The 144,179-nt window shown below is 44.3% G+C and overlaps 1 protein-coding gene across 1 annotated transcript; it reads left to right on the forward strand.

The window, feature by feature from the left end:
* Positions 1 to 6,892: 6,892 nt before the first annotated feature.
* Positions 6,893 to 75,358, forward strand: NUAK1 (NUAK family kinase 1). The gene is made up of 7 exons (XM_014606485.2): positions 6,893 to 7,913; positions 38,802 to 38,922; positions 56,495 to 56,646; positions 59,081 to 59,146; positions 69,383 to 69,502; positions 69,863 to 69,995; positions 71,281 to 75,358. Exons 1-7 carry the CDS (start codon positions 7,659 to 7,661, stop codon positions 72,432 to 72,434), a joined length of 2,001 nt encoding a protein of 666 aa, XP_014461971.2. The 5' UTR covers positions 6,893 to 7,658; the 3' UTR covers positions 72,435 to 75,358.
* The last annotated feature ends 68,821 nt before the right edge of the window (positions 75,359 to 144,179 follow it).

Consider the following 144,179-nt stretch of genomic DNA (forward strand, 5'->3'; position numbering starts at 1 on the left):
ACAGTTCTGACTCTGTTTCCCCTTCTCTACTGGCCAGCAGACCATAGATTTAGCCAGAATGCTATGTGTGGGAAAGGAAGAGCATGGAGCCACTACTCCACTGACTCCCCAAACAATACTCCAAAAAAGGAAGTAAGCAGATGTATAATGGCTCTTTGCTTTTGTATACCTGACCAATATCCAGGCACCCTGCACAAAGGCATAAGTGGGAGAGTCATTTATATTGCCCATTTACTATACAGAATGCTGACTTTTCTCAATATATGATCATGGTGGGCAGATATCTAACAGAGGTAAGAGGTAGCCTCAGCTACCTCCTAGCAATGACTGATAGCCCCATATCCCTACCCATATCTGGAGCAACCAACAGACACTCCTGAACTCCTGGTTATAGGCTCATGGGTTATGACAATGAATGCAGGAATGGTGTGACTTTTATTAATCTTACAGGGGTTCTTCTCTGTGTTCTCAGTGCAAAAGATGAAGACGGTCCCAAACATTCCCTGGTAGACCACCAATTCCACTAGGACAGGGGTTGGTGACTTACAGCCTGTAGGCTGGATCTGTCCTACTTAGTCATTGGATCTGGCCTGCAGAGCTGGGACTTTGGTGGTGTTCACTGGTGGGGGCTTCACTCATGCCACATCACAGCTGGCTAACAGGGAGAAGTGGTGATAGTGGCAGCTGTTTCCTAGCACCAGCTTGCCTCAGACCAGAACTAGGCCATTCTGACCCACTGACACAAAATATTTCTAACTGCTTCACTAGGAAATCCAGATTAGGCTAGTTTTGTTCAAAACCTATTATGATCCAAAGGCTGTTTGATGCCATGTATGAAAAAAGTCATAGGACTATCATTTGTTTAGTGCCTCTCAGCTCTAAGAAATACATCTTTTAAAAAAAGATGAGAAAAGGCTACAAATATACCTACTTCCAGCTCTTTTTCCTAGGTCTATAACTTTAAGAGAAAATTGGTTATGTGTGTAATTGCTGGGCTTGTGCATGGAAAGATTTGTACAACCGTTTGTACAAGATTCATGAGTCCAATTATCTTATCAAACAGCTTGAGCAAAAATTAAGTTTGATCTTCATCATAGGCATCAGTGCAAAGAATACATGCAATGCTAAAGCTCCAGGCAAGCCTGGAACACAGCACAGTAATGGAGCCTTCCAGGGGATGTGACATCATGATCAGGTCAAACTGACCAGGGATTCCCAGATTCCTAGTGGGATTATCTGCTTCATCTCATCTCTGAGTCACCAGGATGAAAAGGTCAGCCTGACAAAAGTTCACACTTCCACATTATATTCCCATGTAGAGTTCTGAGTTAAGGTTCCTAAACTTCATGATCCACCAAAGCAAACCAGACCCAGCAAATAAATAATTAGTTAATCCATTTGAGGATTCAGCTGTACGTTACTTTCATCAGCCTCAACTGGTTCCCAGGCATGGTGGATAGGCACATATCTCCACCCTTGTCTGGAACAGCCATCAAGCACCCCTGAACTCCATCATCTTTTACTGGTTGTAGGTTCACGAATTATGATGATGAATGCAGTGTTGGTGTGATGTTCATTAAACTCACCACATATGTCATTATATCAAAGCTTATAACTGACTGAAGTATAATGTCAAACTGCAAAGAGTGTAAGGTAAGTTTCTCTGTAAAGTTACATGAACACGTAAACTCTGTTAGTGACTGTTCTAATTTTGGGTTGAAATTCAGGGCAGAATAAAGAACTGATTTCTGTGTGTCTGTGTGTGCTAGTGTAATGCATTGATGGCTAGAAATAAGGCTGGCTGTTGATTGTTACAAGACTAGAAATATAGGGGTGATGGAAGGGATGTAATTGAGGATGAGAAAGGGAAGTGATGAGTGGTCTGTGAATCAGTGTTGAGTGACTTAACTGCTTATTTCCTTGCCTTTTACAGTTTCTATTGATAGGACGTTCCGTCAAATGATAATGAAAGATGGAAAGTCAGTTTTCTTTATTACAGCCTGCTGACAGGTATGACTTAACGTTGTCAGAATTGATGCCCCCTTGGATTGTTTTATACTTTGTACTGTATGCCTCATTTCAGCCATAAAAATAATATTTACGTAATTCAATAAACACTAATGTCATCCTAGAGTTTTATATGCATTAAAAGAATATCTACATAGAGAAGAGTGGGAGAAGCAAGAGCTCCCACTGACCTGAATTGGAATCAAGGGTGTTCAGCTCTCCTGACATTCAGGACTGATGTCTCTAAAGGAGAGCACTCAAAAAAGCAATGTACCCAGGAGAGTTTTGGAAAGTTTTCAGTCTTAACTGATCTATCTATGAAACAGTGATATTACTTCACAGGAGCATCATATGACTGAATTCATGAATGGCTGGGAGGTGCTCAGATGCTGCAGCAGTGAGGAACATAAAAAAACAGATTATAAGCAAATAACTAGAGAGTTGGTGAGGAGTCCTTCTAAATTCAGCTGGTAACTGGCCTTCCAGGTGTAAAACCTGTAGCTACTTCATCATTACCATGTGACCACAATTACAGAGATAATCATTATTTAGAAGAAAGTAGAATTAATTTATAATCTGATCCCTCATTTACACCTCTGGAAACAAATGTTTGAAATGTGAGACTGGGATTTTCCAAGGGGCCTCCTAGCATTAGGTTCTAGTTCCTGTTGGTTCCTTAACTCCCAGAAGGACCCCCCGACCTAGACAATTAAATGACTTTTCCTGTTATTACTGCTTCTCAGCAGAGTAGTTCTTTCATGGTCCATAAAGCTCTGTGATGAGACCAAGTGTTTATGACTTCACTGAAATATTATGTTATTAGTGAAGTGATATATCCAGGGCAAATACAAAACACTCTGGCTGAGCCACAGCTCAAAGGAGCGCTAATCTCCTGACATACGTGTACATGCACACACACACACACAGTTTGTTAGGGAGTCTCTCAGCAGTACGTCCTTTATCCCCAATCTTCTTGAATCTCATCATTTTTATAAAGCACTTTCATAAAGAACTTAAGTGCCAAGAGAGGATGTGACCTGTCAAGGCAAATAATATATGGAAAACTGCAGCAGAAGACTGATGCCAGCCCTTTCAGTTTCAAAAGGATTATCCCTATAATTTAGTTGAACATGCTACCACATTCTCATTTCAACTTCCCCAAAAGCTGTAATGCATTTAAATGAAAGGAAAAGATGTACTGTTTGGTTTCCCTCTGATTTTCTATTCTAGTGTTTTCACATATGTAATTGCTTAAGGTTTGATTCTTCATTGCACTGGGCACGCTAGCCTGATCCAGCAAAATGCTTAAGCATATGTGTAGCTTTAAATGTGTGAATAGTGCAACTAGTCACCTGCTAAATTTAAAGCACACAGATGTTTATCCGGAACTGGACTAGAATACTCATTACTGTGCAGGATTGAACTCTAAGGGACCAGTACATCACCCTGAGTATATACATATCTTTATATAACATTGTGATTTATCTCTGTCCAGTACTATAATGACTTTAAAGGCCAGTCATGCATGTAAACCAACTTGCCATTGCGCTGTGTCTTGTACTTTGGCACAATAGTAATACTACTTAAATACTTTGCAAACATTACAGTGTGATTATGGCCAGAAAATAATTACATACAAATTATGCCTTTTCACTTAGCAGGTCTACAATATACATAATTGCTGCATGGAAAACACTTGGTATCAGCATTGAAAAGAATAATTTGTAGGAAATTACTTTGAATTTTGAAGATTAATTCCTCCCACTGAAATACATGGGAAGAATTAGATGTCAGCATCTATGAATCTTACAGAACACAGCAAATAGAAGGAATTGTAAAGGCACTTAGGCAGAATTGTTAAGCCTGAGTGCCCAAAGCTAGGTACAGAAAAGAAAAAGTAAAAAATTTCTAAAGGTACTGAGCATCTACAGTTGCCACTGACATTGCTTGGAGTTACAGGTAACTCTTTGTATTCCTAAGCTTTCTTAAGTGACAGCCTACTTTTCAGATGCTATGAATGGACTTGCAGAAAGCCTTTCTTTGAGAAGGGGCATATTTGAATTTGTTGTTTCCCTAATGTTATTACATTGCATATCTTTCCATTTGGGGCACATAATTGACCCCATTGTACTGTTCAGGATGTACAATGGACAGGAAACTGATTGTATCTGGCTAGCGAATTCCACTAGAGGGGGAGCTCTCCAGCAGGCTAAGATTGGTGTTCCTACACCTTCCTGCTCTCCTTGCCAAAGGTGAAAGAGGAATCATGTCTGGAGAACTGCAGCATTCCAGCGGATTGCCCACTGATATAAACTAGAGCAGATCCCAGACTGCTCTAACTTTTTGTGGCTCCAGGGCTGAAGAGGCGCAGACTGAACAACTAAAGAGCTGTAACCATCTTTCTATTAATCCACTCCCTCTGCCCTGCATTCAGCGAGATCTAGATACAGGAAAGAATCCTATCCAGTTTTTCTACATTTTATAGTAGACATATTTTTTCTTCTTTCACCAAGTGAACAAAGGCAAAACAGTTGTTCAGTTCTTCCCACAGCTCTGGTCCCCCCCCTCCCCCTCAACCCCCCCCCCCCAAAAAACAAAACCGAAACAAAAACACACAGTCAGCTCATTTCCAATATGTCATACCAGTCTGTGCAACCCAGACAGGATTTCCAGGATACTCATCACACTTGATTATCTTATTAAAAATATTGTCTGGAGGTGGCCTTTAGATTTCTAAAGTTTAAGTCCAGTGGGAATCGTTATGACCCTTTAGACTGAATTCTTGCATAACTAAGGCCATACAATTTCTGTCATAGGTCTCAAGTGTTGTAGCTGTAATGGTCCAGGAAATTGTGAGAGAGGCAAGTACTTCTTTTTTTTTGTAATATCTTTTACTGGATCAACTGTGTGGTTGGGAGCTCTTGGACAAACTTTCAGATAGCAAGTACCACTCAAGTACCACTTGCTCAGGTCATCTTTCCAGAGATTACATTGGGGAGAAAAAAGGGGCACACAGATATCCTTTCTTTTACCAGCACAGAATGAATTCCCCTTTCCCTCTCTTCCTTGAGGGAAGGGATAGTAAGTCTCATGCTTCAGGATTTAAGTCAGTCTTTAACTTTAAAAGATGAGGATGGAATGTAATATTAGTAGCCATTTTGCCTTCTTCCTCTGAAGTGTCAGCTGTCAGCCTTCACTGGAAACAGGAGACTGAACTGGATGGACCTCAAGTCTCAGCAGCATGGATGCCCTGATGTTTCAAAGATGAAGGTGCAGAGTCAGTGGGTACACAGGGACCTGTGCTTTCACATCAGCCCATCAAGTTAGTGAGGCTAAGCCAGTAACCTCACCAAGGCATGCTCCTTTTTCTTACTGCAACAAGCTGGAGGTGCTCCTCCAGATTCCTAGCAGACAGTGTCATAGCAGTGAAGTTTGGCACCCAGGGCAAAGACTGCAGTGGCAGCCCACCCTTGCCCCGCACACCGATCCAGGGGGCACATGCGCCCCCCATGCTTGCTCAGGAGTGCATGCAGCAGTGGGAGCTGCCCTTTCCCCATCCCCACTCCCACCCTGAAATGAGCTGTTCGCAGCTCCATCCTGTGCCCCGCTCTGGCTGTGTGGCGCCTGTTGGCATCCCTTCACTTCTGCGCCCAGGGTGGTCACCCTGCTCGCCCCTCACTTTGCTACAGCACTGCTAGCAGAATGAAGCCTTTCATATACTCCCAACAAGCTAGGGGTGCTGCACAAAACACTTCACACCCCCGCACTCAGTCATCACAACATGCTAACCTTGGCAACCAAGTGACCTCCCAGGGAGCTGGGTTTTCACATCAGACCAGCTAGTTGGAGGTGCCAAGCCAGTAAGTGCAGTACCCTCAGCACAGTCTCTGGGGTGTCTCGGTAGGCCCCAAAGCTTGACACTATGTTGCCCCGAGGTAAATCAGAGCAGAATTTGGATTCTTCAGATTTTCCTAATAGGTTAAAAATACTTGCCTGGCCCCTGAACAGGGTCACAGTTGGTGCACTCTGCCAATAGGGCAAGCCAGCGGGGGTGCCCTCTGTTTATCGAAAAGTTCTAATTACAGAAAAACCCTACAGAGCTGTTGGGCTCCTGGGACATGTAATCGTTTTCTGGAAAAAATTTCTAGACATTAATGACTACAATTTTATCTGGGCCTTTATCCAGTCCCTGTGTGTACCCACACATAATTGTGCGCGCATATATTGATGTCTGTGCACTGCAGGTGCAAGCCCTTCGACCCACATTGTAAAAAAATAAAAATAAAAAAATCCCTGCGCGGGCGCCTACACTGTCAATTATTCGTCACCAGGTTTTTCTTGTCCTTTTGTTTTTTTTGCAGGGACGAATTTCAATCGGTACTCCGCACGGCTGGAAGGTGAAGTGCTCGCCTGCGTGTGCTTGCGCCTACAAAGTACAAGCTGCTTTGTATGGGGGGGAGAGAGGCTTTGTGCTTGAAGACATGGGCTGAAGGATCGTTTTAACATAACCTAGGTATTTCTTTGGCCACGAGCATTGGGAAAGCACTTGGAGGCACTGCAGGAAAGCAAGGGGGCAAAGAAAAGGCCTGGCTGTGGGTGACACCACACCAGCCCCCGGTGGGTCTGAGAAGGCAGACGCCCTGTCTCATCATCATCGCGTCTCTGGGTGGGGAGTCCTCTATTGTCCCTGTTGTGCCCCGCTGTCCGCCTCTTTCGGTCCCTCTCAGGCGGGGCCGCCGGCTGCTCCGCGGGGCGTCCCCGCTGCTGCCTCTCCCCGCCCCGGCGGCCGCCTGCCCGGCCCACGGCCCGCCCCGCGCCTGCACGGGGGAGAGGGTGGGAGGGAGCGGGGCGGCTCCCGGCTGGAAATCCGCTAGTCACTGGCTCGCCCTCGCCTCCCCGCCCCAAGCGCGGCCAGAGGCGAGCGCGGCTGCCGGGCCCTGGGCAGAGGGGCAGGGAGGCAGCCGCCCGCCGCCGGCTGCGCAGCGGGACTATGAAGAGGCGCCTCCGCCGCCTGCCGCCGGCCCCGCTTCGGCCCGGGGGACACGGGCGTCTTCCAGCCGCACGTGTGTAGCCGCCACGGGCTTTGCATAGCCCCCCCCGCGCGTGTGTGTGTGTATACGTGTGTGCGAGTGTACTTAAACGTGTGCCCCGTGTGTGCATGCGCGCACTTGTGCTGAGCGGTCGTGTGTGTGTGTGTGTGTGTGTGTGTGTACGGACACGTGTGCTGCGAGAGCCGGGGGTGCGCTGTTTGTGTGCATGCGTGTGCGCACACGTGTGCCGTGAGTGTGCACGCGTGTGCGGCGAGTGTGTGTGTGTACCTATCCGTGTGCTGGGAGTGTGCACCGTGTGCGTACATAGAGGTGCGCAGTGAGGGTGCACGCGTGTAGTGTGCGCGGTGAGTGTACACAGCCGTGTGCTGTGCGGACGTCTAGGTGTGCTGTGCGTGTGTACGGTGAGTGCGCGCTCCGTGTGTGTGTGTGTACATATACGCGTGGTGTGTGCGGTGAGCGTGCGCGGTGTGTGTGCATACGCGTGCTGTGTGTGGTGTGTGCGGTGAGTGTGTGTGTACATCCGTGTGCCGTGCGGGCGTGTGCTGCATGCGCGCGCGTGTGTGAGCGCGGCGGGGCCGAGGCGAGGGCCGGGGCCGGCGGATGCGGCCCCCCGCCGGCGGCCGGCCGGGCGCGGCGCTGAGGGCGATGGAGGGCGCGGAGCCGGCGGGCGGCCCCCCGGAGCGGAGCGCGGAGGAGCCGGCGGCGGGCGAGGCCCCCGCGCCCCGCAAGCAGCAGGGTGTGAAGCGGCACCACCACAAGCACAACCTGAAGCACCGCTACGAGCTGCAGGAGACGCTGGGCAAGGGCACGTACGGCAAGGTCAAGCGGGCCCTCGAGCGCTTCTCGGGCCGAGTGGTAAGGGACCCCGCGCCACACGTGTCCAGATGTGCAGGGTGTTTCTTATGCCCCAAGCCCTCGGGGGGGGGGAGGGGGGAGGGAAAAAAAATACAGTAGGGTGGATTGGGGGTTGTTTTTTGGGGTTTTTTTGGTGGCTTCCCACCTGTTCCCACCATTCGCAACCTCCCCAGCCCTTGCCCTGCTGAACCGCATCCCCCTTCTGCCTCTTAGCAGGTTCTTCCCTCCGCCCTGCCCTGCTGGAGCTGCCTGCGGCGGCCTCAGCTTTGCTGACACCTGCAAATAACACCGGGCCTGCCATGCAGCCCCATTGATTGCAGCCCAGTGCCTGGCTCAGCCGGGCAGGGCTGGCTCAAGTCCTAAAGCCAGCCCTGAAGTTGCTCTTTTAATAACTGAGTCTTGCTTGCTGGCACCTTGTACCATGTCTGGAATAACATGCAACATAAGTGTGTTACTCCTAGTCTTTATTTTTCTCCCCCCCTCTCTCACTGAAATGCATTAGGAAAGGGGTGGTATGAGATGTGGGGATTGCCTTAGGGATGGATGGCACAAAGAAGGGGATGCTTTCCCCAACATGCATCTTCATTTGGAAGTAGGCTGGTTGATCTGCAGTAGATGGGATACAAAAGCAAGACAGCGTCCCAGCCACAGCCAGGTTGTGTTTCATTTATCTTTTTGTTTTGGTTGTCTGCACACTCAGCACATACCCAGATGCAGAAGCAACATTAAGAGAGAGGGAGAGGGAGAGAGAGAGAGAAACCTGCCAACGAGGTGGCTTTCATAATGGACATGGCTTTGCAACTGTATATCTTTGTGTCCACAATGAAAATGAGAGAGGTTCAGCCAAGTTGTAGAGTTGCATTATATATACTTTCATTTTATGAGCTCATTTGGAGGCCGGCTGCAGAGAAACCAGAGATGAACATCTCTGCACATGCTCACTCCGATTCATGATTTTTGGAGTTTGCTGCTTTGGCTGGTTCATACTTTCAGAGTAAGGAATGCTCATTGCTTACATAGAAACCTACTGATATTTAAAAGTATGCCTTTTCTGAATTGTATTTCAAAAGTACACCCCTTCCCATAAGCAGACCTATTAAGCCCACAGGCAGAACTACTTTTTAAACACAGATAATTGAAAAATGACTAATTTTAAAACATGTTCAAGGAACTTTAATCAGATTTGGCTGGAGAGAAAGGCGTCTTCTGAATTGACTTTCTCTAGCTGAGGCAATAAAAGCTCAACAAAACAGGAAGAGAGTGTGAAAATCAAAACATAGATGGTTTTTAAAGGCAGATTGTATGCAACATTTTATTGTTTATTGTTATGTAGAATAAACTTATTTATAGGAGTATTTTTTGTAATTTATGTTGTAGTAACATTGCTCTTGCATTTAGAAGTACAGCATTTATATTAATTAAGCTACACTCAGGTTCTGACATAATGGTTTTTGTCTGAACCTTCATCATTGAGTGTGTGTAAAATATCTGCATTTTGGCTGTTCTTAGAGCTATTTACCATTGACCTGAAGTTAATGAGACCTGAAGTTAAATAAGAATGACTTTTTTGCATTTTCCTACCTCACCTTATACTTGGACCCTCAATTTCTCACCGAGATCAATTCACACAGAAAAGGAGAATGCAGTAAAAGGAGGTTAGGGCAGGAGAGATTCAGGGTTTTCCTTCAACTTTTTCCTTCTTTTTCCTGGCTCACCCTCCAGTCTTACTTGTCACCAGCATTTATGCCATCATTGAAGTGGCTTGAATACTATGGCCAGCAGGGGATGCACAGAGAGCGGTGTCAGGCACCATTCCTGTCATGACTTCAATGCAAATTGTTAAACAACCAGAAGCTAGGAAGCAGGAGTCCCAAGGTCACTCTTTAACCTAGGTGTTTGCTTCCTGTCATACTAGTGGCATTGCTAATCTTTTTTTTTTTAAACAACAACTCAATGGTATGTAAATATTTGAAGCTGTACTGCAACAGATTGCAAACCTGCCCCTTGGAAGCAACATCACATTCCCAGTAACCAGCCCTGTCCAAGTTATCTGAATATTTTGCGTTCCCAATTTTTGTGAGCTAAATTTGGGAGGCTAACAAAAAGTTCAACTACACAATGTTTTTGCTAAAGATTCTTGTATGATTGAAAAAAACCCTTTCATACACAACATGAGCTTTGCATTTTCTCCAGGGTATAGGGCAGTAATAAACAACAGAGGAGAAACTGGCAGGTTTGGCAAACTGAACCCATGATTTTGATCTTAATTTGCTGTAAACTAGAAATAACTCCATTAAAGTTAATGGAATGATACTAGTGTAAGAGGACAGTTAACTCCATTGTTTGTAAGCAACTCAGTGTTACTTCAATTAAAGTCAGTAGCAAGATTCTTGTGGACTTCAGGGGGAGTAGTATTTGGTTCACTTTTAATAGTTTATGGGTACTCTGTTTGCTATTGTGTTTTTATTTTCCTTCTTTCTGTTTTGCATCAAAACATGTCCATAAAGTGACCTGCAAGTAAAGCCATTATGCAGACTGTATATTTAGTTTATTGTTGGAAACAATTATTTAAATGTGTGTACTAGTTACTACAGTTACTACATAAATTGTTGTTGTGCGTTGTATGAAACAGTGAAATTAATACCCACTACATGGTACATTGGGGCACCCTGTTCTCCAAACAAGATTTCCTTACTTAATACTGGCTGGGTATACCCTGTACATCTCATGACAGTTAAAGTAAAAGTGCCTGTAAGCGTAAGAAGGAAGAGATGATATAGAAAATGTGTGAGGTAGCATATACATTGACATTTTGTGGGTGTTTTCTTCACTTACCCTCTTGCACATGTACAGTAGCAGAACAAAGCTTTGCTCATGTATTGTAATCTGTTGGCGTGTCTACATGAGATGCTATGTAGCATCTGTGGGCACAAACTGTGATGCCAACGCTACTGAGCAGTAGCAACAAGCTACTGTGCAGTAGGGTCGGAAAGGAGCTGTGTGCCACTGGGACTCACAGTAATGGCAGTCACTGCACAGTCATTTAGTACTTGTGCTAAAACAAGTGCTGTGCAGTTGGACATGCATGTAGACATGCCCCACAAATGCCTAATGAAGACATCCATTCCAGTCATATACCTTTAAGACACACTAAGTGCATCTACATGTGCACTTTACTGTGGAGCTGACTAATTAGCTACACCATCTACCTGTGCACTTGTATTAGGATACAGTAAATTAATTGTCCGGGACAAGTACTATCCTACAGCAGAGTTACATGTGCTGCAACGCACATGTAGATAGTGACTAAGGCTGGCTAGGGCATGAGGTTGCTGCAGTGCGGGGGCTGCCCTGCTGGCTAGCCCCATAGTGTAGCAACCTTGTGTCCCATCCTGCCCCTCTATAACATGCTGAGCCAAGTCAGAGCAGCTCTGGGCTTGTAGGCTGATCCTCTGGACCCCCCGCCAGCTGGGGATGCTGTGCCCTGGCTCAACATGCTGCGTTCCCAGGTGCACGGCCCAGGAGCAGTAAATTCCCACTAAACACCACTAAGTCTTGTGTGTGATACATCATCAAAGTAGATGTTTCAAGATGCAAAGAAACACTGTACTCCTGGTAATTTACTCTACACTACTGAGAGGTCTTTTCAACTTTATCCCCATCTTAGTGTATTTTTATCTGGAATTACATACAAGGCAGTACAGGGTACTGTGCTGATATTGTGCATGTTTTGGTAACATGAGCAAAAAGGAGGTGCGGCTTTAATCATGGAAGGAGTGCAGCTGAAAGCCTAATACTTAGCCTGATGCATCCAAAACAGAATATAATTTGCTTCTTCAAAAAGAAAACATATTAGGAGCCTCTACAGATTTAGGGAGTCCTCCCTCTGTCATGTAGTCCTTTCTTTGCAGCCCAGCATATTAACTGTGGTTCTTGCTGTCCACTCTCTCAAGCAGTTTCACCCAGTCTCCCTCCATCTCAGCCTTTGTCCACAGTACAGATCTTTCTTTCTGCATGGTCTGGATCTTCTGTCTGTCTGTTTCTCTCTTTCTTTCTATCACAGGCAAGCTTAAGGTAGCAGGAGCTGCAAGTGTAGATTTTTTTTCTTGGTTCAGTCCTGAGCCAGGGTTTCTTTTCTTCCTCCTGGCCAGCAGGGGGCAGGCAATACTATTTTTCTTTCCCTGCTCTTCTGACAAGTTTTATTATTCTGAGAATTGATGGCAAGCTGCAGCACAGCATAAAACACAAGCATTTTGCACCTATCAATATAGATGCTTACAACCTATTTACTTTTCCAAGTAGAAATGCACAGTGCAGTGCTTAGGTATGAGGGTGCTACCAATGGCAACGTGATTCCAGATTTGCGTTTCTTAAAAAACAAACTTTTGTGAAACAAATCAATAGAAACACTTGCATAATTTTAAAAAAATCAATGAAAAACCTTGCTTTAAAACAAATCAGCTTCCCCTCAACTCCATGCTGATAATGCAAACATTATTCCCAAGAACCTGAAAGTGGAACAGTCTCTTTTAAATATTTATGTTTAAAAAGGGGGGAGGGGGAACTGCCTTCACTGATTGTCACAGTCCTTACACAGAGAAATGCAGAACACTAATAGTGAAAAGTAAATTGGATTTTTAAAGTTTTGTCATTTTAATAAATAAGGTCTTATTTCTAACACAGATAAATTGGTTTGTTGACAGCATGGCTTTTGTATGGAGAATGACCCAAGTTAGGAGACAGAGCAGATTTGTGAGTCATGAGGCATAGGCACAGCAGAGTAGGACCTCTGCCTTGGTTTTTCATCCTGCTGAACTGATTTCAGGATAGCTATGGACCTTGTGTGTGTGGGAAATTGGCTGTGTACCGTTGAAACTTTTCAGCTTTCTTAACTCAGGGCCTCCTTAGCTTGCTATTGACTGTCCACACGTGTATCCTTCCATGTTCTGCCATCCTCTGTACACTGAGGACCAAGAAGGGACTGGTGCAGAGCTTTTAATTACATGATCATCCACCAGTTTCCACAGAACCCTTGCTTAATTCAGTGAGTGGGTGGCTATTCAGTATTGATTTATATTCTCACTATTCAGGGTAGGCTGCTGTGCATTATTTGCTGCATACTATCCAAACCCATGGGACTATCTGTTCTTTTACTGTAATCAGGGTTTGAATTATGGGGGAGCTCAGGGGGGCTGAGTATGTGAGGTAGGAGTCCTGTGAACAGCCACCTTCCTCACTACACAGTCCTGCTCCCTCCAGTCTGTCTCTCTGTGCTCTTCCCCCTTGGCTCTTGCCTCTGGGATCTCTTCCCTTTTTATTTCTTTCTTTGTACAGCCTGGATGTCAGGGAGTACTGGAGAGAGAGTTTCCTTGCTGTCAGTTCCTGTGCCCATAGACAGCCTGGAGGAGTAGTTGCAGTCCTGCACATCCCCTGCATTCAAAGGATGAAGCATGCTCAATGAGTCCATGGAGGCATTTCATGGACACTCCAGTTATCACATAGGACCTGCAGTGGACTGGAGGTCTCTCAGTGTAGATGGACCCTTTGGAGGATTTATCTTCCAAACTCTAACAAGTCTTTACTGAGCATGTGCAAGCTGATTTCTTTGCGGCTTATAACTTAGTTACAGCGGGCACATTTTCACAAGAATGGCACAGTCATATCCCTGATTGCAGGGCAACCCCTGCTAAATTCCAGCTCTCTTTTTACAAAGGATGGAGGTGCTAGAACATCCTATGAAAAGATTGAAAGAATTATTATTTTTTTAAACAAAACAATGCATTTTTCCCTTTCCTTGTTCTTGGAAATGCCCAGACTGTTTCAGCTGAAAATTTCCAAATATATTCATCACGAGGCAGACATACAGCATGGAAAATTTCAGTCAGAATCTTTTAAATTTACAAATTGCAAACAACTGAAAAACAGTGTCTACTAATGGGAAATGCAATGGCATCTTAATGATAGGCATAGCTACCTCCACCATCTATAGGAAAGATGGGTTTGGGGTAGATTTGTTGTGCATTGGTTCAATTCCTAATTATTATGCAACTATTCTGAAACATTTGCATGACTGTTCTGATTAAATTCAGTGATGTATATTTTTTTTTTACCTAATGTCCTTCACAGCACAACACCACGTATTTATTATGGAGGAAGCTCTCATGAGGTTGTATCAGATGGCTACAACTAGGGCAATGGTTACCAACCCAGAGATCCTAATTGACAGGTAGATCCCAGAGCCTCTTTGGGTTGATCCTGGGCTGGGGGGGACAGCTAGATGCGTGCGCATGTGCACACCTGCTGACCTCAGCCCCAGCTGGTCAATCTGTGGGGGAGGGAAAGGGCAGGGGCCAGATCAAGGCCCTCGTGGTGAGTGACTGACCGTGAGGCCCAGCCAGAAGCAAGGGAAGGTAAGTAGGGCCCCAGCCCATCCAGGTGGTGGAAGGATTGGAGCCCAGGGGGCTCTTCCAGGAGTGTGAGGGGGGCTTCCTCCCCATCTCTGTGGGGGTGGAGGCAGCAGAGGCAGCTGCTACTGCATCTTGAGTCCCGCTGCAGCTGGCCACGTGGGCACGGCTCAGGTCAGCAGCGGGGACTCACGTGGGGGTAGCCCTGACATGGCTGGGTCTGGGAAGGTCTGGTCATCCAGGGATGCATGGGGGTGCTCCTGCTGCTGGGCGCATCCCGGCAGAGGCTTTGGGGGCCTGTGTCCCCCACACCTGTGGTCTGGGCACAGTGGGCAGACAGCAGCATCAGTAGCCTCCTCCCAGAGCACAAGTGAGGGGGGCACAGGCACCAGGCTGCACTCAGTGGTGGGAGCCCCCTTCATGCGGCCCTGGACCGTGGAGAGTCCCAGACCTGGCTGCTAGGCGCTATGTTCATCTGGCCGCCAGGCAGGCGTGGCTCAGTGAAGCTGTAGCACAGAAGTGGGATTGGGTCTGGCTGGGTCTGGGACACTGTGGTTCAGGGGTGCATGGGGTGAGGCAGGGGAGGTGCAGTAGATCCTGGGGTGCCCCTTACTTCCAAAAAGTGATCTTCACCATAAAAAGATTGGAGACCACTGAGCTGGGGCTATATCCTATTTTACCTTGACATGCCTAAATGGCACATAGGTAGTTGCACAAGTGTAATTTTTGTCACCTACCACAGGATTCTATTCTGGATTCTATTTCCATTTGCATTACTACACTTACCCTGCCTTTCTTTTCTGAACATGCTAAGAAGGCTACACTATGTCTCTGTAGGTCCTGGGGCAGAATACAATTGCCTGGGTGCCTGCATAATGCTGTGTCAGTCCCACAACTCTGATCACAGAAAGTTTGACGATAGGCTAGGCGTTGCACAGAGTGCTTTCATTTTGAAACTGGCCACGTGGTAGCCAAGGGGAGAAGATGTGTGTATGGCCAGAGGAAGGAGAATACACTAGAAGGAGCATGGTTCAGTGAGATGGATGCGTCCATGGCAAGGAGGGGCCCCATATTCTGGCCCTACCCCTATCCCTATTCCTATCCCTGGTTTTTCTGCACCTTGCATTTAAGATTTATGGGATAAAATGATTGAACGGTAGAGGGATAGTTTCTGCCCTATTAGCACAATAATGGTGTAAGAGCCTGTATCAATGAGTAGCCAAAAGGGAGTGGTCTCATATTCGTTTTTAATCTTTTAATCAAATCAAAGAATGAAATGCTAGCTTTGTTTCTTGGGTAGGTATCAGGTGATGTTCACTGGAGGACCTTGGATCCTTAAAGGAATTGATTACAGTAGTGGTTTTCAACCTTTGGTCCATGGACCCCTGGGGTTCCACAGACTGTGAAAGATAACTATGATTAATCAAAAGTATGTGAATACCCACAGTTACAATTCAGAGGGGTCTGCACCTCCATTTGACATTTCCAAAGGGGCCTGCACCTCCATTTGAAATACTTTAGGTGTCCGCAAGTGAAAAAAGGTTGCAAACCACTGGATTACAGAATGCCTGGATTCTGTTCCTGCATCATTTAACCTTTCTGTCTGTTCTCTGAGCAGGGACAATACTAGTTGATGCAAAGATGTTATGTAAATGAATAGGCCAAACTCTACCTTGTTTTATGCCCCATGCCATACAGTTGAATTCATGGTATAATTTGATCCAATCTTTATATGATATTTTGTCTTTAAAGAAGTCCACAGTTAAAAGCACTGTAAAACTTCTAAATGTTATTAGTAATGGTTTCAAAACACCACATATGTGAGAAAACACAACAAAATACGTATTGGTTGTAAAAATTCTCTTTCCTTATATATTGATCAGCTGTACTGTGTTACTGGCCGTGTGTGATTACTTTTTACTTTTAAGAATCACAATAAGGATACGACATGGAGACAATTATCATGTATATTGTAATTTGGGGTGATATATGTTAGATAGACTATTTGGAACATGCAGTTCCTACTGAAGAGTGCTTATTCTTTATAGAATTATAATGGTCTGTGTTTTGTCTGGTAAATAAAAAGTCTTTGCTGAATTCAAGACCCATTAAGTGGCATGTGGCAGCCATAACAATGCCAGAAGAGAAAGCCATATATGGGTTAAAAACATGGACAGTATTTGGCAGATGCATGAACCTTGGTCACATCCAGATCAACATGCAGAGCCATGAAAATCAATGTCAAAAGACTATGGGAAACATTCCAGTACCCTTACAACATACATAGATCGGCTGACATTTTCTCTTGCACTCTCTGCCCCCTCCCAGCCTTTCCCAACGCATGAGCCAGAATTGGGCTCTAAATTGCTAGGGTATGCCCCTCATTCTACAAAAAAATATTCTTGTTACACCTCTGATGGAACAGTGTACCAGCTATAGTTGGTGTTCCCAGGAAAATCGGCCTCAAATTACTACTCCTGTTACTAAATATGTAAGCAGTATTTATCAGTGTATCCTTAGCTATCTTTTAGCAGCTGTGGATACCATGTGGGTCCATTTAATAAAATAAACTAAAAACAATTTCCACTTTGCTAGATATATGGGCAGTAGTGGAAGGGAAAAACTACAAAGCAAGGTAAAAACTGCATATGTGTGTTGTTATATTTGATGACCAATTCATTAAAGCCATAAGTGTATCCAGGCTTTCAATAGTGTTCTCCTGCTGTTGCTTCCTGTACTCCCTGGCTATAGAATCAGGCTCTATGGCTCTGATTTGTCTAACCCACATGAAAGCCTTTGAGCATCTGTAAGTTATGATTTGAGAAGTATCTGCTTTTAAACAGAACATATTTATCACCATGTCTGCCCAGACAACATTGTACATTGTATAAATTAGAGAATCCTAGACCTTTGAGCACCAGGGGGCTGGGTGAGATATTCCATGAGACTATGGTGTCTGGCCATACTGATCAAACATCCTGGCCCCACACCAAAATACCAGATGTTTAATACATGTAGAGGCCCTTCTGTAACCTTTAACTGCATGGTAAAATGGGAAAAATGCCTGAATGCAATCATCCCTTGTTGAAATGTCTGAATTTCTGGTTGCAACTTAATGTAATTTTTATACCAATCACTTTGAGTACAAAGCAGGCAGTTCTTAAATCATGTTAGTAAACTAATATATATTATTAATATTTGTAATATCCTGGCTTTCAGAAGGCATATAACATTTGCTACTAGTTTTGATGGTTCACACAAGATATCAACCCTTAAAACTGTCACTGGTCCAGGATTTGATATGAGACTTGCTCAAAAGTGATTTTCAGGCTCTGTTCTTAAACACACGGAGGAAAACCATATTTTTATAGGCTGTTCCTTTTATTTAAATGAAAAGGCAGCTGTAGGAAAAGTGTTGTACAGGATTGGAATGTTAAGAGTAATACTAGTGGAATAAGAATAGCTAGCTACTCTAGGGTGAACTCAATGCTGCAAAACAAATGTAGCTTTTTTCTGGGGTTAATAACTTATTTCATAGGTGCAGAGTCTATTCCCCCTGAAATTGATCACGTAACCACTATACAGATGTATATACCTGACCAAAAACTTTAAAGCAAACTGTTATGGTTGCTTAGGTTAAATTCCACCAATTGGTGCATTAATCTAGCCAGCTACCTTTGAAATCTACACCCTATTACTCAGCTTCACTCGTACTAGAATAGTTTTCTCTCCACAGTGCTGTTTTCCACTGCCCACCACATATTTTTGTTTACTTCCATGTCTCTTCCCATATCCCTTTTCAACTTTTCATGGTCTCCCTGCATGAGCCATTCACCACGTCCTCAACCCAATTGGTGTATTTGTATGATACACTGGGAAATCAAAGAGGGCATGAAGTGAGATGTGAGAGAGCTTGAGGGCCTTTGGGATTCAGTAGGATCAGGAGAGTGACAAAGGACGTCGGGGAACCAGAGGGGAAGAAGACTGTGTGTTGTGTAGAGGGTAGCTGAAGAATTTGCTGTGATTCTAATATTTCAGTATTAGAGCTGCGCCTTAAGTATTGGGGGTAGGATCCTCAAAAGTACCAGTCCCTCAGCACAGAGACAGTGGTTAATATATCTTTGACTGAAAACGTAGAACATTCACTTGTTCTATCAAGAGTTAGTGTGCTAAATTTGGAAACTAAATTCAGTTATGAATATCTAAGCCAGGAGGGACTTTTGTTCTGCTTTAGGCAGACCTTGCAAAGCAGCCCTAGCTATAGAGTTGCTACCAATATATACACAATTTATTTCCCATGCTGAAAAGAGATTTAATCCCTACTACACCTTCCAATCTCAACACAATCCTAGTGCTAGATGTGATAGGGTGCCTCTGTAATGTTCACTTTATTTGAAAATTATTGGTTTGGTTTGAAAACAAGTGTGAATAGTGCTCTTGAGTTACCTATTACACAGCTTAGCAATGGGGGCTGGATAAAAATACCACTGTCCCATGATCATTCTCTTTATATTAAGCAAATGTTGCTTTTAATTAAGAACAGTGTTTTGAGTTTTTTTCTATTTATCACTGATACATATGGTTAAATCAGCATCTGAGCAAAAGTTTAATGAAGAACATGGCAGGTTTTTGTTTGTTTTTTTAAACCTCACTGTCATGTAGTTTTGGGATTTCCAGGCGGGGTGGGGAGGGGTGGAGTTTGGTACTCTGGAGAGGTAAAAACTCAGTAATTTTTGGTTCTATAGCGAAGCTTAATTGTGTTTGTCACAAAAAGTGAAATGAGTGGATTATCAAATAAGTCTTGGAATATAGAATGCTTATATATATAGTTACGCTTAAAACCAAGATGTATCTCATAATCACCTTAGCAGTGGTGTTTTGTGGTTTGCTGTTTCAAGTGGAACATTTTGGCATAGGAAAAAGTGACCATTGGGAGAACACTGAAGAGTGAAACCTCCCTGGTAGTTGGATGCTCAGCAGGGGAAAGGGTTTCCCCAAAGCTGTACTCCCTGGTGTTTGAAATGATTACATACCAGTATGAAATATTATAGCCCATAAAAATACTGGCTAAAACACAGTACTACTGCCTGACCACAAGAGTATTTAAGATACATTAGTAAGTGAGACGTCTAGACCTATACCAGTTGGGTAAAAACATTTTTGATCTCTCTATTGAGATAGCAGTTGATAACTAGGAATTTTTGTGTTTCACTTGATGTTTGCTTTTATGGCTCATTGGGCCACATCATTGGAGAGTGGGTTTTCTATGGCCTTAACTGAATTAGGTAAAGGTGTACATGAGTGGCACTTACCTCACTCTCGCAGGCAGATAATTTTTTAACCAGGTCTGTACACAAGTTATAAGGTGATTGATTATCTGTTCCAATATGCTCAGCTGCTTCTTCCTTTACATAATTTGACTTTTCCTTGTTCATTTTCATTTAGTTTTTTTTGCGGCACTCCTTGCCCTAATATCTGAGTGCTTCACAAACACTGATATTTCTCACAATATCACTGTGAGGGAGGAAGAATTATTTTCTCTATTTTACAGGAAAGAAAATGAGGCCTGCTTTATACTTAAAAGTGTTGTTGGCGTATCTGTGTTGGTTAGGAATATATGAAAAACTCACACCCCGATGAACACCACTCTGCTGGCAAGAACTCTAGTATAGTTGCAGTTATATAAGCAAAAATGTCCTTTTGCTACTGTAGATTATTTTGTTTGGGAGAGTAGTATAAAATTTGCCAGCAAATAAAACTCTGCCAGTTTAAGATGAATGTCCATTAGGGGACATTTTCCTATTTGCTAGTATTATTATATTGATAAAAACCTTTCTAGTGTAGACAAGACTTCAAGTACTGATAGTTTTATATCAGGGTTTTCCAGCTTGGGAGCAGCTGGGGATCAAATGCCCTCGAGCCCTCCTAGGCTACAGACTCCCTAGTTTCCCCGGACTATACCTTGCCCAACCTCCAGGGCTGCGAGGAGGAAACAGAAGCTGGACGAGGGAGGACAAGTTCAGAGACCCCAACAGCAGCAGCAGGAGAGTGATGGAGGAAGTGCACCTGGACCAGGAGCCTGGGGACTTTAACCCTTGCAAGTGGCTTTCAGCTCATGGTCCACTAGTTGGACATCTATCATTCAAATGACTTAGCTAAGGTCACACAGGAAGTCTGTTGCATAATGAGAAACAGAACCCAAATCTCTCACCATTTCTTGCCTTTCTCTTTTTGATTATATGTGGCAGCTTCATGTATCTTAGGGGAAAAAAGCCCATCACTTTCTTTGTGACCAGTAAAGTGAGTGTATCCCTTTGAGATTATGGTTATATTCCCATGAGTAATGGAGATGTCATCCTTTTTCTGCCCACATAATGTAGCCTCGTATTCATGTCCATACTCTTCCTCATGTCAGGTCAAGTACTTAAGGCTTAGAATGAACAAGGGACTTCCACTGAATTCTGCAATATATTGGCAGCCAAGAAGCCTGCTGTTCTTCTTTTCCAGCAATAATTTTATTCCAAGTATAGTCTGACAGTTTTCTATACATCTCTTTATTTCAGTGAAATAAATATATTCTCATGGTTCATCCTGTCTGGCATTTCATTATGAAAATGTATTCTAACAGGACTTATGAAATGCTTCATTGTGGAGTTCATATTACTGTAGAGAAATTCATTAGGGAGAAGAATTTCATGACGTACTCTAACCTTGCCCTTTCCAGCCTTCCTAAGATGAAAAGAAAAACTGGAGCTTTGAGTGTTACTGATTATCATTATTGGATATCATTATTCACTCTCCAAGTGCAAAACAGAAAATCACATTCCTTGTGATGCCTTTGGACAAAATGCTACCCTCAGTTATATTACTATCACTGTAAATAGAAGAGCAAGATTTGGCCCTTTATTTTAATTGAAGTATTTGCTTCACACAGGCAAGAACTAAACAACACACTTGAAAATGATCTGTACAATTGTCCGTAGAGCAGAATTTGTGTTTTATGAACTGGCAGATCATAAAGGCAGCATAAATCATGTAAAGCAGTCTCATTTACTTTTTCTCTTTTTTGCAGATGGGGCTCACAGAGTAGAATTGCAGTCAAATGTCTGCTTCAGGATATTTTAGTTGAACTGTACAAGTCCATTAAACAAATGTAATCGCTTTTTGGAAAGAAGTGCTATATGTTTGAAACCAAATGTTTTACATAGAGAACATCTGGGTAGTTCTCAGTTTATGTGTACAGCACATCAGACAGCAGCCTTAGTAAGCTCAGCTGGGAGGCTGCCTGGGATGTGGTTGTAGGATATGACAGTTCAGTTGTTATAAGAAATAATTTGTATGAAGTATTGCCATAAACCAAATGTTTGGCACAAATAGCTGGGTCTTTGTTTCACTCTACACCCAAATTCTTTTCATTGTCTGCCCAACAAAACCCACTATGACACTTTAACAGCTTATTATATAAACTGATTTCAGTGTTGGCACATTCTGAGTTGTGGCACACACATGAAAGCACACTTCAGAAAATAGTCACACTAAAAGAAGAGCTCAGATTGCTTCATCTTGAGCAAGAAAACTGTTAATCTCTGTCATGGATTATCTGATGCATTTGTGATATTAATACAGTGCTTGCAGGTATTAATGAGTGCGTGAACTGGGAAAGATCAGTAACTTGGTGGTAGTCATGTGTATTCTTGTTTTGAGGAATGTAAAAATACAAAACCAGAAAAACACATGCGGTTAATACAACACACAGGTTCATCAAGCACTAATAAAATAACTTTTGTTCCTGGAGTCAGTCAGTCAAATGTAATGAATTTGGGTTTATTTCAGCTAAATCGCAGTTAATGCAGGTAGGCCTAGGAAATACAGCTGGTAATCTAGGTAGAAGATGTTGAAACATTTAATTTTAAGTGTTACAATTAAGTTACTTCTACCTTTTAGTGGAGGAATGCGTGGCTCAAATGAGATGAAAGTTGTTGTTACGTTCCAGACTACCTAATGGAGCCTCCCCTTTCCGGGTAGTTTAAGCAAAAAGTTAAATTAAGTGGGTTAGGCAGTCTTTTCTCATTCCCTCGTGAAGAGCAATTCACATTGCACAACACCACTTAAATAGTTCTACGCAGTATGACATGATTTGTGGTATTTGCTGAGATGAAATTCTGGACAGAGTAGCTTGTGAGGGAATTGTTCTTTACTCTGGGGGATGTGGTACATCCAAGTCTGTGTTAAGGTCACTGGCAGGGTGAGGTGGGAAGTTTGTATTGCTGCTGTTGCTCTACCTAACTTCTCATATTTTGGCAAAGGGAGCCCAGAAATTCAAGTACTGATACTCCTTTGTTCACCTGACCTTGGCCAAGTGAATGCCAAAAAATAGAGCTGTGTACATGAGCTGGAAGGAGGGGGCTTCAGTCCTAGAGATTATACAGTCTGAGTGGGTTCTTTGCCAGAAACCTTTTACTTGTTCCTTCATTGTGGAATTCCGAGTTGACTTTTTTCAGACCTAATTCTCTCCAAACTGCTTATAATAATTGTCTTGATTGCTGAATTAATTATAGAGCAAGGAGAACAGGTATCCTTCTCTGATGCTGCAGGATCATGTGAAAGGACAATTAATTCTTCGGCCTGCCATACCTCAATCAATTCTAGACCTCCCTGGCCTTAGGGAGCAAAAATATGCTTGTTTCTGTATTACAGTATCTAATGAACCATTAGGGTATCCTCTGTAATTTTCTTTTGATAAACAGCAAGGAGTAGCTGCAGGTTTCTCTACCTTCAGGAATACTGACATTTCCTAGAAATGAAAGATGAATGGGAAGAATGCAAGCAGTGTACTTTTCTCTCTGCATATCAATTCTACCAGATTTTGTAATAAATTTCAAGATTCTGTTACTAAAGAGGGCAATTAAATTGATACTGTTTGAGCTGTACAATATGATACTAAAGCAGAAGCTGTTATGAGTACAAGAGAGGAAAGTTTAATATTACAGTGATCTGTAGGCCCGAGAGCAAGCAAAATCAACTGGTGAGATGTAAACTTTCACAGTTGCCAATACTTGAAAATATTTTCCAGGAGCCGTTCTCCAAATAGGATGAGGGACTACAGTTTATTAGCCCCCCGCTACAAGATTCTGTTTGCATTCTGGTTTATTTTAGATTATTTTAGAAAATATATCTTAGTCATAATGTCTTTTGAGCCTTGTGTGATAAACAGGGTACTCTCTTTCCATTTATATGCTTTTGCGTACCATGTGCCATGTTTTCTGCACCGTACATGACCCTTATAACTTAGCATGCCCACAGTGGTCATTGGAAAGCACTAACCCTAAACCCCATCTCTGAAATCCATGCTCATCCAAAATCCCCTTTGATTTAACTAACATTTTTAATTGCTCAAGGAATGTAGGTAGGGGTTCAGATTAGCACAGCCCTATCCAGGAATATGGATTCTCTAAAAAGAAAATTCAAAAACAATTCTTTCTGATTTGTGGGTCGCAGGCTGGAAAGAGACTTTCTCTTCCCTTTTAATTAGCCTGTTTGTAAGGACTACATTGTGAAAGGAATAAAACAAAATGAATGCAAAACCCAGGAAAAGCAGGGTAAAAACAAATGCAGGAGCACACGAAAACCTCTGCAATTACATTTTAAAATGACTTATCACTAGTGATAGGAGAAAACAAATATAGGTCTGTGATTTTCTGAGCACTAACAAGTTCTGGGGCTTCTTTAAATTCACAGAAGTCCCAAACAATAGCCTTTGGTTCATCACCTTCTCAGACCCCTCTGCCTGTTGTAGTGGCTTTATGGAGGGTGGCAGGTCCCCTCTTTTGCACTAGCAGTGTGGCCAATATGCCTGTTTCCCTTTCTCCACTATCTTTTGGGGAGACCAGTGGACCTGTTCCCTCACTGGTATCTTCAAGGAGTATCGTCTTCCTTTCACTGGGTCTGACCAGCTTCCACTGAATTTAGTAAAGAAACTGAGTGACTTCAGTGGGTGCTGGGTCGTGACTGTTTAGCAGGATGGTTTTTCCCTCCATGTTCATTTTGATACATCTTTCTTTGGCAGATTACTCTTCAGTTTCAACTGTCTTATATGAAGAGACACATTGGTATCATCATTGAGCTGTCAGTACAGTGGACTTTGTTAGTATGATAAAATTTAATGATCTTAGTGGCAATATACATTGTGCCTGCGTGTGTGTGCATATATACAGACACATACATACATATGTACACGAGAGAGAATAAGGAGAAGGTTTTCCTTCATGTAAGCACAATTCTACTTGTTGATCTGCACCACCACCACTTAGATCTGCCTTTTGATATGAAAATGTACCTGTGGGTTCTTGCAAAATGCTGGCTAATTGTAAGATACAGTTTAAACAGCAAGGACTGGCACATGATATGTTTATAATAAGTTTTCCTCCTTAGCACATGTGCTGAATGGTGTGGTGCTGTATTTGGAAGCTGATGATCAATAATGATTGCACAAATATAACCTTATTTAAACTATGATATAAACAGACACAAAAATGGATGCTACAAGTTTTTTTCCTACTTATAAGTAAAGCCAGCTTTTTTTCTTTTTGGTTCCAATAAAATTGTAACCTGGAAGGAAAGGAGTTAGACTGTGGAATCCCAGTTTGATGTAGCATTTGGCTTCAGTAAATGGAAGCCAGAAATAAACATCTGCTTGGCAACTTCCACAAAGTTAAATATAAATGCAGTTTCTATTCTTTTCAGTGAATTCGGCATTCAGTATTGGTTAATATCTATTCAAAAGTAATGACTCCATAGTTAAGGTTATAGTGCTGTTTTTTTTTTAACATTGTATTATAATATGTATTATCTAGTGCTTTCTTGGGATATAAAAAAAAAAAAAAATCTATATAAAATTTCTCATGTCCCCAGAGGTGAACTTTGTAAGTTTAAAGGTAGTTAAGTAGGATGTTTTTGAACATAGAGAATTGGGGAAATAAGTTGGTTATCACTTTTTAAAATTGTTCTGACATTTTTTTCCATTCACAACCCAGGAGGAACTTGATGTAAAACTTTAAACTGTGTTTTTTAACTAGTCTTCCCACAGAAATAGAGCATAAGACTGTTTTAATCAGGCACGAGTACCAACATTTTAGGTATGAGGAGTTGCAGTTTTTTAATGTTCTTGTGACAGGTCTGGGTGACAGGTACAGGTTAATCTATTTAAGAGTTAAGCCTCTAGCCCTTTTTACTAGGAAGATAAACTTTGGAACTCACAGTTGCCAGCTGGCAGGATACTTGTTTTGAATTCTAGCTCTGTCACCTCACAACTTTGCACTTCCCTGCTTATGCAGGTGTAGACCAGGGGTGTCAAACATATGGCCCATGCAACATCTCCAGCCTGCAGGGTCTAATGAGTTTTACCCCTTCTGATATAGGCTATGTTGGATCTCCTTAAGCAATGCCACTGAGAGAAAGTGGCAACTGTCTGTTTCCCATATCCCATACTGCCATTGCGTTCTATCATTCCTGTCTGAGTGACACACAGTTTTTGAGAGTCAGAGTCATTGGCAGTCCTTCAGTTGGAGGATGACAGTTTTCTATTAAATAAGGAAGTCATCTATGAGTCTGTAGATGATTGAAGAGGCCAATCTGAGATCTGCATCTTTGAGTGTAGGTGTGGCAAATAATTCCAGAAGGAAGGAGTAGATCCTGGTGATGTCAGGTCACAATTTTTTCCCTTTGTCTCTCTTGTCTATCTCCCTCTGTAGTGAGGTGAGTTTGCTTGGAATGAGGGATGCCTTGTCATACATCATGGTACCATTGGGGATGATTCACGACTTCAGTCTCCTGGAATTGATGTTAATATTACATTCTTCAGATTGGCCTTCAAGGTGTCCTTGAATCTCTTCTTTTGCTGACCTCTAAAATGGTGAGCATCAGTAATTTGGGAGTATAGGATCTGTTTAGGGAGCCAAGTTTCTGGCATTCTTCTTATGACATGTCCTGTCCAACAGAGCTGGTCCTGTATAAACGTGGCTTCAATGGCTGGTGGTGTTTTCCTGAGCCAAAATGTTCTTTCTTCTGTCCTTCTAGTTGATATGGAGGATTTGCCGAAGATATCCCAGATGGTAATGTTCCAAAGCTTTCGGGTATTTCTGGTATGATGTTCAAGTTTCACACCCCATACAACAGGGTAGGGGCCTGGTAGACAAGTAGTTTGGTTTGGGTCCTGATGTCATGATCATCAAAGACACAATTTTGGACATATCCAATGTCAGCACTGGCAGATTTTGTCCACTGTTGAATATCATCATTTATGTTTACTTTTTGGAACAGGTAGCTACCAAGGTAGGGGAAATGATCAACATTTTCTATCCACGGATTGCCCTCTAATTGTAATGTGTGGAGGAACTGCTGCTTGGTTTGGGGTGGGCTGGTAAAGTATCTTGGTTTTCATGAAGTTCTTTGAGTCCAAGCATTTCATGTGCTTCGCAAAAACCATCAAGAGTGACTTGAAGCTCTTCAATTGAGGGAGCACACATGACAAAAACATCAGTGTATTGAAGATCAGTAACGGAGGTCTTGGGTTATCTTGGATTTGGAACATAACTGGTTCATATTAAAAATATTCCTGTCCATGCAGTATTGGATTCTGATTCCAGATGGAAGTCTGTCAGCAATGAGATGTGGAATAGTTGTTATAGAGATGGAAAAGAGTGTTGGTGGAATCACACATCCTTGCTTGATACCAGTTCTAATAGTGAAGGAGCACCCCCTGACTATTAGAATTGGGGTCAGGGAGGGATGTTTGGACCCCACCCCCTTCCACTTTTTGAGACCTATCTGATGCTGTGGATTTCAAGGAAACAGATGAAAAGTGACAGCATCTGTAACTTCTGTGGTCACCAAGGCAAACTTACTTCACCTGCTGATTGTGCAGGAGGAAAATGCTTTTGAATTTTTATTAGCATGCCTGTTCTAATGTAACTTTGTGAATAGGTTTTGGAAGATAACTTGTGTTGATCCAGTTTGAAAAACTGAATACTTCATACTTATTAACATTCATTAATATATATTAGGTCTTTCTTTCAAACATATGCACTACTGTAACTTGGGGGTTTGTTATTGCTTAATAAACACCTTTCCTGGTGGAGGAGGTGGCTTTCACTAGGGTTATAATGTCCATCAATAGAAGTGATCATTTGGGGATGTGCATACTTGTTCTCTACAAAATGTGAGAGATATCAAACAACATCTGGTTTAGGCTGGATCTGAACCAGTGCACATCTAGAAATGAAAGCATGTTTTTTTCCATTGCCTTAGACCTTCAGTTCTTTCCCCTTTTACAAGTTTCACTCTACAAAAAGACAAAAAAATAGTAAGTGAACCACCAACCCATATTTTAAATGTTCTTTGAAAGGAATTCTAAGCCAAACCAGTTGCCTTTTACTTTTGAGGGTAAATTTGTCTTGAAATGGTCAGTGTAAGGTTGTCAGATCCAGTTGAAGATAATGAAAAGTCAAGGAAGAGTACCGTCTGCACATGAGAAAAAAATGAATTGTCCAGAGAATGTTGGTAGAGGATGCAGAGCAAACTTATGCCAAGCTTCATTTGTGCAGCACAGGACAACAGATCCCAAACAGTAAGAGGATGTAAATTTTCCAGCAGATCATTAGTTTCTCAGGAAATACGCGCATAAATCCAGTTAACGTATATCATGGATGGGGAGAGCACCGAAGGGGAGGAAGGGTGTTGCACATGTACCTCCTGTCACCCACTTCGTGTATGTGCAGCATAAATCTTTTGGTCTGAATGCTTCTGCTACTCAGGAAACTTCGTTACACCACAGGCAGTTTCTTAGTTTGTGAATATAGGAGACATTATTAAGAGAATGAAAATCTGCCTATGATTTATGAGTCACTAATTCCTTTTGCTGAATCACCACTAATATAATAATGACATTTACAGCCAGCAACATTTGGAAATGAAGAATTAAAACATAGATAAAAGCATCCTGGCTCTTTCAAAAGGCACAGGCAGGCACACACAGTATCAGTTTATGCAAACACCATTTTGATTTGACATTTATCATCTAGATCCAGAACTTTCAGTGCCTGAGTGGAAAAATGAGTTTCCCTTCAGGCAGCAGTACAGCAGCCATAAATCACCTTTAGTTTTAGGAAGCAATCTTTTTTATGTGACACATTGGGAAGTAGAGAACTAGAGGAGTTAGCTACAGATGGGGTGGGGGGTTTAAAATGTTTTTACCATACAGAATGAACTTGTTGGAAAAGGTACCTTGCCCTTTTCAGAGAGAAAACTTAAAGGTGCCTAAGTAGCCTCTGTTGGCATGATCCTGTTTGCCCTTCTACACTTGTTGATGCAGCTGCTTGCTCTTAAACAACAACATTCATCTTTGTAAATGTCCCCGTAATGACATGAAGAAACGTGAAAAAAATAGCAAAAGCACAGCAGCCTTGAGGTTTAAATCAGCAGGGATCCATTTGGTACGCATTGCCCCATTACTGTTTAGAGAGAAGTATTTAAGCAACTTCCTTGATTGTTGCATAGTTTGCCAGTCTACTAAACAATGGAGTTGGGTCATTTATAAATAATTAAATAGGATTTTGCTGCATGACTGTCTCCCAAGGAGCATTGCCATGGAGATGATCTGGCTCATGGGATCTGAAAAGTAACAATTTCCAAGACAATGGTAGTGTGTTGGCTTTAACCTTCTCTGCACAGAGAAAAAGAACACTCAGAGACAGATCAGCTTGATGTTTAAGGCCGTATACTAATTTTACAGCACCTTGCAGTGCTCTTTTATCTGACTTTTCACTCAGTGCATGAAATGTTTTCTCTGTCTCTGTGGAAGTCTCTTGTAGAACTGTTTGCACTGTATATATTCACTATAACTTGGAATCAGATTGCCACTCTTGCATCTCAAGCTCACAAGCAGGACTGTGGCCCTGTCATCCCTTTATAAGCTAATGCCCACAGGGGGTTCTTAGGGAGGAAATCAATGCCATTAGGATGTTCTTGTGGATTTCTTTCCTCATTGCTTGCCTCTTTCAGATGGAATAGTTCTCCCCCTACCCTAAAACTTGGCAGATCCCAGATGACTTATATACAGCTCTCTTGATCCCTGGCAATAGAGCTCCAGTGAAACTGCACTGGCAGGGACACCCTTGGGACTTCCCAGTTTCACAGCTCTGTTTCCCTTTCTCTTCAGTTCTTCAGAGGGGAGATGATATGTAGGTCAAGAGCCACAAGTAGATACCTTTACAAAAAATACAATATAGTCCCAGGCTTTATTTTTCCTGCCTAAGTTCCATAGGAGGAGGAACAGTATGTTCTTCCCCCCACCATCACCTCACATACTATACACATCTGCCTTTTTTCCTGGCCTGCCAATTACTGCCACCCTTTCTGCATAGACCTTACTTCCCACCATTGTGAAATCTTGACCTATACACATCACACTCTTCTTCCCACCTGGGATTCTGGGGGACTGAAAACATCTCTGAAACTAGCTGGATCCACTCACTTCCTGTCACAGGATGGAGAGATCTCTTCTGTTCACAGCTCTGGGGAAATACAGGTCTCTGTATATTTCACACTTCCTCCTCCTTCCCTTCAACAAAAGCTTTAAATAACTTCATTAAAATGCATTTTTAACATATTTCCTAATACAAGTATTCAATCTCCCTCCCTCAGGAGATTGCATTCTCTCCCAGTGTCACTTCCCCTGCACTCCAGAATGCTGTTGCAGTAACAGATTGGAATTTGAGGCAGACTAGAACTGGTATGCCTAAGAGCTTGAACCAAACTAAAATTCACTGCCCCCACAGGAAAGGAAGAGACTGGGGAGGTAGGGGGAATGGGCAGAGACTGAGGAGCAAGGCGGAAGAAGCAAAGACTAGGAGAAGTTTGGGGGAAGGGGCAAAGGCTGTGCAGAACTGGGAGTGTGCAGGTGGCAGGGTGGGGCAGGAAGGCTGCAGCGGAAGGAGTGGGCAGGGCAGAGGGCAAGGGGGCCACCTGACCCCCTCCCTTAGCCACTGCTTTCCCTGCTGTAGCAATCCAGGTAGGGAGGGGTGGTAGGATTCAAGACAACCCTCCAATACTTAGATTCTATACCTGGAAGATTATAAAGGATTTATAAATTTCCATCTATAGAATCTAATTACCGGGGGGGGGGGGTCATCTTGTATTCAAGGTTATCTTATATTTGAGCAAATACAGTAATTTGCTTATCAGACAAGCTGAAGCTGTGGTATATAGAAGTGCTGGATGAGGCTTTATGAGAGAGGTCTGACTAGATCAGTGGTGCTCAACCTTTTTCCCTGGGGAGCCAAATGGGCAGTGCCTGGTCAGCCTGCGTACTCGATCCAGCTGGTGGTCCCAATCCACCCATGGTGGTCATAGGGATCACAGAGACCTGGTGGGACTCCACCCATGACTGGACCACGGGTATAGATGGCTATACCCTGTACAGTAGGGATCGTGTAGAGAAAAGGGGCGGGGGTGTAGCTCTCTATGTTAAGGAAAGCTACGCGTCCCTGCAAGCCGATATTGGTGACCAGGGTGGACGGCTGGAGACCCTCTGGGTTAAAATCCGTGGGGAACACGGCACAGGGGACACAATGGTGGGAGTCTATTACAGACCTCCCACCCAAAGTCCTGAGCTAGACCAGGAGTTTGCCCAGGAACTGGCTGAGGCAGCTTGCTCCAGGACCATGGTTGTCATGGGTGACTTCAATTACCCAGACATCTCGTGGGAGGATCGCTCAGCAAAATCTGAGCGGTTGCAGAGCTTCCTCTCGTGCGTGGATGACCTCTACCTGACTCAAGAAGTCTATGGGCCAACGAGAGGCAAAGCGCTGCTCGACCTGGTGCTGGCTACTGGGGAGGACCTAGTCGGTGACCTAGTGATCGATGGGAAGCTGGGTGACAGCGACCACGAGCTGATCACCTTCACCATCCGCCGAAAAGCTGGCAAGTCGGTCAGCAACACGCAAGTCCTTGACTTCAGGAAAGCCGACTTTGACAAGCTCAGGAGGCTTGTCAGTGAGGCCCTAAGGGACTGTGACCGCAGGGAGAGGGGAGTTCAAGAAGAGTGGTTGCTCCTCAAGGGAGCGATCCTCAATGCACAAACTAAGTCTATTCCATCTCGGAGGAAAGGCAGCAAGAGGGCACAGCAGCCCCCCTGGCTCTCCAGGGACCTAGCAGACCCCCTGAGGCTAAAAAGAAAGGCCTACAAAGGATGGAGGATGGGAGTCACCTCCAAGGAGGATTATTCTGCACTGGTCCGGTCCTGTAGGGAGCAGACCAGGAAAGCCAAGGCTGCAACTGAACTCCAGCTAGCTTTGAGCATCAAGGACAATAAAAAGTCCTTTTTCAGATATGTGGGGAGCCGGAGGAAAAGCAGGGGCAACGTTGGACCCCTGCTGAACCAGATGGGGCAACTGACAACTGACGCCCAGGAAAAAGCCAACCTATTAAATAGGTACTTTGCGTCGGTCTTTCATCAGCCCCATGGGACGCCTGTGCCCGCTACAGGGCCGGGAAGTCTGGGTGAGGGTGATCCCCTGCCCTCCATTAATGCTGACTTTGTGAAAGAACATCTTGAGAAGCTGGATACCTTCAAGTCAGCCGGCCCTGACAATCTTCACCCCAGGGTACTCAAGGAGCTGGCGAGCATCATAGCCCAGCCTCTAGCGCGGATCTTTGAAAACTCTTGGCGCTCTGGTGTAGTGCCCGAAGACTGGAAGAAGGCCAACGTGGTGCCTATCTTCAAGAAAGGGAGGAAAGTGGATTCGGCTAACTATAGGCCCATCAGCCTGACTTCTATCCCGGGGAAGATCTTAGAAAAGTTTATTAAGGAGGCCATCCTTAATGGACTGGCTGACGCCAACATCTTAAGGGATAGCCAGCACGGGTTTGTTGCGGGTAGGTCTTGCTTGACCAATCTCATTTCCTTCTACGACCAGGTGACCTATCACCTGGACAAGGGAGATGAGATTGATGTCATATATCTTGACTTCAAAAAAGCCTTCGATCTGGTGTCCCATGATCGTCTCTTGGAGAAACTGGCCAATTGTCGCCTTGGGTCCCCCACGATCCACTGGCTGGAAAATTGGCTCCGGGGTCGGACCCAGAGGGTAGTAATTGATGGAAGTCACTCATCGTGGTGTCCTGTGACCAGTGGGGTCCCCCAGGGCTCTGTCCTTGGACCCATACTGTTCAACATCTTCATTAACGATGTGGACACTGGAGTCAGAAGCGGACTGGCCAATTTCGCCAATGACACCAAACTTTGGGGCAAAGCATCCACGCCAGAAGACAGGCGGGTGATCCAGGCTGACCTGGACAGGCTCAGCAAGTGGGCGGATGAGAATCTGATGGTGTTCAACGCCGATAAATGCAAGGTTCTCCACCTTGGGAAAAAAAACCCGCAGCATCCTTATAGGCTCGGCAGTGCTATGTTGGTTAGCACTATGGAAGAAAGAGACTTGGGGGTCATCATTGACCACAAGATGAACATGAGCCTGCAATGCGATGCTGCGGCTAGTAAAGCGACCAAAACGCTGGCTTGCATCCATAGATGCTTCTCAAGCAAATCCCGGGACGTCATTCTCCCCCTGTACTCGGCCTTAGTGAGGCCGCAGCTGGAGTACTGCGTCCAGTTTTGGGCTACACAATTCAAAAAGGATGTGGAGAAGCTTGAGAGAGTCCAGAGAAGAGCCACGCGCATGATCAGGGGTCAGGGAAGCAGACCCTACGATGACAGGCTGAGAGCCCTGGGGCTCTTTAGCCTGGAAAAGCGCAGGCTCAGGGGTGATCTGATGGCCACCTACAAGTTTATCGGGGTGATCACCAGTATCTAGGGGAACGTTTGTTCACCAGAGCGCCCCAAGGGATGACGAGGACGAATGGTCACAAACTACTACAAGATCGTTTCAGGCTGGACATAAGGAAGAATTTCTTTACTGTCCGAGCCCCCAAGGTCTGGAACAGCCTGCCGCCGGAGGTTGTTCAAGCGCCTTCATTGAACACCTTCAAGATGAAACTGGATGCTTATCTTGCTGGGATCCTATGACCCCAGCTGACGTCCTGCCCTTTGGGCGGGGGGCTGGACTCGATGATCTTCCGAGGTCCCTTCCAGCCCTAATGTCTATGAAATCTATGAAATCCAGTACCTGGGACAGGCATAGCAGGTGCCATCCAGCAACAGAGGAGGGCAAGAGGCAACCCAGCCCTACAGGGGAAGGGGGCTTGACCCAGCCTTGCGGGAGGAGCAAGGGGGCATGGATCCATCTAGTCGGGGGAAGAGGGTGTGGCCCATCCCCTACTGGCCCTGGAGCAGGTAAGGGGGATATGGCCCAACCTGGCAGTGGGGGGAGGCGGTGTGGTCCAGCCCCAAACTGGCCCTGTTGAGGGGCAAGGAGGTATGGCCTGACCCTGATACAGCTGCAGCAGGAGGGGCATGGCTCAGCCCTACAGGGGAAAGGGCATGGCCCTAACTGACCTCATGGGGCTTAGAGTTTGGGAATTTGGCAGTGGGGAGTGAGACAATGTTAATGGCCACTGCTCCCCTATTGCCAAATTTCCCAACCTGTGGGGAGCTTCGTGGGCCAGATTTGATGGCTCCATGGGTCATATTTGGCCCTCAGGCTAGAGGTAGAGCACCCCTGGACTAGATGATCATAAAGTTTATGTATTGCCTTAAAATCAATGACTGTGTGCAATAGGGCAAATTCTGCCTTTGTTCAGATGCATGCACCCTCAGGCAGAATTTGGTGCGTTACCATTAATAATCAGAAAGAAACAATTAAAAAACCCATTTATTCTTTGATGAAAGCATAGCTTTATTATTCAAGATGAAGTCTGGGATTTTCTCCATATTCATACCTCTCAATGAAATGATGTAGGCAAGATTATACCCACAGAGATGCAATTGGGTACTGAATGTGTGTCCAGGAGGTAGATGCTGACTGATTCCCTGTGCTCTTTGCCAAATGTTCATAGTCCATAATATTTTACTGAGCATAATGCTCTTATGTCTTTAAAGGAAAATTCCAACTACAGTATTTTGCTTTTGCCCAGCAATCTGGAAGCTCATAAAAGAAGAGAAACATTTCTCATGGAGGTAGTACTGAATGTACAGAAAGCTTTATAACTGTCATGATTGTTGAAATATTTATAACTCAATACAAATTATTTGTACCAAACAAAAGCAAGAAAACATGAAATGTGTTGGAAAATGTTGTCCAGAGCTGTGTGTTTCTTCAGGTCTGAAGAATAAGTATATATATTCTTTCCAGGAAAAGGAGATAGGTAATTTATTGAAGCCCTGAAAAAGCATTAGCTTACTTCTCACATCTCTGCCCAGGCAGATCTACCAGCCAGCCCAGGAAGGGGTGAAACTATGGCTCCATCCCCTCTTTGCCTGCCTGGTTATTAAAAGGGGAATAATGGCTGCTTTGTGGACGCACTGCCATAATGTGATCAGTTTTAACACAGTAGCACAGGAAGGTGAAGATGAAAGGACATTATTGCCTTGCATGGCTGCATGAGGGTTAGTGATGATCTGACCCTATGTGTTCATAACTTCATAGATTGAAAACTTCATTTCCAAATCCATTTCCCCCAGATTGCTAAACTGAGTGAGGGTATCTGGGGTTTTCTTTTAGACAGCCACAGTGCATAAGTTGATACTTTAGTGTTATTCTCTTATGCACATCTTTTCTTAGTTTTTGAATGAACTTAGTCTTTCTGAAAAGTTCAGGATTTCAGGGTCATTATATGCAGTGTCTTGTTTTAGTCTCACATATATCAGATTTTGACAAAAGGAGCTTACAATACCTCTAACGTTAAAAGCATAAACCTACTTTAGGAATGACTCTTTGTTTCCTGAACACATTTTTGAATAAAATATATTTCATAAACATAAAATCCATTAGCAGAATTTTGGAGAGAGGCTCATTTTACTTTTTGATGCCATAATGCAGGGATCTTGTTTTGTTAATTGAGACTAAAACAGGGCAATGTACAATAATTTTCTAAAATGCAAGCAGAGCACTTAGAAAAAAACAGAACACATTTAAAATGAAAAAATTCAAACACAAAAAAACTGAAAATCTTCAGGCCAGATTCTAATTTGTGTTGCTCTTTCAAACTAGTGGACCTGCTCCAGGTACCTGGGCTGACCTACTCTGTGAATCTGATGCTGATGAGGTGCCTGACCCCCAGGTTTTTGACGCTGAAGTCTTCTTTATATCTACAGAAGAAACCCCAACATGGATGGATGTTGTGACGATTAACTAGATAACATTTGTACAATGCTTTGAATTTCCAAAGTACCCAGGAAATGCTAAGCAACATTATTATTATTACGCATGAGTATACAGATTCTTCCTCTGTTGCTTGCACTGAATAGTACCATACTACATATACAGACTACTAATGGGTAGTACTGATACCTTTTTTCACATCTACTATCCAACAAGCTATTGCTACATTAAAGAGTGATAGAATATGGCCCAACATCTGGCTAAGTATTTTGGAGCAGAACTTCAGCTGATCTAAAATGTCACATCTCTGTTGATTTCAATAGAACTATGACAGTTTACACCAGCTGACTATCACTGTCTGTCTCTGTCACTTTAGACATGTATATTTATGCGTACAGTTAATGTGACACAATAAACACCAGAGCCATAGTGCTTTGCACAACTAATGAACCCTAAAAAATGTTTTCAAGAGACATTTTTTCCCTCAAATTGTAGTGAAATTCTTGCCTTTAGGTAGAAACTTCCGGTCAATTTCATAAAGTCAGGATTTTACCTCTGGAATTTAATCTAATGTCTTACATATACCAGGTACAATTTTTAAGAGAACCCATAAGCCTCGATTTCAAAATTAACTTGAGTACTTAGTAGTGAAAGTGATTTTCAATAACACTGAGGCTTTCAGGTGTCTAAATCATTTTTGAAAATGGGACTGGCCTTTCTAAGTCACATAGGTGCAACACGTTTTGCTGTATTAAAAGGCAGATGTCTACAAGACAGCTGTCATTTAAATCACTCATGTGAGTATTTAAAAAGTACACATTTTCATGTATTATATTTTTTCCATAGAAGGTCCCGATAGGAAAATTAGCTCCATAACTCATGTGTCAATTATGGAGTCAGAATACTGGCAGACTGTCATGCGCTCCTGCATGCTATTATTCCCTTACTGACCCTGGATGTTGAAGAATTTGCTCCCTGTATGTTTGACGATAAAGTCCTGAAATTCTTCTGACAGCCAAGTGCAAGGCTGCCTTATAAGAAAGACCATATTTTTTATCTATGTCTGAATATCCTTCTTGCAAGAGTGCATGTGCTGCTCCAAGAACCACTCACACTTCCTTACATACAGGTCATACTGCAGCCTGTCCCAAAGCAGGCAGATAAAGAGGGAGCAAATTCAGGCTTTGCCTGCTGGTATGAGCTACTTTAACCATCTCATTGGAATAATTTAAATTTGTCCCACTCACTCTTCTGATAGAGACTTACTCTTTTCACCTTCACTAGTTATGTATGGGTCCAGCATTACTGGTGTACTGTTATTTTTAAGCCTCTGTTCCAAGCTTTTGTGTTATGAAGCTTTTTGATGCCTTTTTAACCTGCCATTCTTTCCGGCTCAGTTCCATTCTGTTGTACATTCAGGCATTGGATCAAGAGAGCGTATATTCACAAGCTTGACTTTAAGCTATTGCTTAAGTCCCATGGACTTTGGTGGCCTGTAGGCACATGATTAAGGGTTTTGTTGATTAGGGATACTTTCCTGAATTGAGGACTTTGCAAAAAACAAAACAAGCAAACAAACAAAAACCAACCCTGATTCTTTAACTCATGCTCATACTGTTCATTTTAATACTATTTTATGTTTCCCCCAGTATTCTGTAACATAATTTAAAGGACACCAGTAGTTCCAGTTAGCAATTATTGATGCAGCAATGAAGTAGTTTTGGGGTTTTTTCCTGATAGGACCAAAGACTATTTATTGACAAGGCCAAGTGTCTTCTCAGGAAAGTTCCATATGCTAAGTTAGCAGAATGACAAAAGCATTATTTACTCTCCTTCACAGGTCAGAGTTAAGGTCACTGGAGGGCACTGTAGGATAATGAAGTTTGACCAAAGATTCATCTTTGACCCAAAACTAGTTGATAATTTATTACTTGCACTCTGACTTGAAGGGCACGTCTACATGTCGCCCCACATCACCTAGCAATGTGCTACGTTGCCCTACAGTGGCTACAGCAATGTAGCAATCACATGGGTTTACACGTGATCAGCAGCTATGTTGCCATCGTGGTGCGCTCCCCCATTTTAGTGCGCCGCTACAGCAACGTAGTGGCGAAATGTAACCATGCACTGTGCGCATGGCGTAGTATAGGCAGTTACTGCACTGTGCTTTAGTACTTCCAAAAGTGTAGATTTTGGACATGTAGACACTCCCTCCCAAAAAGAAAAAGAAACCCAGACAGCTTTGGGGTAGATATCTGTGACAAAAAAGCCAGCACTGCCATTTGCTGTCATTCAGAATATACATTTCCCTCTCCATTAAGTTCTCCCCATTGCACTTTTTCATATATAGTATGATCTGACCTCAGCGATTATTTATGAGCTTGTTCATATAAGCCCTTTCTTTCACAGGCAACACATACACTCATAAGGGCTTTTAGAATCTGAATTTATATTGCAGGTTCAGCTATAGCTTCCTTTGTTCCCACCCTGCTTTTTGGAAAGATACCCAGTCACATGATGTGCTTGTAAAAGGTGGCTGATTGAGGAAGGATGCAGGAAGGATATGGTTTTGGAGTGATTGCAGAAGTGCTGTATAGGACATGAAAGTGCAGGGTTTATACAAGAATGATTTTCAAGGCAGTGGTTCAAATAGCAAAGGTTTTTTCCATTCTTAGCTAAGGCAAAGCTCCTGGCTATTCTACAGTACCATAAAACAACTTTATTAATTCAGTGCTTGTATTTAAATAGTCTAGTAATAATTTGTTACTGGCACCCTGGAAATTCATGGTTTTTCTTTGCAAAAGAGATAAGATTTCTGTTTGGAATCAACTAAAGCTTCTGTGTGAGATTGTCAAAAGCAATCAGCTCTGACCAAACTCTGCTTCTGTAGAAGACAATGGAGAATGTTACCATTTTCTTTAGCTAGAGCAGATTTAGGTCAATGTAGAATGCTTTTGAAAATCCCACCCTTGTTGCAGGATAAAGGCTTATGAAGATCTCAGAACTTAATGTCATTCATTGCTGTGTTGAGAACAAGTTTGTTATGATGAAATGAGAGACAGGGTGTGGGGTATGTATTTTAAGTTTTGTTTGGGTCATTTCACAATCTGCCAACATCTGACATCAGTATTTATTTTCTGAATTCTCCTTAATGGATTATTTGCATCTGTTCAGTTCCAAGAGTAATGTTTGATTTCCTGCATTTATAGGTTGCAATAAAATCCATTCGTAAGGACAAAATTAAGGATGAACAAGATATGGTTCACATCAGGCGGGAGATTGAGATCATGTCATCCCTCAGCCACCCCCATATCATCACTATATATGAAGGTTAGTGACTGGAGTTCTTTTCACTGTCTGTGTTATTTTGTTATTTCAGACCTACTCTTCATGGTCTTTTAGGTGATGGATAAATTCCCCTTAACCTTGTAGTAGAGAAATTGTTTCATGCATCATCTTCTCTCCAAATCACGCTCCCCTTTGCAAATATGCAACACCTCTTTAGCCAGTACAGTAATTCCTTGTGGGGTGGGAGTTGTATATAAGTGGCCGAAATGCTATGTTTGTATGTTTGTGTGTATGACAGAGAGAGAGACAGAGAGAGAGAGAGAAGGGAAATGTTGCTAATATACCATCCCATCTCCCTGTTCCCACCAAAAAATTAAAGAATTCTCCCCCACACAAGTTCATGGTCCCCTCCCAGCAAAAACATAGTAAATCCCAAACCATTTTTTACGCTGACTCCCTAGGACCCAAACTGAGTAGTCTTGTCTAGTTGAGCCCTAGTTCCTTCTTTGCATACCAAGTCCTCTTTCTGAGATTCTCCTCTTGCCCCATGGCATCTTTGTCCCTTGAATCAAAGCCCTTGTTTGTTGGCCCATACAGTACTCTAGTCTCTGCATCATTTACTCTAATCTACTCAACTGGCTTGTTACTCCAGTATCCCAGTCCAATTCTTTCCTCCTGCCAGCAACCTAATTATTTTCCCTCTATTACATGTCAGTGGGCACACATCTACACAAGACATTTACTGTGGAGCTAACTATTATCTGTGCAGTAAAGTTTTAACATCTGTATGTGTGACCCTATTAGGCTACAGGAAACTAATTAACTCTACCTGAAGTTAGTACTTGTAAACAAAAGTATTCTCATATGACACAGTTCTTTAGTGCGCAACAATGCACATGTAGACACTGACAGGGTTGGCTGGGACACAAGAGTGCTACAGTATGGGGGCTGCTTGCTGGCAGCAAGTCCCTCTGCAGTACGTTGAGCTGAGTTGGAGCACCCGTGAAATCCCCTTCTCTTCCTCCTTCCTTTGGTAGGCTATCACATCCTGATCAGAGCTGAGTACTTTAGGCAGTGTATGTGCTAAAAGTCACAGGTCATGCATCCTGCACACAAACCTTGACTAGAAAAAGAATCAGACAGAGGACCTGTAGAGTATGATCCCCAGAGAATTTGAGGGAGCTGGGCACAACAACTTTGCCCTGTTTATTCACTTTTTTTTTCACATGCTCATCTGTAGAGGGGACAGCCTGCATTTGACCCTTTAATATTTACATATGCACAGAATATGTTAGGTGATGATAGGTATATGGCAATGCCATTGTGAGAGTCAATATGACTGATTAAAACAAGGTCTGGCTTGGAATAATGTTACAGTATCACATATTGAGTTATTCAAAAGCATGTTCTTTTACTTGAAAGGAGATGAATATCTGTCTTTTTATTGAATAAATTCGCAACAGCATCTGGGAACAGAAAAGGGGAGGGGTGCTGTGTCAGCATGTGGGTTGCAAATGGAACAAAAGTTATTCCTAATGTGTACTGGAACTAAAAAAATTAAGCACGCTACAATGCTTTGACCAAGTAGATGCTGAATTCTGTCCCCCAGCCTGCTTTAAATAATGCTACTGAGTTAAAACGTTGTACACTTAAAAAGAGAAAGAAAAAAGAGAGAACAAAACCCTTTAATAGCAAGACCTTCCCTCATAACCTTTACCCCCTCAACTTTTTTGAGAAGAGCCCTTCCCACAGCTGAGCCAGTGTAATTTTGCACTACAGCAGTTGTACCCTTTCCCTCCCTCCCAGTAAAGCCGTATATGTCAAATGACATTGTTCCTCTCAGTAAGATCCTTGGCTGTTATTCTGTGGTGACTCATCAGCCAAAAGTGATGCATATCTACAGCTAGCTCAAAGTCAGCTTTCTTCTGATCTTTAGAGGGTTTCCAGGGCATTTTCCTTGTACTACTGTTTGCTTCCTTTTAAAACAGTCCCATAGGAAATAGCTACTCTGTTATTAAAACAAAATAATTATTTATAAACTAGAGCAGTCTGTCATGTCCTGCTGTATTTAATTCATCTCCTGAAAAGATGTGTGGTGGGATTTGGACTGACGTTGCAACTTTAGTCCATTGTAACACCAGCAGGAAGACACAGGGAGCAGAAATATAGCGTCACATCTTTCCAGGAAGCCAAAATAAATATTTTCTCTTAAAACCATTGCTGTAACGTGAGCACTGAAATGCAAGGTCCACCTGAGGATATATAGTCAAATGTGTCAGAGGAATAATGACATAATCCACAAGCACTTGGGCTAGGGACAGAAGTTATGCATAAACCAGTTTAAGTGATCAGAAGCTGGTTTGAACTCGTAACAGAACAGAAGTTTTGTGCACATAAATCAGTTTCAAAATGGCCGCAATTAGTTTAAGATAGATCTGGTTGAATGTAGTATCAGACTTAACTGATTTAGGACAAAGCGGTTTATGGACCTTTTGTCCCAGACCTCTTTCTGGTTCAAGTTAAATCACAGTCCCTCAGCATCCCAGGATGCTTTGCAGCCCTGGACTGGGCTCATCTGTCTTCTGGAGCAGAACAGGGTTGGCCCTGCCCCTCCGTTCTCTAGCCAGAGCAGTGAAGGCTGGTTGACAAGGGGTGGGGATGGGAAACCCAGGTGGGGACACAGCCTAATCTGTCTGGCAGAGGCACAGCAGCCTTTACCAGACTTTCTCACTGGGGTGTGGGACAGCAGGCTCAGGCAGAGAGGGCTTAAACCCCCCTGCCTTCCCTCTCCCATCAGCATGGGATCCCAGCTGTTTGCAGCACAGCATAGCCTGGGACCCCCAAAGCCCTCCTCCCAGCTTGGGGGCAATTCCACTGCGCCTTCCCAGTGCCAGGGTGGGGGGTTTCACTTGGAGCAGGCCAGGAGCAAAGGCCAGATTGGGGGAGGGATGGGAGGAAAACCAGCCTGAAGGCCACGTGGGAACATGCACAGAGCAGAGCACAGAGGGATTGCGGCGGTGGTGGCTCCATCCTGGATGTGAGCCCTGCTAAGCAAGGGACCCAGGCTGGGGGGCAGGAGGGGCAGGGAAGGGGCTTGAGTGTGTGTCCATGCTAGCCCAACACTGAGCTGAGCTGAGCATGCAGCTGGGGGAGCAGCTTCTGGCCAGAGGCCCCTTCTACCTTTTGTAGAGCAACACCCAGGCTAGCCCTAGCCCTGGCCCCTGCAGCGGGACACATGGTGCGGGCTCGCATCAACAGCTCCTGGAGTTGTACAAGAGCACCAAGAAGCTGGGCAGCATGATGCTGGAGGCCAAGCCAGGCCAGGTGCGGGTCCCAGGCTTTGCTGAGTTGTGAGCAGGGGGAAAAGCCGAGCAGGCACCGGCTGGGGTCTTGTGCTGGTGGGAGAGGGGAGGCAGGGGGGTTAACCCCCATCCCCCTTCCTCCCCACTTTGTCTGAGGCACTGTCTAGGCTGCTGGCTGGCCATGCCCCCTGCTTGCTCAGGGATAAGCCTGGCAAGGGTTGTTTCCCCCTCCAGGGACACCCTGGCTGGGATCCCTGCAGGCCAGGGGTGGGGCTTTAAACCCCTCCCCAATCATACTCAGCAACCAAGGGAGGGCTCGATCTAGGGGCCCCTGGCTTCTAGCCTGAGCCACTGCAGACATGTGCCTGCATTTCCTGAAGCAAAAGTGAATGTCTATTCATTTGTGTGTCGGTTCAGTCTATGCAGGTTAGACTAACCTGCAAAGATTGAATCAATTCAGACTTGAGCTTTTTGAATGTGTGTACTTAGCCTTGAGGCACAGTTCAGCCAGGTATTTAAGCACATGCCTCACTTAAAAGCAGTTTCAATTAAGTGGATTACTCCCATGATTAAGGTCTGCAGGTCCTTGCTGAAGCAGGGTTTACATTCCAGTGATTCATGAAGTGAGGTACAGTAATGGTATTCTTCATTCTTTGCTTATTTATTCATTTTATTCTCTCTCTGTCTCTCTCACACATACATGCACACAAACACTTTCTTGCATACAATGTGCCCCAGAATAAAAGACACCTTATTTTTGTAAGGTAGAATGAAGGAAAAATGATCTTTCCTTGTAGGAAGTAACTGAGTAGCAGCAGCTAGGGAGTTTATTCTGTTCCCTGCATTGTAGACTTTTTTTCCCTTTTGCCCTCTAAGCAGAACTCCTATTACCACATTTCTCGGATAAAATATGCACCCCAACTAGCAGCAGCTGGCTTTGGGGAAAAAACAGTGCATTGTATGTGAGAAAATATGGCGTGCATGTGCGTGCGTGCATGCGTGTGTGTGTGTGTGTGTGTGTACATGCGCATGCACGTGCAGGGCCAGATTGACACATAGGCAAACTAGGCACATGCCTAAGGCTCTAAGTGAAGAAGAGGCCCAGTTGTGCTTATTTTGCCGTGGCAGTGCTGCTGCTGCACCGCTGCAGTGCCGCCCAGCTCCTTTTCCCTTCTAGGCCTGCTTGCTGCAGCTCCAGGCTGTGGTGGTGGCTGCTGCTGCTGCTTCCCTATGCAAAGCAGCTAGGTCCATAGTATGTTTGCCTAGAGCCCACTAAGAGTTAATCCAGCTGTATGCACATGCGCAAGTGCATGTGCATGTGTGTGTGTATTTTTCTGCTATGGTCATTCAAGGATGAATAAGTCAGCGCAGCCAGCGTGCTCCCCTATTATCCGCAGTTCTATGTATAGGGCTGCACGGTGTCTGCTTAAAATGCTTACTGCTCTTTCCCTCTCTGTGGAAGAGTGCTGATGGGTCTTTACATTGTACTTACAAACATGTGTCTTCCTTACATGGCATCCACGTTTATGTATCCTTTTGACCTGGCTGGCAAAAGCTGATTAACCTCTGAATTTGTCAACTCAATGTAAACAGAAGCCATCAGTTTTTGATGCTAAGGAAATCCAAACGTTTTCATACAGGCTTTCTAGTTTGGTGATATTTTTTGTAACCTAATCAAAAAGAATTTATCTTTCCCACTAGCTGCAAGAGGTAAACCCCTAGTTCTGAGTCAGAAGAAATTCCATCTTCTCAGCAGGAAGGTAATTGGCAATCTTGAGAGTGCAGCTGGAAGGGAAATGCTCTTTCTAGTGACTTTAAACTCCTTGAAAGGGACGGAATAGATGAAGCCAGCTTTGCCAAAAGTGTTCTGATTTCAGGGCATAAATTTTAACTCAGAAAGCAGTCCCCGCCCCCCCTTGAAAGCCTCAGGATTTGATAGTTAAAGCCTTTTGAGAGCAAATGTGGAATTCCAGGGGTAGCCTTCCTGCAAAAAAAGAAAAAAACCCACAAAAACATGCCATCTGGCAATACTTTACTTTATACAAGTTAAAATATAAGGAGAGTTTGGGGCCCAATCCAGCAGATGCTTACACAAGTGTAGAACTATTCATCTGAGTTAAGTTCCATATATATAGAACCAAGCCCTTGGGTCTCTCCTTTGTGAGGCAGAAAGTTCTGTAAGAGTTTCAGTTGTGCAAGTAGTGTTCCTGCTGCATTATAGTTAAACAGAGATGCCAGTGAAATTATTTGCAAACAGGTTTGTTGTGAATGTTTCAACAAAGATTTAAGCCGGAGAATGGTTGGACACTAATATGTGCTTGATCCAGTATCACTGAAATGAATGACATTGTTACACACATACATAAAAAAACATGTGCTTAAATGCTTTGGCCAGGCAGCTTGGAATTCTGCAGGATTGATCACCTTCCAACAGCATAGCACTAAAGTTGCATTTATCGTAAAAAAGACACTTCCTTAAGTCCTTGTAGTTGCACTTATTTAGTTGGAAAAAGATTCTTCATGTATCTTGAATATGAAAAGTAAGCAAAACTCAGACTACACAGTTTATCAGAGTACACACTATTGTGCTGTCAGCTGTATCCTCACTGCATTATTGCCTCTTGCTAGGAGCACTTGTGCTTCTGTGTGCACCCTGAGGCAGGCCAGTTAGTGAGATAGAGCACCATTCAACTCAAACTAGAGATTTCTGCAGGTGGATAGGAGTGTGGCTGGAAGCAGCAGTCTCATTAAGCCTCTACCTAGGTGTAGGACTTGCAAACTCCATCAGTTCCACTCAATGTTTTTCAGTAATAATAAAAACAAAGGTTACTAGACCCTGGGGCTAGGGACAGACATTACACCTAACCCGGTTTAAGTGATCAGAAACTGGTTTAAAAACCTGTAACAGAACAGATGTTCAGTATACATAAACCAGTTTCAAAATGGCTGAAACTGGTTTGAGATAAACCTGGTTGAATGTAGTATCAGACTTAACAGATTTGGGTCAAACCGGTTTCTGCAATGTCTGTCCCAGACCCCTTCCTGGTTTAAGTTAAATTAGAGTCCCCCAGCATCCTGGCATGCTCTCTGGGCTGGGCGGGGATCTCTGCTCCACAGCAGGGCTGGCCCCTCCCCTCTGCTCCCTGACTAGAGCTCCGGCACAGACTGCAGACACAGCACTGTCTGCCTTGCTTCCTCCTGCTTTCCCCATCCCCCCCACCCGCTACTCAAGCAGAAATCCGCCCCCTTCCTCTCTCCCATCTCCCACAGCATGGACCACGGACCCTGGGCATGTGGTATGCTAGCTAATACTGAGAGGTGTCTGTGTGTGTCTCCAATTTCACTGGGACAGGCAGGCAGGGCATTTTGGAGCTAATCAGCAGGTCATCTGGTAAGCTGTTTAAGAAGAGTTTGAACTAATAGAGAAGCTATTATTTTGCTGATGAGGTGATAAACACTGTTATCAGCTCCTGCTGGCTTGCTTGCTGTCAGTTTGCTGCAGACAGTATAAAGAAGCAGGGAGGGGGATTGAAAAGCTCTATATCATTAATAGATGCATGCACTGAACACCACCCTGCTCTTGCCTCACAGTGCTAGCAGGGGTCTGGGGTCTGGCAACACTCCCACCCCTTGAGTAACCAGCAGGGGAAAGCCTGAGATGGTGCAGGCAGACTTCCCTAATCAGAGGTTCTGCCAGGCCATGCCTCCCTCAGCTCAGTACTGTAAAAGGGAAGGGAGGGCTGCTGTAGCACCCCCAGCCTTCTAGGCTGAGCCACTGCAGGCACGTGCCTGAATTTCCTCAGTCCAGAAAGAATGTCTGTCCACATACAAACCAGTTCAGCCTAGCCAGGTTAGACTAACCTGCAAAGATTGAATCAATTCAGGCTCAGGCTTTTTGAATATCTGTCCCTAGCCTCAGTGTACAAAACACACTCTGAATATAATAAAAGTTCTGTATATGAAGAACTGAGCTTTCAAGGAGAACACCAGAAACTGGAAAACTGGAATAATTTATTTTAATTTATCCAAGAGAAAGTATTTCAGTTGTGACAGCATTTAGCGACATTTCTAATGAGCTTCCTTTAGTTATGTAGCATTTTGACCTTTAAATGGATTCTTTCCATTACTTTTCATTTGATAACATCCAAGAATATAAAGTGATTTTTCTACAGTCTAGCAATTAATAATGAAACAAGTATAAATGAACTTAGCTCATAGGTTATCATACCCCACCTTTTTTAATTTCCTTGCATTCAGTATGATCTAACACTTCTAAAACATTCATTCTGACATGAACCTACGTTCCTGAGAACACCAGCAATTTTAAATCACGTTCTAAAATTGTCTCAAACAGCACTGAAATGTGTCTTGTATTTCAGTTAGTCAGGCTTCCCCACCTGCCTGGTAGATGTTTGAGGTTCTACAACAGGTTACAATCATAATTTTAAATAAGTAATCAACCCCTGCATTCCTAGGCAAAAATTAGAGATAGTGGATCAGAAATGTGAAGTGTAAAAGTTGAATTAGTGATCTTTACATTTTGCTTGGCTTCTAAATGGATGGTAGACTATCAAATTATATGTTTCCTCAGATGTGCACAGAAAGAAAACAAAATTGTCAAGGGTAATGGTTCTAATGTTGATTTAATCTACTCAGTGGGGATTAATTTCTAACCACAGACTGATCTAAACCGATTATTACAGGATCTTAACTGCATTCCTTTAATTTAAAAAGAAATTATTTGCAATTCCACTGTATAAGGCTGTGATTCAGGAAGGTCATGTAGCACATGCTTACCTTTAAGATGAATACTTTAAATTCCATTGACTTCAATGGTAATTAAGCATGTGCTTAGAGTTAAGCATAAAGGCTTTGCTGAATGGGATACTGAAAGAGGAAGGCTAATAGATGTTTTTCATGCCCACCACGTGCTTTATTTAAACAACTGAAAATAGCAATAGAATAGTAAATAACATTTTCAAAATGCTGTTTGGGGGTTTATAAGCCAAATAACTACTAGATTTCTTGCAAATTATCATGAACACATAACATATATTTGAATGTATTTCTTAGGTGGAAACTATTTCCCATTATTCCAGTGTCTTTTTAAGGAATCATTTATCTTTTATTATATGAGTATGTTAATTGGGCTTTGCACAATATTTCTGAATGAAAAGATTATTCCAGCCTGCATCCCTAAAATTAAAAGACAGATTTTTTTTTCTTTTGATCTTGCTGACCTTTAATAAAAGACCATTTTGTAGCAGTGAAAAAGGTACTTCTGTCTGCGGCTGTTAGGAGAGTAATAAAAATACCACTGAATGGAAAGACACCAGATGGAAGGAATGTCAACATACTGGAACTAATTTAGGAGATTGCTCTGATAGAGAGCAAAGGCATGAGGAGAATTCAAATGGTTCCAATGCGCAGAGATTGGCTTCCCCTCTTAAACCAACAAACTAAAATTCTTACCCCAGGGTTACACGTAAACCAAAAGAAATCGGCCTACAAGGAGGTAGTGCTTTAAACAAAGAAGAATAAAACCCAGAAAACCTGGACACACCCCCCCCACACACACACACCCACACACACCCCTCTCAGCCTGACTTTAGCATCTTATAAAACTCAGTTATAAAGGTATGAGGGTATTTTTTCTTAAATTAGATGTGAACTAAGTTCAACATAAACTGTCATAATTAAAAAAAAGATGTCCAAAATATGCTTAGATTGGTGTTTGCAAGGGCATGTTCATATCTGGTTGAAACATTTATGACTAAATTTCACTTGGCAATGCCCTTGTGTATCTCCCATCTATTGGTATGGATGGTGAATGGTTCAACCAATGGCAGCATTTGGTCTGCGAAGTCTCTCTGGATCCATAACTCTTGTGCTTGTAGAGGGGAGAATAGAAATAGAACAGAAATACTGGGAAATGAATAGAGAGAGGTCTTTGAAGTAATAGTGCTATATGGGAAATGTAAAGCTCTAAATAGAGGCTGCATTCAGAATTATTACTACAATGGAACAGACTGATGTAGCCTAATTGTTGATATTACAAAATGTACATCAGTTCAGATGCGTCTTTGGTCATAAAAACTTACATTCTTTTCTACTTCTACTTTTGTATTCTTCAACCAACTCCTAAGTGTTGATTTCAATATCTGTTCAGAAACATGGGTTGTTTTTTTTTAAAACATGCTGTAAAAAATGCTCAACTGAATATCTGAACATGGGCACCTTTCACTGGTTGCACAGAATCCAGCTTTTCCTTCATTGAAAGAATCCTTGGGATGGAAGGAAGACTGAAAGAAATTTATTGCCCAGGTGGAAAATATTTCTTCTTACTTCCTGATGCATTATTGTGCTACTCCTTTTCTACCTTTGATACACTTTGACAGCCTTCCCCTTTTCCCCCAACTTCCTGATACAATACTTTGGCACACCCCAACATTGTGGTTTATTACTGTGGCACTCTCCCCACTACCCCCCAGAATGTCTTATACATTCTTACAGCACTCCTACATTTACCATGTGGGACCTTGCTGCAGCCTTCCCAGGCTCGAAGAGGAGGGAACTAAATAAACACTGGCCATGTCTACATGAGACACTGACTGCACAGTAGCCCATGACTGCTGCTTAGTAGCATTGTGTGGCAGAAAGCGTGATGTGATGCTGCTGCGCAGTAGTCACAAGGTACTGTGCAGTCAGCATCACAAAAAAGCCATTCTTTGGCGCTACTGTGCAGTAACTCTGGTTACTGCACAATTACGTAGTACTTTTTTATACAAGTACTAAATGACTGCACAGTAATGACTGCATAGTCAGAGTCTCATGGAGATGTGGCCACTATCAGTAAATCTAAGAGAAGAATGAAAAACCGCTTCAGACAATGTGTTTCCTTCATTTCTTTCTCCTCTAGCATATGGACCATTTATTTGTCCCTAAACAAATCTTCTCTCTTGATTTCTTATTGACAACAGTCCATTCATTGACAAGCCTCCTTTTATTGCTCTTGCACCACTTGCAGAATTTTCCTCAGAACAGTTCCATACCTCTTCTGCATAAATAACCTTTCCATGGCCCTTCTTATCAGCTCAGGAGCAGTTCAGGGCAGCCTGGCCTCCCCATCATTAGCAGATAATGGAACTTTCCCGGAGGAAGTAAGGAATGGTAAACACTGAAGGATAAAATAAAAAGTTAAAAAAAGAATTTAAAAAGAAATAGAGGAAGTAAACTACAGAAGATTGCATGTTTTAAGAAATTAGGCTTTGGGATTGGGGTCCAGGGGGTGCTGGTTGTGCTTCCCAGGGTGGCTGGGAGTTGGGAGCAGTGAGGGAAGGTGCTTTTGGGGGAGCTACTGCCTCTGGGAAGGCAGCCCCAGGTCATGGGGACCTGATCCAGCCCCTAACTTGTTCTCACACCTTCCCTAGACCCCACTTCTGGACCCATCTGTGATTTGGCTAGCTGGCATGTGCTCTGCAGACTTTTTGCACAGGGTTGCACCCCTGGGGGTGAGAAGGTTGCACCCTTGGGGAGGGAGGGGAGCTGACTTGGTGCCAGAACCTCACCATGGATAGTAGAGTTGAGGGGGTGGAAAGTTAGTCCACACAGAACAGGAGAGTGAGGGAGGGAACACTGCATCCTGAGGTGCTGGAGGACTGCAACATGGGTGTCTCATCTGTGGGGAGCAGCCACAGGGACTAGGGACAGAAATTACACATAAACCGGTATAAGTGATTGGAAACCAGCTCAAATCTATAACACAGGAGAAGTTCCGTGCACATAAATCGCTTTTGAAATGGCCAAAACTGGTTTAAGATAAACCTGGATGGATGTAGTATCAGACTGAACTGATTTAGGTTAAATCAGTTTATTGAATTACTGTCCCAGATCCCCTCCAGATTCAAGTTAACTCACAGTCCCCCAACATCCCAGGATGCTTTGCACCTCTCCTGCAAACCCCCCCTTGCAGGGTGGGTGGGCTAGCTTTGGTCCAAGCTGACTGCTCCAGGTTTGCAGGGAGGCATACTGTAGCACATCCTGGCTTCTGGCTCCTGCAGGAACGAGGCTGCATTTCCAAAATCAAAAGTGAATATTTGTTCACTTGCTTGTTGGTTCAATCTACACAGCTTAAACTCACTTGGAAAGACTAAACTGATTCAGCCTCAGGCTTTGACTGTCTGTTGTTAGCCACGTTGATGGAACATGAGCTGGGTAACATTGATTCAAGATAAACCTGGCCTGGATTGGCATAACTTTAAGCTGCTTAAAGTGTGCTTAAAACTAGTTTCAGGTATTAATGTATGAAAAATCCAGGGGTTATGAGCTCCAGGATTACTGTGCCTAAAATTACTGTTTAACAAGGGCTTTAGTGTCCTTCTTCCTTCCCCCAACTCTTGATCATATTATTTTCACAAGGCATATCTTTTTAGTAGTGTACTACACACATTTTATACATTATGTATATTCTGTGATGTATTATGCTGAAAATACGTGACAATAAATGTATAGATATTTCTTTAAAAACACAGCATTCAATTAATATTTTATGGAGAACTGCTTAAGTTGGGCTCAGGTTGCATATCCCACCAGTGCAAACCATGAAAGGCAACGGAATAGTTAAGTCATACAACTCCCCTTCTATACTCTGTTCATTTAGTCCTTTCCTTTTGGCTATACCTTTTCCACAGTTTATACATCTCCTTTCTCATCCTGAATAACCAGTGTACAGATCTGTTTATTAGATGCACAGCTCATGTGTTCTGGGATTTAATGCTGGGTTGGTGCGTTTTGCATTCATTACACTGTACAGGAACTGGTATATTGATGTGATAAGTAAATAGAAGATGGCAGCAGGCTTAAATAAGGCCTGCAGTATGTTTCTTTATAATATTTAGGAAAACCCTTGTCAAGGTGTGAGCTATAATAGTGGTGGTTGTAAAATTAGTACTAATCACTATGTATAAATTACAGATCTGAAATCTTCAATCTGTGTGCAGAGGTTGACTAAAGATGGTAGGAGAAAAGGGAGGCTGTAGAGGGTAGGGAGCCTGGCGTCTGTGCAGGGTTACCCAAGGTGGGGTGGAAAGAGCTATGTACTAAGAAATCTGTGCTTGAAGGTCCCTTCTCCTTAGCTACTGGTCATTTTGTGCTTTGCAGTTATTACTGTGCTGAGATAGCTTATCTTATGGCAATCTAAAACAAAGGATCATTTCTCTACAATAAATCTTCTTTCAGTGAGATAAATACCATGCATCAGTGCCCTCTTGAGAAGACACATCCTGGTTGCCAGTTACTAATATGCTGACACACTGTTTGACTCCAGTGCTTTTTTCCCTCTAAAAGACAAAACTTCAGTGTAGTGATTTAATATTTCTTAAATTTAGCTTTTCAGCTATTAGCCCTGTTAGATGGAATCTTTTCTCTTGCAACAAAAAATGGATCTCTTTTTAATATGTACCTTTGTCCAAGCAAACACCACCTGCATCTATTTCTATATAATCATAGGGAAGGTTTTCTGGACCAAGACTTGTACTGTATGTTGAATTTCAGGTTAGTCAGAAATTTGATCCTGGCATTATAACCTTGTGAATATAGAGGAGAATTTGACAAAACTCAAATGGTTGAGTTGTGAAGACAGAATGAATCAGAAGAATGCTAGAGTCCACTATGTAATGCAGAGATGCTATGGCATATAATGGCTTCAAGCAGTTTGTTGTCACATGGTAAGCTACGAGAGTGAAGGATGTTCAATGGGGTTGGCAGAGTCCAAGAGCCTTTGTATGCACGTCCTCATGTTGAGGCCAACATCCTCCTAAGCGCAGGAACTGTTCAGTGCTACTAACCCTTAGGATGCAAGCTACGCCAAAACAGTAGTGAAGGGTAGCCATATGCTTCTGCACCCTTGTCAGATGCACACATGCTATTACAGCTGACTGGCCACAGAGGACTGAACATAAAGCTTACCTCCCTACCAGCGTAGGAATTGAGACAGTGAGACAACACCATGCCTCCTGGACACAGTGCAGTTACAAACCACCCTCTTGTCAGAGCTGCTAGCTCTCAAGCAGCACATATGTACCAGTAGCATATTAGCTGGAGTATTTAAATTGGAACAAAGTGGTAGCCTCCTTGGGATTAATAAATCCTCAGCATATAGCAGCACATAGATGAGCCAGATCCACTCTTACTGTGAATGGAATTCCATTGAGATAGCTGGAGCTTTGCCCATTTATATTAGCGACTTATTTGGCCAGTTTAACTGTACGTGGATGACACAGTAATGCCTGGTACAGTGTCTAGGACTGGTTTGTGAAATGACATTATTTCTGGTTAGGAATCATAAATGAATGCATTGTTAACATATTCTCTGAGTTTAAAGAAACGAGTTCCCTTCCTATGCAGGCTATCCATAGCAGTGGATTACCAACTGTTTTGGTGCTTAGAGAGTAGATACACTGGAGGATAGGATTCAGAGTGATCTAAACAAATTGGAGGATTGGGCCAAAAAAAAATCTCATGAGGTTCAACAAGGACAAACGCAAAGTCCTGCGCTTAGGACAGAAGAATCCCATGTACCACTACAGCCTGGGGACTGACTGGTTCTGCAGAAAAGGACCTGGGGGTGACAGTGGGCAGTAAGCTGAATATGAGTCAGCAGTGTGCCCTTGTTGCCAAGAAGGCTAACAGCATACTAAGCTGCATTAGTAGGAGCTTTGCCAGCAGATCTAGGGAAGTAATTATTCCACTCTATTCTGCACCGGTGAGGGCACATTTGGAGTACTGTGTCCAGTTTTGGGCCTCCCACTACAGAAAGGATGTGGACAAGTTGGAGAGAGTCCAGCAGAGGGCATTGGAAATGTCTTGGGGGCTGGGGCACATGGCTTCTGAGGAGAGGCTGAAGGAACTGGATTTATTTAGTCTGCAGAAGAGAAGACTGAGTGGAGATTTGATAGTAGTCTTTAGCTACCTGAAGGATAGTTCCAGAGAGGATGGAACTAAACTGTTCTCAGTGGTGACAGATGGCAGAACAAGGAGCAATGGTCTCAAGTTGCTGCAAGTGGGGTTTAAGTTGGATATTAGGAAAAACTTTCCTACTAGCAGGGTGGTGAAGCACTAGAACAGGTTACCTAGATAGATGGTGGACTGTCCATCCTTGGAAGTTTTTAAGGTCCGGCTTGATAAAGCCCTGGCTAGAATGGTCTGGTTGGGGATGGTCTTGTTTTGAGCAAGGGGTTGGACTAGATGACCTCCTGAGGTCCCTCCCAACCCTCATTTTCAATGATTCAGTGTAGGGCTGTGTATTACTGCTATATCAGTAACAAGCCAGAACATTTTTGTATAGGACACACATAATGTTCTTTCCAGAGTGTATGAGCCTATAAGTCTTGGACAGGATACAGTAATACAGAGGTTCTCAAACTTTTTCTTATTGTGTATCCCTTCCAGATTTACCAGCTGCCTGTGTACCCCTGCCAGCATATGTTTTTATTTTAACCCCTTAAATGCCAATTATTATTCTAATTAAAATTAAATCCACCATTACACAATTTCTCCTGCATACCCCTGAGAGGTGTCTTGCATAATACCTCCAGGGGTATGCATATGACAGTCTGGGAACTCCCACAAAAGTACAGTCTATCCAGAGACAGCTCTTCTACTTTTCAAAATGTTTTCTTAATCAGGATGCACATAAGATGTAATCACTGGCAGGAGTTTCTGCTTCAGAATAGAGTAAGGCCAGCAAGCAAGTAAATGGGCATTTTTATTTGGCTGTTTCCTTTTGGTTTTATGGGAGCCATTTGGCTGCTGCTTGGCAGGGGTAGAAAGAACTGCAGAGGCTTTGGCATATGGGGTTTAGTTACAAGGTACAAAAGAACAAAGGACAAAAAAACACGACTGAAAAATACCTGCATGTTGAGAGCTGCAGCTACAAATCTAACTGCAAAAGTTGAAGTGTGTTCCTTAAAATACTAGTGAGCATTCACTGAGTTATGCTGGAGAGATACTAGAAAACACCATTCCAGTTGTGCTGGTCAAGACCAGCATCCGTTTGGAAGAACCCCTGTAGCCTCATTAATTTGTAAGAGCAGCTGTGTCAGCAGGGCCTTGCCTCAGCAGGCTGCCTTTAAGTCATAAAATAACAGGAGCTTCAACACTTTCCTGAGTGAACTGTGGTTATCTAGGGCAGGTACAGTGTTTCCTGTGTGTACAGTAGATTTTCAGAGTCAAAGCAGAAATCTTACTTAGCAGCCAAAGCGCTGTAGTAATTTGAAAGTAATCACCACTTGTTTTGTTAGCTTAAATGCTTAGTTGTCATTATCCCCCAACAAAGTCCTTGGCAGTCAATGGCACCTAGTACCTTGAGACCTAAAGGAGCAGTCAAGCCATATCATGTAGTAACATGAACGTTCTCCGCACACTTTATGTGGAAGCCTACCTCTGGGTCCCATTGCAGTTGGCTCTACACCAGTATTAGAAGGCAATGATGGCACAAAAACTCCTTGTCGCAAGGGCATTGAGCACAAGCATTTTGTGAGGTTCGTGACAGTGGCATTCAGTTAGAGGAGGGCAGGGAAGAATGGATGAGTCCAGAATTGTTGCTGTGTTTCCATTCTGAACCAACCTGGGAAGCTGGATGGGTCTAAAATGGAGTGTTCAGCAGGCCACCTCAGAGGAAGGATAGCCCTTTATTGTTTCTTTTGCCCCAAGGTCTCAGGGTGATTTCTAGCTGAGTCAGCCACAATTGTTCTGGCAACTCCTAGTGCCGGGTGGCAGCTCATCACTTACCCAGGGTACATCTACATGTGCACTTTACTGTGGAGCTGACTAAGTAGTTCCAGAGTAAAGCGTCACTGTCTACATGTGTGCCCGTATTAGGGTGCAGTAAATTAATTAACTTTGCTGTAGGATAGTACTGTTCAGGATAATGCAACGAGTAGTTACATGTACCAGAACTCATATCTGAATGGTGACTGGGGCTGCCTGGGGCAGGAGGGCACTACAGTGTTGGGGCTGCCTGCTGCTTAGCCCTGCACTATAGCACCCTCGTTCCCCAGCCAGCCCAAGTGCAGCACATTGAGCAAGGTTGGACCCGGGCTGGCGGGCTGAACTCCTGGGAGTGTAAATGCTGCACCCGGGAGCAATAAACTCTGGCATGAACTGTGCGGGAGTTAACTGCTATGTGCTAATTGCATGTGCAGATGCTCCCACACAGTGCAGAGTTAGTCATTAAAGTCACAATGGATTTGCTAATACTGAAGTGCATTTGCCTTTGTATAAGGCTGAATCTTTAAGGCAGCTAGTATGCACACATACACACAAACAGAGCCTGTACATGTTAGATCTTCCAGAAGAAGGCTTCTAAACAATAATGCCCTGATTTTCAGAGATACTGAGCAGTCAGCACAAACACTGACCTTTGAAATTGTGCATGTGCATACGATTAATTGCAAAAGTTAATACTACCAAGAATGTTGATAGCAGTAAGCCAGAGATGTGTACTCCTCCTGCAAGGAATATAGGTAAAAAAAAAAGGAGAGAAATGGTCCATAGCTTCCCATAGTCCCACTTCATGCTAAATGTGAAGAACAATTGTTAGCAGGGGTGTAACCAGGCATTTGAGTGCCCCAGGTGAGAGAAGCATGTGAGGTAGCATCAGTGGTGGCTCTGGAAGCACTGCTGCTGCTCTTTTTTGCACCTTCCTGCCATCAGACCATACCGCACCTATCTTCCAATACGTGCAGTATAAACTATACAAAATGAGCAGAAGGGTAAAGTGGTTGTCCAGCAGCTATGGAACATCATGGTCAGACCGGGGGTGACCACTAATGTCTAGATGTCATTTACATACCATGGCCCCAGATCAGAGCATAAGGATTTCCCTCCCATGTAGCCACTGAGAAAGCCAAAGTAGTTGTGATCCTCCTTCTTGTGAATTGAGGGTTGTGACCGCCGTGTGGACACTTCATGCGCTTCGGCCTGCCTTTCTCCAGCTTGTTGGCTGTTTATTGAACACCTTTCCATGCATTATGGCATTAGTGTGTCATAAACCTCGGGGCAGACAAGGTTCTGTGGCTAAATCTGATATTTTTTATTAGACCAACTCAAATATTTGAGTTGGTCTAATAAAAGATATCAGATTTATCCAAAGAACCTTGGTTGGCTATGTCCTTAGACCAATACAGCTACAGCCTACAACCCTCATAAACCTCAAGTCATTTATATTCTCTTCTTCTTCCTCCACAGTACTGATTTGAAATGCATTTGATGGACCATCTAATTCCATTTTTTGTTTTCTTTTATCTATCCAGTGTTTGAAAACAAAGATAAAATTGTGATAATCATGGAGTATGCGAGTAAAGGTGAGCTGTATGATTACATCAGTGAGAGGCGGAGACTAAGTGAGAGAGAGACAAGACACTTTTTTCGGCAAATCGTCTCTGCTGTACATTACTGTCACAAGGTAAGCAGAGGAGTTGTTGTTGCAATATCTACTGGGTGATTTTACAGTGAGTTTTATATGTACAAAAAGGAATGGGGTTAGCAGTTTCCACTTGTTTACGTGTGAGATAGCATTACTTCAGCTATATAGCAGGTTATCACGAGTGTCCCAGGGGAGCGGGGGCACCGGGAGACCCCCGCGGCAGCCAAGGGGTCTGCTTACCTCCCGCAGGGCTGGAAGACCTGAAGAAACTCCACGCGCCGGCGCTGCCGGCGCGGGCCATCAGCCGGGCGTTTATCCGGCTGCGGCTGAGCAGCGGGGGCGGGGCACGCCGGCCGGGAGGAACAAAAGGCGGCCCCGCCGAAGCAGCGGGGCGGCTGGAGGGAGAGAGCAGGAGCACGGAGCTCCAGCGAGCAGGGGATCAGCCGCCACCCGCGGAGTGCGGGACGCCGCCGGATAGAGGCGGAGCAGGCTGCGAGCAGCGCAGCGGAGAGCCCAGAGGGGCAGAGACAGGGGGAGAAGTCAGCCCCAGAGGTGGGGCAGCAGCCGGCGAGGAACTCACCACCTGAGGCAGCGGGAGGTGTAGCAGCTACCCCGAGAGTGGGGCCAGCTGTAGCCGGTGTTGCGGAGCAGGCTGCGAGCAGCGCAGCGGAGAACCCAGAAGGGAAGAGACAGAGGGAGAAGTCACCCCCAGAGGCGGGGCAGCAGCCAGCGGGGAACCCAACACCTGAGGCAGCGTGAGGCTTAGCAGCTACCCTGAGAGCGGGGCCAGCTGTAGCCGGTATTGCGGAGCCGCCGGAGTGGGTAACGGCGGCCGAGACTATTAGGGGAGGCAGAGAGGACGGCTGCCTCCCAAGGAAGGAGGGATCAGGGCAGCACCCTCCAACTGGGTGAGGCATACCCGGCCCGAAGACAGCCTGTAGGGGCTAGGGTGCCCGAGCCGAGAGAGAGGACGAGACGAGGACGGGTGAGAGGCCAGGACAGGAAGACCTGAGGTGGCGTATGGCCGGGGTGTAGGGGAGGACGGAGCCCCGAGAGTACCTGCGAAGAGGCGTGCCGGCACCAGGGGATACCCCAAGGGAAGACCCCCCACTGAGAGAGTCATCAAAGTCGTGGCAGGCGAGTTCTGGGGTCCCCCTTAATACCAGCTGGGGTAAACCCTGGGGCGTACCAACGAAGCTCGGGGGCACAAGATCCCGAGCCCGGGCTAAGGCGGCGCGCAAGCTCCTAATCGAACGGAGGCGGGTACAACGAGCATAAGTTTTATAATAGTTCCTCATTGGTGTTTAGAGACTATACACTTTATTCTGAGTTCTGCCCATTTACACCAGATAACTTATTGAAGGCTCCTAATTTCATCTTTGGAAACCTCCCCCTTTTATAACAAGAGGGTTAAAAACAGCATATCAACTAGCTTTCCATATGAGGACAATTTTAAGTTCATTGTCATTGACCAATTAAAGCGGAAAGGAATAAGAGATTGTAACTGGAGTTTAGAAAGTGTAAGGGAATATTTTTCAGATAAGAACAAAGTAGAATATATACAATAAAAAAGCAGAACAGAGGTATAAATGTCCAACTTTAGAACAAGGAACTCTTTTGAGCAAGGTAGAAAGAAAGAATACTTAGCAAGCAGCCATTTAAGTTACCCTTCCAGATATAATAGGATCATCAGACAGCTTCCCTTTGATATTGTTTTTATCCATCATAGCATGCCTTCAAATGGCAATTAAAACCATGAAAGACAAGCGATTGTCTGTTTATCTTCATGGATTCTCCCTTGTAGATTGTGATTGCATAGAGCCAAAAGTTGCACCTGGATAGAGGCAACAGGCAGCAACCACAGCCTTCTGTTAGAATTTTTAACATTTTAATCTTCCTTTGAATTCTGTTAAGCAGTGGAGGTTTGTTTGCACAGTCCTGAGTGCACAGCACGGAAAGCCTCCATGAGCCTTCTCTGTGTAGGTAGTTTTCAGAATTTCTGGGAGAAGGCACTGTGACTAGAACACATCTTGTTAGTTTTTTCACTTAACAATTATAGGCACAAGAGTCTTGCAGGTTTATAACTTCCTTTGATTAAATGACTGTATACTGGAGGAATTGGAGCTTTTAGAAGGACAAACGTCATTGACAGATATTGTTTTCTGGTGCCTGGGAAGAATATATTGCTTTCACGCAGTGGGGGTAGGATAGGAGTTGGAATTAAGTTCCAGAAAGAATCCTCCTGCTGTTTTACAGGCTTTGTGGGAGGACAGATTCCAGTCATTCTTTTCTTAACCACACAGCAAGCGACTAATACATCTCCTGTCACTAGTCACTGGGTCGTGAGTGTTATGACAGTGAAATCAGTCCTGAAATGTACATACAAAGACCACCCTGATGGTTCAGTTCTTTAATTTGTCTAATATTTCCTTATGTTCCCTCTCCCCCACCCTGTGTGTTTTTCTCGTTTCAGAATGGTGTTGTGCATAGGGACCTCAAATTGGAAAACATCCTTCTTGATGACAATTTTAACATTAAGGTAGGGTTCTTTCTACTTCCTTCTCCAAATGTATTTGCATGTTCTGTAGCAATTTTCAACCAGGGTGGGGTAGTAGAATTCCGTGATTGCGTACACATACTCACACAATCTGGGAGAGTATCCTCAGGTTTGTTTTCTCATAGGAAAACCTACCCAGAGATGCCTGAACAGACATTTGAATGCTGAGCCCCTGAAGAACAGAGAGCTTTTAGTGCTGACACTATGCATGCAGGGGGCTCCTGCACATCTCAGCATGCTCTGGAGGCTCCTTCAGTCTGCATGGAGACAAATGGCAGCAATACACAGGGCAGCCCTGATTGGCTGACCCAGATTGCTCAGGGTTATCCCACCTCTCCCTGCTGCACAATGTAGGGGTTGGAGCAGTTGAATGCAGTAACACACTTGTTTCCCTTGGGGATGAGATAGGAGCAAAGCCTCCTGGGATTCTGGAGGACTGTGCTGTGGCTTCTCTCAAAAGATAACCGGTACAGACATTTGCACTCCCAGGGAAAACTCTCCCAGGAATGATTCAATCCTGGTTGTTCCCAGGTTATTTTTCTCTCAGAGTATTTTTCTCTGGGAGAAAAATCTTGAACATCTCTACACTCATGCTTTCTACTGTGAGAGCAATAACTCTCCCGGGAGAAACAATGTCGGTAGGTGGCTAGTGTTAAAACAGCAATGCCTGGCATGTAACTAAAGGGGTGTGTGATTGGGGAGGGATAGTACTATTTATGATTGGTTTTAAGTTCTCAAAGGAATCTTAAATAATATGGGGGGAAGGTCATCACACCACCCAAGAGGCTCACTTCTCAAAGCAGTATCAGTTCACCAGTGGAAAAGAGCAGAGTGCTTCATGCAATGCAGTTTACTTTACAAATGGTATTATTGCTAGCTGCTACCGAGTCTAGAAAAAACTTTCTTGGCCTACAGGGCTCAAGTGCCTTCTACAGAACACTCCAAATGTCCTTTTGATCACGTTGGGAAAATAAGCAAATGGAGTTTCAAAATAAACCCAGTAAAGCACATGTGTTTCATTAGGAAATGGCCTTGGAACTCCAGACACAAATGTAGCTTTCTGAACTATCAGTGATGTCACATCTGTGTCAGTTACCCCCAGCAAAAGCATGGGAATGGCTTTTCTTTTTCTTTTTCTTTTTCTTTTTCTTTCCTTTTCTTTTTTAATAATAGCCATAAAAAGCTAAGTAATAGAGTTCTGGGAGATCAGTGAAGTTTCTGAATGGCTGACCTTGTTTCACTTCGAACTTTGTCATTCAATGCTTATAAGGCATTTAGTCACCTTCCTTGCCCCCATCTCCCCCCTCTGTGCAGCATAGATAGTTGGGTGCAGAGACTTGCAGATAACCAAACAGAGATAGGTGATCAATAGTATCTGCTGGTTGTTGTACTTTATTAATTAATAGCAAAGCAAAGGAATCTATTTACCAACTGTTCCTACATCTTAAGTTTTGACTTAATCAGGTTTCTGTCCTGTCTCACCATTGAGAGTCACCAGGCTCTCCACTCCGTCTTCTGGTTATACACTGGATAGGCCTTATTCATTTTAAATGTGTGTGCAATGGAAATGGAAATAGAAAGTAACATATGGTTGTTACCATCTGTGTAAAACTGATGACAGAAGCTAACTTGGATTGAGTGGATTAAAGATACATAAATATGCAGTTTCTAAAAATAGCCTTTTACAGAAGGCACATCTTATGTGGTACTTGAATATTCGTCATTAACATCAAGGCTGTAATGCCTCTTCAGTTACATTCCAGCAACATCACTGATATTGGCAGCCTCCCTCCTTCTCTGTCTCATAGCAGAGCTGGAAACAAAAGTAGCCTTTATAGGGCATTGCTTCCGCCTGCAGGATGACCTCTCTTCCACACTACTCACCAAGCTATCTTCCCAGCTAATCACAGAATTCTTGAGAGAAAAGAAGAATTTGGGGAATTTGTCAAATGGGGTGGGGTTAAGCAATAGGCTGTGATCATCATGTGGAAACCAATAATTTTCTCAAGCCTTCAGGAAGCTGGACTGCACCAAAAGGCTTGATTCCTCCCTTGTGTGTATTTTATACCAGTTTAACTCTTTTGACTCCATGTGGATTTACACCCAAATTCTTTATGTAATGAAGGCACTTCAGAATGGCAACCTTATTCTCAGACATTCCAGTGATTGCCACTATCACATGGAAATGGGTAGATGCTAATCAGAAGGCAAAGAGGTCCATAAGCCTAGAAATCCTCCCCCAGTAGCATGTTGATTTCGATAGGCCTTTATATGTAAACCAGCAATCAAGAGCTCACAGGTGCCCTGACGAAAACTTCGCCCCATTGAAGTCAAATGGCAAAATCTCATTGTGTTCATTGAAGCCAGGATCCCACCCTTGGGCTCCAGACATGTAAAATACTGCTGGTGTCCCTTGTTGTAAATGTTGTGTCCCTGGAATACCTGATGGAATTTTGGTAGCTGAAGAATCCTGTAATACTTATGCTTTCTCTGCAACTATCAGAAAAAAATAACTTGAGATATTCATTGTTGTTCTTTTGTTGGTGTTGAACTAAATTCTGCTCAACTTAAAATGTGTGCATTTTGCATACTTTGAGCCCTTTCTCAGTTGTTGCATTTAAAGTAGGGCACATCTTTGAGTGTATAACTATGTATGGCAGAGGTTTTCAACCTTTTTTAGTTTAAGTACCCCTGGTAGCCAAGTGGGGGGTGGAAGGTGGGTAGTGCATGGCATGACATGGAGCAGGGAAATGGGCATGGCACTCAGGCAGGCAGGGATGGAGCGCTACCACCTCTGAGGAGCAGGGCTGGGGCAAGGCAAGGAAGCTCACTGGGCTGAGGTGAGGGCAGCAGTGCCTCTCTGTGGGGCAGGGAAGCTCACTGGGCTGGTGTATGGCAGCAGTGGCCGCTGCACATGAGCTTCTCCACTGCCCTTGCCCCGGCCCCGCTCCTGGGAGGCGAGGTGGCGGTGTTCCATCCCCGCCCACCCGCATGTACCTTCTAGGACCGGTCCAAGTCCCCCCAGGGGTACGTGTACCCATAGTTGACAACCCCTGATGTATGGGCATGCATATACACTCACAGGTGGCTACAAGCTGTCTTGCTGTCTCATGATGCTTGTATTTAAACAAAGAACCTCTTGAGGCTAAAGGATAGAGATTGGAAAACAGTTTATATTTCACACTCCTAATTATCAACACTGTCTGAATTTGGATTCCTTTAAGAGAGGGTTTTTGTATCTTACCTACCACATAATTGAGATCTACTTGCAGCACTTGATGTTAAACAGACTGCCACTATTTCCCTTGATGCTTTCAGCTTAGAATTTGTTATTGTGGTTTCTATGCAAGTTACACAGAGTTTATTTCCCCTTCTTCTCTGTTTCCCTAAACAATATTTGTTGGCAAGGAAACACATCTGGAACTGTAAATTATTTATTTGCAGTTGAGTAAATCTAACAGGCCCTGATTCTGAAAACATTTACAGATGCTTAAAGCAGAAAGAGAAATGTGCAGTTTAGGGTGGAGTGTTGGTTTTGAACATTCAGAAAACACATCTACTGAAATGGGAGTTTTACTGTTATCTGCACTTCTGAGACCTCCAGTCTCATGATCTTGTATTTATATTTCATCCAGCAGATTCCAGGGCCTTTTACAAAATTTACTAATTGATTATAAGAAAAGTATAATAAAAGGAAATAATTTTCTTCACTGGGTTGTGATCTATAATTAAGTATATATTTCTGAAAAAAGCAGTGTCCTCTATAATGCAATTAATACAATTGCACTATAATTAGAACAAGCTCTGGGAAGATGTTAGAATGTTTTTCAGACAGGAAGTAAAGAACATTTGATCCATAAAAAATTATCATGTGGTCTCATACAGTGAGTTAGCCAATTTATTGTGTTCTTTTATTTGATACATGGACAACTTCGGAGCTATTGAGAAATTTGATCCTGTTTAAATTAAAGTCATAAAGTAGTTGAGCAGTGCACAAAGACATAAGTCAGTTTTTTATCTTAATTAGTGAGCGAAGTCTCTGGAAACTTGATAGGTGTGATGGTGTGCAGCAGGAAGCACCAGTATTTGAAAACTGAGAAACATATCACCTTTCCAATGCAATCAGGGCCTGTGCTGCAGCGGCACAAATTTGGGCTACTACTTTGTGCCTCAGATCATGCCCCTGCATGTGCCCTTTGTTGCAGGCTGTGCCCTGCTCCTCCTGGCTCCTGGCCAGGCTCCATGTGTTGTGGGAGAGGGGGAGGGCAGCTGGGGCACAGGGCCCCTCTGCGCAGGGCTAGCTGGCAGCTCCCTTGTCTCCGCAGCAGAGCCCCAGTGCTGCTTTCCCCTCCGTTTCTGCAGGCTGTCGAGCCCCTGTGCTGAGACACACTGCACCTCAGCCAGCCCCATTAACCTAAATAATGTCTAATTTCAGTCACTTGTGAGATCAAAAGGGTGCCAAATCTTTTAGAGGCAATGAAGTAAACTATCTTAGCTTTTGCTAAGATCTGATCATTGCTGGCCTGTACTTCTGTACTTAATATGCTCAATGGTCAGATGTATTTTCAGACCTTAGAAAAAAGTTCTTCATGGTCAGGGTTGCCAGGATCTGAAATGGGCTTCCAGTGGAGGTGGTGCTCACCCCATCCTTGGGGGTCTTCAGTAGGAGACTGGACAGGCATCTGGCTGGGTTCACATGATCCCAGGTTTGGTGACCTTTTTCTTGCCTGCCAGGGGCAGAGGGTCGGACTAGATGGCTCACTGAGGTCCCTTCCAATCCTAGAATCTATGAATCTATGACCTATGGGCTATATAACCAGTTTCTTGTTGGGCATACAGCAGGATAGGGTAGCACTTCATAAACTAACTCAGTGCTCAACCTTTTGGTGCCATGGGGTGGATGAGTGGTGGAGGGCCCATCCACAGGTCAGATCAGGCCCCACATACCAGGATCAGACCCCCACACCACCTCCTCGCCCTTACACTGCCACATAGAGCCTCCGCATCACCCCCCCTCATCCCTGCTCGGGGCCCTCTGCTCCCTCCCACAGCCCTGCTCAAGGCTCCTTTCCACCTCCCTCAAGTCAGTGCCACCAGGTCGGGACCTTGTACCGCCTTCCTGGGGCCCACACTGCCAGATCAAGGTCCCATGCTGCCTCCATCTAGCCCGTGTGTGCCTAGATTGGGTCTGGCCCACTTCAGCATGTCAGTCTATGGTCCTGTCTGGCCCATGGGGCTCCCCACAAGTCTGGAAATTTGGCAGCAGGGGAGCGGCAATTATTGCCATCACTCCCCTACTTCCAAATGTTTGGACCTGTGGGGATCCTTGTTGGCTGGATGGCATGCCTCTGTGTGCTGAGTCTAGCCCATGAGTTGGGAGTTGAGCACTCCTGGACTAATTCAGAGATGCATGAAGTAGGCTGTAGCTTACTAAAGCTCACGCTGTCTAATGAGCTAGTCTATACAATGTGCTACCCTGCCCTGTCTTCTCTCTAACTTCAAATTACCATGGCTAACAGCCTCTCCCAGTTGCTTTTTAAATTGAGTCTTACTACAGACTCAATGTAGAAAACACTTCGGTATATGAAGTGTGAGAACAGTGAACAAGAGACCTCTGGACTGAACCAGAGCTTAATTTTAGCCAAAAAGGTGATTTTTGTGGTGTCAGCAATAGTACTGACAGTACCCAACCACAGTGGGGTCTTGGTCCACACAGGGGCTCTGAGGTGCTACCACAGTGCAGGTGAATAACAAGCAGAGTAATACATGCAGACAAGTGAGATTTCAATGGATTCTTACAGGGAAGTCAGGTGTTTGTATCCTGGACCAGGAAATAACATGACACCAAAACCTGCTAGGATGGAACAATGTTACAGACAGCCATACCTAGGCAGAGAATGGTTAGAAAGGCTAAGGCAATGCCAAACCCCCAGTGCTTCTCCTAAAAAGGGTAAATTTAAAATTATACAAAGTGAGCACAGGATTGAAAAATCCAAATTCAGTAGCAAGAGTCTGTTGGCTGCTCTTTTTGTTGGGCTGGAAAGGAGAATGCATACCTGAAATCCTCCTGGGTTAGCAGGAGGTAGAGTGGGCAGTTAGTTCACGGTTAGGTGCTTGTATTTCAGGTGCGTCTCTTGGAAGGTGTCTTGTACAGCACAGAGCTGTCATCTGCCTGTGTGGACCAAATTATTTGTCGACTTTGAAATATAAAGAGAGATGGATTCTCATATGGTGCAAACTGGCAAAGTGCAGACTTCATGGAATTTTATACTCCACGCTTAAATCAACCGATAAATTACATCTGGTTTATTGTAGTTAACAGTAAATATGAAACATGCACCTCCTGAAGCTAAGGGAATAAAAGTCTGCTTTCCAGCTCCTCCCAATTTGGGACGTTTTTTGAATTAATGCTTTAGCTCCATTTAAGTGCCAAGAACATGAAGTAATCTTGGCTTCTTTTAATCTTGTTTTGGGGGGCATGACAGTTTTAATGGGAAAAGCTGATAAGCATCAGTCTGTGAGTATGGGAGTGGACTGTAATATAAATACTCTTTTCCTGAATGGCCAAAATGGAAACATGAATGCCCAAGTCTGGGAGTTCCTTGGTATGAGGAGTGGTGCATATACCCCTCTACATGCTCATTTATATATCCACACATTTTATACATTCCGGGCAGTTAAAGGAATGTGTTTTCTTAAGGAAGCATACTGTGCAGTATCCGCCTCTGTCTTAGCTGTGTCCTGAACTAAAATAAAACTCAGGGGCCAGCACAAAAGTTTTAAACAGTGAAACAGTCTCATTCTTCTTTTGATTGACAGGGCACACTTCATAAGGCTTAAGACCAACTTCCTGCAAGCCAGTTAGGGTGACTTGATAAGAAAGCGGAATTTAGGGCAATTAAGTGCAATTTGAGCCATGAGAATACGTTTGCAGACTGCAATTGTATACCAGCTGCTTTCAATGACATTCCAGGCATACAACGAAGATTTTACAAGCCATGCTTATTTAAGTGTTGAATTTTGCTACAGCAGATTGATAGCACAGTATTTAGGAGATGGAATAAATTCAGAGTATAAATGAACTGTGATGAGAAAAATTAATATTAATGAACAAAAACAGCTGCTTCATCACCAGAAATACTTTAGGAGCACCAAATATCACTAGAGCATATTCTGTCTCTGTCTCTTTCCCCCTCCTCCCCCCCCACACAACATATCTACACGTGCATTTACGCGGGCTTAAAGTTACTGCACGGTAAGTGAGAATAGGCTTATATCTACATATGCAGGTGTTAAAGCGCATTAACACTGTGTGTGGACTAACTTGGAACTCAAGTTAGTCCCAAGTCAGTCCACACACACAACGTTACTGTGCAGTAAGGCATCTACACGTGTGTTACTACGCAGTAACTAATTGGCAGGGCCAGCCCGTCCTATCCTGCGGAACCTACAGCCGCAGGGGGCCCTGCAGTGAAGGGACCGCCTCCGGCTGTGAACACTCTGCCATTCTACGCTGCTGCCAGCTTCAAGTCCAGCTGCTTGCCACTGCCGTTGCTGGCGGCTTCTTCGGCTGTTTGCCGCCCCCCTCCGCTACTGCCGACGCCGGTTTCTTCGCATCAAGGGGGCCCCAAAACAGTATCTTACAGGGGATCCCCAATATTGTGGGCCAGCCCTGCTAATTGGGCATAGATTTGATACCTGCATGATGCAGGTATCAAATTTATGCCCAAGTGAGATTAAGTCCATATTTACTGCTCAGTACAGGAGTACACATGTAGACGTGTGCCCATACTGTGCAGTAATTCTGGTTACCGCACAGTAAATGGGCGTGTGTAGACATGCCCAGAGTAAAGCAAAATATTAAAGATGGGTGATAGAAATTGCATGAGAGAGATAAGGCTTTAAAGATTTCCTACAAAGGGTATTTTAAAAAATCAGGATCGTGTTGTTTTTTGCCTGTTTCTGATATATAAAGAAGACCTGCAAAATCCTTCCTGTCCACTATCTCCTATACTGCTCTTTTCTCTCTTTGTTCTCTTGTTCTCTGGTTTTGTTGCAGAAGATTTTGGAATTGAGGTGGATTGAAACAAGGACAAACTTTATCCCAAGCATTCATTGAGCATCATAGTTACATATAAGTTAGTAGCAGTAAACACATATTTGAAACATTCTGTCAGAAAAAGTCCTTTTTCCATCTGATGGCTTTACTTTTGCTTTCCTGTTTCTTGTGACATCACAATGCCACTAGTTTCCCCTGGGACATAATTTCTTCATGGTAGGAAAAAAACAATTTTATTATGAAGTGAAGAAAATTCCTGTCTTGTATATGTTATATATTTTGTTGCTGTTCTGAAAAATACCTCCCAGATCTTCTTCATACTTCCGAAAGAATAAAAAATGGTTGCAAGTCCCCTTTAAGACATCTTTAGTAAATAGCAGGATCCCAGCTGCCAGAACTAGCCTTACATCTAGTGTGCATTCTCCCTATCCTTCTGGTACCAGTGGCAGCCACTGTTGTTATGGGTCCATGCAGTACCTATTCCAGTTCTTCTCCCACATCACCTCCCATGCCTTCTAAACTGTCTTATGCACTGTTTTGTCCCAACTTCTTGCCCATTTTTTTGCTGCCTACTCTTTCACTGCTGGGGGAAAGCCCAGCATCTGCTCCTCTTTTTCCCAGGGGTTTATGCACGAGGAAGAGGAAGCAGCTTCTGCTGTACAGTGGTTCTTTGGGACTAGGTTTTATAACATAGTTTGAAGACCATCAAATAGGAAAAAAATCATTAAACCAATCAAAGCTCCAGAGCTTTATGTAACTATTTTCTATAGCTGCGGATATTAATCCATCCCCTATAGAGGATCCCATATGGAGAAACAAGCTAACTCCTCCACAGGATCTCAGGTTCAGACCCATCCCTGACTCTCACAATCTGCCCGTGGCTTCAGTGAGACTAATGTGAGTGGGATTTGTCCCAAGAAAGGATAGGTTGACTGTGCTAGAAGCTACAGGGTGACTCATAGGATTTCTAGGATAGCCACATGAAAAGCTATTGTGCATGATGTTATCTGAGTTTTGCAGTCCAGCATTTCTTAGGTCAGTAGCATGCATGAATAAAATAGACTGGGCAACAGAGATGTTTGGGTAAAAAATGAAATACAAATTGAGGCATGTTTCCTTATGCTGGAGAAAAGTACCTGGGAGTTTTTAAGGCCACACTTTTGTTCAGACTTTTGTTTTTTAACAGAAAAGAACAGAACATTGAAGTCACAAACAAATTGTCTGACCCCAATCCTGTAGTTCCTGCACAGGCAGAGTCTTACATGGAGTTTTGTGTGTGTTGCGAAGGTTGGATTTGGGCCCATTGTTTGCAATTAGGAAAGGACTCCTGTTTTATTGCCTTATACCCATGTTCTTGTCTACTTGACCTTTGGTTTCCCTAAATGCCTGAATAATCAGAGCCTGTTGAATTTGGAAAAGTTAGTTAGTATCATACTCTCTTGTTCTCCATATTGTACTTGGTGCTGAATAAGATAAAGCTTGTGTTCTATAGGGCATGTCTACACATGGTTGCACAGTGCCTTTGTTACTGTGGTGTCATTCAGTACTTCCCTTTGGAAGTACTAAATAATGGTACAGTAACAGCCTGTACTGTGCCATGCCGGCCGCGCTCGGTTATTTTTGCCTGCTATGTCACTTTAGGAATGCACTATAACAAGGGTGTGCGTTGCTATGGCGATGTAGTGGTGGCTTCAAAGTTTTTACCACCGGACACTACGGCACTATAGGATCTTGTGTACACACACCCTATATGTATCTTATTTATTTATTTTATAAAATGAAATACCTACCCTGCCTTCTTGCTGAATAAGACACCATTTTCTTTCAGGATATTCTGCCTTGGTCCCCATGAATTCACTGCCTCACTTCTATTGGATTTTAAGGACCACTAGCCAAATACAACTGTGCTACAAAATCCAAATAGTGGCACTTTATCATTGATTTGCTCCCATGCAAATAACCCTTGCGAACATATGCAAGGCACCCAGGAGTAAGTGCCTGACTAATCTTCCCAGTATATCAGTTGCTGAGCTATAAATCTAATCCAAGAATCCTGGCTCCCAATCCTGATGCTTTAACTAATAGATCTTTCTCTATCCCTATTATTTTCATTAGAGAAATGTCCATACCACAGAACTCTCTTGTAATTGTCTTTACAGATTGCAGACTTTGGGCTTTCCAACCTTTATCACAAAGACAAGTTTTTGCAGACCTTCTGTGGAAGCCCACTTTATGCCTCCCCTGAAATTGTTAATGGAAGACCTTACCGAGGCCCAGAGGTAAGGTCAGAGGGGAGGGAAGGAAAGAGTTTAAATAAAAATTCATCTTAACTTTTGTTGGTAGAGTGGGATGGGATGGAGTGGCTTTGGCAATAATGACCATGTAGGTTAGCCCTATACAGATTGTACTGTTTGCATGGACTACACTGGGTGTTTCTGTTGGACGTATTCATTTGACCTTCTGGTGCATTCATTTACTTTGCTTACAAATGATATGAAATATTTGTATGTCCAAAAATATGCACAGTTTGGCATTATGTCGCTTTTCTGGTGCTATGCCGCTTTTCTGGTGCTAGTGGTTTAGAAGGCTGCAGGAGTCAGCTTTTCTAGTCTTCATGCTCTTTTGTCTGTGCATTTTAGGTTGATAGCTGGGCCCTAGGTGTATTGCTTTACACGCTGGTATATGGAACGATGCCCTTCGATGGCTTTGATCACAAAAATCTAATCAGGCAGATCAGCAGTGGAGAATATCGTGAGCCAACACAGCCCTCAGGTATAAAAAGGAAACAAACAAATGTGGGTGTAATGCACTGAGATCATAGCAGGAGCTCTGTATGACTGGTCTGTCTTGCCTCTCAGCAGGGTAGATGTGCACCTTATAGGCTAACTAAATAAGATAAATATATATAGTTAGTTATTTAATTAGTTTATAAGGTGCATATCTGCTTTCTGCCTGACTTCGGACTAACACGGTTAACTACCTCTTTCTACTCTGCCTCTACCACCATTTTCTGGTGTCTCTTTAGAAAGAAAGACAAAGAAAAGAATCTCCCAGACTTCGCCAAACTTCATCTGTTATCAATTCCCATCTGGATTGAGTGTTTTCCCAAAGCCCTTTTGAAATGAAAGTTTTATAGCATATAGATTTTATTGCCTTAGGGAAGCTTTAACAAGCTCTTTTAACTAGATCTATGACAGTGGAAAGTCTGTTAGCTATTGCAAGTGGAATTGTTCAGACAAGCTGTAAACTGATACATGGTACTGATACAGATCAGTCTTCTAGTCTAACTACATCGTGGGATATAGATATCAAAAGCAGAGAGAAGATAAATAGTAATGGAGAAGCAATCACTTGCACAAGAACCTGGTCCAGTGTCTGAATTCAATACCAGTGTGTTCACAGTTATTTCTGAACAAGGGGATCACACAATGAATAGGGCCCTGATAGAAAATCACCAAAAGAAATCTGGTCCAGCCAAATGATCTTAGTAGTCCTTTCTGGTTTGAAAATCTATGGACCCATTCATAAATTTCACAAGACATTTGTCTCTCATCATTTGTTTCCCAACATTGTTCATATTTTCCCTCCCAGTTATTGCAATGTCATTTGTTTTGTGGAAATTTAAGAATGCATAAAAAACCCTATATTATAATGCATTTTACTTCCTTTCCTCCTTTTTAAAAATGATACTCACAAAAGCAATAATGGAGGTCATATAAAATACCCTTGTTCCCTTTTGTTTTCCTCTAAGGTTTATAATAATCAGGGTTGATGGAAAGGTCGGTATCTACATTAAATTCCTTCACTAATATGGAAAAACACTCAGTTATTTGATGACCCAATGGTACATTCATCTGGGTAGATTATATGTCTTCAGATATGGAATAGCACTTAAGAGCATTTCCCCCATGCTGAGAAAATGGACGTACCCTTACCCTGCATAGCACCTTTGCTTTATCTATTTTGAGAAACATCATTTCTGCTTATCATCCTTGCCCACATTTCTGTTTTAAAATCAAAATGTAAGTCTATATTTTAAATGTCATTGTTTCCATAGATGCTCGTGGTCTGATCAGGTGGATGCTGATGGTGAACCCTGAGCGCCGAGCAACCATTGAAGACATAGCCAATCACTGGTGGGTTAATTGGGGCTACAAGAGCAGCGTTTGTGACTGTGATGCCATGAGGGACTCAGAGTCCCCACTGCTGGCTAGGTTTATTGATTGGCATCACCGTTCTACTGGTCTCCAGCCAGAGACTGATACCAAAATGAAGTGCCTTTCCAAACCCAAAGGTTCTGAGGTCATGCTAGAGCAACAGAGATCTCTGAAAAAATCAAAGAAGGAAAATGACATTGCACAATCTGTCCAGGATGGAGGGGCTGAAAATGCATCCAAGCCAACCTCCAAGAGACCCAAAGGCATCTTGAAGAAAAGGAGCAACAGTGAGCATCGGTCTCACAGTGCAGGGTTCATTGAAGGAGTGGTCAACCCAGTGTTACCTTCCACTTTTAAGTTAGAGCAAGAACTGTGTAGGACTGGTGTTGCCATTAAAAGCGTTGTGGAGGGAGACGTAGGAGGCAAATATGGCACTAAACAATCTTCCCTAATGCCAAAAAAAGGAATCTTGAAGAAGACTCAGCAGCGAGAATCTGGATATTACTCCTCTCCAGAACGGAGTGAATCTTCTGAACTTTTGGACAACAATGATGAAACAGAAAACAATGACATTTCCCCTGGTGTCGCTGAAACATCAAGAATTGGGTCTCACAGCCACTCCTATAGGCGTAAGGGCATCTTAAAACATAACAGCAAGTATTCCACTAGCAGCACTGAGTCAGCTTTGGTCAGCCCTGACACACCTACGCTGGAAGCCATGGAGGAAGTGGTACTGCCTGGGGATGGCCTATCTCGAAGTTACAGTCGCCCTTCTAGCGTGATCAGTGATGACAGTATTCTGTCCAGTGACTCCTTTGACTTGCTGGATTTGCAAGAGAATAGGCCAAACAGGCAGAGGATACGGAGCTGTGTCTCTGCTGAAAACTTCCTCCAGATCCAAGATTTCGAAGGACTCCAGAATCGCCCACGACCACAGTATCTGAAACGCTATCGAAATCGCCTGGGGGACAGCAGTTTTTCCCTTCTCACAGACATGGATGATGTGACTCAGGTTTACAAGAAAGCGCTAGAGATCTGCAACAAGCTCAATTAGCAGAGTGAAGATGGTGAGGAGGGAAGGGAGTTGTCTTGTGTACCTTTATGATGGAGTTAGCCAGGTTACCTATTTGCTGACAGTGATAGTGTTTTCAAAATGGGTGTGAATGTGCCTACTCAGCTGATACCCTTGAAATATATATAAATCAACCCCAAATCATCTCATGATCATTATGCAAACTCTCTTCCCATTGGTATTATCAAAATACTACCTAGTTGCTCCCCCCCACCAAACTCTTTTTACATGTGATGTAAACATATCAGGATTGAGCAGCCAAAGACAGAACAAAATCCAAAATGGCTGGAAATGGAAGCTAGACTGGAAATAAGTCAGACATTTTGAACAGCAATGATTAGTAATCGTGACAGCAGCGCTACAAAAGTATGTGGTAGAATCGTCACCACTTTGAAATCTTTGAATTGACATTAACTATCCTTTGAAAAAGATACGCTTTAAGTTGAGCCTGAAATGATTATACTCAATGAAGGAATTGCAGGTGAATATTTAGATAGACTGAATTATGTAGGAGGCCAGACTAGATGTTTGCAGTGTTACCTTCTGGCTTTAAAATCTATGAGTTACTGAACTTGTTATGGGACGGGGACCTTTACATAGTCACCCTCAGTACATGGTGGACATTACCAAAAATGTTTGAAGCATAGGGCTTAAGACTCAGATTTTATATATACCATGAGATTGCTGTTCATTATTAAGGAGCATATATTCTTTCTTGCCATCAACTCTGTGAAAAAATACAGCAACTGAAAAAGTAGTCTGAGCTAAAAGATGTACATTTTAAGAGGCTAGTTGATGTCATTCCTTTGATTTATGAGATTTGTGACGTTTTCCAGATTGCCAGTCAAACAAATACTTAGGAAGAGGTATGTAATAAGTTCTCTCAGGGGTTAAATAAATATGATTTCTATATGCCAGTCATTATCACTGTCAACAAATGGTGCCACTTTGCTATTAGCATGTAAAATCAGAGAGTGGTGGATAGTTTGCCTCTAGAATGTTAGCTTAAGAGAAGGCTATAGCATGTAGTAAGTGGACAGAGGTCTGAGTGTCAGAAGAATGTGCCTTTCTCCAAATAAGAGTGTTTCTAAGTAGGTAGTAATGGAACAGAAGGATTTGGTATATGAGCACTGAAATAACAGTAGACTTAAAGGATTTGGTGTGAAAATGCAGGTAGCTCCGTGTGTATTAGTAGATGGTACTGCTTAAGCAATGGTATTAGAAATGGTATTGAAAAGGGGAAGGATATGTAGATGTATCCTTAGACATATCTAAGTATCTAGACTAAAGGCTTCAACTCCCATAAAGGTACCACGTGGGTCTACTGGATTACCTGAATGTAAGCCTATGTTAGAAAGGCGCGCTATGTGTTTGACAGGCCTGGGCAAACTGGAGTCTTATGGATATTATTTTGGATCTCATTTAGCCAATGGCCCTTGGTTTCACTGGGTAGCAGTGAGACTAAAGGCAGATTTTGGTAAATCACATCAAATTGGATACAGATCTAAAAGTCTGAACAAACAGCCCCATCAACCAATCATGCAAGCAAAAGGTAACAGGGTAGATTTTGATTGCTTTTTATCCCCATGACTTCAGTTGAAACAGAATTTGGCCCATCATCTCTGGGCCTGGTCTAAAATCCTAAAAGCCATTGGGAAATAGTGCTCAAGAGATTCCTTTTGGGCTTCTCTGAGATTCTGCAACACCATCTCAAACAGACAGAAGCTGTTTCCCAGCTGAAATCTTTATTGTGCCATGGTCTTTCACTTTGTTGGTGCTTTCTTAAAAACCAGATGGATTAGCTAGCGTAAAGACAAACTCCTGAATCAACTCATCTGTCTTTAGGGATGATACATCTCGACTGTCTCCATCATTAGACACTGGGCCAAATTCAGCCCTTGTGTAAATGACATTAAGTATCATGAAATCCTGGAGAGAGGTGCTTCCAGGCAGCAAAGCTAACTTTGACTCACTTTTATAAGCAGTGGAATGTCAGTCCACTTCTGCATGACACACACCTTTTAGTGTGATGCTGAAACATCCTTTTAAAACCCTTATTACATGGGTTTTTGCCCCTCCACAGTGAATGTGCTGTTTTGCAGGGTACAAAACTAACAGGTTTGCTATGTCCTCTTACTTCAGGTAGAGTCTGTAGTGTTTCAAAAATTTAGGTGAGTTTTCCAGTCATGGTCAGAAGACACTCTTTAATTCTGTACTCTGGAGATAAGTGCCAAAACCTCAGCTGGCGTAAATCAGCACAGCTCCATTGACCCAATGGAACTTGACTTCAGTAGAATTGCCCTGACTGACCAGCAGTTAATCTGGCTCTAAATGTTTAATTGATATATATACATTTAAAGATGATGGAAGTGGGACTCAGCATGACCTTGTGGGGAGCATAGTGCCATTCAGAAGGCTCAGATTTACCTACGCATTTGCCCAGGCCTGCTGTCTTGTGTACAAATGTGAATGAATGATTGACTGCTTGCTGCCAAACTGGAAATGTTAAGTAGGGATTTACTGGCATGTTATCATTCCTAGAAGAAATGGAAAAAAAAAACAAAAACAAAAAAACTTGACTGCACATTGTTATTATTAGTGTTGTGATTTTTATTTAATTTTTTTGTATTACAAAGTTGACTTTTTTATTTGAATTTGTCTTTTTTTTATTTATTGGTCTGAAAGCCATTTCAAAGGTATAATAATATATTTGGTGTAATTTAATTGGTTCAACATTACAGCTCTGGCCAAAATTGTCTGGTGATTTGTTTTTTTCTTTTTTCCCACACATTGGTTGGTTTGAGCTTTTACAAGGCACACAGGGAAAAATGCTGGATAATCACCCAAAGTGTTTGTATTTTTAATCAATACTGTTTTTTTATTAAATAAAAATGAACTTAATGTAACTGGGAAGGCTTTTTCTTCCTCTTCAAATAAATGCAGATCAGCTGAACTAAATAGACGTCTCATGCACAAATACATCAGTGTTTCAGCAAGTCACACCCTAGTTGTTTACTCCAAGTTTTTGGCTTATTCATGCATTTGAAGATCTTGTGGGTGGCCACTGAGATGTGCATGCTATGAAAGATTTGGCATCAGGAACTATTCAAAGTTTTCAGCTGTATTAAAACACCACAGAGAAGAATAGCAGGGAAGGATTTTCTTTCCTGGAGATGAATTAGATCCATGGGCCAGGTGTGCTGCAGGTGAAAACTGGCTATCTAATAGCCAGATATAGGCCTAGTGACACCCTATCACATTCCCCTTCCCTTTCAGCTGAAAAGAGGAAACATATTATTATTTTTTAAATCTTTGTGTTGATGTAATCCAAGGCCTGTTTGGACAAAAAGCTGTTGGCCATCTGCCATTATCAAATGTGTGGTGGTTTAGGTTATATGGCTTTCGGCAGGCAGAACAATAGGCCGGTGAAAGACAAACACGGAGTCCATTTTCAACATATTTTGTTGGAGACCACTTGAAAATAGGAGGCTGTAGCTCCTTAAAGGTGAAATCTTGGTGTTTCCTTTCCTTGGAAGCCTTGGGGCACCGGAAAGGAAACTGGAGATTGGGTATCCTGTTGAGCATAGGAAATGTCCAGATATTGGCTCTGACGGCATATAAAGCATCTTGCTTGATTTATTCAGGATGCCTGTTTTTTGTTTTGGAATTTTTTAGGGTTTTACTCCTAAGAGGTGTAGATTTGGGCCTGGAATTTGTAAGTCATGCAAAATAACCTTCCATTCTCTAATTCTACCCTGATCTTATTAAAGCTAAAGAGACATTGCACATCTAAATTAGCCTATCTGGGTCCAGGTGATCACAAACCAATAGGGCAAAAAGTCAAATACCCATTAATACATTTTAAAGGGAATGATTAGCTGGCTTTACATTGACTGACCTAGGAAAGCATTAAATGTGTATTTTGAGTCAGTCATTGCATCTACGTATCTGAAGTGTAATAAGGACTAAATTGTGGGTGTGTGGGTTTAGGACTAATTGATGATGGAGGTAATGAGAGGAAATCAGTGATGATGGCAGAGCAAGACTGTTCTGTGACAGCTGTTATGACATTTTCAAGATCTTTTTCCCATAGGAAAAGGAAAGTTGAGGGAACAACTTATTTTTCTTTCTTAATAAAAAAGGAAGCAGCGAGTTTCTAGACAAGTGAATCTAGTGCAAAGAGCCAAGAGCACTTAGTTAAGGTCTGACTGAGCCTATCACAGCCCATTGACCCAGCATGGTTAGCACAGTTTCTCCAGCACACATAAAGCAGCAATGTGGCTAGCATCATATCCAGCTACTTTTGACACTCAGCCAAACAGCCAGGTCTTCATTTACAGCTGGGTGGACTGGCAGTGTGGTGTTTGGTATAAGGCTTGAATTCACTATGGCTCCAGAGCCATGAAGTGCCTTTGCCACTTTGCTACCCTGCCTCTTAGAGGTCTTAATACCAATTACAAATCTGCTCTCTCAGTTATGAGCAGGTCTAAAATCTCCGCCTTTATAGTATGTGTGTATGTTCTGAAATCCACCAACACATGCACTTCACAAAAGTGGGCATTTTATTCTCATTTTACAGCTGGGATTCATAGATTGTAAGGTCAGAAGGGACCTCAGAAGATCATTGGGTCCACCAAGCAGGAAAGATAACTGGGGGTCAGGTGACCCCAGCAAGGTGACTGTCTAGTCTCCTCTTGAAGATTTCCAAAGTAGGTGGTTGCACCACCTCTGGAGGGAGCTTTTTCCACAGTCTGGACACCCTGGCTGTGAAGAAATTTTTCCTAATGTTGAGCTTGAATCAATCTTCCAGGAGTTTGTGGCTATTGCTCCTGATTTTCCCCTTGGGTGCCCTGGTGAACATTTGCTCACCAAGCCCTTGATGTAGGGCCACCTGCTGGGGTTAGGTTCCTGAAAGTTCCCATGGTTGGCAAAACCCTGGTTGGCAGGACAAAAGGCTTATGAGAAAAATGGCAGGTGGCGGGCTGATGCACAACCATGGAAAACCATGGTTATTCAAAATTGTATACTGTGGTAGCCAAAATGGTATATAGAATATTAAGCATGGATACGCAGAACCATGGTTGGCAAAACTGTGGTTGGAAGGGTTAAAGCCGGATTAAACCATGGTTCGTCAGGGGACAGGGATGCAGACAACAGAGAGAATTTAGGATCAACAAACCATGAGCCATGTGCTGGAACAGCCCACGTAAGTACTAAGGGGCCTGATGGGCATCAGTCAGGGGGGTACCCATTGCGGGGCTCAAGTGTCTCTATACTGGGAGCCTGGGGAACAAGCAGGAGGAACTCACACTCCTGCTTGCAAACAAGAACTTGGACATGGTTGGGCTAACTGAAACTTGGTGGGACCCTACCCACAATTGGCCAGTAAGCATTGAGGGCTATAGGCTGTACAGATGTGATAGAATAGGGGAAAAAAGGGTGGAGGGGAAGGTGTTGCTCTCTATGTCAAGGAGCAATATACATCTTCCACAATCAAGACAGGACCAGAGGCGGGGCAAATTGAGCTATTGTGGGTCAGACTGCAAGGGGGTCGGGGGAAAGGGACTTGGTAGTAGGGGTCTACTACAGGCCACCACATCAGGAAGATGAGTTGGACCTGGAATTCTCAAGGGACATGGTTGTCATGGGTGACCTAAACCAGTATTTCTCAACCTTTTAAGTAACAAGTACCCCCTAACTTTAGAAAATGTTAATAAGTACCCCAACACTCAATTTTTCAGGGGATTTTATATTTACAGACTAACGTGTGCCATATGTTGGAAGAAGGGCTGTGTATATAAGGCCGAGATATGACAGATGTCTGACCTGGTGTGGGTAGGGTTTCCACCTTTTACACCAGGGATGCACAACTCAAGTATGTACCTGGGCTACAGGTGATGTTGGCCAAAGCTAGGAGGGCTGAACCCAGTGCCACACAAAGTGTGGCACGCCAAATTATTACTGGGGAATTTAAAGTGCTGTGCAATGCGTGGCACATCAAATTTTTTGCCATAGTTTTGAGAGGAGGAAGGGGTGAGAGAGAGAGGAAAAGAGGGTGAGAGAGAGAGTGTTGGGTTACCTGCGTACCCCCACCCTGTGTTTTGCATACCCCCAGGGGCATGCGTACCACAGGTTGAGAAACTATGACCTAAACTACCCTGACATCTGTTGCGCGGAGCAGTCAGCTAGATCCAACCATTCACGTAGGTTCTTAACCTGCATATAGTACCTTCACCTAACGCAGGAGGTATACGGTCCCACTAGGGGAAACGCCTTATTGGATTTGCTGCTGGCTACAGGGGATGACTTGGTGGGGGATCTATTGACACAAGGTAACTGAGGGGACAGTGACCATCATTTGACTGAATTCACTATCCAGCATAGGATGGGGAAGATAACCAGTGGGGCAGAAGTGCTAGACTTCAGAAAGGCTAACTTCAGTGTGCTCACGAGATTAGTTAGTGAGGCAATGAAAAACAGGAGTGTTGGTGAGATGAGAGTCCAGGAAGGGTGGTCATTCCTAAAGGGAGCAATCCTACAGGTGCAGAAGGAGACAATCCTGTTGCTCAGAAAAGGGGGCAAAGTCGCCAAGAAACCCTCTTGGCTGAACAGGGAAATCCAGGAAAGCCTAGGGGCAAAAAAGAGGCACATAGGCTGTGGAAGCAGGGGGTAGCTATCAAAGCTGAATATACGTACTTGGCCTGCACTTGCAGGGAAGCAGTTAGAAGGACCAAAGCAGAAATGGAACTTAGGCTGGCAACGAAAATTAAAAACAACAAAAAGTCCTTCGGGTATATAGGGAGTAAAAAGAAGGCACAGGGTAGCATATGACCCCTACAGAACAAACTAGGGAAATTAGTGACAGATAGGGAAGACAAGGCTAAGCTCTTCAATGAGTTTTTTGCTTCTGTATTCCTGAACACAGATCAGAACATATCTCTCAATTGGATCATAGGCACAAAAGGGAAACCAACCTACCAACTGTTAGTGCTGACTTAATGAATATATAAGGAGTAAAAGGAAGGCCCAGGGTGGTATAGGACCACTACTGAACAGGCAAAAGCAACTGGTGACAGACAGGGGGGACAAGGCTGAACTCCTCAATGAATTCTTTGCCTCAGTGTTCCTAAATGAGGAGCAAGACAAGTCTCACAATGGGTTTGTAGAGAGACAACAGTAGGGTGCCAGACCAACAAGTGTTGACCCTGAGATAGTGCAGAGTCACTTGGAAGGACTGGATGCGTTTAAGTCGGCAGGCCCAGATGAGCTCCATCCAAAGGTACTGAAGGCACTGGCTGATGTCACTGCACAGCCACTGGCAAGAATATTTGAGTGCTCGTAGTGCATGAGCCAGGTCCCGGAGGACTGGCAAAGGGCCAATGTGGTCCCTATTTTCAAGAAGGGGAGGAAGGAGGATCCAAGCAACTATAGGCCAGTCAGTCTCACTGCTATCCTTGGTAAAGTCTTTGAAAAGATTATTAAGGCTTATATATGTGAAAGCCCAGCAGGAAAAATTATGCTGAGGGGAAACCAGCACAGGTTTGTAGCAGGTAGATCATGCCTAACTAATCTAGTCTCTTTTTACAACCATGTTACAAAACACCTGGATGCAGGAGTAGGGGTAGACATCGTTTACTTAGACTTCAGGAAGGCCTTCGTTACGGTATCCCACCCCATCCTGGTGAACAAATTAAGAGGCTGTGACTTGGATGATTACACAGTCCAGTGGGTGGCAAATTGGCTAGAGGGTCATACCCAGAGAGTGGTGGTGGGGTTAGTATCAACTTGGAAGCACGTGGGCAGTGGGGTCCTGCAGGGCTCAGTCCTTGGACTGATGCTCTTCAATGTCTTCATCAGTGATTTGGACGAGGGAGTGAAGTGTACTCTGTCCAAGTTTGGGGATGATACAAAACTGTGGGGAGAAGTGGACATGCCGGAGGGCAGGGAACGACTACAAGCAGACCTGGACAGGTTGGACAAATGGGCAGACAACAACAGAATGCAATTCAACAAGAAATGCAAAGTGCTGCACCTAGGGAGGAAAAATGTCCAGCATACCTACTGCCTAGGGAATGACCTGCTCAGTGGCACGGAAGTGGAAAGGGGTCTCAGAGTCCTAGTGGACTCCAAGATGAACATGAGTCAGCAGTGTGACGAAGTCATGAGCAAAGCTAACTGCACTTTATCGTGCATCAGCAGATGCATGACAAACAGAGCCAAGGAGGTGATATTTCCCCTCTGTTGAGCACTGGTCAGACTGCAGTTGGAATACTGCGTCCAGTTTTGGGCGCCGCACTTTAAGAAGGATGTGGATAACCTGGAGAGGGTCCAGAGAAGGGCCACTCGTATGGTTAAGGGCTTGCAGGCCAAGCCCTACAAGAAGAGACTAGGGCACCTGGACCTCTTCAGCCTCTGCAAGAGAAGGTTGAGAGGTGACCTTGTGGCTGCCTATAAATTCATCATGGGGGTGCAGAAGGGAATTGGTGAGGCTCTACTCACCAAGGTGCCCCTGAGCGTCACAAGAAATAATGGCCAGAAGCTAGCAGAAAGCAGATTTAGACTAGACATTAGGAAGAACTTCTTCACAGTTAGAGTGGCGAAAATCTGGAATGGGCTCCCAAGGGAGGTGGTGCTCTCCCCTACCCTGGGGGTCTTCAAGAGGAGGTTAGATAGGCATCTGGCTGGGGCCATCTGAACCCAGCATGCTTTCTTGCCTATGCAGGGGGTCGGACTCGATCTATTGAGGTCCCTTCCGACTCTAATGTCTATGAATCTATGAATCTATGAAGGGACACTTGGAGGGGCTGGATGTGTTCAAGTCAGCAGGCCTGGATGATCTTCATCCAAGGGTGCCGAAGGAATTGGCTGGGGTCATAGCAGAGCCACTGGCACAGCTGTTTGAGCATTCCTGGTGCTCAGGTCAGGTCCCAGAGGACTGGAAAAGGGCCAGTGTGGTCCCTATTTTCAAGAAGGGGAGGAAGGAGGATCCAGGTAACTATAGACCGGTTAGTCTCACCTCTATCCTTGGGAAGACCTTTGAAAAAAATTAAGGATCATATTTGTGGGAGTCCAGCAGGAAAAACAATTCTGAAGAGCAACCAGTATGGATTCATAGCAGGTACAGCCTGCCTGACTGGTGAGGAAGCGGTCAGTAAAGCTAACCGCACCTTGTTGTGCATCTACAGATGCATCACAAGCAGGTCCAGGGAGGTAATCCTTCCCCTCTATGCGGCATTGGTCAGGCCACAATTAAAGTACTGTGTCCAGTTCTGGGCGCTGCACTTCAACAAAGATGTGGCTAGCATTGAGAGGGTCCAGAGGAGGACAACTCACATGGTCAAGGGGCAGTGGGGTGGGCCCTACGAAGAGAGGCTGAAGGGCCTGAACCTATTCAGCTTCCACAAGAGAAGGCTGAGAGGGGATCTGGTGGCCATTTACAAACTCACCAGGGGGGACCAGCGAGAATTGGGGGAGGCTCTGTTCCCTGGGACACCACCCGGGGTTACTAGGAATAATGACCACAAACTGTTAGAGAGAAGATTCAGGCTGGCCATCAGGAGACATCACTTCACAGTTAGGGCTGCCAGGCTCTGGAATGGGCTCCCAAGTGAGGTGGTGCTCTCTCCTACTTTGGGGGTCTTCAAGAGGAGGCTGGACAGATATTTGGCTTTGGGTGATATGACCCCAGCACCCGTTCTTGCCTGCAGCAGGGGGTTGGACCTGATGATCTGTTTAGGTCCCTTCCAACCCTAAGCACTATGATACTGTGACTAACCATGTTTCTTTTTATGACTAGGTCACAAAATGCTTAGATGCAGGGGTTGAGGTAGATGTCATCTACTTAGATTTTAAGAAGGCCTTTGATATGGTATCTCATCCTACTCTCATAGATAAACTGAGCAGCTGTGACGTAGATGATTATACGGTCAGGTGGGTGGCAAATTGGCTTAGAGGGCACACCCAGTGGGTGGTGGTAGATGGGTCGGTATTGACCTGAAAAGATGTGGGAAGTGGAGTCCTACAAGGTTTGGTCCTTGGACCTGTGCTGTTTTATGTCTTCATCAGTGACTTGGATGAGGGCGTGGAAAGCACTCTGTCCAAATTTGCAGATGATACCAAATTATGGGGTAAAGTTAACACACTTGAGGGCAGGGAATGAATCCAGGCAGATCTGGACTGGTTGGAAAAGCGGGCAGAACAGAGTAGGAAGCAGTTCAACAAGGACAAGTGTAAAGTGCTGTACCTAGAGAGAAGGAATCACCAGCACACTTACAGACTGGGGGAGGACCTTCTCAGCAGCACAGCAGCAGTTGACACTGAGATAAACATGAGTCATCAATGTGACGAAGTGATCAGTAAAGCTAACCGCACTTTATCCTGCATTAGCAGGTGCATGACAAACAGGTCCAGGAAGGTGATACTTCCCCTCTATGCGGCACTGGTCAGGCCGCAGTTGGAGTACTGCATCCAGTTTTGGGCTCCGCACTTCAAGAGGAATGTGGATAACCTCGAGAGGAAGAGGACCACTCGTATGGTTAGGGGCATAGGTGACTGGTAGGGGATACACGGGGGTGCACGTGCCCCCCCTGATGGGGACAGTGCCCCCCCGACCTTGACACTGATGCTGTCGGTAGGGTTGGTGCCCCCCTGGCAGGGCCGCCGCCCTCGGCAGATTCTGCGGGTGCCCCCCCAGATTCAAGAGGCACTAGTCACTCATGGTTAGGCAGCTGCAGGCAAAGCCCTATGAGGAGAGATTGAGGGCCCTGGATCTCTTCAGCCTCCACAAGAGAAGGCTGAGAGATGATCTTGTGGCCACCTACAAATTCATTTGGGGGGCAACAGCAAGGAATAGGAAATGCTCTGTTTACCAGGGCATCCCTTGGAGTAACTAGAAACAATGGCCACAAATTGATGGAGAGCAGATTTAGGTTAGACATCAAAAAGAACTTCTTTACGGTTAGGGTTGCCAGAATCTGGAAAGGGCTTCCAAGGGAAGTAGTGCTCTCCCTTCTTTGGGGGTCTTTAAGAGGAGGCTAGACATACACCCGACGGGTTGTCTGACCCCAGTGCTCTTTCCTGCCCATGGCAGGGGGTCAGACTCGATCTGCTGAGGTCCCTTCCCACCCGAACATCTATGAATCTATGATGCCTGTACTCCCCTAGTGTAGTGGTAAGCTTCTGCCAAGTCCCCTCTCAGTTTTCTTTTCTTCAGGCTGAAGAGTCCCAGCTCCTTCTCCTGAAGCATCCCAGATCCCTCAGCCTTTCCGCATATGGCTTGCCTTTTAAGACTCGGATTACATGGGTGGCTCTTCTTTGGACTCTCTCAAGCTTGTCTGTGTCCTTGTTAAAATGTGGTGCCCAGAACAGGATACAGTACTTCAGCTGTGGTCTCACCAGTGCTGAGTTGAGTGGAAGAATCTCCTCTTTGGTTTTGCTGGAGATGCATAGATTGATGTATGCCACAGTATTATTTGCCCTACTGGCTACAGCATTGCACTGCCGGCTCATATTCATACTGTGGTTAACAAAAGGACAGAGAAGTTATGTGACTTGCTCAAAGTCAAGCAGCAAATCTGTGGCATAAGCAAGGATTCTTTACTGGCGCACACTGCTTCTGTCTTTATTTACCTGTGCATGACAATATCTGGACAAATAGAAGCTTATGGGCATAATTTCCAATGGCATCGACATCTACTCCCTGATTCTCAGCTTTTCCTTCTCAAGTGATATTGCAAAGAACCACCACTCATGCTGTTTCTCTTGTACAATGATATTTAACCATTCAGCTAGGTTTTATTTCTAGAAAGCAATGTGGGGCTGGTTTGTTTTTTTTCTTTCTTCTCAAACCAGGAGATCTTTGTCATAAATTAATGCCTAGCTGAATTTTACTTTGGCAAGAGCTTTCTAAATGACCTCCCAAGCTTTTTTATTTTGGGCCAATGATCTCTATTCTCTCCCAACCTTTGTTGACAGAATATTTTAGAATTTCCCTTAGTGTATGCATTATTTAGTTTACCTGTCAGTGGAGCATACACAGTCCTGACCGTCTTTGGCAATAAGGACATCATGCCCACCCCTGTTTGCGCATGCATATAAATGTTTTTTGAGATAATATTTAAAGGTTCAGCTATATCCAGTCCAAGATGGTTCCTTTATGAACTCAATACATTTGTCGGTATGTATACGGCCCTTGTCATAGCAACATCGTGCATACTGCTTGGTCAAGTCAGTGGCAGCTTCAGGTGCTGAGCACTTCTCACAATGTGTCTCAAAATGAACTAAATGACCTTCCTGAGTATCTGCTTCTTTCCCAAACCTGAGGAAGGGCACTTTGTGTCCACAAGCTTATCTAGCATCTCTCCCCACTATAACATTGGCCTAACGCAAACTATTATTTCCCCTCACAATTCAGGCTTCTCACATATTCCTGGGATCATCATGACTAACACAGCACTACTGTAGCTATTCAGAATGAAAACATCCAGTAACAGAGGCTACTTGAAACCACCTTCTGGTTTTGCTTTTCCCTTTCTATCTTATACTATTTAATTTCCCCAAGGAATGGAGGCGTCTGTTAATTTTAACCTAGTCTGTTATTTCATCAAGTTTTGTACCAGGGCCTCAATGATACCTTGTCATGTGTTGGGTTGGATTTTACAAACTACATTCTTTCTGGATGCTTGCCGTGGCCATAATATTGAGTCAGTAATTGGAGTCTCTATTTAGATCATTGGCCTAAGGCAAGATTTTGCTCTGCCTCAATTTCTGGTGCCCTGTATTAGGTCATTTTTCTCTGTGGATGTCAAAGTAGGGGAGGACCCCTGTGAAAGAGACCTAGAGCTAACAACAGTCTATTATCTGAAAATTAGACTATATGGAAGCGCAATTAAAAAGCTAGGCTAGACCATCAGACCAACTAAATATAAATTTGCAGAAGTTATGATGAGATTATAATGTCCCAGCAGGACTCTACTTAGAAAGCCACATTTTTTTGGGAAGATACAGTTGTGTTCAGAAAATACAGAAAGCCAAGCAAAGAGCTGCCATAGAAAAGACCTGGATAGAAAGTGAAAGCAGGAGATGCTGGAGACAGGATTATACTATTGCATTCCAATGACACAGTTTATTAACCTACTGTGACCCTTTTAAATTTCAGCCTTGGAGGTAACAGGACAAGGAATATTGTAAATAGAAACTAAAGGAAAACAAATTTAAAGCAGACGGCAAACTTTTTTCTCCACATATAAAAAGCCCCAACTGCATATAAAGCCTTGCCAGGCAAGTTTGCAGGGACTGCAGCATGTGCAATTATGCTGAGTGCACTAGGAATTATCAAAAAAAAAAAAAAGCTTGGATGGTTTTTATGTTCCCTTAAAGTCTTTTCTTCAGTTTAGCAGTGTTTATCGTATCTCCATCATTAAAGATGAAGAATCTGCTGCCACTTTGGGAACAGGAGGTTTGTAAAGTTCCTGCTTTAACTCGGTGCAAGTGGTAGTAGGGTTAACTTCAGCCTTATGGAACAGAGGCCCACAACAGGGCACCGTGATTTTAATATTTTGGATTCCTATTTTAAATCTTTGGGTTTATCTTATGAATCATGTTTGCACGCCTAGCAGTCCTAATGTTGCATAGCACTCCACATCACCCTTGAAAGGATCTCCAGACACCCTGGTTGAGAATCACTGACCTATGCTACACCTATCCTGTGAAGAGGCAACTGCATCTTGTGTGCTGTCAATATGGTGCTTTTCACCAGTACAAACATAATTTTTGAGAAGTAGCAAATCAAGGTCCTGAATTCGTAACGCTTTCTGCATATACTTGCATTTATCCCGCACAGTGTCAACTGGAGTCACTGTCTGAATCAAGTCACTGCTCACAGAGCATAAGTTAGTTTTCAGACAGATGAGAGGCCTAAGTCTTCAGTTCCTGTGAGGAGCAGGAGGTGACGGGCAGGGCTTGCACTGGAGCTGGGTGAAAAATGCAATTCCTCTCCCTCTCGGGGTCTATTCTAAAATTGGACTGAATTCACTCATAGATTCATAGATGCTAGGGTCGGAAGGGACCTTAATAGATCATCGAGTCCAACCCCCTGCATAGGCAGGAAAGAGTGCTGGGTTCAGATGACCCCAGCTAGATGCTTATCTAACCTCCTCTTGAAGACCCCCAGGGTAGGGGAGAGCACCACCTCCCTTGGGAGCCCGTTCCAGACCTTGGCCACTCTAACTGTGAAGAAGTTCTTCCTAATGTCTAGTCTAAATCTGCTCTCAGGCCCAGCTTGTTTGCCTTTTCTGTGGCAAATACAAGTGATGGAGTGCATTCACAATAACACTCCTAAAAAAGGACATTTTAATTTCCTTCACTTGAATATTGGTAGCAGAAGTGCAATATTGTATAAGAGCAGGACACAGCTTGGTACAGAAGGAGGCAGGGTTTCCCGTATCCCCTGTGCCAGCCCTATCATAAGGCAATCCAGGGAGGGAGGGATCAGAACCAATAATGTGCTAAATGGGGCTTTCAGGGAGACTCTGTGTTCAAGCTGCCACTCAAATGACAGGAAGGCTTGGATATTTTCTGTCCTTGGCAGATTTTCTCCTTATGCTGGCTACCGCTGGCTCACCCTTGCCACAGAGCCTTCCTCTAAAAATACTTCTGAAGAGCATATTTTTAGAACAAACCAGATTGCTTCAAATAGCAGGCAGGCTAAAAACAATTTTCTTGGGGAAAGAAATATCCCTGGTATGCAGAACCCAGCATAGGCTAAGCAGGGGAATGTTTTTATGGGGGTCCCTTGCTAATGTATTGGCAGCACATCACTGCTCTGACTTGCACTCTTCACAATTAGGAACATACATGCACATGCAATTACTTTGTGTCATTCACTGTGGTGTTGGCATAACATTTAAGACAAGTAAATGCAACAATGCATTTCATATATTTTATCTGGTATGGTACGCTGCTTAGGATCCCAGCAGGAGGAAAGGAATCCCAGAGCCTCTCGCTCGAATCCTGGCACAGAACCAGGCAAGGATCTGACCTCTCCTTTGCCAATAGAGCTGCACACACGCAAGTACTTACATTGGGTGAGTGGAATGAGAGCAAATTAAAACTCTGCACCCAGCCATGAAGCCACAGAAAAGCTTGATTTTCTTAGTCATGATAACTTGGACAAGGCCAGCGTGATTGAGAAAAGAGCTTAAAATGTTTTAAAAAACCTCTCTAATCTAGTTTATATGCTTGTACGACTTATATTTCTCTGTTACCCAAAGACATTCAAAACCATTCTCATCAGCTGCTACAGGACTTTCATCTGATAACAGAAATTATACTCCTTCAGTGCTGAAAATGAGACAATACCACATGACTTCTGTGATCAATAGCAACAATCCCAAACAGCTCGAATTTTGAGTTTTGAATATACTCAAATTTTGAGGTAGCACGAATGGTTTGTGATCAAGTGATGGAGGGGAAAAAAATCTGCTGAAAATATATGAAGCAATTTCAAACCAAATGAACTGGAGGAAACTGCATTTTTCTACCTGCTGTGGTAGTACTGGATTGCTATAGCCTGGATGTTCCAGAAAATATGCAAGAGGCAAGGATTTTGTGGGTGATAGCTTTTCTTGGACCAACTACATAGTTGGCAAAAATCTAGATAAGCTCTGAGGCACAAAGTATCCTTCCTCAGGGCTGAGATAGAAGCAGATTGTGATCTGAAAGAGAGGGTAGATTAATCTGATGAACGATTTTATCTCAGTCACACTCCAAAGTCCCATGGAATTGGTTGTATTCTGAAATGACAGTAGAGTCCACAGAGATGCTACAATTAGCTTTTCCCCTGAAAAGTTCAAAAGAAAAGGCTGACCTTTCACCAGGAAAAATATCCACGTTCCCATTCACATGCAGGTGAAATAGAAAGCCTTTGTTTAGATCAAGCGGAGAAGAAACAAGAGTATTGTTAAAAGGTCGTCTCAGCTTGCTTTGAGGGGTGGGGAAGAATTACAAGAAATAACTAAATGTGGGTTTCTTACAGGTGATTACAGATATTTTCTTTCAGCAAGACAGATCTGTTTTGTTAGAGAGACTTATTGTTTAATGAAACTGGATCATAGAGGACCAACATGTTCCAAAACGACTAGTGACTTTAGGTGCCACAAATTCTCAAGTGCCTTTTCTGAGGTACCTTGCACAAGTCTGATTTTCAGAGGGCGAGTGGCTCCACATTTTCTGAATATTGAGACCTATTCAAATATCTTATATTGCACATCAAAAAACAAAACCCAACCAACCAAACAACTGGCTCCAGACTGACTTCAACAGCTCAGAGCATTAGTAGGGGAGGTGATGCGGGACCAGGAAGGGAAGGTGAATGGGGTGTATGAAGAATGGTCGTTGCTCAATGATACGATCCTCGAAGCACAAAAGAAAACCATTCCTGCAAAGAGGAAAGGTAGCAGAAGGGCTGGCAATCCCTCCTGGCTTAGTAGGGACATTGCAGTCCTCTTAAAAAAGAAAAAAGAGGTGTACACACAGTGGAAGCTAGGGACCGTCCTCAAGGAGGACTATACATTAGTGGCCAGCACTTGTAGAGAAATGAACAGGAAAACCAAGGCGGTGACTGAGTTTAGGTAAGCCACGGGAGTCAAGGACAATAAGTCCTTCTTATGGGTGTGGGAAAACTGGAAGATTGTGGGCTCAGCTGCTCAGTGGTTCAGTGGGTGGGAAGCTGGCTACAGGGTAGGACCCAGAGAGTTCCCATGAATGGATCTGTGTCATCCTGGTGCAACGTGGCCAGTGGTGTCCCTCAGGGGTCCATGCTTGGACCTGTGCTTTTCAACTTTTTTATCAATGATTTGGATGGGGGAGTAAAAAGCTCGCTGGCCAAGTTTGCAGATGACACCAAGTTATGGGGCAGTGTGGTCATGCCAGAAGATAGGTTGCAGATACAGGTGGACCTGGACAGGCTCAAGAGTTGGGCAGACTGGAACCAGATGAAGTTTAACATTTATTTCCAAGTGTAAGGTGCTCCATCTGGGGGCAAACAACCCTCAGCATTCATACAGGCTTGGTGGTGACAGCTTGACTTGCACCACGGCGGAAAGGCACCTAGGGGTAATGATTGACCATCACATGAATATGAGACGTTTGTGTGATGCAGTGGCCAGCAGGACAAATAACACACTGGCATGCATCAACTGATGCATCTCGTGTAAAACTAAGGAAGTGATACTCCAGCTGTACTCAGCACTGATGAGACCACAGTTGGAGTACTGCATCCAGTTCTGGGCGCTGCACTTCAATAAGGACATGGAAAAACTTGAGAGGGCCCAGAAAAGAGCCACCCACATGATCAGGGACTTGAAAGGTAAGCCATACGAGGAAAGGCTGAGGGACCTGGGCCTCTTTAGCCTAAAGAAGAGAAGGTTGAGAGGGGACTTGATAGCGGCTTACCGCTATATCAGAGGAGTGCATCAGGAGCTTGGTGAACTCGTGTTCACTAGGGCACCCCTGAGGAAGACCAGGACCAGTGGATACAAACTCCTGGAAGGCTGCTTCAGGCTTAATACTGGGAAAAACTCCTTCACAGTCCAGGTGTCCAGACTGTGGAATAAACTCCCTCCAGAGGTGGTGCAGCCACCTACCCTGGTGGTTTTCAAGAGGAGACTGGACAGTCACCTTGCTGGGGTCACTTGACCCCAACTGTCTTCCTGCCTAGAGCAGGGGGGGCTGGACCCGATGATCTGTGAGGTCCCTTCCAGCCCCGTACAACCTATGAATCTATGAAACCATGGGCACTTTTATAAATCTTGGTGCTGGTGTATTTCTTTCACAGTGGTGCATCTACACATGTTCCTATGGTGCTTTTGTTACTGCACCATCATTTAGTACTTCCTTTTGGAAGTACTAAGTGACAGTGGAGTAACAGCCTGCACTGAACTGTGCTGGTAGCACATGGTTATTTTTAGCCCCTATGTCATCATAGCAACATGCTATAAAGAGGGAGTGTGTTGCTACGGTAACATAGCTGCAGCGTCATGGTTGGTGCCCGCCAATGCTATGTCACCATAGTGTGTTGTTACGGCGACGTAGCATCATGTGTAGACATGCCTAGCATAGGTGACATGTAGAGGGTGCACAGGGGTGCACTTGCACCCCCTGAGAGTGAGCGCTCTCAGCTTAGGCAATGGGCAGGGGGGCAGGTGAAGTGCTGGTGCCCACCCCCCGCCCCGAGAAGTGCCGCTGGCACTTTCAGGCTTGGTGTCTGGCTGCGAGGGGAACCCCCCCCGCCGCGGCCGCCACTGCCGTGGCTGCCTGCAGACGGTCCCCACTCACCCTGCCCTCGCCGCTGACACCTGCGTTGCCACCTGTGGGCAGTCACCATGCCCCCCAGCCTCAGGAGGCACACGTCACCTATGGCACCCAGTGTACTATATGTTTTAGCACCAAGAAAATCATGGAGCTACATTGCCACTAAAATAAGAAATATAGAACCCCTTGCCAATGATTACCCATACTAAATACTGGCTTGTTGCACAGTTTTGCCCCAAATAACTAGTTCATCATAACAACACTGGGATGGCAGCAGTCATATGAAGTCCATATTCCTGAAGAACACAACTTTGCACAGAAGAGTTTTGTTGTGAAACTTTAACTGTGGTGTTCTCTTTTTAAGGAAAAGAATATGAGAATTTGTTCACATTTCCAAACTTCATGTCTGAAGGTACTTTCAGTCCTATCATGGAGTCCTCCACCTTCTCTCTCTCCTAGGCCAACATTCAGTAAAGTTCTTGAGCCTGAGTATAACTTAAAGCACAGCTACTGTCTTTTCCAAATTGGTGGTTTTCATTTGAAGTTAGGCACATGGTTAAGCACCTTGCTGGGTCAAAGCTGTGGTACTTTACCTTACAGTGAAATGCTACCCATTAAAAAGAGTAAAATTTAAGGAGACTGATAACAACTTTCTCCCCTCCCTTCCCCCCCACCCTTTTTTTAACCCAAACTTCAAGAGGCTGTCAAAAACTGATTAGAAGTGTTTTTTCAGGAACTGGATGAGGTATATTGTATATAGGTCTATCAGCAAATCCCAAGTTTCAGGACAAACAACAGTGTGTATGGTTTTTGACATCTTGTTATGGTCTGGTCTGAATATTTCTTTCAGAGGATAAATGGCACTTGGGAGGTAAATCATTCAAATGGCTCTTGTGAACAAACAAATCAAAACAAAAGACACTCAGCCGGGGTGTAACACTGCCCCACTGAAATCAGTGTTAATACTCAGTGCTTTGAAAAAATCCCACACACCAATGCTTGGAGGCTCTTTCTGTGTTATGGCTGCTTAAGCCTATGGCATATCTTTGTCCCAAATCTAAATTTGTCTAGAAATGTTTGCACTTGGAAGTGTTCTGCACTGTAGTTGTTGCATGCAAATAACACGTCATAAATTGTTTAGAAAACCGTAAAATAAGGATACTTCATTTATAACCATAGACCTTGCTTTTCCATATAGGTTTAGAATCAATTCAACCAATATGAAAACTACTGATGTCACAGTTGCGGTGGCCATTTGGCATTTGTCCAGAATTTTGCTCCCCTCACATCTGCCACCAAGGGAAGTGGGTGTTCATTTGCATTATATAAAAATCATATCTGGTTTAGTTGCACCTGCATCTAAAAAAATGGGCTGTAGAGCTTTATGGGAAGCTTTTTCTTTCCCAAGTGACACAGACAAGCTCTTGATGTCATAGTTTAAACTTCAAAAACAATTAAAGTGAACTTTGACCTGTTTGGTTTTTTTAATGTGCCCAAGCAAAACAAAGTTTATTTGGGAAAGAAAAGAGAGGAAGCTAGCGCTCAAAAAATGGATAGGCTTAAGAAATTTCCCTCAGCTTGTACATTCCTGTGGCTCTCTCTGTCACCCTTAGCACCAAGTAACGAGTTTGAGGACAGGGGTCAGCTACCTACGGCCTGTGGCCTGAATTCAGCCTGCCAAGTGATTTCATCCCACTTACAAAGCCTACATATTGATGGCATTTTGGCAGGGCAGGGATTCAGCAGTGGTGGATGTGGGGGGATTCTGCAGTGATCCATGACAGCCAAGTCACACGTAGGCGATGGCAACTTGGCACCAAGGAAAAATGACAGCAGCGGTGGCAGCCAGATTGGGAGCACTGGCCCACCATGGACTGAGCCGCGTTATTTCAGCCCACTGCTGTGGAAAGCCTGCTGACCACTATCCTATAATGTGAGCAGCTGTATCATGTCAGCCCATGGAAGTCCACTTCTATGAGAACACTCTTCGCAGGCCTTCTTATTTGAGAAGCTGAAGTAGCGGGTTCTTGCAGGGGTAGGGGAAGATAGGGCCAGCACCTGGGGGCCGGGGGGCCTCCTGGGGCTCCAGCAGCTGCAATCTGGGCATGCACAGCCTGGCTGGCAGCCGGAGTGTGGCTCTAGCTGGTCAGGCTCCAGTTTCTGGCAGTGCACTTTCCCTCCACATGCGCTGCCCTGCCTTTTTGACACTGGGATTTCCCAGTGTCAAAACCCACCATGCTGGAAATCAGCAGTGCAGCAAACACCTGCATGTGCAGTGCCTGCAGTTTGCAGCACTGCAGATGTGTCTGCAGTGCTGCAAATCACATGTGCATGCTTGTCTGTACATGCCCTGGGGTTGTACTTCACCGTGTAAAAAGTCCCAGGTAAAAGGGGTGGCTAGACTACTCTTGAGGACAGGAAAGATGAACATCTAATCTGCTTCCCCTGCAGAACATGAGCCATAGAGTCTCATTAAGGGTCCATAACTTGAGCTACAACACCTCTTTTAGAAAAGCCTTCTATCCTAAGCTAAAATTCCCAAGAGATGAAGACTAATCATAGTCTTTAGTAAGTCATTTCAACAGTTTATAACCAATATATAATGCCTAGATTTCAAAGTCACCTGAGAGCTGAGAGTCTAAATCCCTAAAGGCAGTTGTGAAAATCTCAGCCTAAATTTGCTTCGTTGCTCATTCAATCTTGCTGTGGTAGAATGTGTTTGTTCTGGAAAACATTAATCAGTACCTTAAAGTCACTGTGGCTTAAGAAGAAATGTGATGATACAACTTCTTGGACTTATATAGCATCTCTCATCAGACACTTCAAAGGCAGAGAAGCATAGCTGTTCACTAATAAAGATAGGAAAGCCAAGCACAGGGGGAGGAGGGGGTAAATGATCTGGCCAAGGCTTCAGTGAAAGCCAGCACCATGTCAGATGACTTTCATTAGCACTATGAAATGTTGTCTCCTGCCCTAGGGTCCTCCAATCTTTCATGTAAAGTTCATAGGCCAGGTCCTTGCTGACTGATATTGCTGGAGCGATGCCATTCTATCTGTCCACTGAAGATTACTTTTATGTCCTTATTCCTGTAATATTTAAGCTGTCACCATCTCTAATGTGCTCATGCTAAATAGGAGTAACAACATGTTGAATAGCCCCCTCCCCCCATGCCTGGTAGTAGTGTACGTATCTTAACCGGCTAAATTTATGAGCCACGTAGTAAAATTTGCCTTATGTACAATAACCCAATGGGATAGTGCTACTATCTCCATTTTACAGATGGGGAAAACCGAGGCACAGATTGACTGCACAACTTCCTCAAGGAAACAGGTTTCCCGAGTCTTAAGTTAGTGCACAAACCACTGAACTCTCCTTTCTCTCCTCATTTATTCCACCTGAAGGTCTGGCCACATATTTCAGCTCTCCAGTGACCAGGGAAAGAAATGGGCACTCTTTGTGACCACATCTGTTCCCTATGAAAGAAAGATAGACAAACAGACTTCAAGCAAAACTCTGAGTAATGACATTCCTGGAGGGGGAGACTTTTCTTTGTCATTTTTGCAGCTTTGCACAGAAATCAGACTCTGGAAAAGCTCAGCAAATACTCACCATGCACTGAGGCTGAGCTCTGCCTTACCCAGATGCAAAATCTAATTGCACAGTTGCTAACATCATCAGAAGGCCTCAGAGAGCAGGGAACTCAACTTGAATCCAAGCTACCCCGGATCTGTTTCCTAGCCTCATGAGGATGCCTTCCTGCCTGCAGCAGGGATAGCTGATGGAAATGACCACAAGGTATTTGACTCCACCACGGCCAGACAGATCACAGGAGCAAAAGAGGATCAGATTTCAAGAAAGCAAATTGGATTTATGGGGAAAGATTTAAAAGAGCTCATTATGTTTAACTTGGCTAAGTGACAACTAATGGGGGGTTATGATAGCTGCCGGGGAGCATCTGAAGGATGCAAAACACAGCAAGAGGAGAGAGAGGAATGAAGCTGAGTGAAGGTAAAAGTAGGCTGTAAGCTAGGAATAAAAATACTGGGAATGGGATCTATCAAACCAGGGAAATTTCCAAGGAAATTAGCAAAGATCTTATTCAGGAGTGGGCTGACACACATACAAGAATAGACCACAAAAGAATAATTCTGCATTGACAGACTGATGGAGCAGGAAGCTAACAGGTCATTTCCTTCTCTAATGTATATGATACTACTAAAACCATGGGGTCATCAAGCCTATTTTGTCCAGAAGCCTTAGGGTTCAGCCTTGATAGTAACAAGTCCAAAGGAACTCTTGTACAGTGAACTAATTCATTTCACAGAATAATTGAAATATGAGAAGAGTTTCACTGTATAAGGACTTGAAATGAATGCTGTACAACACTTGAACTATGAGGGAAACTTCAATCTCATTTCATCAATAGGATTTCACTGTATATGCCAAGGTATGTCTACATTGTGGAAAACAGAAGGGCTTTACCTTAGGTTTCACAATAGATTTGGACTTGAGCCCACAACCTGAGGTGAAATCCAAGTTGCCTTGTTTTCACTGCTAAAATAAACAAAGTTAACAAATTTGGATTAACCAGCCCAAGTTAACAACATTTTCTTTTTTGAAGGGTGGACACACTTAGAATTCATTAAAAGTAGGTGCAATTTCTGTATCAAAAATGCCAGCTGGGAAGCATGATTGGCTATAACATTTCACCCAAGGAGGGTATAGCAACTGTCCATGTCCTTAATTTTGATCTCACTGGAGTTAGTGAGGACAGTGTTGAACATTTAAAAATAAACTTGGCATGACTAGTGCATTACCTCAGTTTTATGCTGATACAACTCCTCTGAGTTTCACTGGTCTAAGCTGGAGTAACACGGTGGTGATTCAGATCCAGCATGTTTACTATTCTTGTGCTAAATTTATACACTAGACAAGAGGCATTTGCCTTATTTGTGATAATCAATGTTCTCAGCATGATGATCTGATTAATCATCAGGAAGTCCATTACATTTTTGCAATGCCTTGAATCCTGAATATTTGCAATGATTTGTATTCAGTATTTATTTATGTAGTTATTGTTGTTAACATATTGCAATGTAAAGCACATCCTTGCAGCAAAAGAATAATGGACATGGCACATCATGCTCGGTACAACATTTCGGTGATGCAAGGTTGCACTGTTTTTATGACAGTCACAGGAAGCTGGGTTGGTTCACATACCAGAACAATTCTGTTCAGCAAGTAAAAGCATCAAAGGAAGCAGAATTTTCTCTACAAACTTCCTCTGAGCAATTGGTTTACTGGAAGTCTGAGAGGTCATGAATGGCAGTTTTAAAAATATTATACTGGACAAAAAAAGGCAGGAAAGCACACGGAGGCCTGGATCCAGCAGAGAAGATATACAGTAAGTGTAAATCAAAGTTGCAATTAACTATAAATGGTTGGAGTAGAGAATTTTCTTGTTTCTGATGTATTTGCTCCAAAGGGGGTTTCAGACTGAAGCCGCTCTCTCAGCAGTGACACATTCTCTTTTTTTTTTTAAAGCCAGAATGAATAAGAGGGAGGAAGGAGGAGGTTTCTTGCACTCACCATATGGCAAACAACAGGCAGAGGACTTTGAATCAATAATGACCTCTTTAAAACAATCCTCTATCAGTCTTGTTATAACTTTGAGCCTAAATAGGGAGAGCGCATGTAACCTCTGGGTCACTTTAAGCACAGACACGTCCTGAGCAGGAAAAGAGAATCCATCTTGCTAATGGAACAAATCAAGAGATCTCAGGGACATATTAGTGCAGTGATTCTCAACCAGGGTGCCATAGCACCCTGCAGTGCCCTGAGGTCCTTTCAGCTAGGGACAGGCATTACACATAAAGCAGTTTAAGTGATCAGAAACTGGTTTAAACTTGTAACAGAACAGATGTTCAGTGCACATAAACCAGCTTGAAAATGTCTGAAAGCAGTTTGAGGTAATTTTGGTTCAATTTAGTATTAGACTTAACTGATTTGGGTCAAACCAGTTTATACAATGCCTGTCCCAGATCCCTTTCTGGTTTAAGTAAAATCAGAGTCCCCCAGCATCCTGGTATGCTCTCTGGGCTGGGCGGAGCTCTTTGTTCCAGAGCAGGGTTGGCCCCTCCCCTCTGCTCCCTGGCCAGAGCTCTGGCAGACACTTGCAGGCACAGCAGGGTCTGATGGCTTCCCCATGCCCCCCTCCTCCACCCCCCCACTGCTTAAGCAGGGATCCCTTCCTCCTCTCTGCCACAGCACAGACAATAGCCAGCATGCGGTATGCTAGCTAATGCTGTGTGAGGCTCCAGCAGAGACTGCAGACACAGCAGGGTCTGCCTGGTTTCCCCTTGCACTACTCACCCCCTTCACTGCTCAAGCAGGAAATCCCCCCTCCCTCCCCAACATCTCCCACAGCAGGGACCCCAGCCCCATGGACCCTAGGCAAGTGGCATGCTAGCTAATGCAGAGAGGTGTCTGTGTGTGTGTGTGTGTCTCTCTTCAATTTCACTGGGGCAGGCAGACAGTACCTTGACTGCTTAGGGCTGTTTGGAGCTAATCAACAGGTCAGCTGGTGAGCTGTTTAAGAAGTTTGAAGTAATGGAGAGAGACCATTGTTTTGATAATTGGGTAATAAAGACTGTTATCACTATCAGCCCCCAGCTGACTTGCTTGCCTGTCAGTTTACTGCAGACAGTATGATGAAGCAGGGAGGGAGACTGAAAAGCTCTGGATCATCAACAGATGCATGTACTTCTCCCTGCCCCCTACCCACTTCCCTCAGAGTGCTAGCCCGGGGCTGGGGGCTGGCAACACTCTTGACCCTTGAGCAGCCAGTGGGAAAAAGTCCGGGACCATGCAGGCAGACCTCCCTAATGAGAGAGTCCTACCAGGGCCTGGCCATACTCCCCTCAGTTCAATTCCCTGCAGAAGGGAAGGGAGGGCTCCTCTAGCATCCCCCGGCTTCTAGCCTGAGCCACTGCAGCCATGTGCCTGAAATTCCTCAGTCCAAAGAGCATGTCTGTCCAGGTTCAAACCAGTTCAGCCTAGCCAGGTTAGACTAACCTGCAAATATTGAATCAATTCAGGCTCAGGCTTTTTGAATATCTATCCCTAGCCTTCAAGGGTACTGCAGGGTGCCAAGCAATGTTAGCACTGTTAGGTTTGCAAACATGATTTGCAAGACAAACCCAGAGACTTCAAGTAGAAATCCATAGTTGTGGGCTGAGTTCTTTGTAACAGAAAAGCTGCTCTATTATTTTTCTGTAATCAAAAAAAGAGTGAAAACTAGAGCTGGCATTTCCAAGGGTTTCCTTGCGTCTATCCAGTTGTGCCTTGAATCTATCCATAGGTGCCTCAAGTCTACAAGGCTAGGGACAGAAGTTGCACATAATCTGGTTTAAGTGATCAGAAACTGGATTAAATTTATAACAGAACAGAAGTTCAGTGTACATAAACCAGTTTCAAAATGGCTGAAACTGGTTTAAGATAAACCTGGTTGAATGTAGTATCAGACTTAACTGATTTAGGTCAAACCATTTTATTAAACTTCTGTCCCAGACCCCTTCCTGGTTCAAGTTAAATCAGAGTCCCTGAGCACCCCAGCATGCTTTGCAGCCCAGGGCTGGGCTGGGCTGTCTGCTTCAAAGAGCAGGGCTGGCCCTGCCCCTCTTCTCATTAGCTGGAGCAGTGAGTGGCTCCACTGGCTAGCTCACTGCCCCTACCCCCAGGCAAACCCCAGCTGGGGGCTGGGGTCAGGGAGGGGGGAGTTAAACTTCCCTTCCCCAGAGTACAGAGCTTCCCTGCCCTGCTGGCTTACTTAGTGCTGGCTGTGACTCTGGACTACAAATCCCAGAGGCACCTGGAAGCATAAAGAAGAACTGATGAACAACCTGGCAGAGTCCTGCTGCTGTAATTGTGGACTGCAAATCCCAGAGACCTCAGGGGCAGCAGGATGAAGCAGCAAACACACAGCCCATGCTGGCTACATGCCAGAGAGCTGTGCTCTGGCACCCCCCAAGCTTCTGGCTTGAGTCATTGCAGGCATGTGACTGCATTTTCTGAATCAAAAGTGAATTTCTATTCATTTGCTTATTGGTTCAATCTTTTCAGCTTAGACTAACCTGCAAAGACTGGATCAATTCAGCCTCAGCCTTTTTGACTGTCTCTACTTAGCCAGAAGGTTGAGAACCACTATTAAGAGTTATTCTTGGCTGCTGTGTCAGTGCCATGGACTGGGGAGGAAAATACAAGCTAATTTGTTATCCTTCAAACTTTTAAGGTTGGCAAAATTATTCCACTGATTGTCTCCAGACAGGTCACCTTGCTATCCACCATATGATAGCAGCACCTACTTGCTAAAGCCAAGTATTCATGTGGCATCTGTGGATATGTGTGGAAAGCTCACTACCTGACCAGCCTTTCAACGTTATATGTGAAAAAAAGAAAATAGTTAAATGATTTCTTCAAGGTAACTTTAAGTCACACCAAGGAGAGTCTCATATGCAAGAGCCCTCTTGTGACTTCACATGAGAACTTGATAATGTGCATCAAACAGAGCAATGCAACCCAGCCAGTTTGTTTACCTAGGGTTGTCTGAGAAACCCATGGAAATAATACTTGTCTTAAAAAGGTTTCACGGCAAATCTTACAGGACAATAGCCTGGGCTTATGTATTCTCCAGATGAAAACATACGTCCTTTGTTTATGTACTACTGATACAGATTCCTGACTCTTGGCTAGGAGTGAAAAGCAACTGCATCACATCTCTACAACTCCAGAAGCAGTAAGCACAGCTTGATCACTTGGCCTGGTTTGCTGCAGTTAACATTAATATGTAGACATGTCCTTAGCTCAGAGGTGCTGACTTCAGTGGAGTTATGACAATTTACACTGGCTGAAGAATCTGGTCCCACTGTCTTGCAGGAAGGAAGAGTAGGCTAGAGTCCTAGTTTGGCTCCCCCCTTCATAAGGATTCTCATTTCTGCCTCTGTTTCCTGTACTCCATTCACTCTTACACTCCAGTGACAGCAGTGGAACATAAAAGTCAGAGTTCCCAGCTTTTCCAGGCAATGGAGAAAAGAGATGCTTGTGGTGAAATTCACCTATAGGTCTTGGGCTAGATTAGAACCTCTGCTGAGGAGTAAATTTCACCACAAGTTCTCAGCTAAATTCATTCACTTGAGGGTCCTTGCTGCTCCATACCATCTAAATACAACAACAATAATTATTCTCTCCATATAAAGACTACATCTCACATCAGATGGTGGCAGTGATGCCTGTATGGAAATGATCCAGTTGGATGGTAGGGACCTACAGAGCCTTATCTCTTTGATGCTCACTGCTCAGCAGCCAAGAACAGTGAAACTCCCGAGTTCTCCTGAACACAGAATCTTCTCCCTGCTAATGCCACACCCTGAGGAGAGCCAAGTAACTCAGTGGGGCTATGGGCAGAAGGAAACTTGCAGGGTCGGTACCTTCCTCAACATGAGGCAGTCATTAGCAGCTACAACCTGACCATCCAAGGTGATCCTTAGGGCTAGAGACAGACATTCAAAAAAGCCTGAGCCAGAACTGCTTCAATCTTTTCAGGTTAGTCTAACTTGGCTAGGCTGAACCGGTTTGTAACTGCACAGACATCCCCTCTGGACTGAGGAAATGCCTGTACATGCCTGCAGTGGCTCAGGCTAGAATCCAGGGGGGCACTAGAGCAGCCCTCCCTCTCTTCCACAGTGCTGAGCTCAGGGGGGTGTGGCCAGGCCCTAGCAGGTCACTCTGACTAGGCCGGTTTGAGCGAAATTAGTTAAGTCTGAGACTACATTCAACCAGGTTTCTCTCAAACCAGTTTCAGCCATTTTCAAACTGGTTTGTGTGCACTGAACCTCTGTTCTGCTACCGGTTTAAACCAGTTTTTGATCACTTAAACCAGTTTATGTATAATGTCTGTCCCTAACTCAGGGGTTGAACTGTAGTTGTGTTCTGGGCTGTCTGATTTGAGACAACAGATTACTGAGGACTGCAGTCATCAGTAAAAGCACCGAGAGTAAGCGACAAAAATAAGCAATGGGGCAAAAAGAAAGTGAAGCAGAGAAAGGAGGATGGGATGGCGTAGGAACTCCATGCAATTTGATGGAGTTCTTTTGAATTTTCACTGGTGCACAGGACACCAGAATTTGACCCTGCATTTTCAGTAACACCTGAGTTTCTCTCACTCCAGACCAGTATTGTAATGAGGAACTTCAGAAGCCTGCCAATTAATACTAATTATTATATTATACTGCAGATACTTAAAGTGGCTGCTAATGGGGCTCGGCTGAGCTCCTGAGCTGATTCTGGCACACACACTTCCAAGGAACAATGCTATTATTGGTTAACATGTCTGGTTTTTTTATAGACCCAGTTAACAAGAAAGGGGGAAAAATCCCAGCATTGTGCAAAGAACTTTTTTCCCCCTGTTGGTTGGATCTTTGCCACTGTTTAAATTTAAGCAAATTTGCTATCCCAACATCTGCAGTTTGATTATTTGACTATTGCTTGGCTCTCAGTCAAACCACAGCAGAACATGCTAGCCTATGATTTACAACCCAGGCTGTGATTATAATGATTTTATTTCAGTTGGACCCCTGTTTTCAGGCTCATTTGTATTTGCGCACAGTGTTATAACAACAATGGTAGAATTATTAGGTCTCATAGTAACAATTGCACATAGTAAAGGGTTGCAACTCACAGTATGCTGGTTAAGTGCTCTAGCAGCCTGGTGATATCTGTAGCACAAGGGTTGCCATTTTAATAGTGAGGTGTGGGGGTGCAGGAGAAATGTGGTTATTATCAATTCCTTTCTAAGTAAATAGAAAGGACGTGTGTTTCCTGGATTAGCAACCGAAAACAAATGCTATGGGGAAAAAAGCTGGTGTTTCCTTTAGCAGGGTTATGTAAGGTATCCTGCTTCAGTACTTAAGGAAGTCACCTGACTCTGAGACATGCCGTAAGCTGTGCAGAATGTTATTTATGTTATTGAATACGGAGACGCTCTAACAGCCACCGGGAGGTTTGGTGTGCAGCTAAGGATGTTCCCATCTCACTGGAGGTGAAAGGGAACCGTCAACTACTATAGAAGTACAATCCCAGGCACAAAAGCCATAGAAAAGCATAGGTGAGAACAAATAATAGCTCATTTATATTTATGTCTGTCTTCAAGTGCTGGCACAAAGCACTGTAAATCACAAGACTACTTCATGGCTACATGGGCCTGAGTCAATGATTTGCAGACTTTAATGTGTTTTGCCTAGGGACCAGTGTTTCATGAAAACTTCCGTCTGTTAATAATACTAAGGCTTTCCCTTTGCACTTCAGGAGCTCTAATTAATCAACCCTCACAGCAAGCCTGTGAATCTGGGAATTATTACTACCTGGATTTTACAAAAACATCAGTGCTTGAAAATTAGGGCTGCCAATCTTCCACCATCAATCCCCTGCTACTCAAATCCCCTCCCTTCTCTGCACCCCACTCTGCTTACTGGGTGGGTAACACCAAAGGCCATGGCAAATGCCAATGGGTAACGGCATATTTGGCAGCAAAGGCACAAAGCAAGAGACTTTAAATCACTGCATTATTTCTGCTCATTTCAACTGGTTCTCCTCCACACCAAATCAGACCTTCCCAGGCTGGATCCAAGCTCTTCCTGAGCAGATCCAGACCATGGGCCGTAGGTTGCTGACCCCTGCTTTAAGGGATTCCCTCAGCACCAGAGAATCAGTAGCAAAGCTGGAGTTAATCTGCAGGAAATCTTGACTTTCAGGACTGTGCTCAGATCACTAGACAATTCTGCTATATTTTGCAGTCCACTTCTAAACCAGTAAAACAAATTTTCCCCCACCAGTCACTGCTATCCTTTAAATTATGGCATGGAGAAAACAGCTTGTCTCAGACATAGGCCTGAGCATTTCTCTCCAGCCCTGCATCAGGGATGTGAGTAACAAAAATAAATAAATAAATAAAAAATTGCTGGATCTTTCAGTTTAGTGTGGACAAAAATGGCTCATGTCTTTATTACTGAGAAGGATTAAAATCTCGTTTGTAAGTTTCTCCCCTGTACAAAATGACAGATTTTAAGTTGAATTTTTGTTCTAATTTTCAAAGCCAAAAAAAAATCTTGGTCGGAGCTGAGAGAAATTAAAAGCAGGTGAAGCTGAATGGCAAGGTGGCTTAGCAGATTTCAACAGGGAAAAATTTAAATTCTGCTAGTTTGGTCTGTAAGGCTGGATAATCTGCTTCAAGCATAAGTTTGGGGTAAAAATAACTCAGCTTCAAGGGAAGTGGCTTTTTTCCTGAAAAATATGCCCAGAGTAGAACTGGGACTATACACAATTTATATCTTGGGAATTCTGCTACCTAAACCTATACTTATAAAAGTATTCATCCACATTTTGTGTGTCTTTAGTAATGGATGCATTTTCACTCATGATTTTGAAGGATGGTTTTTCTTGAGATTGTTTAAAATGGTATCAGAGTTCAGTAAACTCAAGAAACAGTAGCACCTTCTTAGTAAAGAATGTGGCTTATATAATGAGATACTGTTAGACAGATTGCTAATTCCACATTTTCCAAGGGTCTCTAAACACACACAATTTAGTAACGGCCTCTGGAAATGTGTCCACAATATTTGCAGCTGTATTTCTGTGAACATCATTACTTGTCCCACATAATAGTCTGTTAGGCATAAGAGCTTGTGGGTATAAGAGCTGAGCTTTTACATATTGTAAGCGAATCTTGGAGACCCTTTCATAGATGCATAGATTGTAATGCCAGAAGGGACCTCAGAAGATCATCAGGTCCAGCCCCCTGCACCAAGCAGGAAAGATAACTGACACCAGCAAGGTGACTGTCTAGTCTCCACTTGAAGATTTCCAGGGTAGGTGATTGCACCACCTCTGGAGTGAGCTTATTCCACAGTCTGGACACCCTGACTGTGAAGTTTTTCCTTATGTTGACCCTGAATCAGTCGTCCAGAAGTTTGTTGCCATTACTCCTAGTTTTCCCCTTGGCTGCCCTGGTGAACAGTTGCTCACCAAACCCTTGATGTACTCCCCTAGTGTAGAGGTAAGCTGCTACCAGGTCCCCTCTCAGGCTTCTTTTCCTCAGGCTGAAGTGTCCAAGATCCCTCAGCCATTCCTCGTATGGCTTGCCATGCAAGACTCTGATCATATGGGTGGCTTTTCTTTGGTCTCTCTCAAACTTGTCTATGTCCTTGTTAAAGTGCAGTGCCCAGAATTGGATGCAGTACTCCAGCTGCGGTGTCACCAGTGCTGAGTACAGTGGAAGAATTACGTCCTTGGTTTTGCTGGAGATTCATCCATTGGTGCATGCCACAGTATTATTTGCCTTACTGGGTACAACATTACACTACCAGCTCATATTCATACTGTAGTCTACTATTACCCTCAGGTCCCTTTCATTTGTGGTGCTAATCAGTTTGGTGCCGCCAAGCCTGTAGATGTGTTGGGGGTTGCACGTCCCAAAGTGAAGCACTTTACATTTTTCAATGTTGAATTTCATCAGGTTCTAATCCTCCCAAGTTGCTAGCCTGTCAAGGTCCACTTGAATCACCTGTAGCCTATCTTCAAACGTGACCACGCTTCCCCATAACTTGGTATCACCTGCAAACTTGGTCAGTGAGCTCTTCACCCCCACATCCAAATCGTTAATAAAGATGTTGAAAAGTAATGGACCAAGCACAAACCCCTGCGGGACACCACTGCCCACTTCTTGCCAGGATGACACAGATCCGTTCACTACAACTCTCTGGATCCAATGTTCCTGGTGTCCATACCAAGTGGGCATTTTCTTCTACAATATGTGTGTGTGTGTGTGTGTGTGTGTGTGTGTGTGTGTAGCAGGGCACTAAGGTGCCTGCTACTGAGAGAGCCGGGAAGACTCCTCAGGTGCCAATTGCTGAGGCAACTTGTGGGAAATAATGACCCACACCTGCCTAGCCAGCTGATGAGAAGGGGCAGGGCCTGGCTCCTATATAAACCACAAGCAGAAGGCCAGGCGGGGGTTGCTGTCCGGCAGCCGAGGAGGAGGGAGCTCTCAGCCATGTTGCAAAGGAGAGGCCTGAAGAAGGAGCTGCATCAGATACTGCGGAGAGAGAAAGGATCCCTGGTAGGATTGAACATTGTTATGGCCGGGCAGTTTCTGTTTACATTGTAGCCAAGAGGCTTGTGTTTGTGTTTGCTATTTATTACACCGGTGGTTTGGGTGAGGCTATTAGGGGATGGAGGAGGCCTCATAGGGGACTCACAGTAGAGTGGGGACCCCAGCACCAGTAAGGGCACAGCATTCGGGGTCCACAGACCCGAGCCCAGAGAAGGGCCGCGTTGCAGAGAGGCCCCAGTGAGGGTGTAGTGAGCCCCGAGAAGGGCAGGGTTACTGAGAAGCCCCTGTGCGGGCGTGGTGAACCCCGGAGAAGGGGGCATTACTGAGAAGCCCCAGTGTGGGCGTGGTGAGCCCAGAGAAGGACGGTGTTACTGAAAAGGCCCGAGAGAAGGGCGGCGTTACTGAGAAGGCCCTGAGATAGAGCGGCATTACTGAGGAGGCCCAACAAAAGGGGGTGGAGAGAGAGAGAGAGACAGGAATGCAGAGAGCCTGAGTTCCAGAGAGGGTATGGAGAGAGAGAGGGACAGAATAACGTCCATTACATCTGTGAGGCTTGGGGCATGGTATTGGGGTGGTAGGAGCCACACATAGCCCATAAGGCTTGGGTACGGGGTCAGAACCTTATAGGAGAGACCCCAACATACCCAATAGGATCGGTAGTCTCCCACTCTAATACCATCAAGACGTGGCAGGCGAGATTAGAGCGGGACAGCAAAAGTCCAAGAGGACTCCAAGGATGCCCCACGTAAGGCACGGATGATCCGGAAGATGGCGCTGGGGAGGGCGACCTGTCACAGTGTATGTGTGTAATATGCACGCACACACACATATACAGAGGGAGTATATCATGTATGTGTGTTAATATAAACATACATGTAGACATGCACACACATACAGAAAATAAACTTCCCCTATATAGCTATATTATACTATATATATGTGTGTGTGTGTGTGTGTGTATACACACACACACACACACACTGTATATAGATATATAGTATGTATATAAAGTATGTATATACTATACATAGAGTATGAGTATATGTATATGTTTGTGTGTACATACATATAGTGTGTGTGTGTGTGTGTGTGTGTGTACACATACATATAATGTATGTATGTGTACATGTAAAAGATATGAGAGCAGGAAGAGACTTTGAAGAAATTACTACAGTAGCACAGAAAAACACTTTAGGCTCAGCTCAAACAAAAAAAGTCTGTCACATGTGATCCATTGGGAGAAGCACCTCCATCAGAAAGTCAGCCACACATAAAAATGAGAAACACTTCCTAATTCCTCCTCCATCAAAATGAACTGCTTCATTTAGAAAGCAGACAAATGATGTGCAAAGTAATGGGAAACAAGGAGCCTGACAGAGTGATTTCAACATGATATCTCAGGCTAAGTAAAGACGTTCAAAAAGCCCCTGGTGAAAAGAGCTCTATTGCACATTACTTAAAGTGCTGTAAATAAGAGTGCATTATGATTTACAGACATGTGCTGTTAGGTCGGGGAGGGTCCATGCCTGCCTGCACTGACCAAAACCAGCAGGTGGGGGTGGGGTTCTCCTACACACCTCCCAGGAGATTGCTGGTGGGTGCCCCACCCAGCCCTGCCCTTCTGCCAGCTGGGGACTGTCACCAGTGGCTGAGGGTCCAGTGGGGGGAAAGGGATCTGCCCCCCCTGCCCTGCACAGACCTGGCCTAGTCCATTCTGTCCCCACCAAGACCCATGCCACCCAGCAAGCTGTGGGAGGGGGATGGGTGACTGGTGCCTCCTGAGTCTGGGGCAACACATGCAAATGCTGCTGGTGGTGTCAGTGCGGGGGACGGGGCTGGCAAGCACCCACAGATGCCACTGGCAGCATTAGTAGTGGGAACAGCCCTGTCAGGGGGGCACATGCCCCCCATGCCCTCCCTACCAGTCACCTATCGGGAGGGAGCCTCATGGGTGGGTGCCCTTCCCCTAGCCACAGCCAGCAGCAGCACAAATTCCCTGCACTACTTCTCACAGTGCTGGAAACTCTTCCAAAGGGGCAGGAATGTAAAGGGCTCCCCCTGCCAAGTGCCCCCTCCTCCTGCCCCCAGCTTCCCAACTTGGGTCTTGGTGGGGGCAGGGCTGGGCCCATACCACTCGGGGGCTTGCTACAGAAGGATACCTGTAGGGCTAGAAGAAGATATTTTATACCCCATGATATTAGGGTGGGATTTGCCCGAGATTTATTATGTAGTAGCAGCCCAGGATGGATGATTGGAGACCCTCTGGGTTAAAATCCATGGGGAACACAGCACAGGGGACACAATGGTGGGAGTCTATTACAGACTCCCACCATTACCATTACCCAGGATCAAGAGCTTGACCAGGAGTTCACCAGAGAATTGATTGAAGCTGCATGATCCTGGTGCATGGTTCTCACGGGAGACTTCAACTACCCTGACATCTTGTGGAAAGAGCGCTCAGCCAAATCAGAGCGGTTGCAAAGCTTTCTCTCATGCACGGAGCTCTACCTGATGCAAGAAGTTGACGGGCCGATGAGAGGTAACACGCTGCTTGACCTGGTACTGGCTATGGGGGACGACCTGATCAGCAACCTAATGATCAAAGGGAAACTGGGTGACAGTGACCATGAGCTGATCACCTTCACCATCCGCCGTAAAGCTGGCAAGTCAGTCAGCAATACAGAAGTCCTTGACTTCAGGAAAGCTGACTTTGACAGCTCAGGAAGCTTGTAGGTGAGGCCCTAAGGGACCACAACAGAAAGGGGAGAGGAGTTCAGGATGAGTGGTTGCTCCTCAAGGGAGTAATCCTGGATGCACAAGCTAAGTCTATTCTGTCTTGGAGGAAAGGCAGCAAAAGGGCACAGCAGTCCCCTTGGCTCTGCAGGGAACTAGCGAACCTCCTGCGTCTAAAAAGAAAGACCTACAAAGGATGGAGGACTGGATCGACCACCAAGGAGGAATATTCTGCACTGGTCTGGACCTGCAGGGAGCAAACCAGGAAAGCCAAGGCTTTGATGGAACTCCAACGAGCTACAAAAATCAAGGACAATAAAAAGTCCTTTTTTAGATATATGGGGAGCCAGAGGAAAAGCAAGGGCAACACTGGACCCCTGCTAAACCAGACGGGACAACTGACAACCGATGCCCAGGAAAAAGCCAACTTGCTAAATGGGTACTTTGCATTGGTTTTTCACCATTCCCAAGGAGTGCCCCTGCCTACTACAGGACAGGGAGGCCTGGATGAGGGAGATTCCTTAACCTCCATCAATGCTGACCTTGTGAAGGAACACCTTGAGAGGCTGGATACCTTCAAGTCAGCCGACCCTGACTGTTTATACCCCAGAGTACTCAAGGAGCTGGTAAGCATCATAGCTCAGCCACTGGCAGGGATTGTCGAGAACTCCTGGCACTCTGGTGAAGTGCCTAAAGACTGGAAGAAGGCCAATGTGGTGCCTATCTTCAAGAAAGGGAGGAAAGTGGATGTGGCAAACTACAGGCCCATCAGCCTGACCTCTATTCTGGGGAAGGTCTTAGAAAATATTATCAAAGAGGCCATTCTTTATAGACTGGCTAATGGCAGCATCCTGAGAGATAGCCAGCATGGGTTTGTTGCGGGTAGGTCTTGCTTGACCAATCTTATTTCCTTTTATGACCAAGTGACCTATCCCCTGGACAAGGGAGAGGAGATTGACTGTAAGAAAAGGCTTTGATCTGGTATCCCACGATCACCTCTTGGCAAAACTGGCCAACTGCGGCCTCGGCTTCACTGTGACCCACTGGCTGGGGAACTGACTCTGTGGTCAGACTCAGAGGGTGGTGGTTGATGGAAGTCAATTGCTGTGGTGCGCTGTGACCAGTGGGGTCCCTCAAGGCTCTGTCCTTGGGCCAACGCTATTCAACATCTTCATTAATGATGTGGACATTGGTATCAGAAGCGGACTGGCCAAGTTCTCTGACAACACCAAACTCTGGGGTAAAGTGTGCACACCTGAGGATAGGAGGACGATTCAGGCTGACCTTGACAGGCTCAGGAAATGGATGGATGAGAACCTCATGGTGTTTAACACCAAAACATGCAAGGTTCTCCACCTTGGGAAGAAAAACCCACAGCACGCTTATAGGCTTAGCAGTGCTACGCTGGCTAGCACTATAGATGAAAAGGACTTGGGCGTCATGATTGACCACAAGATGAACATGAGCCTTCAATGTGATGCTGCAGCTAGTAAAGTGAGCAAAACGCTGGCTTGCATCCATAGATGCTTCTCAAGCAAATCCCAGGATGTCATTCTCCTGTTGTACTCGGCCTTGGTGAGGCCGCAGCTAGAGTACTGTGTCCAGTTTTGGGCTACACAATTCAAAAAGGATGTGGAGAAGCTTGAGAGAGTGCAGCAGAGAGCCATGTGCATGATCAGAGGTCAGGTAAACAGACCTTATGATGAGAGACTGAGAGCTATGGGACTCTTCAGCCTGGAAAAGCGCAGGCTCAGGGGTGATCTGGTGACTGCCTATAAGTTTATCGGGGTGCTCACCAGAACACCCCAGGGGATGACAAGGTCAAATGGTCACAAACTCCTTCAGAACTGTTTCAGGCTGGACATAAGGAAGAACTTCTTTACAGTGTGAGCCCCCAAGGTCTGGAATAGACTGCTGCTGGAGGTGGTTCAAGCACCTACTTTGAACACCTTCAAGAGAAATTTGGATGTTTATCTTGCTGGGATCCTATGACCCCTGCTCACTTCCTGTCCCTGGGGCAGGGGGCTGGACTTGATGATCTTCCAAGGTCCCTTCCAGCCCTAATGTCTATAAAATCTATGAAATCTATGAGAAAGATGGAGGTGGATTCCATAACATAGGTATAAACCAATTAAGAAGGAATTGGAAAAGATGCTAGGCCAAGGGGTTATTACAGAATCATGCAAGTCTGTGGCATAGCCCCCTAGTCGCTGTACCTAAACCCAGTGGGACACTATGATTGTGTGTGGATTTCTGTAAATGAAACGCAATGACCCAGCTTGATGCTTTCCCCATGCCCCATGTTAGTGAATTTATAAAATGGATAGGCCAGTTGAAATTCATCTCAAACCTTGATTTATCAAAGGGATACTAGCCGGTGCCATGAATGCCAGAAGATCAACCAAAAATGGCACCTTGAGGGTTTTTTGAGTATAAGAGGATGCTGTTCAGGCTCAATGGGGCAGCAGCAACTTTTCAAAGATTGGTAAATTGGGTGTTAGTGCCCCACCAGGGTTATGCGTCAGCATATATTGGCAACAAAGTCATATATACTAAGTCCTGGGAACAACATTTGAGGGCATTAAGGGCCATATTACAAGAGCTAAGACAAGTGGGGCTAAAAGCAAACCTTAATAAATGTGCATTAGGCAAGACCAAAACTAAGTATTTAGGTTTCTTAGTCGCCAGGGGTGTATTAGACTATTAGCAGACAAGGTACGTGGCATTACAGAATATAAGGAACCACAGAATAAAAAGCAGATGAGAGCTTTTCTGGGTCTCGCAAGTGTCATGATACGGCTACCCCTGGGATGGCCGTGATGTCCCTAGGGCACCATGACCGTGCTGACTCTGCTTTATGGGTGCCTACTAATCTTTCCTGCCACGTCTTCTTGTTATGAATGATGGATTGGGAGGCTGGCCTTGAGTTGCTGCTCAGTCACAGTCCTGACAGTCTCCCCTAAACCCTGTCAGTTACTGGACCCCTTTATTGGGCCCCACACTCAGGAGGAGTCTTACGGTACCCCCCCAGCCTTATGGGCTAGATGTATGACTCCAAAACTGCCCCTTTATCATGCCCCATGCCTCACAGATGTTATGTAAATGTTGTCTCCTTGTGTTGAGGCCTCAACTTAATCTGGCCTCAATAACTACGCCCTCTCTGGTGCTGGGGTCTGCTCACCCCCTGTCATGGCACCCTCTGGCGCTGGGGTCTGCTCACCCCCTGTCACTGTGCCCACACTAGCACCGAGGTCTGTTCACCCCCATCACTGTGCCCACACTGGCGCTGGGGTCTGTTCACCCCCTAACACTGCACCCACACTGGTGCTGGGGTCCCCACACTATAGTGGGCCCCCAAAGAGGTCTCCTCCTTCCCCAATAGCCTCAGCCTGATCCACCAGTTTACAAACAGAAATCAAAACATGAGCCCCTGGGCTATAACATAATGCAAGCAGTTTGGGGTGTGCTCTGTCCCTTTAAAAGCATTAAACCTCCCCCCCTAGCGCTAAATGCCTTGCAAGCCAGGGTCCCTGGTGAGCTCCTGGAGCCTCTTAATCCTACCAGAAGTAGAACAGGTGGTCAAACCTCTCTATTTAGCTTCCTCTAAAAGAGCTCCTTCCCCCTTGGCTGCTGACAGAGAACTGCCCTCTAGTCCCAGCCCTGGGGTTTGTATGTGACCCTCTTCTGGTCAGCTGACTACCTGCAGGTGCGGGCTAATTCCCTCATTCCTGCTGCCATAGTAACCTGCAGCTGTGGGGTTCCTGCCTGACTGCTAGGGCCCCCTCTCTAGGCAGTTTCTGCCCTTAAAGGAGCAGGCACCTTAGTAACCTAAGACAGCAAGTTATTACAGGTGTTTTATACCTAAGTTCGCAGAGGTGATGACACCTTTAGTAGATGCTGTTAAAGGGAGAAGAACTCATCAGATTGAATGGGATTCTGTATACGAGAAGGCCTTCAAGGACATCAAGCAAGCCCAATGCAGAGAACTGCTTCTATACAGCCCCAATTTCTTGCTACCATTCACTTTACAGACAGACACCTCTGGTGTGGCTTTAGGAGTGGTCTTATCCCAAGAAGTGCAAGGTGTCGAATGCCCTGTGGCATATGCCAGTTGGAAGTTGAATGAACGTGAAAAGAGGTATTCCACTGTGGAACATGAATGTCTTGCTATTTCTTGGAGGGGTCGAGTACTTCTGCTACTACTTATTGGGGTGGGAGTTTAAATTAAAACTAGATTATACTCCACTGAGGTGGCTGAATACTGCAAAACCCGATAATACCCGTATTGTGGGGTAGGCGTTAGCTCTCCAACCCTTTTGATTCTGTGTTGCATACAGGCCAGAGAAGTCAAATACAGTAGCTGACTTCCTATCTTGATGTGACCCTGTGGCAGAGCACCTTTGTACATACAGCTACAAAGGGATCTTCTCTTCTGGAGGGGAGGGGGAAGGAAGGTGAGCTCTGGTATAAAGAAGGACCCAGAGCAGACTCAGGGGCGGAGACAGGAACCAGAAGTTCCTCACCCCAACAGCGAGAGAGCAGAAAGTGCCAAGAGAGGCAAGGAAGCACAAGCAACAGTGCTGCCTGTAGCTAGCTGCAGATTTGCCACGGAGGGAGACATATCTGTGACAAAGCAGTCAGAATGAAATCTGACATTTCAATCAGCTAGCCCTGGGAGAAGGGCAGAGATGGAGGTAGTGTAAATACTGAGATATATGGACAGTGATTTTTGTTTTGTTCATTATTTCCATTGGACTGAAGGAGGTGGGAATCCTCCGAGAAAATAGAACAAGGATAAATCTCAGATATCTGCACGTAGGTTAATAAACTGTTTAGATGAAAGACGTTTTCACTTTCAGAGTCCCAGTGAGGATTAAGCAGGACTAAGTTTGTTTTGATTTATGTTAAAGGTACGAGCCTAACAAAAGGATCCTGTGGACTTTTTAAATGTTACATGGACAATGAGTTACCACCCAGTGGATCAGGAGAGGGTATAGGGGTTGGCAGAGCCCTCGCTATATTAAGCTATCATCAAGGATCATTTGTGCAGTTAGCCTTCCACCCTGACATCCTTTCTTTTCCTCCCTTATCATCAAGGCATGGCAGAAGAGAGTGGGGCGCAAGGTACCCTGCACTAAAAAGTATCCTGGGAATCTTCTGCTGACTGGCTGAAGACTAAAATTATCTTAATATAGAAGACAGAGACAGTTTTACTTGCTAGGACCAATTAATAACCAAATTAGTACAAGACATCTTGTTGCCAATACTCATAAAGTACTTTACACACAGACATTCAAAAAAGCTCTCTAACCTAAAGCATTTTAGTCTGATAATGCATCCATCAAGGGTTAACTTAGAGCACCATATACCAGTGCTGTGAATGTCTGTTCCCTTATGGCTTTAAAGGGGGCGTTTTAATGTGGTATACTTCATCAGAAAGACAAGCAGAAGAGGTGATTAAACCATTCTGAAGAATAAGGCACAAAGAAAGGTACAAAACACTATGAAAGAACAATGTTGTCCAACACCGAAGTCAGAGGAGACCTATCACACCTTGGTGACCTGAGGCAATGAAATCACTTCATACAGGAGTACATAGAAGTATGCCTAGAGCTGCAGAAAAATCTTACCACTCAATGCTCCTGTCAGGATACCTTGGAAATCAATACAGTATCATTGGACAGATATGTACAGATATATATTAAGAGAAACAGTTTAGGCTGAAGGGGAGAAACATTGCTTTTCCCTTTTGGTCAGAGGTGTTTTGGTTTTGCTTTTGCATATAGTTGGTAAACAACAGCAATAGATGGTGACCTATTTAAGAAGAAGGATAGGCTTGTGGTTAGGCCCTGAGTTAGGACTAAGGAGACCTGGATTTCATTTCTGGCTCCACCAAAGACTCCACAGGTATGACCTTAGATAAAACAGATAATCTCTCTGTGCCTCAGCCCTATCTATGTAAGATGGCAGAAAAACAATTTTCCTCACTCTCTGTCTGATGTTTTTTGTTGGTACATTCACTGAGTTGCAGAAAGTGTCTTACCTACCTTGGAAATCTTCAAGAGATTAGACAATGACCTTGCTAGGGTCACCGGACCCCCATTTATCTGTCCTGCTTGGTGCAGGACCCAATGATCTTCCAAGGTCCCTTCTGGCCTTACAATCTATGAATAGCCCCTAGCCAGTGTTGCTACCTCCCAAGAATTTCCAGAGATTGAAGGACAATGGGTGCATCTACACATGCACTTTAATGCACAATAGACTATTTTACTGCACATTAAAGTGTTGTGTAAGAACCTTGCTCTTATGCTAATGCACAGTAAAATAGGCTACTGTACATTAAGTGATTACCTAAAAAGCATGTGCTTTGTGCTACTGTGTATTAGGGAAGCCTAATGCACATGTATATAGTACCTTACATTGGAGGCACATTAGGAAAAATGTATTAATTCATGTGTAGACATGCCCAGTCAGATTCTAACTATCCAGTTTCCTAGTAACATTTTCCCAGCAGAGCCTAATTGTAAGGTAATACAGAGGTACACGAATTCTGGAATGTCTAAATACCAGGCATTCAAAGTCATCTTTCATTATGCTATATTTTGCCTTTGGTCTTTTCATCATGTAGGACAATCAGTTTAAGTGATTCCTACACAGCTTTCTAGTTTATTAATGAGATTCCAGTGTACAAGGGGTTGTAGATTGTCTTGATCTAGCTCATTTCCTGAGTACTGAGGAACCCTGGGAAAGGCCATCTCATTGCTGCATATCACTTGAATAAGCAGAAGATGGATAGCACAGCAGCAAAGTGCTTCATCATCTTATTTAGGGTCTGATTCTGCATATATTGAAGTCAGTGGTAAACCTTCTGTTGATTTTACTGGGGTAAGTTTGGACCATTTAAGAGTATTTTTCAGTTTTGCTTCGGCTCTCACTCTCACCTATATAGGTCCCTATCATTTATTTCAATGAGTCCCATTGATTTCAATGAGATAATTGAGTGAATGAGATTTACTCCCTCATATTATCCTCCCATCCCATCATATCCCTCGTGCAGGATAAGGAGTTGGTTCAATGACTGAATCTACAGAGGCAAGCTGAAAGTAAACTTGGTTCATAAAACAGCTTCTATTACACGTAATGAAAGTAGCTCCTCACCCTGCTCTGACTTTAAATGTCACTGTGAATCTTTTGCAGCAGGACAAGTATAGGAAAACACATCTGGAGAAGAACAAGATACTCCCACAATGTATCAAAAGAGAAAGACTTGAACTCCAGCTTCATCACACTCCTATGTAGAACAAGAGAGGCAGCCCTATTGTTTCTGTATTTGGTCATGGAATCCCTAATTATGATTTATGTGTCACAGAAAAGTATACATTATTCTTACTTAAAAATGCAAATCTGCAGCAAACCTCTGACAAATTGCATTCCTAACTGGCAGGAAGCAAAAATATAAAGTAAAGAAAAATGTTTCCATTTAGGATTGTTAAAGCATACAGGCCCCAATTAAAGCACTTAAGTACATCTTAGATTTCTTTGAAAAATCAGTGGGGTTTGAACACATTGTAAGTCAAGTAAGTTTATAAGTTGTGTGCCAAATAAAGATAGGATTACTCAACATGCTTACAGTTAAGTCTGTGCTTAAGTGCTTTGCTGAACCAGAGGCACAGAGCCCAAAGAGGAGGCCTCTGAGCAAGGAGAAGAGGGAACCTCAGTTCCTACTGAAATGGGGGTTCAGACTGGGCAGCACAGCAGAGGAGGCTGCTCAGGAGCTAGTGAAGTCTGGTGAATAATTAGACAATCTCAACCCATGGGCCATAGGTTATTTTTTGGTCTTAAAAACTGCTCCCAAGCCTACACTGGCACCAGCATGTGGAATTCCAATGGCTAGGAAAAATCTGTGGTAGCTGCACCTTCGGAGTGAATAATCAAATTCATTTCAAGTATAACCCTGGTGGTACATGGAAAGGTACCCCCTCTCCAATCAAAGGGATGTCAGCAGGTGCAGATATGCTGTCGGGAGCATGGCTGCCTAGCTGTAGGCCAGCTCACCTCCTTTCCCTACAGAGCAGAGCACCAGGACTCTCAGCGATATTTAACTGTGTACAGGTTTAATGATACAAAATAATATAAACCTTATAACCATAAACTTACATACATATGTCTACACACACACACATATATATATACACACACACACAGAGGCTATTTATAAATATATGTTTACACTGGCAGTATCTCTTTTCAACCCTGAACTCTGGCACAGGCCTATCCCCTATCCTTCTGATTATACAACAGTCCCAGCCCCTCGATAGAGCCCTTTAGCAGCAGGCAAAGGAAAAGGAACACTTAAGGATAAAACACAGGTTAATTAACAATTCGACAACAGGAATAGCTAGCAGTGATGGGATAATTGAACATACACAATCAGGTTACATCAGTAGAGTCACCAACATATATAGATAGCTAATACAATAGATTCAGACATAAACAGCTTACAATCCTCTCATATAGCAACAATAGGGATGCAATATTACAAACAGAATCCCAATGGCATAAATAACCAGACCACAACTATTGGCATAGTAGCTGTGCCCTGAGAAGAAATGGCAACCCAGGGAAAGATCCTATTACCTAACAGAACATCATTACCCTCTCCCAGGTTGCTCAACTGGGAGGGACACGTAACCATGATACCACCCTTAACAAACAGGGGCCCTAGACTCCCTTCTGTGCCCAGGGGTGAATCATCCCCACTCGTTCAGTCCGTCTGCTTCTGTGCACCGATCTGTGCACTGTCGCTCCTGACTCATGCAGGGTTGGAGACCCATGGTGCCTCATGCAGCTGCTGAGGTCCCATCCACTCCCAGACCTTCCGTGCACTGATCTGTGCACCGTCGCCACAGCTCTCTCCACAGTGGGGCACGGACACAGCTGCTTGCCACTGCCTATTTGGCAAAGGCATCTTCAGGGCACTTCTAGGGCCACTGCTCCACCCTGCTGGTCAGCTCCATCAGCTCTTCTCAACCCTTCATTGTCCCTTGTCGAAGCCCCCCGCCACCCGTGCTGGGCATCCTGGCTTTTTATTCCTTCTGCAGGCTCCGCCCCCAGATTAGGAGTGGACCAATAGGAGAGCCTTAGGGGTGTCAGCAAGTCTGGGCTGCCAGTGAGCCCACTGGCCAGCCTGCCACACAAGTCTCTGGCGGAAATTCTCCCTGTTGCCCCTGTTTTCTATATTTGGTTTCACAGGTTCAACCTCACTTGCTGAGCAGCATTTGGCCCATTGTCCCAGCCCATATCATGTCATCTAACCACCAGTAGTCATACACTTAATTAAGTACTTTCTCTTGCTTCCACACACCTTATGGGACTTAAATACACCTTTATTTTGATGCATGGTTTCTAAATTCAAATATTTTCCCTAGAACACACACACGACAAATGCTATTCACTTTGCCGAGTGTACTGCTAGAAGGCAATGGGATATTCTGGTGGTAAGAATGATCTGAGAATCTATAGAGTAGGTGGATCCCCTTCCTTTACTCCCCACCTTACCCCTTCTGGATCCAAAGATTATATTTCAATGTTCAGCCCTAATTCAACAAATTACTTAAGCACTTAAACTTTAACTATATGAGCAGCCCCTTTGAAGTCAACAGAAGTACCTACAAAGAGGATTAAAGAAACAGAAAAAAAAAAAAAGGACTCCTGTTCTCATCTTTCCCTGGCTCATCTTTATCTCATATCAGATTCTTTTCAACCCTTCTTTTAAATTTAAAAGAAGTTTTTCAACTATCCCAGTATACGTCCTGTTGCTGCCTACACAAAAAATTCCCATTGACCTGAATGAAAGGATTGTGACTTTTTGGGGGAGTCAGATTCTAATCTGTTTCACACTCTGTTTATTTGCTGTCTGTATCAGGGTATGTACCAGGACCCTTTTGTGCCAGGAACTGTACAAATACAGACCAAAAAAACCCCACCCAGTCCCTGCCCTAAACAGCTTATGGTGTACCTCCACTGCCTTCAGTGGGGGTTTCACACAAAGTCAGGGCAAAATACAGCTTTTAATAAAAAAAAAAAGTTAGTGTGAGGAGATGAATAAATATGAAGTATAGGTGTGTGAAACAGGCCAGATTTGATTCAGATTTGGCCTGAATCAGGGACAGTGATTCGATTCATTCATTTGGGTCACTGTCTGGATTTGATTCAGTCAACTCTAAATCCAAAGATTCTGGTCCACTTCCGGGTCCACTGCTGGGCATGCCAGGGGGCCCCCCCACACCCTCTGGCTTGGTGACTGGCCACAGGGGGACCCTGAGTGCCACCCCAGACCCAGGAGGCACCAGTTGCCAAGTCAGGGGGGCCCTCCAGTGCGCTCCCCAGCAGACCCAGAAGTGGACCAGAAGTGCTTCTGGCCTACTACCGGGTCTGCTGCCAAGCGCGCTAGGGGATTCCCCCCCACCCCTGCACTCCTGTGGGACACTCCATTCACCCCACCATTGCAGCATTCACAAGCTGCCTGGTACCTTGAGGTAAGTAGAAAAAACATTTAAAGCTGTGTCTATGTCCGTGTGGTTGTGAAAAACCCCTACAAGCTGCAGAAATGCTGAGGGTAAACCCCGGTGTTCCTGAAAGGGAAAGGGGAGAAGCCCGCACCCTGGGGAAGTCACTGCTGGAGCAGGGAGGGGCGGAGCAGGAGATGCACGAGCCAGTGTTTTGCTGGCTCTTCAAGCGGCCTCTTCCCGGGCAAGGCGGCAGCCACCTGATTATGCCAGCTGGAGCCACTGCTGCGAGGAGTTCAAAAACCCCGCTGGAAGTTGGCAGAGGGGGAAGCTGACAGGGAGCATGCTGGATGGAGGGAGGCTCCGGGCACTGGCAACACTGACTCTGCTGGCACTGCCCCATGACAGGAGAGTGAGGGCTTTAGCTGGCACCAGGCTGGGATGGGTAGTTCCTAGCCCCTAAGCTGTAAGGACATTTAAGCAGGTGCTCCTCTCTTGAGAAGGATACCTGACACCAGCAGCAGAGGCCCCAAGGCTAGGGGCTGAAGCTTTGGCATAATCTTCATCCGGGTACCGGACTAGATCATTAGAGGCAACACCACACCCCATTTTACCCAAGGGGTTGACCATCGTCGGGATGAAGACCAGGATTCCCGAGCGGCTGGCGATTGGATGGGGTATAGGGGAGGTGGAGCTCTGAGGAACACCGTGGCATACCTGTGAGTACCTCCATCCCTGGGAGCAGAGGGGAAGAAAACACCACTGAACCCCCTTCCTCTTATATATACCATCAAGTCATGGCAGGAAAGTTAGGGCGGGGGGAGCCAAATGTGGGGCGGAGCCAAACTGATGGCTCCTACCCAGAGCATGGCAGTCTGAATCATCAAATCTTTCTGAATCTCTCCAAATTGATTCAGAGGGTTCCGATTCAATTCAGAGAGATTAAAGGATCTCCTGATTCAATTCGGATTTGGAGATTCGTCCACTGAATCGTGCCAAATCTCCACCAAATCGAATCAGTGGCCAAAGCTCGCACAGCCCTAATAAAAAGCCAATCTTACCAAGTAGTTGCATTCCAGAACTACCATTGGCCTCATTTGCTTTCACATATATGCTTCTCCCTTCAAATGTTAGTTGTGCCACTTGATTCACTATTGGAAGGCGTTTAGGCTGCCTATACACATGTTCATTGGCATTCTAATTAGAATGCATTGGAGCAGACTTGATTAATCGATTCTGCTCCACGTTTTAATTAGAACAGTGCAGCGTTGCCACAGCGTCACATGTACTAAGCCCCTGCCTGTTTTAAAATTAGGTTTAGATAAAGCATCCCGTGGCTATTTTTAAATGGGTTGGGGCTTAATACACGTGACTGTGAGGCATTTTAATTAGAGCGGCTTCCCAGGAACCGCCCTAATTAAAATGCACCCCCTGCCACCTCCAAGCATGTGTATAGGCAGCCTTGGTACTGCAGTGATGAAGATGGTATGAGAACCTGGATAAGACAGAAAAGTGGGAATGGAAGTTATTATAAATAGGAAGGCCTGGTTCTTATTTACACTTACGGATTTTTACAGTGCTGTGGCCTATGATTCTGTAAGTGTCCTCCTCCTCCTCAGAATATCACTTGCCAATTAAGGGCTAGATTATGGTGTGGACTACACAGCCACATAAAAGAGCACTAAGTACATCCCTTATGTCCAAAAAATGGGCTACCTAGACTTTTGGTCTGGGAGTGGAGCCATAGTTGGGGATTGCTACCCGCTGCTTCAGAGCACGGGGGGAAGTAGTATATTAACTCCATCCCCACAATGCACTAGCCAAAGCAGCAACAGGCAGGTGACCTAATTTTCTGCTAATTAAGGCTGGCAGCAAATTATTGCACGTGCACACCAAGCAGCAAAGGGAAAACAGAAGGGAACTTACAATTCCTTGGAATCACAAAACCTTTCATAGCTGCTCTTGAGACACTGAAGCTTATAGTCCCAGCTACGGCCCAACTATGTTTTTAAAGGCACTATCAAAGTCTACCTGTTGGAAAAGTTAAAACTTAAGATCTTGTATAACCATCTAAAAATCTTCCTGTGAGTGATACAGTCTGAGATAACCATGACATTGGCAGATGGAAGATAAATTTACCAAAAAGAAAAGGAGAAAGAGCTAGACCTTATTAAAGCATCAGGAAAAATATCATTAAGAATGTTCAGTTAAATATGATTATTGTTTAAAATGCATGGGTGGAGACAACATGCAAGGAACATCTGTTACTATTGAATTCTGTCCCTTGTGATTGAGCAACAGTGTAAGTCTCAACAGACTTGTTTCTTTAGGTTGTTTATATATGTGCACACAGAACCCTACCTATCTTTATGTATAGTGTCTCTAAGAATATTTCAGAATGTAACCTTAATTTATAATACCGTAAATGCTGGCATGCTATTTTGTTTGTATAAAAGTTAGATAGGTGAATTGCTTACTGGCACTGTGATGCTGCTGTGAAGAGTAGCAGATGTGTAACTATTTTGATTTCCACTCCTCAGTGGACAAAAAGTGAACTCTAGGCACACCTCTAGTTTGCAATGAGGTGGCCCAGTATTCTAAGTGGGGGGTCCAGTCAGAACAATGTACAGTATTGAATCATCAGAATATCTCCTATGGCCTTTATGCTGTTTTAACTGCAGTACATCTCTCAACAATTTGTACATTGTTTAGATTCCTTTAAAGCAGTCTGCTAATGTGAGTTCTGTTGCCAAGCCTCCTTGTATGGTTTTACAGGCAAGGTATTTCCTTTCAAGGGTCTAATCCTGCAAGATCTTACAGTTTTATACCACCATTATCTCCTGGTCAATAGGCATTGGAAGTCTTTGACAGAGGTGGTTGGGAAATTCCATCCAAGTGAAAATTTCATTAAAAAAAATATCAAAGTGTTTAAAAATGGATAGGCTTTGATCTTTTGGGGAAAGCAAAAAGAACCAGGACATTATTATAGGGAACTATCTTAAACTAAAAGGTCAGCATAGTATTTTTAGTACTAGTAGTATTAAAAGTATGGCACACAGATGCTCAAAAGTCTAGGTTTACCTCAGGTGGGTAACAAGGTACTACTTAGCAAGAATTCTGTGGCCAGACGCCAGAAAAATGCACATCATGTATGATGCCAAGACAGGGGTTCCTAGAAAGCCAGTTTATTATAGTCTCTAGACCTGAACAAAAATATCTGTAAAGAATCATTACATTCCCTCCTTAGCTGCCTTGCCATCAGCATATTTTTATAGACATAAACTATTTTAAATTATTCCATTTGTTTAATTCATCTTCCAACACAGGTGTGGATGGCCCACTGAGGCAGGGAAGGAAGACGAACCCAGTTTCCACAGGCTGATTAGAAGACATGCCCCAAAGCAATCCATCAGGTGAGAAACATCTGAGAAAGGGTGGTTTTCCCCAAAGCCATGGCTAATCAAAATGTATGGCTTTCAAAGGAGGCAAACTTTATTATTCTTAAAGAAAGAATGCAATCCACACAATGTTTTGAGGTCTGGCATTGGGTACTTGAAATATTTCATGTGGTTTGGCCTTGTAGCTATTAAAATACTTGGTGCACCTGCCAGTCAGCCAGTTCCTGTGGTTGAAGATGCTGCGTTTGCATCTTCTTTATGCTCCCTGGCAGTTCATCCAGCTGTCTGTCCTTAGTTTACAAGGACTATTCATCTTCTCCACCTGACTTTGAAATAAGGGACAGAAAGAGCTATCACAAATTGACTGTCTGTGCCAGGTTTTCACTGACTAGAATGGATAATCCACTTACAATATACAGAACAAACCATGTGAAAACAAAACAAAAGTGCTAAACAGGAACATAAGATTTTCATTTGGATCTACAAAATGACTTTACTTCTTATTGAACCCCTATATTTCACCCTGTGAGCCTTGGCATTAAGTCAGTCAATTGAGATTGATTTTCTCGGGATTAATCCAGATAGACACCACTGTAACAGAGCACAGAATTTGGTCCCCCCATGTTTATAATGCATCTGAGTAGAGCCACATCTCTGAAGAACTTGCCTGTAGCACTCCCTTAATCTAAACACTATCTTCTTGCTATCCCATATTTCTGCCTTGTAGCCCAATAATCCAGTCAGATAACATAACCAGTTGGCAAAGATGAAGAGGTATCTTATAGATTGTAAACCTCAAACTTTGTGAGAGTACATGTGCACTCACACATACCTTGGTTTAAAGAAAATGGAACAAATCCCTCTCTCAATACACAAAAGTCTGCTGTCAGCTATCCCCACGCATACCCGATGAAACTATATTGACATGAGCGGAGTTACTCCATCTTTACACGGATCTAACTCGGAGCAGAAACTGGCCAGTTCAAGTCAATGGGAACATTGCCATGTCTGTTCGCTTCAAGGAAAGCAGGGTCATTGTATCTGGCTTGGCTACAAATTACATTCAGCCTTCAGTTGTTATTTTTTGGGGTGGAGGGAGGAAATGGCTGAGAGAGGGAAAGGAAAAGGAGGGAAACATCCTAGAAAGCCAAAGGAAAGGGATGAAAAACAGCATCATTATATACTCTTCCTTTCAGAACAATAAAAACCCCTACAAATGTCTCCAAAAGAATATTGGCTGCCCAAAAATCAAGCTAGCAATCTTGAATATTTACCCTTAGGAAAAATGTCATGGTGAAAAACATTAATGATTTTTAAACCACGCTTTATTTTACAGGGAACTATTTTACGAGCACTCCTTCTAGAGCAATTGTTGACTATTTGATAGTATGGTAAGGATCAAGTATTGGCAAAATGTCTAAGTGGTGAATACCGCATAATCACCAACTAAATTCATCATTAGGTTTGTCTTTAAAAACAGCGTACGTGTTAAATGATATTTTTAGGTCTATATATAATTACCAAGTACTGTACTCTGCAGGAGCATGTAACTACTGTGCTCTTGCACTAGGAGCATATAGTTATTCACTGGGCTTCTCTACACACTATTAATGCATAGCAATAAACTCAGGCACACTTTGTACCAGTTTATTGCTCCCAGGCGTGCCGTTTGAATGTGAGCCCATGACTGTAGCATGTTGAGCTGGGGCGGAGCAGTCCTAGTTGGCAGGGGGCCCAGGGAATCAGCACAGAAAAGGATTCAAGGGATGGAGAATATGCCCTTTAGTGAGAGGCTTAAGGAGCTCAATCTACTTAGTCTAATAACAAGGAGGCTAAGGGTTGATTTGATTATGGTGCATCAGTCTCTTAATAGGAAAAAATACTGAGCACTAAAGGGCTCTTTAATCCAGCTGATGAAAAGCAAATGCTGGAAATTGAAGTCGGACAAATTCAAGTTCAAAGTAATTCCAAAAGTTAACACTGCAGGTAAGTTAGCCGCTAGGACAAATACTGAGGGAGCTTGTTGAATCTTTGCCTCACATGTCACTTTTTGAAGAGGTTCTTTAGCTAAATCTGAGGTGCTGCACTTAGTGGAAGATGGGTGAAAATCTACAGACCTGTGATCTAGGTGATCTAATTGTTCCTACTGATCTTATGTATTATGGACTTCTCTTTGCAGACTGTAGCCACCCTAAAGTCATCACCCTTTTGCCAAGACCAGAATTATTAACCCTTCCAAAGGGGGGGGGGGTGGGAATCCTTGCAAGATACAGAATTAGTTGTCAACCATCTAACAAGCCTGAGTGGCGGTTCATGGTCTGTAAAAAGCCAGGCTCCAGAAGCCTCACTTTGCAGAGAATCCCCAGCACAGAGTAATAACCATTTTGTTTTGTGGGTCCATCCAACAGTCCTCCTCTTCATACCTCCTCTCAACTCTGATTGTGAATCAGAAGTCACGGGATACTGCGTGTAAGGAAAATAAGAATTAGTTTACTTCGTATGTCTAACTCTTTGGGTAAATATGTTTCCCCAGGACTAGGTGTTACCAATGTTTCTATCTAATACCCACCAGTGCTGATTATCTGTCACACTGTCTAGTAATTCTACATTTTTGTGGCACCTAATGCTGTTTTGCCAATTGCTTGATGCTTGAGTTTGATACCCTTCTTAAACCTGGCTTTGTCGCATTTTTAGAAATTTATGTCCTTTGAGCTTCTGCACAGATGACTCTGGGTTACTATTTCAGTGTTTCACTGATTCCGTGTTTGTCTGCTTTTCCTGATCTGAAGCCCATTATGCAAGGGAACAGTTACCTACTCTCCCTCCCTTCTCCCATTTATACTCTAGTCTAAGGGTCCCTGAGGGAATGCTAATTAAGCCAAATCCAGTAGTACTTTAAAGCATCTCCTAAAACCTTGGGAGAAAGGTCACTTTTTTTCTGTACAATCCCACTTGCATATCAAGTATTTATAATATAGTTAATCAATTCTTGCCTGTTACATAGTATTTGTGAAAGTCTCTCATAAGTATTATAAACATAAAAAAATTATCAACACTGAACAGCTGATATTCATTACTTTGGTTTGAAATCTTTTCCCAGGCACACCCAGAGGTTGATGTAGTAAACCTAAATCTAATGACAAGATGCATATTGGCTCATGTCTCTCTGCTTCTGTGTGCCAAAGCGTTTTGCATTTTCTTCAGCCTGCGTCCTAGCACAGCTTTGAGTTAGGATAATACTGTCAAGTATTCCCACTGATGTTAGATAGCATTAAGAGATTAAGTGAAAAACATAGCCAGCATTGAGCCTTTGGTTTAATGTATCTAAAAATTCAAGATAATACATGATCTGTTTTCTGGGCTGGTGTCTAATATTTAATTAATACCAGATTAGTTCATGATGCTATTTCATACCTCTATAAAAGCACATATTTACTGCATAACTGTCTAAAGAGCAAACATAAGAATTGATTTTCCTCCTGCACTGTGATATATCTTGAGCAACTTGGTTTGTCAAGGACTTGATTTAAGACTGAGGTAAGTAAAAACAGCATTAGGTCTATAGTCTTTATTCATGAGGAAATATAAATAATGGAAAAGCGTGGAACATTTGGAGGTGATGCAACTCAGGGGATTGGATGTGGCGGGAAAAAATAAGCCTTCTTGATTTATACCTGTTCTTGGAGGACATTTAAATGTCGCCATTCGAATTTGCATGAATGCCGTGTGCCCCCAGAGGCTGGGGGAGCATGGCGACCACCTGCAAGCAGCAGCAGCAGTGTTGGCGGCAGGGGTGTGGCAGCAGCAAGTGGGGTGCTCTCGTATGCAGCCACAGTGGAGTTGGCAGCGGTGGCGGGGTGGGGGGACGGCAAGCGCTGATTGGTGGTCAGTAACCACCTGCAGACACTGCACTTTTCGCAGGGGGTGCACCGCCAATCTCAGGGGGTGCACATGCACCCACGTGCACCCCCTATGCATCGCCAATGCTAGTTTGGTAGCTTATAACCGCATTGCATTTGTTTTGCCCAGGTATAAGTGACCATCTGATGGGCCAGGCAGTGGCAAATCAGGCCCTAGCCTAGGAGTGTAACATAGGCAGATCTAATAGGTAGTGGCAGGAAGTCAGTATTAGCTCAGAGTTGAGAAGGAGATTCCTCTCAAAGAACTGTGGGAACTAAGGAGATAGGGGAGGGGTGGCCCACAAGCAGAGTACAGAAAGCCACATCTGAGAGAGCAGATCTAATGTAATCATGCTACAAAAAACAGAATAGGGGATTGCCAATGGCTGGAGGAGAATCAAGAGCAAATGAATGTCGAAAGGCAAAGTAATAGAGCTAGAAAGAAAGCAGCGGGGTATTCAGGAGTAGCTCAGAGAGCGGGATGGAGATCCATCAGAGCACTGAGCTGTAGCTAGAGAAGTCTGGTAAGATCTCCAGGGCCTGCCGAGCAGGGAAAAACATCAGTGAAAGTGCAGAGCTGTGAGAGCCGCTTGCCAACTTTTGTTCTTTTTCACTTCTCAAAATAGTTACTTGTTAAAACTAGTCTCTTGCCAGGATGTCACAATCAAGACATTTGCTCCAGCTCCTGGCTGCGATTCCTTCAGCTCAAACATGCTGGGTACAGCCCAACTCCCTCCTCCAGCAACACAGCAGAAAACACAAGTCTGTGCTGCTCTGAAAATTCCTCTTTAGACCCTTTCTCTGCACCCTCTTGTGCCATTCTCCTCCCTGCTGGCACAAAGAGAATTCATATTCATTTAGCCCATTAGCGATGAGCCTCTTTTGGATGGTTTTTGTAGTGCAGGCATTCATTTGTGACCAACCTGAAGTGGTGCAGCTACTTTAGGGCCTCTGCTGATCCCCATGGAAAGTTTTGCTAGTGTCACCCACTGGGGTTTGGGGGGTGTGAGCGTGGCTGTGGGTGGGGTACATCTTGGCTAGAAAGCCTAGAATCATTCTCTCAAGCTGCAGCAACTCAGGCTTTCAGCTTTCTGAGGTCCCCGTTTCAATCCCAGTGTGTTGGCCAAGAGGACTGCCACTGACAGTAGCATCTGACATTAAAAATTGATAGCTCCAGTGTGTAATGCTGCAATTCCCATGGCAGGGGTGGGGAAAGCTGCCCAGAAGCAAAATTGTATTCCTGCCCAGAAATTAATCAGAATCTCACGGTTCTCTTGCCAGTGTTTAGTTCTACGATCCATCTCTTTAGACACCAAAGCTATGACAATTACTTTTTCTTTTGGTAAAGGTGGAAAGGCAGTGTAGGTGTATATGCCTAAAGGGTGAGTGGGGGGAAGCACCTACAGCACATTGTGGACAGACCTGACAAAGATAAAAAGAAAGTGCCTTACTAATCTCCGTGAGAGACAGGGGCATTACAGACAGGTGCTGTTCCCTGGGTAGCAGTGGCAGCAGTATTCAGGCTGGGGGTGGCAGTGACAGTTGCCACCTTTCTTCTGCCCCCTCTGCACCGGTGCACCGGGTTGGTGCCCTGGTCACCCACCCACTGTTGGTGAGAGACTGTGATGAAAAGGAAGGAGTGACAGTACTGAAAGAGGTCAAAGAAACCTCTGTCAATTCGGGCTCCCAGCAACTTCAGACTTCATTAGGACTAGTAATATGCTTGAAGCCAGGCATGTGCTGAAGTACCTAACAAGGCAAACAAGGCCTCAAGAAGAAAATCTTTCATGCAAGTTAATATATACTGGTCCTTACCTCATTTTAGGATTTCATTCCTCATTTGGCTTGCAAAATGGCACTCAGATACCTTGGTGCAGTAAACTGGAGCTGACTGTTGAGATCATGTTATGTTGGAATACTTGCTGGTTGGTTGTATTCTGGCAACACCTTATTGAAAGCATTTCTGCTTCAGTTCAGTTCTATCAGAGACAAAACAGGGAATGCTTTTGATAAAGCTATTTTTATTGCCAGCTGCAAAAAAGGTGGGAGAGAAGTACTGTGATCCCTGTTTCACAAATGAGCTGAGGTACACAAAAATTAAAGTGACTTGCCCCAAATCATATAGAAATCTGAGACAGGAATTAAACCTACATTTCCAGTCCACAGCCTGTACCACTTTACTGTCCTCCCCTCTCACGCCTCTTTCTATCTCAAGCATGTAAATGCTACAGTGTTGTCAGCCTGGCATAGGGAACTATGCCAACTAAGTGGGCAAAACACTCACTTGCAACTCTAACAAGGTCCACAGCAATTTGGATTAATTCTAACATGCAGAAATAACCTCTTTGGGGATGTGTGTGTGTGTGGGTGTGCGCATGTGCAAAATTAACAAAACAACCACCCTGCCAAGGCTGTGTTATTAGGGTGGAGTGTTTGGCAAGTCCACTGTCAACAGGTCTAAGCTCAGCTAAATCAGAGAACGCTATGTAAAGTCTGACTCCATGACAAACAGAGCCCCTACGTGCTAACTTTGTCATCTCTGGAAGGCTAAAAAGTTAGTCAAACATGTGGCCTTCAAAGCATGTACAGGCCTGTCTGACTTTTCACATAAAGCTTGTATGCAAACACACAGATTTGACTCCCCTAAAAATGTAAATCAACTTTAGTCATTATTGTCCTCAAAGAAAGTTGATTATTTACTAGAAGACTTTCCCTGGGGAAGAAAAAATGAAACGGAGTTCCTTACCCTTCTAGTTGCTGTGTGGACATGTATTTCATTGTGATACTTTTCTCTCATATAGCATTAGTCTAGTCATTACCTTCTACCTTAATCATGGATAAACACAGTGGCTCAGTGGAATATGCATTTCTATTTGGTGTTCCTCAACCAATAGTTAAATGTTGAACTTCAGGATGAGAGAAACACAATTGTGCTTTAAAGTTCTCAGTAATCACTAAAGCCATTTGGCAGGACCCATTGCCAGGGTAGTACCGGTGGGCCCTGGGGAGAGTCTAATCCCACATGAATATCTATGTATAGGAACCCTACATCAAGGGTAAAGTTGACTCAACCAGCTCTGTGTCTCCTCTTACCAGACATTCAGGGTAATGCCATGGAGGAAAGCAGACAAAGGCAGCGTTAAGGAAGCGGGCATGATCCTAAGTGTCCTGCACTCAGTGGGACTATTGAAACCAGAGTGCGAGGCTGATCACCCCTGAGGATGAACTGCTTCCTGGCAGCCTCTGAGTGGGGGAAGCATAAATCATTCCACCTGTGTTGCTGGACTGCCATTAGTATGAGTGCAAGGATGAATGTTCCCCAGTAGGCAAAGGCAGAGGTATAACAAGCAGAGTTGATGCCCCAGACAAACCGCATGGGAGAGCAGAGTGGTTGTGCCCAGGTTCCAAGAACTGCAGGGGGCACATGTAGTTGTAAGAGGGAGACAGGAGGGTGCAGGAGTCTTACCCATGCTAAGACCGCTTCAACAGTCCCCAGCTGAGCTGCATGCTCTGCTTGCTCTGGCTATTATTCTCAAAGCAGCAGCCACAGCTGGGGACTGTTTTGGAGTTTGTGGCAGAGGGAAGCCATGGAGATGCTATTGCTTCTGGGATGCAGGGGGTGGGAAGGGTGATTCTGGTGCCTTTCCTATCTTGGTGCCTGGGGTGGATGCCCCTCTTGCCCACCCTTAGTTATGCTTCTGCCAGTAGGAGTTGAAAGAACTTAGGACATTGCATAATGTTCTCATGAGACCTGACTCCACACAGAAAAAAATGTTACTGTATATAACTCCCATTTACCTAGACACACGTGACCACTTTAAAAAAACCTCTTCTTGCTGCAATATACTGCTGATAACTTAACTGTGGATCCTAGTGTCTCTGCTGAGCATTCCAGGTGCTTTCGCCTCTTGCAGTAAGCTTATCAGCATTTGAACTGCAGCATTCATAGGGCAATAGGTGTAGAGAGCCTAATAAACATTATAATTATAGGTATACTATAGCTTCTGACAGACAAAATATTGGTTGTCACATGCATGTGAACCAAATACAGTTTCAAGTAGAAGCTAGTTTTCAACCAGTAAAACAACATAGAACAGCCAAATAAAGATAAATTACCAACTGATCATTGTCTCCTAGCTGTAAACTGTTTGTAGCCCAGCACAAAAGCTTCAGTTTTGACTTAAATACATTTCTACAGGTGGATTCTGGCAGAAAGTAACCTAGAGAGGTGATGTAGATGATTTGAAGACGAAAAGCTAGAGGTAACACATCCCAACCAGAGAATATTAATTGCAGTTTCATTTCCCAAAGTAATTCCATTAAGGACTGTCTTTAGCCACTATACTGCTTTGCTATAATTGCATTGGAAAAAGTCAGGAGTCATGTATCCTTGCCCTGAACGTTATGGAGAAAATAATCTGATTTGCTATCATTTTGGCAGTCTGCAGTGATATAAGACAATGCAGTATTTCATGAGTTCCATGTTTGGTCAGTAAGCTATTATGCTTTTACATATGCTCACTTTTCAGATTAATTTTCTTTTCTTGTTCTTAAAACCCTACAACTCTGCACAGATTTATTGCTACTTATGGCTACTGCCTGACAGGCATTCAGCAGGTATTTTTTCCTCTTATACGTATTAGTTCACTGAGTGCTTTTTTTTGCATGGCATAAATAGAATCAAATTATGTAACATTGAAAATGGCTTTGCAAGACGCAGCAGAATGTGACTAGACCTGGCAGCAGAGTGCATGAATAGTTTTGCTTAGTTTGGAGAAGTCTTAAAAAATTCACATCTGTGGAGGATCTGACCTGCATCTGTGTATGTCCTTTAGCTTGGAGGAAAGACAGTTCGGTGATCAGAATATTGTTCTAGATCTTAAGAGAGCCTGTCCTGCCTACAGACACACTAGGTGGCACCAAACAGGTCACTTAAGTCTCTTTCGTGTTTAATTTTTCACCTATAAGGTACGTCCCTCCTCCACAAAGAATGCTATAAGGCCAATTACATTAAAGGCTGTTAGCAAACCAGGTGCTATAGTACTAGGGACCATATTGATGCCTTGGGTAACTAGGCTTTATTAGATCCACACCAGTTGACTCCAGCTGAGGTTGTGTAGCCCCATGTTTTAAGACTCGAAAAGGCATCTATTTCAGGTCTCAGATCACTGCCTAGTATGTATCACAGGGCAGTGTGGTGTGTTAGGACGGGTACTTAAATAGCTTAAGTTTGCTGGGGTTAGGGTAAAACCTAATTCTTGTTTTTGGTTGATGTGGGTTCAAGTCATCTGAACTTTCCTTTGGCTTCAGGTTTGAAACGGAGACTCAGGTAGAGACTCAGGCTACGTGCTCCACTAGCAACACTGGACTTTATCTGAACCAAATTTTTCAGAGTTTTTTGCTGAAAACTGGGTCAGGTTCACAGGCCATAAAAAACCTTCTGGGAAAGCTTGAGCTGACTTGTAGGTGATTTTCGCAGGTTTAAAAGTTAGCTGACACAGCTCTCATATTAACTACTAGCTGTTGCTTATTCACAGAGGCTGAGAATTCAGGTACTTCTTTCACTCAAGGCCTTATACATTCAGATAAGCAGGAGGACATAACTTAGAGAGCTTTACAGGTGAGAACAGGAAGCTTGACCTTGATATACTAGAAAAGAGGGAGGCAGTGGAATGATTCAGGGACATGACAATGATGCCAGCTAATGCACTTTGAAGGGCTGATGTTGGGGGGGATGGAGGAAGTTCTGAGAATGAAGGTAACCATAATCAATATCAGAGAAAATAAGGGCATTCATGTTTGGACAGACAGAAAAGTTTGAGATTTATGGATGAGAAACACTATGAATTACACTTATTCCCAGTAGCAAAACTTTTGGCCTTGAAATTATTATTCTTACATAATAATTTAAGGCCAACCTCCCTGCTGGATGAAATCACTGCTGGTCAAGATATGATGAGAAGACAACTGTTAGCTCCTGACAAAGATACCTGGGTGATTAAACTCCATCTCTGCATCCAACCTCTCCCACCAAAGTAACTCTATTCTCATATTTTATTATCCATTGAAACAGGAGTCAAATTAGGCCAAATTCAAAATGACCTCTCAGCACCAGAGTTTGACTTCATTATGAAAAGTAACACGTTGGAGTGGCCCGCCCATAATAGTCCCAGAGGAAGGAAGAGCAATCTATCAGAAAGGTGGATACAAGCGAGAACTCAGAGGGTATTTGAAAGGGCTATACTTATTATATTAAAGTATAAGATGTGAGGCTACTGGTTACATTCCCCTGACCCACCCAAGCAGCCCAGGCAGGTGCAAGGGACTGGTTTAACTTGTGTTAAGATCCTCAAGTAGAAAAAGGAGTTTTGCAGAAAAAGATGGGTTTTGCCTTGTGTGGGTCCCTGGTTGAAGTAGAAGCAGTAGAGCTATCACTTGGGACAGGGCAGAAATACTGGGCCTACAAGGTTGGCTCCAGGACTGTGTAAAAGCTGGGCACAGCAATTCGCACGGTCGTGGTAGGTGTACCTCTTGCTCTCAGCCCCACCCTCACTCCCTGGTGAGTGGACCGTGCCACAGGAGTAATGGGGATCTTTTTTTTAAGTCCCTCATTCAGGCAAGAATCTGTCCTCCCCGCCATGCAAAGTAGCATATCTCCTCCCATTCCCTTCTCCCCTGCCTGCCACTGCCACTGTCCCCACTGTCCCTAGCTGACACAGAGCTGAGGGGGAAGGCTCTAGTGCCACTTCTGTCCTGCTCCAGTCAGGCTGCACATGGAGCCAGGGTCAGATACAGACAGCAGCAGCAGTGTCGGCAGCATCAGTAGGTAGGCTCCCTTTCCCTGCACCTGCTCCTGACAGGGAACAGCCAGGAACTGGACAGGGAGGAGGAACCCACCTGCTACTGTACCTGGCTGAGCCCAGCTCCATACTGAGCCCAGCTGGAGTGCTCAGGAGTGGCTGTGGAGGTCATCTCCCCCCCCAATCTCTGCCCCTAGGGCAAGCAGAAGCAGCAGTGAGTGGGGGAGAGTGGGAAGAAAGGGGAGGGGAGGTACTGCTGAGCACCAAGGAGAAGAAAGAAGAGGAATTTTATTTGCTTTAGGGACTTTGCTGCTGCCTCTGCTGTTTGGTCATTTGAAAGGGGGATCCATCCATGCCACTGTGCCCCCAGGGCACCTAGATCCACCCCTGCAGGCCCATTATATTTTTTTGTTGCCTATACACTGCTTGTTTACGTCTTGTTTCAGAGAACAGGGCTCCTCTATATATGTGTATGAGTAACTTGCACAGACAATATCCTGGGTTGACGTTGCTCATTTCTGCTCCAAAAAAGAAACTGATATGTGGCCCTCTGAAAATCTGCTTACTCTTGGCAGAGGGGAAGAAGACTGAAAAGAGTATAATACTCTTCCTAGCAGAAAAGAACAGGATGAAGCCTGTATCAATTATCTGGATGAAAAAAACCCAAAAAACTTAATTCCGCACACAGTAGCCTTTTAGAAGTCAGGATCATTCTTGCTACACTTTGTCACATGTGGCCCTTTAAATATGAGTTACACTGAAAAAAAATCCTAAACTGACCACTTTGTGGAAGAAAAATGATTTAATAGATTCATAGATTTCATAGACTTTATGAAGGGACCTCAAGAGATCATCGGATCCAGCCCCCCTGCCATAGGCAGGAAGTCAGTTGGGATCAAGTGACCCCAGCAAGAAATAAATCCACCTGTTTTTTGAAGGAATCCAGAGTAGGTGCTTGCACCACCTCTGGGGGGAGTTTGTTCCAGACCCTGGACACATGCACTGGAAATAATTTTTTTCCAATATCCAGTCTAAAAATCAGCCTTCCTGGAGTTTATGGACATTAGACCTTGTTATCCATTGGGGAGCTCTGGTGAACAGATGTTCTCCCAGGTCCTGATGTACCCCTCTTATGAAGTTGTAGGCTGCCACCAAGTCCCCCCTGAGCCTTCTCTTCTCCAGACTGAAGAGTCCCAAGTCCTTCAGCCTCTCCACATATGGCCTTTCCTCCAGGCCTTGGATCAATGACTGGCTCTCCTCTAGACTCTCTCAAGCTTTTCCACATTCTTCCTGAAGTGGGGGGCCCAATACCAGACGCAGTACTCCAGCTGCAGTCTCACCAGGGCTGAGTAAAGCAGGAGGATGACTTCCCTGATTTTGTTTGAGATGCATCGCTGGATACACACCAGAGTTTAATTAGCTTTGTCCGCCACTGCATCACATTGATGGTTCATATTCATCCTGTGATCAATCAAGACCCCCAAGTCCCTTTTGGTCATGGTGCTAGCAAGTGTAGCACTGCTGAGCCTGTAAATATGCTGGGGATTCTTCCTACCAAGGTGCAGCACCTTGCATTCCTCTGTGTTAACGGCCATCCGGTTTTCTTTGGCCCACCTTGAGAGTGCGTTCAAGTTGGCCTGTATCCCCAGCCTGTCCTGTGGTGTGACAGCCTTCCCCCATAATTTGGTATCATCCACAAACTTGGCCAGTTCACATCCGACTCCCAAATCTAGATTGTTGATGAAAATGTTAAAGAGTACTGGCCTGAGTACCGAGCCCTGAGGGACTCCACTGGTAACACTGTGCCACGTTGATTTGCTCCCTTCAACTAGTACTCTTTGGGTCCGACCCTGTAGCCAGTTGCCTAGCCATCAGACTGTATGATGATCTAGGCCACAGTTCCCCAACTTAACCATGAGGAAGGACACCATGGGGAACTAGGTCAAAGGCCTTCTTGAAGTCCAAATAAATGACGTCCATATCATCTCCCTTGCCCAGGGCACATGTTACCCGGTCATACAAGGAGATGACATTGGTCAGGTAAGACCTGCCAGTCACAAAGCCATGTTGGCTGTCATTCAGAAGCTTGCCTTCTGTTAGTCTAGCATTAATGGATCCCTTGACAATTTTCTCCAGAATTTTTCCAGGGACGGACATCAGACTGATTGGTCTATAGTTCCCTGGCTCATCCCTTCTCCCTTTCTTGTAGATAGGAACCACATTGGCTCTTTTTCAGTCATCCAGGACCTTGCCCAAGTACCACAATTTTTCAAATATCTCTGCCAAGGGGGATGCAATGATGTCTGCCAGCTCTTTCAAGACTCTCGGGTGCATTCAGTCTGGGCCCGCGGACTAATGAATGTCCAGTTTCTCCAGGAGTTCCCTCACCTGATCAACATCAATTTTTGGCCCGACACCCGCTCCCAAATTGGTTTGTGCCATTCCTGGCAGTGTGATCCTCATGGGAGGATGAAGAACCGATGCAAGAAAGTAATTTAGATGATTGGCCCTTCCTTGGGCATCTGATGTCAGTTGCCCTGTTGGATCTCTCAGGGGCCCAATACTGGCCTTGTATTTTTTCCTACTTCCCACATATCTAAAGAAGGACTTTTTGGTGTCCTTGACCCCCGTAGCAAACCCAAGTTTGGTTTGTGCCTTGGCTTTTCTCAATTGCTCTCTGCAGGTGCAGGCGAGTGCAGAGTAATCCTCTTTGGTAATGCTTCCCATTTTCCAGCTGGTGTAGGCTACTCTTTTGAGCTTAATGAGGTTCAGATTTCCTTGTTCAGCCATAGGGGCTTCCTTGCTCGTTGACTGCATTTCTTGTGAGAAGGGATGTCTTTGCCCTGTGCTTCAAGGATTATGTTTTTGAGTGATGACCATTCCTCTTGTACTCCCTTATCTGGGGGGGCATGGCCTTTGATAGCCTGACTGACCAGTTCTCTCAGTTTGCAGAAGTCAGTCTTCCCAAAGTTAAGGACTTCTGTTTTACTGAGGGGTTTGCCTGCTCTTTGGTGAGCTAAGAAGGTGACCAACTCATAGTCGCTGTCACCAAGCTTCCCCTCGATCCGCAGATTGCTCACCAGGTCCTCCCCTTTGGCCAGGACCAGATCCAGCAATGCCTCTCCCCTAGTCGGCCCATAGACCTCCTTGGTTAGGTAGAGGTCATTGATGAATGTGAGAAAACTATATGACCTGTCAGATTTGGCTGTGCAATCATCCCAAGAGATGTCAGGGAATTTGAAGTCTCCCATGATGATCAAGCATCAGGAACATGCCGCTTCGACCAGTTCCCTAATGAATTCCTGATCTAAGTCTTCCTCTTGGTTGGGGAGAGGTATAGTAGACTCCTACAAGTCACCCTCTCCGTGTTCTCCTCGTATCTTGACCCAGAGGTCTCAAGACACCCTTTTTGGTTTGGAAATTCAATCTGCAGAGAGGTGATCTGATCTTTGATAGAGAGCAACACTCTTCCCCACATGGCCTCTCCTATATACAGTGTAACCCTCTACTGCCAATGAGGGAGAGACAGAGACAGAGACAGAGAGAATGTAGCTGCCTTAAATATTGGAAGACTCATTGATGCTCACCAGCAAAAGAAGATATAGGTTAGGTGGGAACAACAGCATTTGGAAGTGGCTTGGAAGTGAAGGGTGAAGGAGGGAAAAAGAAGAGTCAAATATCTTTGCATTATAAAATATTTGTGTCACCCTGTGAGTTCCCTAAAGGAAAGGTGGATTTCTGTTTTAATTGCAAGCTTTCATAAGTATATTGACTGAGCAACAATGTTCATATCCATCTGCTGCCTTTGGATCATGGTAACAGCTGGTGTCATTATCATATGGTGGCTGGGTCTGCATTGCGTCTCAAGATACTGCTGCTGAAACTTGAACCAAGTTAATTGTTGTCATTTCATTTTACACAACTTGATAGTTTTTTAAATTCTAAAAAGAACAAATTTGTGACATGAGAAAAAAGTTTAACAGGCCCACATTTTCTGGGAACACATGTTCAGAATGTGACAGGGTTAGCTTTGTCCTTTGCCCTTCCATAGTAAAGGAACTATAGCTCCATGCAATTTATGGGGTCACTTTCGCTCCTGCTCTCACCACACCCCTTTCACTGCCATTTGAGATCTTAAAAACGAATATTCTGTCTGCTATGCAGAGACAGATGTTTCATGTGACCCTGTCTGGGTAATCAAGGAACAGCTCCCTACTTAATATAAACAGTATCTTTATTATAGCAGTTTCTTACAGAGCTGTTACAGGGCCTACTGTCCTTCCCTAGCCTCCCTAGCTCTCTTCTTTTATCTGTCTCCTCCCCCTCGCTTCCTGTTCCTCCTTCGGACTTGTCCTTTCTCCTGCTGCTGGTTTTGCTTCTGAGATCCATACATATTGTTACAACAGAGACCTGATGTCATTTCCTGTGAAGGGAAGGATCTCTTTGTCTGCCCTTGTCTAACATTTTTCTTTCCCTCCACTGCATGAAATATATTCTCTTTTTCACCAGTTGGATGCTATCCAGTCCCCCACAGATGACTGTTATAGGTGTGTGTACATACATAGGACCAAATCACCCACTTCTTGCAGAAAAACCTGGAGGAGGCAGACAACATGCAGAGATTTTCCAAATATTGTCTCTGATGAGAAGCTTTAGAGGAGGCTGTGGAATCTAGAAGCCATGGGGGTCCTTGAGGAAGTAAACTCCTTTGTCCCAGAGCCAACCGCCACCTTACAGTGACTGCCCCTGCCTCCTGTGTCCCCTTCCTTCCCCAGTAACATGGCTCCAGCTTCTACCACTAACCCTTGGAAGGCAGTTCCATAGCTGAATATAGCTTTCTAACTATAACCAGGTTATCTGCTTCCTGCAAGTGTCTGTGTTTTAGGTGATTCCCCCCTCTCCCCCGACCATGTATCAATTTATAGCAATAAAAAGAACCAGCTATGTGCCATTGTGTTTTAAATAATGATGAGTTCGGGGGTCTTAATTAGAATAACATTAAAATCGGAGGAGACACAATAATCCAGCAATGAGACATTATATAATCACCTAATGCATTTGCAAATTAAGGTGCAGCTCTTTGATAACAGAGCCACTTAAATCAATCCGCACTGGTAATATTATTTACCATGCACACACCACCTGCATCCATCAAAATTAAGGGTGCTTTAAATCACCTTCTGCCAAAACATAATGCAAACAACCGGCAGAAGGATAAAGAACAAAGAAAATAACATTCCAGCCCTGGGGCCTTGCTCTCTAATCTTAAGAGAAGCCTTGGGGTAGAAACGTCAATTATTTTCTTTGTTCATCCTTTGTACACTGTATGCATTACAATTTGGCATAATGATTTAAGGAGCCCTCCGTTCTGTTGGATGTGGGTGGCGTATGCATGGCTCAGGGACTGTGTTATTGTTGTTGTCATTGTTGTATATTACTAACTCCCAGGAGACAGGAGCTTACTGTATTCCATCTGCCATTCATTTATTACTTTGCATGTATGGTTATACATTGTGAGTCTTACATAAAATGTATATATGCACAGACATCTATAAAGTACTAGCATTCTATTTGTTCCTTGTTGAAGTGTAAAAGCAAATAAATGCCAAGACTCCTCCATTTCTGATCAAACAATGGTCTATTTTGCTACTTACACTAAAATATAGTAACATTAGTCTTGTCGGCTTTTTGCCTACTTTTAGTTTACACAGCTATAATTGTTAGGAGAAATGTCCCCAACTGCTAGCAGATAGTAAGAGTCCCTATGCACACACAAATATCTGCCAGCCCAAATTAAGCAGTTGGTTTATAAGGCTATTTGGGGGTTTTTTGTTTTGTTTGTTTGTTTTTTTTACTGTGCAAAAAACTTTGGTTCAGAAAGCAGCCAGCGAGAATTCAGTGTTTTTTATGAAGGTGGCATTGAACATATTGGGTCAATAAAGCTACACTGAAGTAATTGAGAGAAGAATTTGACCCATATTGACCTGTGCCTTGAGTATTGACACAGTTAAAAAGAAAGAGTAGTTAAATACTCATGGGATTAAAGCATGTTTTTGAGGCATGTGCCTTGCTTAGCATACACATTCTGGAGTAGTTCATCTAGTGGATTTTGTTTCACTATTTTTAATACCACAGATTACAGACCAAATGTATCCCTGGGGTATCTCACTGAAGAAACTTGCATCATAGCTAAGTTCAGATCATTCCATTTAAATTGGAACCAAGCTAGTTCAGTAAAATAAATGCACATTACATCAATTAAAATCATAAGTGCTATGTTAGAATATGTGTAGGTGGTAAAATTGTCACTGAAGGAACTTAATCCTCTAAGTGAAACAGAACACTAATCAGGAAGAGAAACTAATCATCAAAAAAGCATGCATAATTCTTTCCCAAACTAACATGTCAACTGGCTTAGTAAATGGATCTCTTGACAGTGTAGCACTCAGGGCCTGTTATTTTATAGATTAAATACTGACTGGCTCTAGTGACATCCTAGTAAGAAACAGGCTTTGAGGTGTACAAAATACGCCAAATGAAGTGGGGGTTTCAGGCTTTATTTATCATTTATTTTTGTGATATGTGCTCAACAAAAGATGATGGGACTGAAAATATGTTTGCCTTGCACAGTGGACTATGTCCAGATCCCCAGGCAAATCTATGGAGTTGCTAAGCCCACCTGCAAGCATCCATACTGAACAGCTCTGTAGGACCCACATGTGCCTAGGCAAATTCAAGGTGGCATTGCAATTACCTAATAAAGCCACCAGAAAGTTATCCTGTCACCAGCAGAGATTGTTTTATTCTCTCCAACTAAGGTAAAAATCTAAGATGGCTCAGTATACTGGTGTGGGTAAGAATACTGGCTAGCATAGACTATATTGTGGGAATAAAATAAAACCAAGTCAGTTACCAATAGCAGAGTCAATAACAAAAAGTTCAACCTGAGATTCCAATGAACACGTTCAAATATCTCCCAGAGATAAGTTCAGGTGACCAAAGAAAACAAGGAATACTTTGAGTGCCCACGTGCTTGTCACAGGGTGACATGTATGGGGAAATAGAACACTTTTGACTGTTGTAGTGTACACATCAGTTTATTTTTTCTTGCTTTTAGAGGATTATGACAGAACTTGTACTTTAATTGTTAATAAATCAGGTTTGTTGACAGAGTCAGTTATTTTCAAACCTTTTTTAAAAAAGTATCAAAGGAATGAAAATTATTTTGAAAGCCTACCACAGTCATCCCAGATGCTTGTAAATAAGAGACAGTTACAATTTTAAAAATCTATTAAAAGGTACTAGCTGTGTGGCCTCAGGGGGAACAGCACTGGATGTCAGAATGGAGGTTCTGACTACCACTATATTTTACATAGTTGGATGAGATAGAGTGAATGGGGATCATCTTTTCATTTCACTTCCTATCCAGGCCCTGAATTGTCCTGGATTTAGAAAGTTGTAGCATGGAGAAAAACACACTAGAATAGTGCCACAGCAGAGACCTGCAGATGGACACCCTCAGCATGAGCAGGCCTTTAAAGAATCCCTTCTGCTGCTCTCAGTCCTTCTTCCATATCCTCTGGTTGCACGTGAGATACTAGATGACTGTTCTTTCCTCCCTTTCAGCTTGGTCCCTCTCTCTCTCTCCATTCCCCACCTTTCCTTCTTTAGTAGCCTCTGCCCAGAAGGTGCTAAGCATGTCCTACATCTGGTTACCCATTGGCCTCTTTTCCTGTGCTGGTTCAGGTCCTGCTGCCAAGAATCCCAGATGGTTGCCTCAGTTGAGCAGAGGTGAAAGGTCCGGCCAAGTATATGAAAGGACATCAGCTGAAGCTAAATCCATCCCATTGCAAACAATACCCTTGTAACAAGGAACCCTAGCCCTGTTACCAAGAAACAGGACGGTCCCTTTAAGTACAGAACCTTCCAGGCATGGCTGACTGGTCGAGTAGGAGTTAAGAATCGAGCCCTGCCAGCTGGTCAGGTGGCAGGAAGGGGAAGGCCAGAACCATATAAACTGCAAGTGCAGAAGGCCAGAGAGGGAGCAGAGAGGGGGACTCCCGATGACTATGGTGCAGCTGCAGCAGCCTCTTTGGGAAGAATACACCATGCTGTGAGACAGAAGCATGATCACATAAAGTAAGCTGGCACTTTGCCTCTCTTATTTCTTTATTATTATTTTCATTATATGGCCATAGGAGCCTATGGTTTATGTTTGATATGAAAAAAGTTGGTGGTTTGTGGCTGAGGTGTAGGGGTGGAGGAGGCCTCATTAGCACCCTGGGGTGCCATGATAGAGGTCTCAAGAAGCCCTGCTGCACTAGGGGTGCTGCACTAGGGCCACAAGCCCAAAATCGCTTGAAGAGGAGATAGGAGCCTTGAAGCCAGGTCCTGGCAGGTGGACTTAGGCGAAAGGCCCTAACTATAGAAAGAGGGGCAAAGCCGAAGGGGGCTGAGGCCCCAACAGCCTGGCACCACAGGGACGCACAGTGTAGAAGGGCTAGTAGGCCTGGTGTCACGGAAAGCATGGAATGGAGGGTCTTGAGCCCGAGTGAGTTAGAGAGCTAGAGCCTCAGAGTCAAGCCCTGATTAGTGGGTTTTGACTGACAGGTCTAGCTATGGAGAAAGCAGGTAAGCCCACAGCGGCTGAGACCCCAACATAAAGAGAAATTTATAAAACCATCTGCGAGGCATAGGGCACATCAAGGGAAGATAGGAGCGTGTATTTTTGCCCTTAAGGCAACACCTCATTATCCCACGGGTGGTGAGCCTGCAGCCTATCTGGGAACCTGTGGGTCAGCCTCCCTCTTTCTTTAGAACCAAGTAACAGCAAGTCATGGCAGGAGAGTAAAGGGGGAAGGGGGGAAAACTGATCCCCAGAGAAGAAAAATCCAGCAAGACTTAACGGGGGCAGACTTAGCAGCATATATAAAAAAAAAATGCAGGCAAAGACGGCTCCCTGTCACAACCCTCCATAATACTAAGTATCCAGCAATCTTTCCCTCTTATGCTACAATTTCCCCTATTAAATAACAAAAATGACTGTGGCCACTTATCCAACTGTCCAGCTTATGCTAGGGTACCACTCCCTCTCCAGGCTGTCCCTCCCCTCCAGAACAAAACTACAGGATATTGCCCTTGGATGAGCCCTGATCCATCCAGGTGACCAACCTACTCTCACTATGTTCTATTACGGGTTCACTTCCCACGCCTTCTCTTCCTTTGCCACCAGCCTCTTCTGATTCTACCCTCTTCCCTTCTGCCCTCAGTCTAAAAAGCAGAGCCTGCTTGGCAACTGCTCATGTACCATGTACCATATATCTATATACAGGGTGGTGACAAGCACTCAGCCAAACTCCTTGCAATCGGGTTAGATGGGGTGCTGCTGGACTCCAGGATGCCATCCTGTGTCCAAGATATTCTTGAGGTTTTTGTGCTCCATGGACTCAATAGCCAGATGCTTGATTCACACCTCTGTTAGCCTTTTCAAAGTATTGTCATACAAGTTCAGATTTCAGGTCCTTCTTCCAAAATCATCATCTTTACTGTGCTCACATGACAGGTCAACCAGAACCAGCAAGCAGCACACTGGGATCCCCTAAAGCTGTTTGGCTGAGCTAAACACTAACATAATGGAGCAGGCCAGCCAAACGTACATAAATCAGGAGTAGCTTCCAGTGCATAAGAGATTGATTGAGAGTAAGAAGACTGAAGGGCCTGAAAACACAAACCCAGGGAACTGTGAGATAGTGTTGGAAAGCTATCCAAACTCAAGCTCTGTTACCTTGGTTTTAGCTGCATCATCACTTCAAACTGGATGGGTCAAAATCTCACTTGTGTTGACCTGTGTGTGCTGCCCTGACAGCTTAAAAGGGTCTCAAAGTGGTCAAGAGTTGCATTTATGAATGCTCCACAACAATGTAAAGGAGTCTTAATATAAGGGAATCAGATGCATTATTTCTATAACCCCCCACCCCAAAAAACCTACAAAACTACTGAACCTTCACCTGGGCTCTACAGAAGGCCAGAAAACTTGGGTGAACCTGGACTGAGTCTCAGGTTTGTAACAAGAGCTAAAGCCAAGTGAAGTTCTTCTGATTTTGGGTTTCATTACTAACATTTCACATTGTTCTAATGAGGATGTCATTATCCAGCATGTAGGGGGTAACAAATCCTGCAGCAAGGCAGTAAATGCACTGATACAGAGCAGTGCTCAGCAAACCTGGGACAGCTGGGAAGTTTGGATGATTTTATGCTTCCCTCCTCTGACAGGGCATGAACCAGCTGAAGCAGATTCCCACCCCAACATGCCTATTGTCTAGTACCCAGTCTCCCCTGTGGCAGCTGAATATTTCCTCAGCCAGAAAATCCTCAACTGTTGTTTAAACTGCCTGGTATACTACTAAAGGAGTGCAAAAAGAAGTGATGAAGAGGTACAGGTCTAGCCCATGTACTAGATAAGCATAGATATGCAGGCAAACATACCAGCCATTAAGGAAACAAGGTTAAAACTACCCTTCTACTCCAAATAACCAGGCCTTTCCCACTTTCCTTAAAGAAATTTATCTTTAATTGGGAATAACTGTAATAAAACTGTCCCAGGGACATCGGGGCTATGAGGGAACCCCGGGCCAAAATAGAAGGGGAAGAAAGCCCCTACTTACCCTTCACAGGAGCTGGAGACAGCAGAGGAGTGCGCACTGGAAAACTGCTTGCGTGGTTCATTAGCTGCACTCATATTCATCTGGGGCCGGGTGACGTCAGCGAGAGATGCCACCCGGTGGAAATAAAGGGCAGCCCCGAGGGTGCAGGCAGGGCGCAGATGACCGGAGAGCCTGCAGGGGAACCCGAGGCTGGGAGCGTGCACCCGCAGGGTCTGTCTGCCCAAGGTGGCGAGGGCAGCTGCAGCTGCGGAAGCGGCGAGAGCCACAACGGTGGAGAAACCGGCAAGGGAGTCGGTTGGAAAGCCGATGAAAGAGCCGACAGAGGAGCCGGTGGAGAAGCCGGTGAAGGAGCCGGCAAAGGAGCCAGCGGAGGAGACAATGGAGAAACTGGCGAAGAAGTTGACAAAGGAGCCGGCAAAGGAGCCGGCAGGGAAAGCCAGGACAGCTACGGGGAAGCCCGGAGTCGAGGGACAGTGAGGAGCAAAGACGACAGAAGCGAGACCGGCAGAAACCCTATCGGGGATAGCTGCGGTAGAGGCAGCGGGAGGTCCCAAACTGGGAAGGCCAGTGGAGTTAGGGGGCCGGCGGAGAGGCCCACAGCGCCTCCGAGAGGAGCCAGCTGGGGCTACAGGACCTCAGGGGACTATAGCTATGTCCCTGGATAGGAGCTGTGCCTAGGGGACAACCACCTGGACCTTGGGGACACTGAGGCACTGGGGAGCCACAGGGCTCCACGGGCTGGGGGCTCGGTACGTTCCTCATAGGCCTTCTTGCCTGACGATTGCACCTCCCCGGCAGGCACGGTGGTGGGTTTTTTTCACGTGGTAGCACAGCGGGTGTTGGAATAGGGGTAAGGGTCAGCAGGAATCAAGGGCCTCTTAGCCTTCACACCGGAGCCAGGCCCAGGACACCAGGTCCTGCTGCGCCAGGACAATGGGAAGTCCAAGAGAAGAAACCAGGAGGGGCCAGTAATAAAGTTAGACTTGGAGACCCGTGGCAGAAGATGGCGTTTGGCCAGCGTGTAGGGTAGGTCGGAGCCCCGTGAGTGCCTGCCGAGGGGCATGACGACCCTGGAGGCTTCCTCGAAGGGGACCCCCTCCACTGAGGATCCATTCAAAGTCGTGTCAGGTGAGTTAAGGGAGTCTTCCGACGTCATCCAAGGTACCCTCTGGGGTCCACTTGCAGGTCCAGGACAAACCAGGTCAACTGCCCGGGCAAAAGCTGCTCGAGAATGCTTAATAGAGCAAAGGC

This window comes from Alligator mississippiensis, chromosome 4, assembly GCF_030867095.1.
Source record: "Alligator mississippiensis isolate rAllMis1 chromosome 4, rAllMis1, whole genome shotgun sequence".
Taxonomy (NCBI): Eukaryota; Metazoa; Chordata; order Crocodylia; family Alligatoridae; genus Alligator; species Alligator mississippiensis.

Bases quoted from the DNA above. Each gene is read 5' to 3' on its own strand.
- NUAK1 (XM_014606485.2), top strand. From the start codon at position 7,659: ATGCGGCCCCCCGCCGGCGGCCGGCCGGGCGCGGCGCTGAGGGCGATG. The intron at 7,914-38,801 runs GTAAGGGACCCC...CTGCATTTATAG, and splicing joins AGCGCTTCTCGGGCCGAGTG to GTTGCAATAAAATCCATTCG. The intron at 69,996-71,280 runs GTATAAAAAGGA...TTGTTTCCATAG, and splicing joins TGAGCCAACACAGCCCTCAG to ATGCTCGTGGTCTGATCAGG.